This window comes from Labrus mixtus, chromosome 21 (genome assembly GCF_963584025.1).
Source record: "Labrus mixtus chromosome 21, fLabMix1.1, whole genome shotgun sequence".
NCBI classification, from domain to species: Eukaryota; Metazoa; Chordata; class Actinopteri; order Labriformes; family Labridae; genus Labrus; species Labrus mixtus.
Window position 1 is genome coordinate 18,269,653 of NC_083632.1, and position 144,179 is coordinate 18,413,831.

Consider the following 144,179-nt stretch of genomic DNA (forward strand, 5'->3'; position numbering starts at 1 on the left):
TATTGGCTATCCGAAATAATAGGCCTGTATAACTAATGCACTAAATCTTTAGGATTTGTTTTGCCACTCCATCTCCTTTGACTCGTTAATGTCTTGTGTTGCCTTTTTTGGTCAAAACGTCTTAATAAATCCATCAGACAGCTCTATTAACACAAACACACACACTCTCCTGTGCACCCCTATGGACACCGTATGAGCATTCATCAAATATGATGATTGTTCAAGCCTGGCTGGAGATAGTTTTGAGCTGAACGAGTAGAGGCCTATAGCTCCGTGTTAATTAAATATGTGCATATCATTATGCATCTGAACAGTAATCAGGGGTATTTATAAGAATGAGTTCTTAATGCACGTATATGGTAACTCTGCAGCTATCGTATACATCATTTGGTCACAGCCTGACAGAGAACCACATTTTTAAAAATATCCTAAATGTTTTTATTAGAACCGTATGACCATTATTAAGTCATTTCTGATAACCTAGCAATACATGTGTGTATAGTGGTATACAGAAGACTCTGTTTGACCTATAATAACCTCTAACAAAGAATAATATGGGCCTCATTACTTCATTTACCTTAAAATAAAGCATTAGTGTATGTTCTCAAAGTCTGCTGCTAAATTAAATTATTTTTTGTCTTTTAGTTTTTGAAGACTCCATAGTAAATCACAGAAACATAGAACAAAGACTACTGCATTCAAAAAAAGTCAATGAAGTGTTATTGACAGGCCCTGTGATAACTATTGGATCGAAGCTTTTTAGTGTAATATTACCCGAAGCTCTTGAGAGAATTTAAGAGCCACAGAGGTTTGAGATTTCAATCTTTGATGGAGGTGGAAATGTAACCAGGTCAGCACAACCTGGAGGTTTAATGATTATCTCTGTGTGTGTCGACTATTGGAGAAAAAAAAAACAACTGTTTTCTTAAAACAATATTTCAAAGCTGCATGGGACTTTTTAGTTTAGTTTAGTTTAGATTCATGAAAATGTTTGATGCAATCACATTGTAGAAAAAGTGAATGAAAAAGTGAGGTTGAGAGGGAGAACAAGAGGAGACAAAATGACCAGAAAAGTGGAACAGGTCAAGATGACACTGTTCAGCATACCCGACCTGATACAGGCAACCAGGCGGGAAAACATCATGACCCACTGTAGGAAGAGAACAAAAGGTACAAATATTTTTTCTGTGTACTCCATACTGTAATGTTAATTTGGGGTTTTGGATGGAGAAGTATTTGATTTGACTATGCAGATTAAACATGTATTCCTTTTTAGTTTCACAGTAACAGCGTCATTCTAAATGATTTTCTCATGGTTTTGTAGACAAGCTGGAGACACATATTAGTGTTATAAAAACATGGTAAAGTGTATTTGACATAATATGGATTGCTGTCTCTGTCTGCCTATTCACCATTTTGGATTGTGATGAAACATCTCAACAATTATTTGACATTTCACCCTGAAATTAAATTTAAAGCACAGAATAACCCAAGAATAAATTGTCACAACTTTGCTGATCCAGTTGCACCAGCAGGCCATACATTTAATATCTCCTGTAAAACGTCAACCTAAAGGATACACAACCCTTTAATGAGACACTTATCATACCCACACAATATAATACTGACTTTCATAAAATATATCAGAATGGGGACTTCAAAACTTTCACACAATGGGTCACTTTGTTTAATTTTAACAGTATTCTTCTTTGTAGTTGTAAAACCTACAAGATTGATTGAATTATGTCAGAGTACCTGTAAATATAGATATGTGTATTATTTTCTGTAGTGCACTTTATTAGTTTTGGTGTACTGTTGTATGCAGATGTCATTGTTAGGCTTCTGAAGTGAAATTTGGATATCATTTTCTATTATTGCATATGTCTATCATGGACTTTGGGATACGTGTACAGAGTTCAAAAATGGTCTAAGCCAGGAGTGATTTAAGGCAGACAGCCAGGACACCAGCTTGGAGCATATTTGCATTATGTAAAATAAATTAATAATTGTTGTGAATAAATAATAATCAGAGCTATAATGTCTCATCACATTATTTTTTTTATCTATAATACTCTAAGATCATGAAAAACAATAATTGGGCAGAAGTTCAACATCACTCTCTTTTAGCACTAGAGGGCGCTGCAGTATCAGAAACACTTTTCTATGATTTTGGGGGCTTTTGCAGTGTGGTGTGCTCTGTTGCTTGTCCAAACTGCCCGTGCACTTTTTATCTTACGAGTATATACTGTTTTTTGTCTGAGACTCACCTGCTCAGTGCAGCTCAACCAGCAAGCATTCAGCCAGGCTCTTTTGGTTTTTTACTTTTTGCCTTGTAGTGGTTTCTCTTTTTGCCTGCAATTTTTATTAAACACCATAACTTGTTTTTTAGTGCCTGTCACCTGCTCCAGTGGTCCAAACTCCGTACCGAGCCATAACATCCTCTCTCTCTTTGAATTCAACTTGCTTACAGTCATGCAATAGGACATTAAGTGAAATTAGGCAAACAATGCCCATTTTTAAATCATGGTCGAATCCTATAATAATTCTACTAACAAGTTTCCCCGTCTTAATAATATCCCTTTGTTTTGTTGCAGTACACCAGCCATAGTCAATGTTGTAGTTACTTAACTCTGCCTGATGTTGGCAGTGTAGAACCAGATGTGGACATAACAACTGGTTATCAACAGGTCAAATACAGTATGCACTCAATGACATGGAAGAACACACACTGATGGTTAATTCTTTATTTTGAACACTGGACATTATACAATATAAATCAGTAAAGGTTGACTTTACAGTTAACAAGTTTAAATTACATCAAAACCCATATTTATTTTTTAAAATTGTGTTGTATTTTCATAGAAAAAATATGGATTTGAGAACATAGACTCTAATCTTTTACATTTACTTTTAGCACAAGGAGACGGCACCTCTTAAAGGTCACATATTATAGTTTAAGTAATTCTCCAAGCTCCTAACCCCCACTTTCCACATAGTCCTTGCGCCTAATCCTTCAGCGCCATGGATTTTCCTCCATCGGATGACGCGTTCCCTGCCCCACTGGATCAATTTCTGGAACATGAGCGCAGCCATGAGCAGCTGTGCGTTTTCAGTGACCTAAAGGGCAGTTTGCTTGTCCACGAAAGGAAATATTGGAAAATATCCGCCTATGTGTGGACTAGGCCTCTAACACAAGTCGTCTGTGTTCGACCACGCCCCTCTAGAAGGGCTTGGAATGCATTGGCTTTCTTGCACCATGCCCGATTGTTTGCGGTGAGAAAGCAGACTAAGAGGGCAGAACACACCCTTAACCTCGGAAGTGTCAGCTATCTGGGGGAGGGGTTACTGCCCCTTGTGATGTCATGAAGGGGAAATCTCCAGACGGCCTGATTGAGCACACATTTTCTGAAAAGTGGAGAAGGCAAAAGACGATGAGGATGGACTTTTCCCATGATTAAGGTTTTCTTTAGACAGACTAGGGACACATATTAGTGTATTAGTGTAAACATGGTGTATTTTGCTTAATATGTGACCTTTAAGCCTCTCTTTCCCCCAAAATTGGGATGGAAAAATTAGTTACAGAAATGGCCAACGTGTGGGAGAAGCGTGTTTCTCAATAACAGTGAAAACCAGAATTTCACCTCAGAGATGAATAAAGTATGAATAAAAAACATTTCTCAAGGGTTTAGTTTTCTGAATTTTTTGACGATTTTAAAAAGTAGAGCTGTACTTTACGTTTTATACAAATCAATTTAAGTTGTTGCAGTTTTCTTTTACGTGTACAAATATTGTTAACCATTGAAATAAGCCTCTCAAAGTGAAGACAAATAATCTTGTTTGGTGTGGCAACATTTAAACACAGGCTATATACACATAAAAATAAGAGTATCAGGTGACCCCTATCTCAAACAGCTTTATTAAAAAAAAACCAAAAAAAAAAAACCTCCTAGTCCACTCATGTTGAACATGAGAACATTACACTGCCAGAATGTAGGCCTGCTCGTGGTACCTACAGTCTCTAAATGTACTATGGGAGGTAGAGAATTCAGTTATCAGGCCCCTCTCCTTTGGAATTCTCTACCAGTCAGGCTCCGGGAGGCTAACACCCTCTTCACTTTTAAGAATAGGCTTTATCTTTTCCTTTTTGATACAGCTTATAGTAAGGGCTGGGACAGGTATGGACCAGCTCCCAGTTAGTTGCTATAGGCTTAGACTACTGGGGGAACAGGTCATCTTCAGCCCAACACAGCTTCGGCAGATGGCTGTTTATCACAAGCCTGGTTTTGCTCCAGATTCCTGCCTTTAAAGTTTTTGTTTGCCACTGTAACTTTGCTAAATGTTGCTTTGACTTGATTTTTGTAAAGTGAGATAACATTTGTTATGAATCGGCGCCATACAAATAAAGATTGATTGATTGAGTGGACTAGGAGACAAAACTGTAAACACGAACTTTCAGAATTTTCAATACTTTATAAAGAACTTTTAAATTAAATCTGAACACTGGATAAGATCTTAAATGTTATTCTATAGACTCATTACAGCAAAAAGTTATCTCTCTGTGTATATAAATCAACACACATTTCCATTATACTGCTTATATTTAATAGTTATATTATTATGAAGTTAGCTTAATAGTCAGTTATTATCTGTATCAATGTGTTCACGAGATGTCTATGCTTCAAAAATATTGTTCTTATATTCTGTGAAGTGAACATGACATGTTTTTTATTGTCCATATGTGTACATGTGTGTGGGTGTGGAAGTATGTACATTATAAAGAAAGTCATAGCAACAGAGGAAAGTTGGTTTAGGTGGGAAAGCACATTAGTTACATCACAAAAATGTTAGAAACACTGAAAATGCCAAGATAATACCCAGACAAATCTACTCGGATTGATTTATAAAGAATGTAACTCGCTCTCTCTCTTTTACACGCACACATCAAGAGGCAACCTCTGGTCTTGAAAAATGAAGGTAATGCAGAAGTGAAAAATCCTGCACGTTTGTTAAGTGTCCGCTTGAGGCTGGCTCCAGGAACACCGGAAGTCACATCCACACCACAGTCAAAAAAGCCGTTTTTACAGCATAAATAAACAACAGCCTGGTACAAATCACAAAATGTCTGATTAGTTATTGTCATCACTGGCACACACTGTATGGGGTGAATTTTTTGTAAACGGCTCTATTTTGATTTTGAAAACGATACATGTTAGCCATAGTTATACTGACATGATTGACAGGTGGGTGCAATGTAACGGTTCGTCAAGAGGCTTAAAACCCGCCTCAGCTCCAGCTCTCAGCCTGTCGTTAGGTTGACTGAAAGTTAGGCTGAGACAGGATTTCCAGCTTGGCGGCTGCTGCCAATGAGCCTTCAGAGCCCCCTGCTGCAGCAGACGGATGACGTCACTCAGTCTTCGTCCATTTATATTTACAGTCTATGGTACACATGCATAATTATACCCCCTCTCCCCAGCGCACACACACACGTACACACACACGCACAAGTCTACGAGTGGCAGCAGCCAGCAGTTCTCATTTCTTTGTCAACATACTCTTGCAGTTGGAAATTTGGCTCATCAGGTTCCTTCATGGTTCTGTGCTTCAGTTCTCTGAGAAAGAAACAGAGACTCGGTAAAGTACGGTGGCTGGGAAGTGCAAAACAAACATATAAAGTGTGAAACAACTTTACAAAGCTTGAGACAAATCTAAGTTTGGTTTTTGTTTTTACTTGAGTAATCTGGATTTATCTAATGGGACGGGGATTCTCACTGTGTTACTCACTTGGCCACTGCAGTGAAGGCCAGCTCCACATTCAGTCCAGACCGAGCACTAGTCTCCATGAATGGCACGCCAAACTCCTGCACAGCGAGGCATTGAAAATGTGTTTTAAGTGTATGTGTTTGTGATAGTTCAGTGAACATGAAAATCTGGTTTGCATTAAACCAGATGCTAAAACCAGGATGATCTTATAATTGATCACATTTAAGTACCACGTTACTAAAGAGGAAGAGGAAGAGGAAGAAACACATGTTGTAGTTTGTGTTGCTGAATTTATAAATTACGAGGTGATTAGTACATTTCGTGTTAGCTAACCAGCTAGCTAGCCTGCTAGTGAAACTGTCCGTTTCGCATAAGGCGGCAAGAGAAGGGAGACACTGTCATGGTAACAGCGAGCTCCACCAATCAGAGCTATCTCTGTAACACTTCTTGGGTAGTGTAGTTCTTTTCCCCAATATTGAGAATAAACCATGTTTTTCTTAAAACGATGTTGATATCATACGAATATGTCTCCTACAGGAACACAAACCATCATGTCACACTCTGGTAGCTCGTGCTAAGTCTACCTTGGATGGTTATTGACATTATGGCTAATAATCAAATCCATATGGAGATAAATTAATAGTTTTTTTGTTACTTCGGGAACCACACTGTTGAGCCCTACAACTCTTACACTCTTCTCAGAGATATTCTAAACAAAACGGCCTGAAAATCAAGATGGCCTCCGTCCTTATGCCATGAATATTTGATACACAAATGCTGTCCAACAAATAGTAGCTACATTTGGGGATTTTAAGGATGGCTGCATGGTAAGATTAAAAATAGAAAAGTCCTTCGCACATTTATTTCATAGGACATGTGCGTAGGAAAGTATCAAAAACGTAAAGGTAGTCTCCCGCTTACTGTCGAACTTTAAAGCAAACATTTATTGGCAACGTTTCGGTACTAGACCTTAATGATGTTTGTAAATTAAACAGTGTGCGGGGGATTTTCTGTATGGATGGTAAGTTTAACCACAAAATCATTGTTAGCTTACATGTGCCAAAATTCCTGTGCAAATGATCAAACTCACTTTTGCCAGTTTCTCTCCCTCCTCTCGCTTCACCACCCTATCATGTGTTGAGTCAGCCTAGAAAACATCAGACACAAAATATCAAGTCAGAAGCTGTGGCCTAAGTCCACACAATACCTGTAGAGTGGGTATTCACTGAACTTTGTCGTCCACATTTGAAATCACTACTATACATTTACAGAATACATTTCGATATCTGCCATTTATTTTGTTTGATTACTGTCTGCTTTGACATTCATTGTTATTTTTTGGTTTCTATGTTCATAACCAACTCTTGTACAAACTAAATATTAAATGATAGATGAATCAGAATTGTGTACAAATATTGAAAAGGGTTTGAAAAAGATGCCTTATTGACTGCTTTTTTGTTTAACTGGAGGCATGAAAAATTCATAATAACTAGAGCCTGACCGATTAATCAGCCAGCCAATACAAGCATATCCAGTGACTATCGGTATCGGCTAATTTTATGTGTTTCTTGGTATATGTGCTGATATTTTGAGATTTATTCACCAGTCAAATAGCATTTTTTTCGAGTTTTATTGTATCAAACTAGCAGTTCTCTTTCACCAGCAGAGTGTGCTGTTTGTGCTGCTCTATATCTATCTCTACAGATCAAACACAGATCAAAGAAAGACATCGGTCAATACATCAGTATGAGATTTTTTTACTCCCCGATATCGCTATCGGCCCCAAAGATCGCTATCGGCCCCAAGATCTCATATCGGTCATGCCCTAATAATAAGTGTCAAACAAAACACATACAATTTAATCTCCTTAAACACTTGCTAGAAGAGAGTTGCCTTTTTAGCAACATGTGTTAAATTTAGAGCATGTCAATCTTGTTACTTTGAGCAAGCATGCTTAAAATCTCATCTGTTAAAATAATAAGTTACTACTCAGGAGACAATGTGTGTCACATTACTACACTAAGTATATTTCTCCTCTGGCTCCCACCACACCACCCTCCATGACTTTCATTCTCTCCCTCTGAGTCCATCTGTCCATCCATCTCCTAGTGTTGGCAATAAACTCTCACCTTGTTGCCCAGCAGCATGACGACAACATCCTGCTGAGTAAACTCGTGGATCTCTGTCAGCCATGCCTGGAGATGCCAATAAGGCAGAAAGAAGGAGAGGTGAAGAAATATAAACAACCTTGGGAGGGAAAACAGAAAAGAAAGTACAAAGTAGATAGACATGATGAAGGGTTGACAGAGGAGATGGATAGGTCCACAGAGAACAAAAAAAACAAACAGATTTAGACAAAAGATTAATTCAATGTTTACTGGCTTCAGTTCATGTTGTCCTCTCATCCTTTTACCTCTTGCATCCCTCCACCAATCTTTTTCCATTACAGCTCGGATGTCAGATTGCTTTTTGTTACCTGACCCAGTTATAAAGTACTCTGTGTCTCTGGGGTCTTTGCTACTATGATACTCTATGCTCTTATTATTTGGACATCTTGTTGTCTGGTCTCTGTAGACAAACATGAAAATAGAAGCCGGTGTTTCAAACCGTCTTTCAGAAAAATTTGTAGCAATGGTCAATGTAAGGCAATGTTACTAAGCAACTTTGAAATTGGCAAACACAAGATGATTAATGTAGTTTAAAAACATAAAGATATGGAGAGATGGGGTCCTACCAGTTCTTACAAGTATATCACAGGATGTTCTTTGATGTCAAATCATATCTTCTAATTTCTTCCTTTACAAAAGAAAATCCTAAATTCTTAAAATTATTGCCAAACGTTGTGGCAACCTCAAAGCAACTCTTTAACTATACACATCTGAGCCAGTGAGGATGACCGACTAACAGAATGACACTGCAGTCCAGTGGTTTAAGGTGCAGCTGCAGCGAAATCTATGAAGCAGAAAGTGGTCAATTATGACATGCTTGAAAACAAATGTTTATGGGTAGAGGGCACACTTTATTGGTGCACAATGGGAACAATACAATATTCACCCTATTCAAAAATCAAACCCATTTACAATATTCTGCAAAGCCCATAGAAATTAATTGGAAATTCCTGTGTAGGGCAAAACAAAGAACATTGAACTTAATAATGAAAATATTCAGCTCTCCTAATGGACATTTTTACTCATGAATATTCATTTTCTATCTCAGTGCTTAATGGGAGAGTTGGGTGTGTTCTTTTATGACTTAAATAATTTAAAGGTCACATATTATCCTCTTTTTCAACCTGTTAAATAAGTCTCAGAGCTCCCCAAAACATGTCTGTGAAGATTCTTGCCAAAAATCCACTCTGATTCTGTATTTGATCATGTCTATAAACCCCTCTATTTCAGCCCTGCTCAGAACAGGCTGTTTCTGTGTCTGTAGCTTTAAATGCAAATGAGCTGTGTCTGACCACGCCCCTCTAGAAGGGCTTGGGTGGCTCAGGCTTTCTTGTTCCATGCCCAATCATTTAAGGTGAGAAGGCAGACTCAGAGGGCAGAACAAACACCTAGCTGTGGGAGTGTCACCCACCTGGGGGAGGGGTTACTGCCCTTTGTGATGTCATGAAGGGAAAATCTCCAAACGGCTTGTTTGAGCACACATTTTCTGAAAAGTGGAGCAGACTAAAGATGGAGAGGATGGACTTTTCTCGTAATTTGAGGGATTGTAGACATATTAGTGCTAGAAAAACATGGTAAAGTGTATTTTTCATATTTTGTGACCTTTAAAGTAGGGCTGCACGGATGCATCAGTTCAACATCGGTATCTGCCGATATCGGCCCTGTTGACAGACATTGGCCCATAGGCAATTAATGTGGCATGAGCCGATGTCAGTAGCCGATGTTTATTTGTTGTGCCAAATCAATTTAATGCTGGTAGTGCACCTAACTACTTATTCAGAGATTACTTTTTCTATTGGGTAGATGACGTCACCTGTTGGAAAAACATTAGAAGTCATGAAACATACATCTGTATGTATGTATCAGCCCTGATTTTCCCAATCATTGCATCTTTAATTTAAAGTAATATGTGAAATCTCTAAGTTGTTGATTATAAAAAGGTTTCTCAATTGATATGTGTTTGAGCAGTCTAAACATGTGTTATATGAACAAATAGTCTTTCTTAATACTGGTCTTACTCCAAGGGGTTGTGAAAACAGTTGTTAATCAAGCCGGGTGACTTTGTGTGCACTAAAGGCAAGGTGAATGTTTAGATGATGGCTTTTTTTTAGGCATTGGTTTGAGGAAGTTGTGGTTAAATGTGTGGGTTGCTGGGTGGGGACACACACAGAGTGTGAACTTAAGAAAGACGATGAGAGGAAGAGATTAGTCCAGACTTGTTGGGAGTGAGAGATCAACGCAGTACAGCAGGTAAACAATGTTTTATATTTTACATCTTGGACAGAAAAGTATTCACTCTAAACATCTCAGTGAAGTTTTTGGTTAAAAGGATCTACATTTTCTTACGTTTTTCAATATTTAATTTAAAGTTTTGAATGTATCAATTATTTATTGGATCATATTATTTAAAGTTTAACAGTTTGCATGTTTTATTATCTATTCATTCAAACCAACGAGCTTATTTATATAATCAGAGCTAGAATACCACATTTTCCAGAAGATCAAATGACACAATCCTACAAATGAAAAGCTATTTTCAACTTTTAGTATAGTGCAATTTAATGCTCTTAGTGGTTTTACTTCTAAAGCCTTGCTAACTTTGTAAATGCTAGCTAACGCTGCTAGACTGGCAGCTGTATGTCTTGCCGATTGTTCGGACTGTTCTTTACATGTGACTGTAAAAATTGGATAGCAAACTATGCTAACTTCTGTTTGGCTTTTATTTGTCTTTGAATTAACGTCATCTCTGCAAAATCAAAAACAGATGAAAATCAAAACAGATGTAGGGTTAGGGTTTAAATCTATATTAAAACCCTTTAAAAATGTCACATGGTTGATGGGTGTAACTGCTGTAGCGTGTAATCTCAGTAGGATGAAGACACAGTTTGTGAAACATGTACTATATTGAAGAAGTTCCGTTTGGGCGTCTACTGTTCCTCTTTCAAAACGTGTTTCCTGACCCTTCTTGAACCCACCCTCTAACTTCCCCTTTTTATGTTCAACAGACCCGACCAATACTGAGGACTCCCCTATTCTCAGGCAAAATGAAAAAAGGTTCCACTGTTTGCCAAACACACGCCAATTCTGGCTCTGCCAACCGTTTCCTGATAAGATCAAAAGAGATTTGTGCTAAGACTGAGAATCTCACAAATCAGAACTACAAGAACAAGCAAAAAGCTGGTTATGTCATGACACACAGCCAGGAGCACAAAGAGCACCCTTTCTTAAAAGTGCCCTCCTCCGGTTCAATCGTGCGTTCTGATCAGAGGAGGAGCTCAGCAGACTTCAGCAAGAGTTCTCAGATTGTTGTTGTGGAGAAGAAAAAGAAGGAACCCCAGCCCCCTCAGCGAGGAGTGTCTCTCCTCAGACCTCATACAGTATCTCATTCTTCATCCAAACGTTACTCTTGCCCTGCCATTGGGGGCTTAAGCTCACTGACTCGTCCTTCCTCCTCCTCCTCCTTGTCCTCGTCCTCCTCCTCATCCTCCTCATCCTCTTCCTCCTCCACTACTCCTGTCCAGACTTCTGTCATCACCGGCCGCGATCCTCTAGGCTGGAAGTTGCGTCCAAAGTCCAGTTCCTCCTCTCCTAGGGCTCACACTAATAGACTGTCTCTGCAGATTCCACTCCCTGTCATCTATCCTTCCCCCGGATCAAATCCTACATCTTACACTCAGTCAGAGAAGTCTTTGAATCCAGCTCCCTCTCCTAAGACCCAATCCCCACTCAGACCCAAACCATTCCATCACCACCACCACTCTGAATCCTCAGCCTTGCCCTCCTTTCTGACTCCGGGTCCTGTGGTGACAATTGAGGACCTCAGGGCCCTTCATCTCCTCGCGGTCTCCAATTCTTATGAATCTGATGATGTTTTCAGTGAAGGCAACGACGAACAAGAACTGAAGATGACCCCTCAGCCGTGTAAAATACCACCACCTGTTCCGGACAAAACTTCCATGGCAAGACAAGTCGCACAGCTGATTGCTCATTCGCGCCAACGGTGCAGGATTTGTTCAGTTTAAGACAATTTGGGCAAGGTGTTAAAGACAAAGCCTCAATATCCTCAGCAGACTGAGGACAAAAAGCAGTAAGGGTAGTAGAGTAAAAAAAATATTGGAAGAAAAAGATTTGAACAATGACTGGTTGCAAATACTGCAGGAGAAGCCGAGATCAAACACAACATTGTCATGCAAGTTTGAAGAGGAGATAGTTGCAGATTCCTTGGTGCCTTTTACCCTGATTAGCTTTTTATTGATCTCATCCACTGTGCGCTGTGAGGAGAGGAGTGGCTTAACAGTGACAGTCAATGGTAACAACATTTTCTCTGCGTCAGCGAGGCGCTGTGTGGATTCCACCTGCAGCAAGGAGACGTCAAATGCAAGCTTCCCTGGCTGATGAGAGAGGAGAATCGATTCTTCTACCTACAACACCATTAACCAACAGGAATGATTTGACTGGTTACATCGTGTAACATTATGTCCTCAGTATGAAACTTGAAAGTGTATTTGCTTATTAAATAACTAAAATGTTCAAGTTTGATACCCTGCTAAAATATAAATAAAAATTAACTAAAATATTATTGGTAGTTAAAGCATCACAAGCTGGAAAGTCCTGGATTCAATTAGACTATTTGTTTTACCAGTGATATCTGATAATTTCACTAAAGAGTTCTGTCATTAAAAATACATTTGACTGCATATAAATATATATATATATATGTATACACGTGTGTGTGTGTGGCAGGCAGATTATTTGTTTACTAATTGTATATTCCTACAAGAAACCAGCACCTGAGTACGTAGGTACCCTGTTAGTTGTTCTCTCTCTCTCATATATATTTCTATATATACAGTACATGTAAAATATATGTATAAGGGCTGTCAAATGCTTACAATTTTTAATCCTGATTAATCGCTACATTTCAATAGTTAATCATGAATAATCACATTTATTTTGCATGTTTAAAATTATATTATTTTGTACTTTAGAATAAAAATTGTTAGGCTTTTATTTTGAATCTATGTACTGTCTTAAGCTGAGAGCGTGTTACTCGCTGTTTGAATTTAACATTGCTTTTATTTTGAAATAAAGTAAGGACCTTCAGGTAAATAGAAGGTTATGAGATTGAAACTAAATAAAAACAGCTAAAAGTCAAAAAGCGAAATGTTTGATGTCTTAAGGAGGATATTACTTTGGACTCGTCAGCTGAGCTGTCTGAGACTTTTTTTTAAAGTGAAATGAGACATTCAGAGATTCAACAGCATCTGTCTTTTCCATCACCGTGATTACAGGGAGACACAGAGGAGGCTTACAACAGTGCGCCTTAAAGGACAAAATTAATGTATTAATTTAAAAATGTCAAACCCTTATTAATCATGATTAACTTTATATATATATGTATATATATATATATATATATATATATATACATATATGGAACTTGAATATATGGAATAGTAACTGAATATATTAAATGAATGTCTGAATATATTGAATGAAATTCTGTTTAAATCGAATTAATGTCAGAAAATATAACACCTAAAAAATACAAGATGGCGATAGTGAACTGAGGACATCAGTTTTTATCTTATATTCAGAGTCGGACCTGCCTTGATTCCCATAATGCCTTGTGCTGGACCGATTGGTACATCTGTTTATGTTGTTGTTCATAGTTAACACAGAAGTGCATGTTACTTATTTTTTGTATTGTCATTATCAGTAATTCATAGGATGTTTTTTATGCAGATATGCGGTTTATGTAAATCTGTAGTTTCACACCGTAACTGAGGGGAACGTATGTTTCAAGCCGACAGCTGTCCTTTGCACACAAAGTATTTTCTTCTGGTTTTGGATTAAGTCAGGATTAAATCATCATTTTAGTGATTTTCTATTTTTGCTTCTTGGTGGAGGTACTCTTACGAGCCACCTGCAGTACCCATGGGCTCACACTTTGGGAAGCACTTTTCTACAGCAAAGGAAATGTGTAAGTGTAGGTAAAATAATGAGCAAAATGTGAAGTCAACAGAGAAACTTGGTCAGAGTCAGTTTTCAAATCTGGGTTTGGTCCGCTGAGATGAGCGTAGAGAGATCTGCAGTGTTGGCCTGAAGCACCGCTGCAGGCTGGTGAATTCAGTTACTTCAGAGATTACATCATGCAGAGACCCCACACCCATGTACCTATTCCCATTTTAGGCTGTTACATCACGCATTTCACTGAAATACAGTAAATGGAGGTAAAGTTCTGATTACATCTGTGGTGATTTTATTTCTGACTTGTATTTCTATATGTTAACCAACCGCTCACAATCCAGGGTCAGCTTGTAGAGCAAGTTCAGTTTTTTAAATATCTGGGAACAGAGATTGACACCTGTCTCTCTGTTTCACAGCATGCAGATTCTGTGTATTAAAAAAAGAAGCAAAACAGCGCCCCCATCTGCTCAGGAAACTACAGACTTGACATGTCAACAAGCCCATTTTAACTGTGGTTTCCTCATCACTTTTTGAGTCAATCCTTACTTTTAATATCTCATCCTGGTACAACTCCCTCACCACCAAACTTAAAATCAAACCCTCCTGCATTCTCAATCAGGCCAGCAAAATAATCGTTTCATCCCAACCTATACCCTCTTTGAACTGTATAACCACTGCATTTTTTTATTATTGCGGACTGTTGGCTAGGAGCTCCACACCACTGCACAAAGACTATCAAATTAAATTTGACAAGGGCCGGTTCACTCTGCCTTTCAGGGGCCCAGCTATTTCTGTGTGCGAGCCTGTGTGTACAGGTTAGTGATTAAAATACATTCCCTAACCTTTGGGCTTAGAAGTTCAATTTTGTTGCCATGGTTATTGAAACAGGTATTGATCAAATGTGTTCTTCTAATATTATCAAAGTCAAAATGATGGTACCGGGGTAACCTTAAAGGGCACACACTTTCTGTAGCAGATGACATTACACAATGTGTGCAGCGACATATTGTCGACCACATCAAATAAAAAGAGACAGCTAATAAAACCATGAGTGACAAATGTACAAGGGGAAATTTGTTTTACAACTTGACCATTTAAATTAAATTTTACCCTTGGAGTTTGGAATAATTATTAAATCATTGGAATAATAACAATGAACTAAAAAGACAGGTGGGTGCATGCTACCTGTCTGCCAGACATAAACACAGTTGATATTAAACTTCAAGTCTTGGCCAATTTTGTGTTGTTGGTTGTCGGTAGGGCTCAGAATATTTTGTTCATTAGGTTTCTCATTTATTTTATTTGGTTCAAACGTACAGTAGCTCCAAAGACACGTCCCTATACCTAACCTCAAGGATCAAACACTTCTGGATTAATAGCATACATGGCATGAATGGACCAGAGATGGAAGCTGAACAGGAACGTGAAGAGTAAAAAAAGAACAGAGGTCTCAGGAGGCTTAATAAGATGGTTGGATGCTGTCTGCCTCTGAGGAGGAAAGACAAGAGAAAGACGAAAAGACATGAAATGAGGAGATCTGTAGATCCCTCATGGGTGAGGAGAGCAGAGGAGGCACAACAGATGCTGATTGTCATATTTTAAAGTTTGACAACATTTTCTTTTAGAATCTTATGATGCTGCTGTCAGCATTCAGTGGTTTATGTGGAGGGCTCTGTATTCTTCCATGGTCCTCCTCCTTTAAAATGAACATGCCCAGCAACAAATACATGTCACCAATTTGAATATGAACCGGGGGAAAGCCTTGGGTGCAGTCTTTAAAAGTCTGAATGTGTAAATTGTTAATTGGTTGGATTGTTGGTCTAGAGAGACATGGGAGAGGACAGGTGACAACAAGGTGGTGGAGGAATAAGGGGAAAAAAAATGGAAGTATTGGCAGAAACAGGAAGTCAGAGAGCAGGAGGTGAAGGTGAAGGAATAGAGAGGCACATACAAAGTATTAAGGGTCATGGCCACAGGTATGGAGCTTGGAAGAGAGGTGAATAGCAAAATAAAAAGCCTTATAGAGAAAATAATGGAGTGGGGGATGTGCTTGACATTTCTTTATAATTCAAATGCTCTCCAGCCTTCACCCTAAGGCTCTGCAGCTATTGGATTCTTACTATAGGGGGAAATGTGTTTGTGGTGATACAATAGCCTTGACTGCACATGCATTTGCTGAGATCATGTGTACCACACACAGTCATCTGGCTTTGAGCTCAAATGCCTAATCTCAAACCTTTCTGATTTGGCTAAATGTCTAAATGTCTTTGCTTCATTCTATCACATGAGAAGCTAAAGCATGCCCATATTCAAACCGTGATTAACATTTTAAATTCTGATTGAGACATACTGTGTGTGCATCTTGATCTGTGGAAGTGTTAAAGACTACACAACACAAAAGTTTCACAAATCCACCAGTGAGAGAATTTGGATCTTAGGTAATAATCCACTATAACAAAAAAATCCCAGAAAACGGCATTAAAATCTTTACTTTATTCAACATTGATATATTGTTCAGAGAGTTCCTTTTAGCAGCTAGTTTGAACTTCTTACAAATTGTCTAGAAAACTGCAGAAAAAAAGGCAACTGTAATTGAATACTAAAATGATTTTCAAACGACCTAAAAAGACACATCACTGCAGCTTTGGAAAGAACACATTTACTAGTGTACAGCTCCACCTTTGAAAATGTTACACAATGACATTATTTTTTCAAAAAGAGTGAGGGGGCCGACATACTAACAAGCACAAATTGTCTTTGTAAGTGGATATGTGTGTGTGTGTGTGTGTGTGTGTGTGTGTGTGTGTGTGTGTGTGTGTATGTGTGTGTGTGTGTGTGTGTGTGTGTATGTTGTGGTGTTGCAGCAGGTTGTAGCTAAGCACTTTGCTGAACAGGTGTGCTCTCTCTCTCTCTCTCTCTCTCTCTCTCGCTCTCTCTCTCTCACTAAAAAAAACTACAGCCCATGCTGATTACTCATCACACTCACACATGCACATAGAAACACTATCAGACCAGCCCCCCCCCCACTGAGTCTGCATCTGCTCAGGAGCATGAGAGCTATTTTATGCACATGCTAAAAGGCGTACTTCCTGTAGCATGTCTTGTTTACATACTGTGAAAAAGATCAGATTAGTTACTCGTTGACAGCTAATTTAGCTCACTTTTACAAGTTTTCTTGCCCAGATCTATGCAAACAAGAATGATGGCAACCAGCTGTTTAGAGAAAAACAAATCTAAGCTGTGTCTGTTGCTTCAGCATTTGTTCCTACTGTTAGTGCTGGCATCCAACCAAACACATCGTATGTGCTATACAGTGCTAAGGTGATTCTCTTTTATTATGCGGTAATTCTTTTGTTTGATGACACATTTTCCTAATGGCCACACTCAGCTCTTAAATCAGCCCTGCGCTGATCTAAGGTGAGTAATGCAAACTACAGAGTGGCACCTAATAGAAGAGGAGATGGTTGAAAATCACAGTTAAGGTTGAGAGACATGCTGGGACTACAAAGAGAAGGGTCCATTTGGGGGAAAATAGCTGTAATCTACGCTCCTATGGTCTTCACACATCCCTTCATGTGTTACCACTGGCATACTCCTTGCTTATTGTACACTTACTTCTTTAAACAGTCGCTGCTTTGAGTATCAGAAAAACTGCTTTTTCTTTCAATATTTTTTTTTTTAGATGTTGTATTAACCCCTGAGGGGAAATTCTGGTTCACACTCTGTAATTAAGAGACATGCTTCCTACACACATGCACAAACAGAACCTGTGGACATGCATTAGTGGAGAGATGTCAGAGTGGGGCTGCTTCACAGGGAGCGCTCCTGAGCTGTTGGAGGTTTGGTGCCTTGCTCAAGTACTCGGGGATGTGCAGATACTTTGAGAACTTTTTACCTGCACATGTTCAGTAGAATAGAGGCTTTCCATTACACCTTCATTACTTTCACTAAGACCACTATGACTATGATTACAAATGATACCCATCATGCAAAAAGGGCATACCTGCGATCTCCTCATTGTCAATATAATGGTGACAGCAGGCTATGCAAGGTATACTAGACATCCCTCTCCCAAGGAACATCTTTCCACTTCTCTCAGGGACCGAGAGATGTTCCTTAACCAATTAAAAGATACATGTTCAGGGTCTCTTACTGTACCATTTAGATGTGACTGCAAAACCTCCATATCCAAAGGCCCTGCAGCTATCACAATCACACATTACAAACCATCATTTGACAGTATAGGGAGAATTCATTCCATCTCCCTGCATGTCTGAGCTTCTTATCAATTTTGCAAGGGAGAGGCAAGCCAGCCATCAGCAGAAAATTCACTTCCGCCTCTTTTGTCCACAATTTGATTGATTTGGTGAGGCTTATGACTAGTGAAGGTTAAAAAGGTAAATCAACCTTAAATGTGAGTTATGCATTCAGGGTCTGCTCCCTCTCAATGGTTCTGTTCTTTGCCCACATGACTGTGGACAATGTGCCAATTTGGCCTTTTGACCAAATGCTCCAATTCATTCTCACTCATGCACGAATGACACCTTGATAACGGCACTCATTCACTTGGGACTGCAGCTCACTCATAACCTGAAGGCGTGAAATAAATACGTCAATTTGCCAGAAAACTTTTTTAATTGGCTCAAGAAATAAAAAGTTTAGTGCAGGAAGGAAGCATCGGCAAACAGATCAGTGTGGTTGTTCTTACCCGGATGTTGTCGAAGGATGCTTTGTTAGTGACATCATAGAGAAGAAGGAGAGCTGACGAGACAGAAAGAAAACAAAATTAAAATGCATGACATCGAAATTGTGAGGGCACTCTCTCTTATCTGAGGTTGGTGAAGGAGTCATCTCAGTGCAGAGTCAGGTGTGTTTGTGATTGATTGACCTTGATTAAGCCCAGGTCTGGGGAGCTTACATATACTCTCCAGTGCTCTGTGCCGACTCATTATCTCACCTCCACAGGTAATAGGAGCTTCTCCCTGTGTTTCCTCCTTAGTCTGTGTTTGCATAAACACAAACAAATAACTTTCTATGTTTTCCATTGCTAGTCAGTGTATAACTTGGGGTGCTGGGTGGTTTAGGCTGTGAAGGTGTCCCTGGCAGCCTTCGGGGCTCCTGGACAATTAAGCATTGAGTCAGCTGCCTGGCAGCGGTGGTTTGGTTCATCATTTCCGGTGCATTATTTAGCTTAGAAGGCTGTTTTGGCTCTATATCATTTCTTTGTGTTTTCACCCTCTATCAATCTATTGCTTGCAATTTTTTTGTGGTCTGTTATTGCTTTTTTTTCAAGCCCAGCTCAAAGCAAAAGGACAAATTAACTTGGGATGGACATAAGGCAATATTTATGATCATAAAGTGTAACTTTTAAATCTGCTCTACATGTACATATAGTAACTAAAGTAGTACAATACAGTGATTGGGTGGTTGGCCATCATTTCATACAATATCAAATAAAAGATACCAAAACAGTTTCTTGCTTAAATGGGACACTCTGTAGTTTGAATCCTTTATTACGTCCACCTGCACACAGCTGCAGTAGGATAATATGACCTCAGATGTGATTTAGCACAACTTGAGGGTGTGCTGTATAAAGTTCTGTGTGACTGAAAAAGTCATTACACCTACGAAGGCAATTGGAGCTCATTATCTCTGCCGGATCAAACTTCACGTGGAAGAATGAGCCGAAAGGTAATTATCTCCACATAGCACCTCTCCTCCTCCTACTGCATGTAATCCCAGCAGCCACCTTCACCTTACTTACATCTCATCCCTCATGCATTATCCTTCACTTCATCTGACTGCTGCGTACACCACCTTTTCCCCCCTCCTCTCCAAGGCCAATCAATCCTTCAGCCATGCCCGCGTTCTCAAACAATCTCCATCCTCTATTTGTTTATTCCAGCCAGGCGAGTCCGTGAAGGATTTTTCATGTGTTGTAATCATTGTTAGCAAGGCCTGACTCTCTCAAACGTCAAAAACAGAGAAGGCTGAGAGGACAATGGGAGTAGTTAAGAAAAAGGGAGAGACGTACGATGTGTCTTTCAAGGTAATTTGCTCTCCCGTGGCGCCTGTGTGTATCAGCCAACAGAAGGCAGAGTAAAAAACAGGGAGATGCTTTCCTTCACCCTCACCTAATCCAATTATCCAGAAGCACAAGACAGAGGAGCCAGAAAACGTTTCTCACAGCAGTAGAGACGCAGAGTTAAGAGAACACAGAGTTTTATCACATGGTGGTTGCAAAGTCCAATAAATAAAACATAACAAAAAACAAGGAGAGCTGAAGGGAGGAGTAAGACACAGAATCCCAAACAGGGATGTGTTCGATATTGCCAAGTGATCCATTACGAGCGCGACACATCCATCATCTCTCTGCATCAATAATTATTGGCTGACCTTGGCTGCTGTCCTTACTTTGACTTTAAGTCACTTTAGGGATGCCCAACAAATGCATCGTCCAGCAAAGCCCCGTTGGGGATTTATTATTGTTCACTGTTAAATGTCGATTTTTGCAAAACTGTGATCCTCAAATCAGACGGTCCATAAGTACTTCACTAACACACACACACACACACACACACACACACACACACACACACACACACACACACACACACACACACACACACAGCATCTAACAGTTGAAATGTTTTTTTGATGGGCTGAGAGAACAGAGAGTCAGGACAGACTGAAAGGGAACATCCACTAAACACCAACAGCATATGAATTATTACATTACACCTGCAGCTCAATGGGACTTGGTGTTTGCTAGACCATAATACCAAACTACAACCGATACATATTTACCTTCATATAAAAAAAAAAAAAACATGATTTAACCTATACTCCACACTACAGTCAATAGCATGTTAACACAATGTGCTGCTCTGACAACCCCACTACACACAACTGTAAACAACATGTATCATCTGCTGTAGGTTTTATTCCTCCACACATTGCTGGTCATGACCTCGCAGACCAAACGTTGTCAAGTCCTACTGGCATTGACCTGAAATGAAAGTTTAGCCAGCAGTAAGGTGTGTGAAGAATGATTTCCTGTTAGATCATTGTAGTCATCATTGTTATGTGTTTTTCTATCAAAGGCAGTATGTCCATCAATACAATACAATGAACACATAGGAGAAGCTATAAGTGGCCACATCTTTACACTGTCATTACCATTACACACTATAAATGCTGCAATAATATTTCCACCTTTCTATGACCACGACATACAGCTTCTGATTAAAAGCCACAGTGTGTTTCTGTTATGTGAGTAGGGTTGTGTGTAATATGTTACTGATGAGTATGTTTTAAAGGCATGCTGCTGCCCTGCAACTGTTGGAGAAAATGAGAGTGGGCTTTGTGAGTCCCCTTCTTTCCATTTTCTTCATTTTCATGGAACAGTTCCAGAGGCAATTTTCATTTCTACCTCTTCTTTCTCTAAGCATCGCCATGGGACCCCATTCCATGGTTTCCATATTTGAAATTGTTGGATAAATACAAGTGATAACTTGTAAAGAAATGGTATTTGTACCCTCCCCGTGCCTGCGTGGGTTCTCTCCGGGTACTTCGGCTTCCTGCCACAGTCCAAAGACATGCTCGTTAGGTTCATTGCTGTCTCTAAAATTGCCCGTAGGTGTGACTGTGACTGTGATTTACAGCTGGGATCAGTTCTAGCCCCCCGCAGCCCTGAAAAGGAAAAAGCAGTATAGATAATGAATGGATGGCATCTGTATACCTTTATTCTTTGTGGCCAATTTTGCAACTTTTAAATTAATATTTAGAGGAAAATCAAGTGGGTCGAGGTTATTATGTATGGACAGTAAGTTCAATAAAGACTTCATGCACGCAGATGCCCAAGTAAAGCCTCAAAAAACGCCTTTCACAGCGACCTCGCTAACCTGTTTTAGATGCAGAAGCTAGCAAAGTTTGTGATGTGTGTATGTGTGTGTTAGAAAAGACACACAAAAGTCTTGATGATGGATTGCACTGCTACAGGCTCTACCTATAGTGGAGCAATACCCTAAATGTCATGTTTTTCACTTGATGTTTCCTAAGCTTTTCTATGTCCATGTATTCGTCTTCTTATGCTGTATGTGCTGCTGGGATAAAAACATCAATTCTGAATTAGGAAACTTTTTTGCTGAGCATATGTGTTCAGCAGAATATATTAATGTGTGTGTATGTTTGTGTGTGTGTGTGTGTGTGTGTGTGTGTGTGTGTGTGTGTGTGTGTGTGTGTGTGTGTGTGTGTGCGTCTGTTTTCCACAACACCTGTTCATTTAGGATGGCCAGAGGCAGCTGTCTACTCGGTGTGCTGGCTCGAGATATAACTGCGTCGCATGGACACACTCACTTATGAACACACACTCAAGTAGCTCATAGCTGTACCATTTCCTTAAGGCGGGCGAATTCTCTTTCTCACACACATGCACACACACACACACAGACACAGACACACATGTACACCCACATATCTAAAAAGCACCTGCCAATTCAGTGATTATTCGAAACAGACCAATATAGAAAAAAAACAAGAAACCAGAAGTCGACAGGCCGCCGTTTACTGTGGTGGCATCACCCACCACAGTAAACGCAACAGCCAACACCCAACAGCTTCAACAGCTGTGGGTTTTGTATTGATATGCACCACACACACCGAGTAGCGCAGTCAGAACCACTTTATGACACTTCCCAGAGTAACACTGCATCCAGCTAACAGGATGCACACACTGCCTCCAGTGGCAACACTGTACACAACAGTACTTATCGTTACAGGTTTGAATGGGAACTGTCCTGAAAAGTGAACATGTGTCTACTTTTAACATGATTTTCGTACGCAACCCATCGAGTGAGAGCGGACACTTTACATACACTCACTGTCCAAGTAGAGGACTGAGATATTCTTTAGAGGTGGATCGAGAAACAAATAAAAAAGTTCAAAGTAATTTCTGCCCCGTCTTAGTGATCTGTAGATGGTATTTAGTCGTCCATCACCAGGCGATTAATGAAATTATCTCTTATAACGTTCCTCTATTAGCGAGCATAACAAGAGCTGTATGTAATCATTACAGACCAGCTGCGTTACCAAAAATCGAAATCAAACGTGCTTAATGAATATCTGTAGAAATGTATTTCGCAATGCAACTAGTCTGTGATGATTAAATGCAGCAGATAATTGATTAAGATAACTAGTGTTACAGCATCCCTGTCCCTGTTAGGTTGTTTGGCATGGCTTTCAAGCTAGTAAGGGGGCAGGCCTTCCTGCCTGGTTGTATGGCCAATGGCTGGGGAGCCATGATTATCTTGATTAGCTGAGGCGGGCAGGTGAGCGAGAGACAAATGTTTGGGACTGTGAGATGCTTCGTGGGAGTCGGACGATCGACTGTTTATTTCTGGTGCCACCGCAAACCGTCCATAGGAATTAGTCTTTAGAGACTGCAAACATTTCTTCATTTACGATAAAGAAATCATGCAAGTGCAATGCAAATCAGTAAGTCAAACACTTTTGGCAGTATCTGGAGGAAATGAAAGTAAGAGTTAAGTAATTCATAATGAAACAAGCTCAAACTGACAAACAGGTGAATCTTACCGTTAGCATCACGATAGTAAGCGTGTGTGACGCTCCGGAAACGTTCCTGTCCAGCAGTGTCCCAAATCTACAAAGACAGAAACAAGAGGATATCTTCAACGTGATCTATACTGAAAATAATCATAATGTTGAACATCTCTGTGAGGATTTCTGCCTCTCAGAAAAGAGAGCAGAAAGGAGTGTTTATTGATTTAGTAGTTTGTGCTGAGAATAAAAAAAGAATATTAGTGAAGTGGCTTAACATACATTTGTTCTATAACTGTTCACACTTCACAATGAACAGATTGCTATTAAATGGATTATTTTTCTGTTTAGTAAAAAAAAAAAAAAAAAATGATGTAAAATGTAAAATGATGACTAAAGCCCGGCTCAGACAGCAGGATAATCGGGCCGATTCTTCCTTCCCGACCATCACGGGGTCGCTCCCGACACAAGGCTGCTCAGATCCGATTATCTGCCCAGATCTTCTTGTGAGCAGCACAAAGATCAAATCTAACGTCCACGATCTGCTTGGCAATCGTCAGGGGTGCCCTGATTTATTTCAAACATGTTTGATGTTCAGGATTTTAAATCTTGATGATTACGTCATGACAGAGTCTGGCAGAAGTCGTGTGTGACTATCACAGAGAGAGACGAGGGAGGACAGTAATAAGTGAACTGTAGTGGCGACCGGCTGCAGGAGGCAACCCACACAGGTGCACTTGACAACTGTCATGCTCATAGTTACGATCTTACTTCCAGCACTCACTGAAGAATACACAACCTACGCGTCTCCTCCGACATTTATTCACCCAAAACATTTTTGATGCCTCTCTACACAAAGCATTATAATCGCATATTTAACCGCCAGCTCCATTGTTTACGTGAGGTCAAGTTGCGTTCCTCTTTCAGGTACGATCATCTTAAGGAAATCCTGTAGTATGCTATGTGATGTGCCAAGGTTTTTTCATGTCTTGTAGTGTGAAGATCTTTGAGATCATGGAGAAGAATATCTGTAAGGATTCTCCTAAAGCGTGAGACGCTGGCCGACTTCAAAATCGGGAAGGATTTTAAAACTCCTGCAGTGTGAAGCCAGGCTGAAGACGTTAAAGCCACAGTGGGACCCATTATATCATACATTTCTAATCTTACAATTCTGTGTCAAAGTTTAAAAGTGCATACATGCCTGCAACTTTCAAAAACCATCCAGAAATATTCATCCACAGGATTAAAAACAACGCTGTGTAATTGAGTTTGAAAACTCATCAGACAGTATCTCTGCTGATTTTGACCAACGAGGATTCATCAGCATTGCCGTCTGTCTCTTGCTGATAACTTCCAGGCTTGCTAATCTGATGTAAAGTCTGCTATCCCCTCTAGTGCCTTCCGTCAGGCAGAGCAGCAGACTAATTGACTGATAGAGATTAACAAAGGCCTCATTAAGTCATCGCTTGGGCTTCTTTGCTGTTCCATGACAGACAATTAAAAGGAATGGGAGTTATTTACAACGTGGGAAACTATTGCAGTGTTTGTGTTTCAACTGTGTAAACGTTTGAAAACAGGGAAAGTGTGCATTGTTGATCTTACCTGCAGTTTGACCTTCACCGCATCAATGCCCATCACTTTATTCTGAAAGACAAAAGAAAAGAAAGACAAGACATGAACAACACACCTTTTCGAAAACACTTCACAAGTAGAATAAATAATGGTACACATGGCTGCAGAGCAGGGATGTCCGTTTTTAAAAGGAATAGGTAAAGTGAGATTTGGTCTTTATATATTTATTTTGTGACCAGTATGTTCCATAAAGGTTTGGCATAAGACAAAAGGTCTTGTTTTATCACTATGATATCAGGACCCTCAACGATCTATGGCTCCACGCCTGTGAAATTTTGACAGCAATGGCATTTATCAGTGGTTGCCTGTCTTTATGTGTCAGTCCTGTTATTGACTGGCGACCTGTCCAGAATGGACCCCACCGCCTCTCCCCTAATGACAGCTGAGATCCACTCCAGCCCTGAGATGCGACTCTAAGAGGACATGTATAAAAAAGGAAGGAAAGGGAGACTGAGAGTTCAAGTGTGCCATGCTGGGTGCCCTGAGGGATCAGAGATGAAGACAGACCAGACTGTATGTGAATGAACTCAAATAATGGATTAGACATGATTTATTTTCAATTTGAATGATCACATCTATTTCATGTCAATCACATCACCTTCTTGCTGTGATGTCACAGGGCAAACTTATTTAACACGTCCACCAAGTGCACAACAACTGAAAGTTCAGGAAAAAAACATCTTATGGTTATCAGCACCTTGTGTAGGCTGGTGTGTGTATTTGTTTAATAGTATTTTCATAGCCTAATAAAAAACAGAAAGCTTATGCTACAAATGAACAAGAACTGTATTTTGTAGCATTATTATTATGCAGTTTGTTTTATTAAAAACAACGCTTTTTCTTTGTGGTTGGCCAAAAAAAATAAACAGAAGCTTTAATAAGGACCTGTGGAAAATCAATGCTTAAAGGTCTTGTGTCACATTTTCTCTGTTGTTAGCTGACAAGCTTGGCAGCAGTATAATTGAATATTTTAGAACAGGCACTGACAGGCAATTTTATCTGTGTGCTGTGCAGTCTAGATACCTGCTCTTTACCATATGCACACATACACGCACACACAAATGCACATACACAAACACGCGCATGCACGCACAACCTCGGGGAAAAAAAAGCTCCACATTCTTTTGAGAACACAGAGAAAAAACGTGCAACACAGATATGCAGAGGTTTTTGCTTTAAATGTACAAAAACAAACAAAAAAACAGCTTGGAGGAACTACTTCCTGATACTGTCTCTGTTTTTCTGTAAAGAGCATTTCATTTTCAGTTGACCCTTATAGCAACAGCAGACTTTGTTAGTGTGAAGCATCTGATAAGGGATGGAAAAATGATGTCGCTATAGCCACAGAACTGTGGAGAGTTCTGTGTCGTATTGGCCTTGCAATAGCTACAAGCAGAACAAACTCATTTTCAGCAGTATGTCATTGGGTTTGTCAAAGCTTTAAGCTCCACTTCTCTTTGTTCCAAACAAATACCTTGAGCTCTTTTTCTCTTGTCCCTGAGTTCCAGTCATCCATAGCAACTACAAATGTACTTGGTGTGTTTGAAAGGTTAAGGTCACAGTAAGAATCTTATTTACAAGGCCTCTGTGGTGCTGTTACATATACTTACATTCAAGGTTAAACTGCTGTTGCATCATTTTGCAGACCATATACACAGAATATGGATGCTCAAAAGACATCAATTGAAAGAAAGTGAAAGCTTTTGACACATTTTTAGATGGTTTAAAGTTTTAAATTGTTGACTGGGACAAGGGTGTTTTCTGACATAGGGCAGGTTTAGACATACAAAAAAAGAAATCACAACAAAAATGTGGTATTTCAAATTAGTTCATATATAAAAATCTTTAAAAACAAGATTTTCATTTGAAAAAGCAGGAGTAAGTGTTTTTGTAAGTGATATTTTTAAGCTTGTTTGCCTGGGACATGATTTTTTCCCAAATGACTTATCATTCAAAAAACCTGATGTGGAAGCAGCGAACAAAGTAAAAGAAGACGATGCTAATGAGAATATTTTCCTTTATATCTAATGCTACGTGTAGTTCAACAGAATGAAACCATCAACAAAAGAGCGGAGAACAACATCCTGATGAACAGAAAACTTAATGCAGCCGTTTTATTTCACGCATGGAGATTGTAGCGGTCGCTTGCAAACACTCTATGCCCCGTGCAGCAGTCACATGATATTTTGTCACTCCCTCCTCTCATTGGCTCGAGATGAATTCTCCGGATAATATCCTGCTGCTTTCTCACATCAGCTCACTCGGACTTGCTGCAGAAAAAAATACTAGGGGGCTTGCAGGAGAAACTACAGGTGAAGTCCCAGTGAAAAATTCACCTGTTTGTCTTCACACATGCAGCTCCTCCTGGAAATATCAGGAGTTTTTCAGGAGTTTTCAGCAAGTGTAAAAGCCCTATTTGTCTTTGTCAGTTAATTTTAGTGTAGAAAAACAGATAAGTGCCTTTCTTCTCAAACAGACCTCACAACCCCAAAAATCTGCCTTTTCTTTCCAGCTCCTGTTAATTGCCCCCACCCCTAGGTTCAATCTCACTACCAGGAGGTTTAACCAAATTGGCAGTTTACTCTATTAGAAAAGCTTTAACTATAAACAAACACCCACATGTGTTCCCTGTGCATGGCTGGAAAAAAATCTCTCTGATTTAATGAGATTAAATCATTCCAGTTTGCTTGCTCATCAAGTTTTTATGACCAAAATTAAAGGTTAAGACGGAGCCAAACCCAGAGAGGTGCTACCAGAGATAAATACAGAAACTACTGTAGGCACTCGTTTGACAATGATGAATGTGGTGGAATCAGTCAGTAATAAAAAGGAAGGACAAGAAGGTTATTTCCTTTCACTGGCCTTGAGTTCAAATAAAGCACGGAGCACATACATTCAGTGTGCTCCTTTATCAAAGAAAGCCGCCCTGTCAGAGACTGCAGTGACAGAAATACAGATGAGGAACGAACGCAAAAGATATTCACCCAACGTCTGTCACATGAAATAATGAGCAAAAAAACCTGTTATCTCTATTTCATGCAAACATTATGGCTTACCATTTCTTTGACAAAAAAAAACAAACTTCATTGTATAGACAACAAATAATTCGTTCTATCCACCTAATGAAGTCCACATTCACGCACAATCTGTTTGTTTTTGTCTCCACCAGCTGTGGGGGGAGGTACTGTTCATGTGGCTCCGAGTCTGCAAAATGCTGTAATGCGTTTACCGGCATCTTTCTAACATTGAGGCCTTTATTTTTCTAAAAACAGCTGCTGTAAAAAAGGGAGGAAGCCTGATTGTCTTCACCTGTGTCATTAGTCTCACCTGTGTCTGATTACCCCTGTGTCTATTTAGTCTGTGTTTCTTCCCTTCTGTGTCAGATCATTGCAGTCTTTTCAGTCTATGTTGGACATCGTATTCCTCCCAGTGATTTTTCATATGGTTACCTTTTGTGTTTATTTTCAGTTGGACTTTTCTAGTAAGCTGTGTTTTGTCTTTTTGTTCTGCACTTGTGTTTTTTTACGAAAAACCATGACAGAATGATCTGACCCAGAAGGGAAGAAACACTGAGACTAAATAGACACAGGGGTAATCAGACACCGGTGAGACTAATGACACAGGTGACGACAATCAGGGCAATCAAGACTGGAGGGAAACACACAGAGGCAGGAATAAAGATAAGAAACACTGAGGACTACTACAGTATAAAAACATGAAACACTGAAGACACACAGAAACTCAAGAATGTAACAATAACAATACACACCAGAACAAAGAAACACAAGGATAAGAAATTACAAAATAAAACAGGAAACACTAAAGACCAAACTCCGAAACCTTAACACTGGGAAAGATGACTAACAAAACAAGGAATAAAACAAACTAAACAAGAGTGAACCATGACAGTAGGACAATCACAAATCCAATAGAAGGCCAAGCTCATCTTCACTGGACTTTTTTGCTTCTAGGCATCATAACATGCTCACTGGCTCAGTCTGAGCTTTAAAGTAGACTTAACAGAACTCTTTTTACAACAGGCAGAATGTAATGCTCCTATATAAACCATTCACACTGTGCCCAGACATAATCCAAACAAGAGGCTGGAAATCCTATTGAAGCGTATCACATTCTTTGAATTAATCCTACTTGTTTCAAACTTTGGCTTAAATCCTTGTTATCAGTAAGTATTTAAAGGAAAACATTGTGCAAACTCTTGTTGTATAAGTAGAGCTGTGTGAGATTGCTGTATTTTGTTAAGCCTAGAAGGGCAGACTGCTACATGAATAGTCCTGTATCTGTTATTGCAGGGGGGCTCTGGAGGCTCATCAATTCAAATTCAATTCAAAAAGCTTTATTTGTCCCTGGGGGGCAATTCAAAGGCACACAGAATCAGCAGACCCCATGCTAGAATTCCTGTCTCAGCCTATGGGTGCGTCCGAATTGTCATTTTTGCTCAGGAAGGTTCCTAACTGAGTGAAATGACTCAGAAGCATTTAAGTGGCGGCCATGATAAGAGCCGTTTGAATTCTCTTTATGCAAAGGAAAGGTGCATTGCTGCTTCCTTTATCACCTCCTTTAGCATAGGATACACTGGACCATCCTTTACCAAAGGAGATGAGATATGCCGCCCCACAATTCCTTGCGGCTGCAAAATTTAAAGCGACTCGCACATCCGAACGTTTCACGTGAACTAACGATGACCGAAAAGGCACGCAGATCATGTAAGTTACCATTGCAATAATATGCCTTGAACAACTTTCAACAATCTTTAACCCGTAGGCGAACTATGAATGTTATGCTGATGTTGTAAAAACGTTCAAAGTGAAGTTAACCTTTAGTGCCGCCTACGCTCAGTTTGCATTCGTTATTTATCCACTTTGAGTGTTGTGGCAGCCGTAAGCAATATCATAAATAACGTTAAACTTTCCTTCAGTCACAGATGCTAAACTGGACGCACTCTTCAGTGGGAAGAAGAATGTGGCAAAGTTAGGCTGGGAGTAAGTATATTTGTTGTGAAAAAAGTTTTTACTATAGATGGGTATGGGCGAATTAAGATCATTCTGACCTACAGGCAGGTGGTGAAGGAGATGGGGCTAGAGGGGCAGGTGACTGCCATACAGGCCTCTAAAAAATGGGATAATTTAAAAAAAGGCCAAAGCACTGTGGTGTTTGTGGATATTCCCTTGTACATTTAAAGAGTTCATATTATGATCTTTTTGGGGTTTGTATATTTAATCTATGTACCTAAAGTTATAAAAAAGTGTCTGTTTTCATGTACTGCCGCTCCATGCACCAGCTCGCTTCTGACTCTCTCTCTAAGGCTCTGAAGTGCCCACTGTTTGGGCCATGTCTGCTCTGATTGGTCTGCCAATGCGCTCTGTCGTTATTGGTCAGTTGGTCAGTTGCTCAGCATGCTTCTTGGAAATTTCAACATGAGCTGCAGGGCTTGCCACAACGAGCCAATGGACTTAGATCAGTGATCTCACACTGACAATGATGCCGCACTGACACATTTTTATCGAGGGGGGCTAGAACCGAGCGTTACATGCGGCTAATGCTACAGCTAACAGGAGGAGGTAGGAGAAGATGCGTTTCCGTGGACTTTGAATTTTTGCACATAGATGTGCCTAAACATGCACAGGACACTTGGAAAACACACTAAAGAGCATATAAAAGCATAATATGACCCCTTTAAAACAGTCTTATGGAAATTACGTATCTAACATTACACATTTGATTAATTTTCAACATTTGAGGCAAAAGCAATTATGAGTAGACACAATGTTTATAATAATACTTTTATTTATGAAGTGCTGTACAAAGCTCATAGAAACTACAGGGACATGTTGAATGGCTTGTAACTATTCCATAAGGCCTTTTGGTCACTGTGGCCCTTTCAGTAACATTCTTTTCTCCATGATGTTAATAGGAGTTGAAGAATCCCCCCCAGCAAAACGGGCACGGACAGTGGTGAGGCAACAGCAGCGACTTGGCCGTGGTTTGATGCCATGCATGAGGCTCTGGGGGAAAGGCCTTCCATTCAGCCTCCCACTCCCATTGCCTCATGCCTGGTGCCAAACCACGACCAGACTTCAACCGAGGTTTCATCCTCCTCCTCATCCCTCCAGCCTGCCACATGATGAGGAGTCAGTGCCCTCCACCCGCTCCAAGCCTCCCACCAAAAGGGCAGGAGAGGAGTGGGGGGCATGTTGGCCTTCATGAGAGAGCAGGACAAAAAAAGATGACGCCGCCAATGCTGCTCTCCTTGAGCAGAATGAGCGATTCCTGAGCGAACTAGGGAAAAATAAAAAAATTGAACAAATTTACAAACTAAATTAGTCCTGTTGTGTTAATTGAATGACGTCAAATGTAAAGTTCTGCAGCCATCCATCAGGAGGGTAAAACCTGACACCAATACATACTCACCAAAAACTCTCAATTAGACAGCCCAAACAAAGGAAAGACAGGCAGCTCAAGCCATTATGTCAAACTGAAAGAAAAGGAAAACAGGGGAAATAACATTAGTGCAAATCAATTTCAGAATTGATAGAAAATGTAACCAGAAACCCAAACATTACCCTAAAAAAATAAAAAATAGTCTTGATCCTGCAGTGGGGGGGGGGGTAATTGGTTTGGGGCTGATGCATGTGCTGCCAGCCTGTCCCTGAAATGCTGACCCCCATTCTCATCCCCTTGTACAGGTGGCGGTGGAGGCACAGGATCCTCTTCCTCTGCCGGCTCCAAGATGTCCCCAGCAGTGAGGCAGATGTTATGGAGCATTGCACACGCTGCCACAACATTCGGAGCAAAGGTGTGATCCACTTCCAGGGCTTTGAAGAAGATCCCTCGCCCCCGTGCCTTCTCTATGATGCATCGCCCTCTGGCATGGTGAGCATTATAGCGCACCTCCACTCTTCCCCTCACTGGTTCACAGTATGGGGTAATGAGGGTGACACAGATTCCGCCCATCCCCAACGATGAAATAACCAGCTGGTGTGTGACAGCCCCTGACAAACGCTGGACTATTTCGCAGCACCCTGGTGTCGTGGACTGAATCGAGGGTAGCCCACAAAAACGTCCAGAAATGTTCCAGTGCTGTCACAGATCGCCTGCAGCTGGACTGAGTGGAACAGTTTCCTGTTCAGGTAATCTGGTGCATGAGGACCATGGGGAGCCTTGATTCGGATGTGGCATCCATCAATGGCTCCCACACAGCGGCTGAAGGCTGGGCTGTTGGCTAGGTGTTGGAAGCCATTGCTTACTCCAGCACACTGTGCGAGGGTTGGAAAGTGGACAACTTCTTCCAGGTGGGAAGTCACATATCCGATGCACAACGTCAAAGACGGTTGACTTTGACAACAGTGTAAGACAACCCATGTGCCAGCCAGTAGATGTTTCTCCTCTCCTGTAAAGGACAAAATAAAGTGTCAGTACATACAAGTGTGTTTTTTCCTGTCTTCTTTTCATTTTGAAACCTTATGATGCATTATAAAAAACACAATTCCTATATTGTACATAGGAACACATTAGATATGCAGGATTAGTTTAAATTATGCTTTGATTGTATGTTCAATTGAAGCATGCTCTGATCTATGGTCTAAACCCATATTAACATCCTCTTACCATTTGTGCACACAAAGCCATGAGCCTCCGCAGTCGCACCCTCCTCCTTCTGATCATTCGTTGGTTTTTGCTGCATGGCGGACCATACAGCAGCAACTCCTTCATTTTCCATTTTGCTTTGTAACTAAACTCCCCAGCTGCCCTTTTATAGTCCAGTAATTGATAATTGGCTCATCTGGATACATACCACTCAGCTGGGTAGATGGTTATTGGCCAATCATTGAGTGTGGTAGTGTTGAGCCCTTGATTATCTGATATTTCTTTCAGGAATCAACTATTTTGTCTCATTACACATGCACAGCCTGTATCAGTCATAGCGATATTATGCAGAACCATATTATCTGATTATTATCACCAAAAAACAGAGCACTCTGTCATTCAAGAAAAAGGGATCAGAGACATTAGCCAGATGTTTTATTCAACGTATTTAATTCACTTCAGAATGCTTTGTGCAGTTGTACATGTGTATCCCTGAAACATTATGTATATCTTGCAAAAATGTAACAATTCATTTCATACAATCATACTTACTTTGGATTCATGTTGATTTATGAGTGGACAGGAAGGTGAGCGTGAGCAACCATTCTCAATGTGACAGTCTTTCAGTTTCACTTTTGTTACTGGTAGCCTCTTTTCCTTTTATTTAAATTCAAACCTTTCACCGGTAAGAAGGCACAGGGGAAAGTCTTTTAGATGCGCTTTTAGTAATCCATTTTCGGAAAATTGTAGTTTCACCACAGCAGGCCCACGTCATTAAAATCCGCCGTTGCATAATTACATCGTCTAGTGGAAATGCAGTCGGACTGTCAAAACAAGGCGGTCGCCTTTCCCTAAGTCCTAACATCTTTCCTTAACCTCATGACGTTTTCCCCGGGGTTCAGGTAAAGAGGATAGTGAAAGGGGTTAAGGGTTGGGATTGGGATGCACCCTTCCTTTCAGTCAACCTAAGGACAGGCTGAGTGTGGAGCTGAGGCGGGTTTTAAGCTTTACAACAGACCGTTACATCACGCCCACCTGTCAATCATGTCAGCTACATTCCTAACTATGGATAACACGTAGTGTTCATAAAATCTATATGGAGCTGTTTATTAAAAAAAAAAAATCACCCCCCGTACAGTGTGTGCCCACGATGACAATAACTAATCAGACCTGTGTACTGTAAACATGTTAATTTATGCTGTAAAAAGGGATTTTTCGGCTGTGGTGTGCATGTGACTTCCAGTACATCTGCAGACAGCCTCAAGCGGACACTCGACAAACTGCAGAATTTTACACTTCCACATTGGCTTCATTTTCCAGAAGGTTGCCGATTGGGTTTGATAGAAATGGATTTTTAAATTTTTTTTAAGGCAGCTGTTTTCTTAATGTTGGATCGCAGAGAGAGAGAGTAAATCAGTTTCATACCTTGGTTGTTGTTACTTTTTCTCATCCTCCCCGCCTCTATTCATTTAGAAAATGGAGTTTGTCGTACTTCCTGAAAATGGAATATTAAGGGTGTGAAGTGGAAGGGAAGTAAAAGATAAAGATTAAAAACCAGAAGATGTGAGTGGACGTGTCGATGTGGAGCATGTGAACTTTAAAAATCCAGAAAATGAAAACGGTGTCTTGGGCATCAGAAAGTCTTTCTGTATGTGCAGCCATGCAGTTCATTGCTTTCCTGTTTACTCGTGTGCATATACAGCATGTGTGTGTGTGTGTGTGTGTGTGTGTGTGTGTGTGTGTGTGTGTGTGGCATTGCCTCCACTAGACTATTGAGAGGCGGTGTTGCACTGAGATAAGGCCGTAGCCAAACAGCATTACTTAGTCAGTCAACACACATGAACATACACACTTTGCATCATACAACTTCTTCTGCGTGTGTGTGCTCGCTGGAATCTGGTGAAGTGTTTTTCTTTTTTTTAAACAAACCCAGAGTAGATGTAACATTTTTTAATTGAGCTTTAAAGTTTCTAGGACAGTCATCGGGGTTTTTGAATTCTTTCAAATGAGTTCTCTTTTCATTGTTTCAGTCAAACGTAACCGTGTAAACTTTATTTCAACGTTTCCTTTGTCCTTGGCCGTTAATCAGGGATAGTTTTACTGCCTGTGTGTCACTTAATGTCTGTCTTTCCTGACCCTAGGAGCTGGGAATCGAACCAGTTGAGACCTTCCAGTTGAGAGACGATTGACTCTAACACTCTCTTTGAATTTCCCTCGGGATCAATAAAGTATCTATCTATCTATCTATCTATCTATCTATCTATCTAACACTGAGCAACAACCGACATGGCAATGCATGATGTCATTGTCAAGAAGCCCTATTATATTATACTATATATTGGGGCGGCAGTAGCTCAGTCTGTAGGGACCTGGAGGGTCGCTGGTTCAAGTCCCAGCACGGACCAAGTCTAGAAATTGGCCTCGTAGCTGCAGAGGTTAGTCCATTAGTGCATGTCTATAGGATCCTGTTTGTGCATGTGTGTGTGTATTTCATTATGTGTGTGTAGCATGTTCATTAAACAGAGTGTAAAACTGAATTTCCCCTCGCGGGATTAAGAAAGTATAAATTATTATTAAGCATGTGTAAGTGCTGATGTGATTGCAATAATATTCAGAACATGTACGAGTATTTACATACAAAGAAAAAGACCACTATTACGTGATAACCAGGGTTAACCAAGGTAAATGGTGTGATTTAAAAAAACACAATAAATAACATAACCTGATATTGTGCTCATAGTGTCACCTCATGTAAAATTTAAGACTGTACCATGGTAGAGCAATAATACTAAACTTATTTTTTTCTTTAGTCCAAAACACATTTCTGCTGACCCTGTATCATTACAACAGTGGCTTATTTTTTATTTACTGTTGCAGGAAAGCAGCTTTCATTGCAACATTGCTGCTGACTTTTTCCACTATTGCTAGCATAAATGTTACCTCAGAGACTGTGTTCTCAGGAGTGGAATCAGGTGAAAGAGCAACCAAAGACTTCTGATTCCAGGGTATAAAAAACACTGTAATTACATGCACTGTGTTTTGGTGTTAACAAAACACACAACGGTGCCCCCTATTTGTGCTGGGTTGTTAATTACTAGACATCCTGAGACATCCTGGTGAACTGCAGTATTGAGTTTTGTAATAGTAGAATGTAACCTCCTTCATTAAGATACACCTTCACACACAGCAGAAACAGGTATGACTTAGAAAAAGTCAAATGAGCATTTGAGATGCAGGTTAAAGGAAAAAGCCTTTCTCCTTTGTGTGGGATTTTCTGCACAGTGTTTCATGTCATTTAATGTTCACAGGTGTCATACTGTCACTACAAATATGTGCTTGTTAGGAATGGGGGTATAATATTATTTTCTACCTTTGTTACTGTTGCCACAGTGTGTCTCAGATTTGTATTAGATTTCAGTTGTCAGGGAGCAAAGCTTGAAGAGGCGGACATTACAGAAGGATATGCTGTATCAACAAGGTTAACTTTAGTGAGCAAGGCATTCATTCGATCCAGTTTTTATCAGAAGAGGAAAAAGCCACACTTTTTAGACAAAAAGATTAAAGAGGCTCAGTCAACACAGCATGTTTAATTATAAGACTATAATCCTATTGGTCAGTGTCTATAAGCCATATCTAATCCATCCAGAGGTTCCAGTATGGCTTTAATAGTTCTAACAGCAGAATCCTTAACTCTTGTGGTCCCTTCTTTTTGAAAAGAAGAAGCCCGGCACATAACATTAAAGGTATGTAGAAGTGTCAAGCTTGTCAATTGAGCAAAAAGAAAAAAGAGATGGAAAGTGACACAACCCGTCAAGTGACTTGAGGTCATGTTTTTTCTCTCATTTATGTTCGTATTTTGTCATTTCCTGTTTTACTGTACATACCTGTGTCTCTGTCTTTCAGATCCTGCAGAATTATAATATGACCTTCATGTAAACAGCTTTACATGTTTTTTGCTAATTATATTCCTATAGATCTGGATATATTTTTCCGCAGGTATTTACATGTATTGATCATTTTTGTTCTCTGCGTATGGATTCTACAGTGAATATTTTCTATTCAGAATTAACTTCATGCAATTATGACAATGTAAAACATTTTTTTAGTGCCTGATTGGTAAACAATGAATTTCAGCTGTGTTGGGTCACGTGTGTGTCTATAATGTATTTTAGAAGGCAACTCACAAATTACACCTTCAAGTCAGAGGAAGAGCATGTTTGCTTGAATCGTAACTTAATAAATCCTTCAAACGGGAGCTTCTTGGTGTGCGGATCTTGATTTGCTTTCCTTACCTTTCAGATGCTGCTCCTCGTGCTTTCCCACCTTGTACTCCACCGCCTTGATTGTGCTCATCTGTGTCTCATTATCCCCTGATTCTCTGTGTATTTAATCCCAGTGTGTCATCCTTCATATTGCCAGTTCGTAATATGTTCCTGTGTGTGTCCATCATTCGAGGCTTTTTTTTTCCCAGTGAACGTTTTTATTTCCGATTTTGGATTTGTTAGCTCCTCTAATTACTGTGCATCTACCTGGACTGTTTATTAAACTCTGTTTTTACTGAACTCTGCCTTGTGTGAGTCTGCATTTTGGGTCTGTGTTTCTATCTGGTTCTGTTAGAAAGAACTTGGGAAGGGTTAAACTGTGGCTTAAAGTGAGTGCTCTATGTTTCAGTTTTAGAATTGATTGATGAATTGATCCAATTGTTTGAAATGTGATGAAATCAGCCAAAAACGTGTACTGTATGCATAAGCTAGCAAGATCGAAAAAAATATTTTAGCACACATTTTCATTGCAGCTAGCGGAGGCAATAGTGTCCAGCCGAAAATTAGAAACTTGCTTTCGTGAACCTCTTTCTGTATTTAAGTACTCGCTATGATTATGATTATTTTTTATTCTGCCATACTATTCATTGAAAAATATATAGAACCCGACCGATTAATTGGTCAGCCGATAATATCGGCCGATATTAGCACATCCCACCAACATTATCACCCTCCAGAGTGTCAAGCAGTGATGCATATATACTGATTATTTTCCTCTGGTTTCTCTGTATCTACAGATGGAAGATCTAAGAAAGATATCGGTCAATATTTTGGTATCCGATTTTTTTTTCTCCCCCTGAAATCAGTATCGCCCCCAAAAATCTCATCAGTCAGGCCCTAGAGCAGTGGAAGAACTTAAGGCTTGGTGATTGGTCAATACTGGGTGTGAGAACTACATTTCTCAAATATGTTGGGCCCAAAAGGATAACATTTTATTTTGACTACATTCACCCTTCCTTGAGTATATGCGTGCTTACCCTGAAGTCGATGCCGACCGTGGAGATAAAGCTCCCTGCTAGAAAGGCTCCATCTTTGAAGCGAACCAGCAGACAGGTCTTCCCAACGCCTGAATCCCCCACCAGCATCACCTGTGACCCACACAGACAGAAGGAGAATGAGCTAGGCTATATGATGCAATTAAAAAGCTTTTTGTTTCTGTCTGGGAGGGTACTTCGAGTTTGGGGAACAAAAGAACTCAGGTGAAAATGTATTTAACAGTACACAGAAGTTAAGGTGATGCAACACAGCACACAAACATAAAAAGACTGCACAAATATACATACCTGTACACAGTGTAGTTTCTTAGAGCAAACAGTGTTACACTCCATTTGGGGAAAACTGATTGTGCAGACCAGTGGGACAGAGAGATGCTTCCCACCAGACAACACAAACCTCAATTAAAACTGATAGGATTTAAGAGGATATTGATCTGTGAAGGTGAACTATTACAACAAGGGTCTGTCATAGAGACATGTGTTAATCTGGGAACAAAGTACCACCTGTCACACACAATAATAATTCAAATGTGCCTGGTTGAAGATCTTTAAGACGTTTCACCTCTCCTTCAAAAGGCTTTTTCACTTCTAATCAGAGCGCGAGTGGACAGAGCTAGAAATATGAGCCTCTGTGGATCATTAGCACGCTGATGATCAAGGACGGTCACATGGGAGCAGTTAGCTGAGTCGTTGACCTAGTTCCGCCTGGAGTCGTTAAAACCCCCAGGGTGCGTTCGAATTGTCCCTCCTATCTCCTTTCGCTATCCACTTTACCTTAACCCCGGGGAAAAGGTCATGAGGTTAAGGAAAGATGTTAGGAGAATTCATAAAGGACTTAAGGAAAGGCGATCGCGTTGCTCTGACAATCCGACCACATTTCCACTAGGCGACGTCATTCAATGCGACGGGCCGGCGGAGGTTAATGACGTGGGTCTGCCGTGTTGAAACTACAATGTTCCGAAAATGGACTACTAAAAGATCATCTAAAAAACTTTCCCCTGTACCTTCTTACCAGTGAAATAATCCTAATTACCACAAGGTTGGGATTGAAATAAAAGCAATATAGACTACCTGGCTACAAGTAAGAAAAGTGAAACCATCAGCTTCCTGTCCACTCATAAATCAACGTCAAAGTAAATATAAAAATAGTAAATTAATTGTTACATTTATGCAAGATATAGCCTACACATAATGTTTTAAGCATACAAATGTACAACTGCACAAAACATTCTTAAGTGAATCAAATATGTTGAATAAAACATCATCTGGATAAAAATGTCTCTTATCTTTTTATCCCTTAGCCTACATGATCATCGTTAATGTTCGTGAACGGTCGGATGCGCGACTCACTTTAAATGTTGCGGCCGAAAGGAATTGTGGGACGGCATATCTCATCTCCTTTGGTAAAGGATGGTCCAGTGTATCCTATGCTGAAGGAGGTTATAAAGCCCACCTTTCCTTAGCTTTTAGAGAATTCAAACAGTAATCAAACCTTTATAACCTCCTTCAGCATAGGATACACTGGACCATCATGAGATATGACGCCCCACAATTCCTTTCGGCCTCAACATTTAAAGCAACTCGCGCATCCGACCGTTCACTAACATTAACGATGATCGTAAAGTGGAAATGTGGTCGGATTGTCAGAGCAACGAGATCGCCTTTCCCTAAGTCCTTTATGACTTCTCCTAACATCTTTCCTTAACCTCATGACGTTTTCCCCGGGGTTAAGGTAAAGTGGATAGTGAAAGGAGATAGGAGGGACAATTCGAACGCACCCAAGGACACAGAGTGGATTTGGATTGTCCCTCCTATCTCCTTTCACTATCCACTTTACCTTAACCCCGGGGAAAAGGTCATGAGGTTAAGGAAAGATGTTAGGAGAAGTCATAAAGGACTTAGGGAAAGGCGATCGCGTTGCTCTTAGAATCCGACCACATTTCCACTAGGCCACGTAATTATGCGACGGCGGAGGTTAATGACGTGGGTCTGCCGTTGTGAAACGACAATTTTTTCGAAAATGTACTACAAAAAGCGCATCTAAAAATCTTTCCCCTGTGCCTTCTTACCAGTGAAATAATCCTAATAATCAAAAGGTTGGAATTGAAAGAAAAGGAATAAACGCCAGGCTACGAGTAACAAAAGTGAAACAATCAGCTTCCTGTCCACTCAGAAATCAATATCAAAATAAATAGCCTATGAAATTAATTGTTACATTTATGTAAGATATACATAATGTTTTATGCATACAAATGTACAACTGCACAAAACATTCTTAAGTGAATGAAATATGTTGAATAAAACATCATCTGGATAAAAATGTCTCTTATCTTGTGATCTGCGTCACTTTACGATCATCGTTAATGTTCGTGAACGGTCGGATGCACGACTCGCTTTAAATGTTGCGGCCGCAAGGAATTGTGGGACGGCACTATCTCATCTCCTTTGGTAAAGGACGGTCCAGTGTATCCTATGCTGAAGGAGGTTATAAAGCCCACCTTTCCTTAGCTTTTAGAGAATTCAAACAGCTCTTATCATGGCCGACACTTAAATGCTTCCGGGTCATTTCACTCAGTTAGGAAGCTTCCTGAGCAAAAATGACAATTCGAATTCACCCATAGAGAAACACGAGGATAAGAATATTATAAAATAAAACAGGAAACGCTAAAGGCTAAACTCTGAAATAAAGCAATAAAAATGGAAACAAGCAACATGAAGGAAGACAGACAACATAAAACAGGAAATGTATTCTAAACACTGAAATAAACAAAATACAAAACATAAGAACAACTCGTGACAATTTCATAAATAATAGAAACTTCCCCCCACCATTATTCAATGTTATTACACAGACCTACAATGTTCTTGTTTTCCAATATACTGTAGTCTTCAACTTTATATTTGCATGGACTAGAGCAGAGACACATTTCATAGAAACATAAAAACTGAGGACGAATTTACACAAATTAAAAAAATATATTATTGGTAGTGCTACAGTGCAAGTGCAACACTACAAGTGTTTAAATGAAATGTTCTTTAAAGCTTGCTCAAAGGTTCTCGTTACTCACTGTTAATCCACACTATATCTTACTGCTTTCAATCAGATGACAATATAGAAGCCAGTTTTGCTAATGCAAGAAAAACATGATAATGAAAAGATGTGCACTGTGAAACGGAAAATAGACCAGTCAAATTGATATTGCAAATAGTGATTAGACAATAAACGAAATCGTGACTGTGGAAAAATGTGTCAAATTTCAACATATGAAGCAAAAAAGGACTCAAACACTTCCAACTAAACTAACTTCCAAAATGAAAACTACAAGATACGAAGTTAAATGTTGACCTGAAAAGACAAATATCAGAGTGACAACTGATAACACAACAACTCCTGGAAAATGTTAAAGAAAGAGAGCAAATATTGACTTTCAACTTCGAAAAACCAAACAAGAATCACACACTAATGTTCTTATTCAAGGGTTTTAAATTGGCTGCTGTGTCACAGAGGAATGGTCCAGCCTGAAATCTCAGCTCACCTTGAACGCGATGTCATAAAACTCTCCGCTGGTGCCGAGGGACGGTCTGCAGGGATAGACCAGTCCGGAGGTCGGGGCTGCAGCGGCGGCCAACCCCTTCGCCATCCTCCCGCTGTCTCTGCTGCTGCTGCTGCTGCTCGGCGACGCCTTTGGGCTCTTGGAACTCCCTTTGCTTTTCCCTGTCTTCTTCCTGGACATGGTTCTTACAACCTGTTCAGCTCGGGCAATAATGTTAAAGAAACGAGGAGTGGTAGGAAATAAAGAGTCTTTTAGTTGACTTTTGGGGTTGTGCTCGATGCAAATGAAGTTCACCTGTGCGTCAAATTAATTCTGTGCGTAAAAGCTCAAACTGATACGAGCTGTCTCTGAATTCATACAGCTGTTTTCTCGGTGATGCAGCTTGATGACTATTATCTGAGGTCTGGCTCACGATGTAAACAGCTCTCTCTCTCTCTCTCTCTCTCTCTCTCTCCTCCCTCTCTCGTATGGTGATGTGTCGAGCGCAGGGAAGCAGACTTATTTCCTTGCGCTGATACAGAATACCATCCTAGAAATTGTACATTCTGTTGGACTTTGTCAATACCAAAATCAGCAATACATACATACAGAGCTTTTCCCTTTTAAAATGTACCCATAATGGCCTGTCATCATTACAGATCTCTTCTGTAAATGACTGTCTCTGTGTGCAATGTAAAATAGGAGTTGTAGTAATTGAAATGTTGAATAGGTGTTAAGGTGTATTTTTCTTTTAAAGTTTTAGATTTGCACCTTTGCAGACTTTGCATCTATTATAGAGGCTTGACTTCTGACAGCCTCAAATTTACAGCTGCATCACAAGTACCCATCATCCTCTAATATTCAGAAAGCTTCCTCTGGGTATTGTGCACAAGAACTGTAAAGCTGTTAAACAAGAGGCTTTGTTCGGTCTATTAGGTGTGTTGCTTTCATAATGTGGCCGTGCATGATTCACGTAAAGCATTTGGGATTCAATGTGGCTCAAAAACCTGAAGAAAATCTAACAGGTTAGACCTCAGTGGCTGCAGATTATGTGACTGTTGCCCAGCAATAAAATCATGTTCTCTGTGTGAACGAGAGCCCGAATGATAAATCAGCCAGACGATAACGTTGGCCGATATTTGCATTTCCAGGGACTTTTGGTATTGGCTTATTTTATCAGATATGTGCTGACACTACTGGATTTATTCACCAGTTAAAAATCATTTCATTTGAGTTTCATTGTATTAAACGAGCAGTTCTCTTTCACCAGCAGAGGGTGCTATATGGATTATAATGATCATTATCACTCTCCAGAGTGTGAAGCAGTGTTGCATATATATGTTTTCCACAAGTGTTTGATTACTGCATTTGAGGGATCAGTGTGTATCTATCTCTACAAATCGAACATAGATCTAAGAAAGATATCGGTCGATAAGTCAGATCAGATTTTTTTTTCTCTCTAATATCGGTCAGGCCCAGTGTGAACCTTCTGTACTGTGAAAAGAGTTGTAAGATAGAGTATATCCCACACTCCTAATGGACTGAGACAGAGAGGGAGACTGGAAGGACAATTATACTCATTTCATTTATAATATACTCAAAATTCTGGACTATAATACTTCATAGAAAGTGTCCACATTTGTGCTGTCTGTTAAAACGTTTTGTCTGCTCTCATTCATCTTGAGCCCATTAATCCTCTTGCTAGGGGGTCACTCCAGGACGACAATAACCTGATCTGTACGGCGCAACAAAAAGGTTTGATGGGTATAGTAAATGATAAATGGACTGCACTTAAATAGTCTTCCCACAATTCAAAGCACTCTCACCAATGCAGTAATAACCCTATCACACACATACAGTAGATTCACAGCAGAGTCAGATATCAGGGTCTCAGATTCATACGTCTCCATAAGGCTTTTCAGGACAAAATATTTTTGCATTCAACATGTAGAGACACATCTACTACAACTATCAACCCCACTGAACACCTATAGGAGACTTTATAAGACAACTATCTCCATCACCACCACAGTCTGCTAGCCCTTAACTGAGACACTTCAGCCTGTATCGTCAGCATTTTAGTAAACCTCACCATTCTATACAGCCTATGTTTTTATTATGACAAGAGCACGCAGCTGTCTTAGCAAACAAAGTACACAACCTTCATAGTACCAACAAAAGAATAGATAGGCTACAGAACAGCTGATGGACATGGTGGAGCTCAAAAGAGAGAATATTAGGTTTTACAAAATTCAAACCTATTACAGATGGTTTAGCTGCATCTAAAGGGCCCAAAGAAGCTTTTTTTTCATTGGTTTGGAGAAAAAAATATTTTTGTCAGGGGAAATATTTTTGACTTCACATTTAAAGAAGGGTGACATCACATCTACTGGATCAAGATGTCACCAGCATGAAACCAAAACAAACTGCTTTTTGGCACCTCTGCCACAGGCCACTAAAGCCTCCGTTCTCTTCCAGTGACACACCTCCAACCCCCCCTCCATTCACGGTTGCACAAGAGAGTTTAGTGCAAGCGCCGGACAAAATTTTCCTTCGCACGAGCTGCAATTGCTTGTGGCCTAGATTGTTGTGTTAGCGGGCTAATGTTAGCGCTCTTTAGTTAGCTTGTAGCTTCACATTGCTTACGTGACATCCAAATAAGCAGTGAGCATGTTATTCTTCTTTCCTCTGGTGCTTGACTAAAACAGCTTTTATACGCAAGGGGAGGAGCCGGCCGTCCCGTCCATGTAAACACGGCTCAGACAACAACACAGCCAGCGGGACTCGCACTTCTCACTCATTGTAGACACTCCTGAGTCAGAGAGACATTAAAAGAGGATGTACTTGATTTCTGCTTTATTTATGTGTAAAATGTTTCACATTCTTCCATTAACACCTCATTCAATACATTGATTGTGGGAAAATATCAGGACATTTGATATCAGTTACATAAAAGCACTTTTATCACAAAACATGATGTCATCCTTGGTCGTTATTACAACACTTGATCTGAAATGACCGTGTCCACTCTCAACATGTGAGGTCTTCTGATCTCCTCCTGGTACTACAGAATAGTCTGAGTTTGGGGCTTTAGTTCTTGTTGGGTGGCATGTGTGGATGGGGCCAGTTCCTGGACTGAAAGTATCCTCTGAGTCCTTCCAGGTCAACGGGAGGGAAGTAGGCCCCTATGCGTTTTCTTAACCACCACTTCCCCTGCGCCGCGCTGGAACTGCCCGGCTGGCTGAACTTGTATCTGAAATGTTCCCCTCGAACCCACCTGAGCAGGACACAAGAAGGAGTGAAGTAAGAACACAAAACAAAAGACATTTTAATACAAGTTTCTTGTGTCCAAAAGCCTCAATCAGGCAGAGATGATGCTCTTCTCTCCTCTCTGTAATAGTTTTGGAACAGTGTAAATGTAGTGACTATTTTAAAACAAACCTAATATTGTCCAGAGCAGTCACCACTGAGGGGGTGAGATGTGGAAATAAATTATTTCCAGACGTGTGCCTGTGGCGTCCCAACAAACAAATGTCTGATAATCTTTCCACTAGAGTCTTCAATCTGTTTGTTTTAGTTCATGTTCAGGATTCAATGATGTGCATCCATTTCTCATTACATCACGTACACAATAAAACTTAAACAGTAACAAATCAACTACCCAACACGGTCAAAAAACTATATTCCTCCAGATACACACCTGGATCCAATTACCTGGAGCCTCGGCTTTATGCACAGCACAAGCTGAGACTCCACCAAGTGTTCAGTATTGGTATTACACTCAAATACAAATTCACAGTGTGCATTATGGCTCCAACAGTAATGTGCATGGTACATTTTATTTATTTTTTAAGATGTATTTTTTGGGGATTTTTGTGCCTTTTATTGGGGAGATAGGACAGTGGATAGAGTCGGAAATAGGGAGAGAGAGAGAGAGTAGGGAATGACATCCGTACATGGGGCGTGCGCACTAACCACTACACAGCCAGCGCTCAAATTGTCCCTCCACAATTTGTATTGTTACTGCTCTCCAACAGTGCCACTAACACCTGGACACTGAATTCTCTTTGCCTGATTTAAAACTATCAAGCCTTCTCAAGAAAAGGTACGGTAAGCATCCAGGTAAACACATCCCCGGACCATGTTCACCTGTATGAGCTTTTTATAGCAGGGCTGCATAATATGGTTAAAAAAATTAAATGTCCTGTTTTTTTTCCTCCCACCTTTTATCTTTCTGGTGTAACTGATTTGTAATGTGCTCGTGTTTCCTGTTGCTTTGTAAGTCTTTTCTGGCTGCAGGCGTCTTGTGCTACAAGATGTGCAACAAACTTCTCCCACTTGGCTCAGACACTCAGTCAGTGTTGAATATGTTGAAATAAGTAGTTGTGCTGGTGCTTCTATTTCTTGTAACAGACAAACTGCTCTGTCAGTGCATGCTGCTACTAGAAACCATGAGCACTCAGGGAAGCGGTGGTGGATCTGTAGCGAGACAGGACGTTACCAGACTTAAAGTTAAAATGACACTGATACTGCACTGATACTGAAGGAGCCTATGTGAATACCCATCAGTATAAACTAATCACATTCATAAGCATTCATATGCTGGCTTTGCCACGTGACTACAGGAGCTGAGATCGTTACGACAACCTTTGGATGAAAGACGACGGAATTCAAAAAAATAGAAGATACATTTCTCCTCCCAAAGGTTAATCATTGCTAGGTAAAAAATGATTGATATTTCACAAAATAGAGGCTGAAAAGAAAAGGTAGACTTAAGGGTGGGAGGATTTCGATGAGGTCAGTGTTGATAAAGGGTTTCTTTTTTGCTAAATAATGTACTTGTGTGTGACGGATAGCCCAGCAGTCCAGAATTTCCCCTCGGGGATTAATAAAGTATTTCAAAATCAAAAAAAAGAAAGAAAAATAAGTTATTTCACGACCCACATGTACAGAGGCTGTAGTCCTTGAAGCTGGCTGCACAGGTTCACCTCTGTCCTTTTTGCACTTTACCTCATATCATTCCTCACTCTCTCATCCTTGTTTCCTACTCTATCCACTCTCCTCTTCTATAAAAAAGGTAGAAAAGCCACCTCAAATATTTTTTAAACAAAAAAGACCTTGTATCGTTACTGTGATGACTGTTCAGCTCTGTTTTACCTTGGAGTTTCTGTGCCTTGGAAGGGGTTGTGGTCAAGCAAAGAAAGGACCGCGCTGTCATTGGACAGCAGACGTCCTGCTATGTGGATTACCCACTCACTCTGCTCGTAGGTCTGTGTGAAAACAAAGAGGCAGGGTGTTAAGAACAACACAAGGTGATTAAAAGACACAGTGCAGAGGAGGATTTAGAGGCAGAAAGAGACCATAAAGGATACAGATTTGGAAGTCAAATGAGTTAAGTACATGGCAACACTGCCCCCTAGTGGGCAGGCACAATAAGTTCATACTTTCAGTCCTTGAAGGTCACATATTATCATCCTTTTCAACCAGTTTAAATAAGTCTAAGAGGACCCCAAAACATGTGTGTGAACTTTCTTGTTCTAAATCCACTCTGATTCTGTATTTGATCATGTCTATAAACCCCTCTATTTCAGCCCTGCTCAGAACAGGCTGTTTCTGTGTCTGTAGCTTTAAATGCAAATGAGCTGTGTCTGACCACGCCACCTCTCTGGAACTGGATGTGGCTCTGGCTTTCTTGCACTATTCCAGATTGTTTAAGGTGAGAAGGCAGACTCAGAGGGCAGAACAAACACCTAGCTGTGGGAGTGTCACCCACTTGGGGGAGGGGCTACTGCCCTTTGTGATGTCATGAAGGGAAAATCTCCAAACGGCCTGTTTGAGCACATATTTTCTGAAAAGTGGAGCAGGCAAAAGATGGAGAGGATGGACTTTTCTCATAATTGGGGGGGTTTGAACACAGATTAGAGACGCATATAGAAAACCATGTTAAAGTGCATTTTACATAATATGTAAATTTCACTATTATTTTTTGAAACACAAGCCACCAGGACACAGTTGGGAAGAAGAAGTTTGACCTCAAATGGTTCATAAACGCGGTCCAATTTGGTGCTGGGTACAAAAAGAGTAATGCAAAAAGATGTCAACTACTCAATTTTGAGGAAAAAGAGGAAAAATGTAAACTTTCCTTGTCATGATTTGATTCCCCTTTTGTGTCTTCATTAAAAAAACAGTCAGTGTGTAAGTGCCCCCAATCTGTTGTATTTGGCGATATAAATACAGCTGTCGTTCAATTCACCTGGAAAGCAGCAAACCACATGAGCCAGTCTAGTCGGTAGTGGTATGGTGATATGAGGCATGGTCGCTGGTAAACGTCCCCTGGCTTACACAGAAACTGGTACTCCTCCCACACTGCCTCTGGGTCCTTGGGATCAAGGCTTTGAGTGCCCTGGAAAATCACCTCAGTACGCTCCTTGGTAATGCTGGATAGAGGTGGGAAGAGTTAAGGTACAGTTGGTCTAATGATTTGTTAAACAAGATTAAAACGCCTCAAAGCTGATGAGTAGATGTTGGAAGGGACTGGAGTTGATGTCGACATCAAGGCTGCAGGCATGTAGATGACATACAAGATGTTAAGGTTAAGGCTTTAACAGGAACATCGTTATAACCATCCTTTTCTGCATTTTCTTTGACAGCCCCTGTATTTAAAATCATTCTAAAACATATTTATGCAGAAATGTAGGCATCATGTTCTGAAGGGGACTTTGGCCTCGTAGCCACCTAGCGTCTTTTTCTGAGCACCAGCGTCTTAATCAGGAGAGAGCGTATGCAGCAGCAGGCGGCCTCCTGGAGAGAAAGCACAGCGCCCAGCGTCTTTATTTCCGAGCGCTCTGCCTGTTTTCTGCGGCCGCTCCGAGTGCTTTGAGTTGAAAATCTTTCAACTTTTTTTTAGAAAGGCACTGTTGTTGACGTCACCAGCGCTCTTTTTCAAATGTATGATCTCCCCTGTAGTTTTGCCTCCTACAGATCGTGTCGTCTTGTACTCACATCCTCTTTGCTCCATGTCTGCTGCAGTAAAAACTATCTCTAATAAGAAAAACATGCAGTAAAAAGCAAAGGAGCAGTGTCGGTCCTACAGCGACCGTTGTCTACTGACTGTTGTCATGGAGACAGGACGGACGTGCAGAGCTTTTCTTCTCAGAGCACAAACACTTCTTGTCAGACTTCCCGAGTGCACAGCCAGCGCTTTTCTGCCCAGAAAAAAAAACGCTAGGTGGACACTGGGCCGTATGTGTATCTCCATCTCTCTCCTTTTTGTCTGTGGCTCTATTTTAGGGTTGAAAAAACCTTTCATGTCTTACTGGCCCCATCTTCAGCCCCTTAGTTCATATCTGAAAGGAGCCCCTGTCCCTGTAGGTTCCTGAGTTTTTAGCTCACAGGGATAACTTTAAACACATATTTACATCAAAGAACTTCTACTTATTCATTTAAACTTTAACTTGAACATCTTGTGTTGAAACATCATGACAGACAAATAAGAGCGTCACTTTTTTAAGTTTTCTCTCCTTATCCAGACTTGTGACAACAGTCACCGTGCCTTACCTTCCAAAGGCGCCGTACGTGTTTACGATGCGCAGTGGGTCAAAAGAGGTGTTCATCAACTGTTTGGAACTCAACAGGTTCATCACTACAGGAATGCTCAGGAGTCCAATCAGAATGCCCAAAGAGATGTTCACGACCCGACGCACCATCATACCTGTAATACAGTAAACACAAACGGTACACACAAAATCAAAGAGTGAAATGTCATAAAATACAGTAAAGCTAAAGACAACTACTACACAATGTTGTTCTTTCCCTCTTGGAATTAGAAAACAGACAGCTCATAATCACTAGGAGCAGTGTAGAGTTGTAGGGTGATGAGACTGGAAATGACAACATCAGACACACCAGAGAGCCGCTACAACAATGGTGGAAAGTTTGAAGAAAAGTTAATAGATCAAGTCCTCAACAATGATGTGTCATTGCTGTTGCATAGCAACAAACATGCATGCCAAAATAGCTAGCGACAGATCATCTCTACTTCAGTGTTTTAGGCAGTCTGATCTATGTGGTGCTCCCTCTAGAGGAATCCTCCAGTAACACTCTTTGTTCAAAGGCAAGTGTTTGAACATTTAGTTCACGCAGCAGCAGGTTGTCTACGCGTATGTTTGGTTCAAAATAACGTTTAATTAAGCCCTTAGGGTGTTTTGTAGTCATGTAGAAATACCTTTGGTGGGTTTTGGGTTTCTTCCAGCTTTATAGTCATTCTGAATCTCAAAGACTGCCTTTCTAGCTCCACCTCCAGAGTGAAACAAGAAGCCCAGCGACGAGTCGTCAAAACATGCCAGGCTAGGGACAATGGTTAGCCAGTTAAGGAAACTGAGGTTCCCACTCACTATCAGAACCACCTGAAGCACAATCAAAAGAAAGACACACAAGTGTTATAGACCCCTTTATCATTAATCTATTTCTGGGCAGACTGTATTCAGTCATATAAGTATAAGAAGATATTACAGGATTTAAAATGACATGTAGATGTACAGTAAGTCCTCACTTATTTTAAACCAGGCTTAATTGACACACATGAGCTTTAACACTCAATGCTAATTATGCCCAGATGCATATGCTGATAGTTACATCAGCATGTGAAGAGCCTTATATCAGTGATCAGTATCATGATGATGATTCAAGTCTGGATGTGTAGAAATACAAGCCTTCCTCTCAGGATCCATCAGTTTTCCTTATCATCAAGGTCTGGCAGTTGGTGAACAGTGTGACTCACCTGGAACAGAATCTGGATTGCACCATTGACCGTACACATTCTCCTCCCCAAAAAGGTGAAGAACGGAAAGACAAGCTCGATGAGGTGGTTGGACAATGTCTCGAAACGATGAACCCACCAAGGGGAGCGATGCATGTAGTACGACATGGGGTTAGGAACTGGTTGGGTCTGACAAGAAGGAGGAACAAAGTAGAGTAGTTTATATATGTTTCTAAATACAGTCTACTGTGTACAATGAATGTTTTCACTGCTTTACTTTGTCTCAACAATTGTGTCTGCTTCCTGGAAGAAAACTCATTTATGCTGCAACATCTTGGGGGAAATGTTACCTTATCTAAATAAAGATGGAACTTAAAAACTTTAAACTTTAAAAGAAGGCAACCCCACCTATACACACAAAACACTGAGAAGACTCGTACAGAAATGTCCAGTGTGTGTTTTATGTACGAGTCGATGGTTGGTCAAAAACACCCTGTGCAAATACAGAACACGCAAACAATATAAAGCAAAGTGAAGATTATATAAATACTAGAGCCCGACCGATTAATCGGCCAGCCAATAATATCGGCTAATTTTATCACACATATAGTGCAGGATTTATTCATCAGTCAAATAGTATTTCATTTGAGTTTCATTGTATTACAGGAGCAGTTCTCTTTCCTGCTGTCACCAGCAGAGTGTGCTCTATGTTTTACAGCAAACGTTATCACTCTCCAGAGTTTCAAGCCGTGATGCTCATACATGCATAGTCACTTTCCGGTTGAGTGACCATCTTGTCTTCATTATAAATCTTTTCCACCAGTGTTTGATAACTGCATTTGAGCGATCAAAGCAATACATGTGTATATCTATCTCTATATATTAAAAATAGATCTAAGAAAGATATCGGCCAAGATATCAGTATCATATTTTTTTCCCCTCCCCAATATCGATATCAGCCCAAAAAGCCCATATCAAACACATTACATGACACATACACACAGTAACAATCTGTTCACACACCTCGTAGTGGTAGTCCATGCATGTCAGGTCTCTCCAGCATTTGTCCCCTCTGATTTTAATGAGACCCTGAAAAAGACAGAAAACATAAAAACAATACTTTAATACGTATATTTGCTGTAGGTAGAGCCGCCCAGAGCTGCAGGTGTGGCTGTACATTAAGTACTCTGTATAAACAAAGCTACTACAAGTGTTGCTGGAGCTTTTTAACTTTCTAACTCTTTGAAATTTGTATAAGCATAAATATGTGAATATACTGTACATTGAGTTTAGGTAGTTAACAGGAGTGCTCTTAGTAAATAAGAAGTATGATGACACACACAAATGGAGAAATAGTATATGTTATTGACCTTGAAAAATGTATTCAACTATCAAGCAAGCTTCTCACAGAAAGGTCCAACTGTTCAACAGATAAATGCCACTTAAAATGATTGAAGTGTCTGAGAGAGAACTTCCAATTATAGATTCAGCTTAAAACACCAAAGTCTGCTCCAAGCCTGTTCTTCACCAAATAAGTTGAGTAAATAGAGAGCTATCCAGGACTCACTACTGTCAATATTGACACATTAACCCAGAAGGTGGTGGGCACAGATTGTGGAATAAATCAGTCCCTAAACAGATTTAGAAAACCAGGGCACATAATTTAAATCATGAGCTTGGCTGTTGGCTTCAGCTGCTTTCTGTTCTTTGAAATGTACCATCCTGCAGTCACTTGTAGTCCAATGCACGATTACTTTATCCAGCAGGTAATAGACTGAAAACCTGAGGAACCAATGTCTGAAGGCAACACCTTCTCAGACAAAAAGGTAAACAAAAAGAGTGGCTGGTACTGGTGACACCCAGTGTATGAACGAAAGTGTATGAATGTTTGCATTAGAATTATTGTTTTGTTGTGTGGCCAGAAAAAGGGGCATCACTTCAACACGAGGAAATCTGTTTTAAAAAAGTTATATGCACAGTGATGCTCGCTTCCGTGTATTATTGCTTATTATTGTTCGAGCATTTGTGTCCTCTACTTTCAGTAACCTGAAAGATATGCAGCAAAAGTTTCACTCACAGCTCCCAGCATGATGCGAACAATGAGCCACCTGAAGGTCCAGATGCAGATAAGGGGAGGAGGACAGCGGCGGGGAACCTGGGACAGAGTCCACACTGGACATAGGAAGATGGCCAGAAAGCCGGTCTCCAACAGCTGACTCTCCCAACCTGGAGGTATCATCAGAAACAGATTGGTTAACAAGAGGATCGATGGACCAGGATGTGCAAGGAGAAGGATCCCAACAAGGAATGCCTTTTGATGAAACAGTTGATTGTTCACAAAGTTTAATTAAAAATATAGAAAATCAGTAGCTGACGCTTCATTCTCTGACGCCCTTTGTTTGAGCATTGAGGTGTTTTACCTTTTTGCTTTTCAAAATAAACTGAAATGATATCCAAACCTGAGTGTGTCAATGTCTTAAAAGTTTTGCTTAAATTAATCTCTGTGATGTGGAGGGGGAAAAGGCAGCAGTCCTGGACATTAAGGGGGGGGGAGGTTGAAAACTGCGACGACTGATGTGGACCCATTGTGTTCACTTACCAAAGGAGTACCTAGAAGAGAGAAAAAAAGAAATCATCAATACCACACTAGAAAACAACTTATCTATTTTTAGTGTGCGGGGACGGAGTCAGTCAAACATTAGTTGGCAGAGAATGTGAGGCATGTTACTTTGGGTAGGGAGCTCAAAAAAGGTATTGAGACTTGACCCTGACCTAAGTTTAAAAGAAGTTATGTGGGGAGGCTGATGATGAGGAACTCCAAATCCTTAAACCAAAATAAACAAATCCAGATTCTGCCTGTTTGTCTCAAAGACTATCAGAATCTAGATTTTTTTGATTTTGGTTTAGGGGTATTATAATTTGCTTATAAAATTATTTATTTATTCCAATTCTATTTGTGCTTTGTCATTATTGATATGTGGTGAAAGTCTTTTTTGTCTTAATAAAACCTTGTCTATCAGGTAAACCCTTGTGTCCCTGGTATTGATTTTTGGTCTCTTACATGCAGCTTTGAGAAATTTCTTTCACACGTACAAAAACACACGTCTTAAAGCTTCACATTGACCGGTACATAAAAGTGTTGGGTTTATTGTGCATGTATTACCCAGACTCACCACAGCTGTCCCACGTTGACCAGGGAGTGGTAGAGCACCCACAGCGTAACCATGATCACCATATTGGCCATTCCCGTCACCAGGACGAACGCCGACAGTGCCATCCCCAGCAGAGCGAGGCCGTCCAGGTTGGCATCCATGTCGCTCCAGTCAAGCAACCAGAGGATGGATGGCGTGTACGCGAAGGCCGCCAAGCCTATCTTACCCCCGACATAGCGCTTCACGCTGTTGAGGTAGCTCTTGCAGGGCAGCAGACCACGTTCCCCTATCAGCTGCTTGTTCTGGTTGTAAGCCACGCTGAACGCCACCACTACCGAGAAGACAGGAGACAAGATTAAAATGATACACAATCAGAAATATCATTCACTGCTCAGTTTTATGTACATATTGTTCCAGACTCTGTGTGTGTACTTTAAGTCTGGCTTTTGTTTACTTTCCCCTGACTTCATCAAGCTGTTTTGTGTAAGCAGCTGAGGGGGTTATCGATTAACAATACAGCAACACATGACATGAATTAAAGTCTTTTCCTCTTTTTAACATGTTCAACGTGGTCAGAGAACTCCCACAAGGTGTGCATGATAAATTCCTGGTTGGTGATATTTTGGTCAGGCTATCAAGGCAAAGCTGAAGCCTGTTAGATATTGAGAAACACAACTACTTCATGCAGACAGTGCGTACTATTTGCTGCTTAGAGACAGGTTAGACATGATAACAGGATAGGTTAGATTGAGTCACAGTGAACTTCCCTGTTTGTTTTATCTGCATTTTGTTTGCAGTGAAAGTGAAGGTGAGACTCCTTCATGTATCTTCTAGGTGTCTTCTGCATTATTGAATGGTGAGAGTAGACCTCAGCATAAACAGAGGACACTGATAGGATGTATCCTTACAGCCCCCCCCCCCCTCCAACACACACAAATATTAACAGAATGGTTTAAAGGTTTAAGTCAATGTTTTTAATATGAAGGAACAACTACTTTTTCACTGCAGCACTAAACAATGTTAATGTTATTCTTCAAGACGTAAATACGGATAGACTTTATCCCAGCAATGACTCCTTATTCCTTCCTAACAGAGTGAAACCCTCAACATGTCAACATGTCAACATGTCAACATGCTTACAGTAAATAAAGGAGACTGAGCGCAGCAACACGATACGTGTGAGCCAGTAAGTCCCTTTCTGCAGCGGCTGTAGTCTCTTTTCTTTCTCTTTGTCTTCTCCATCTTCTTCACTGCTGTCCACAGACTTTGTCTCTGTCTTATTGTTGCCAACATGTCTTTTCCTCACAGAGCTGCTTGAACTGTCACTTGTAGAGGCCGCCATGTTTAGGGACCTTAGGGTCACGTTACTAAACACTTCTTCTTCTTCTTCTTGTTTAACGGTAGTTTGCATCCATCATGTTGGTGCTTTACCGCCACCTTCTGTTGCGGAGTTTTGGTCCTGAATCTGGACTTCCTTAATCACAATAATAATAATAATAATGATAATAATAATAATAATGATGATGAAATAATAAATAATAATAAAAACATTTAAAGAAAACCCAACATTATATCAACAACCTTCACCTTCCACTTTCACTACACACCTATACTATTTAAAATGTCCTATACCACCCCTACACCCAACTCCTACTTATACATGCCCTGTGATTTTTTTTTTAGTTTAGATTTTTTAGTAGCAAAATATGTGTATTATCTTCATAACCCAGGATATGTTAAGTGTGATGTTAATTTATTATAATTTATTTCCGTGAACTTTCACAGATTTGCAAAAAGGTCTTTGTTCACACAAAAAAAGAATGCACCAGACATTTCTTTTTGTTTATTTAACTAATGAATGATTTGATATTCCTGCATGAAGGTTTAAACTTTTATTTGATACGGTGATTTAAATCTCTACATTGAAGTTCAAGGATGACATTTTTCCAGTTAGTGATAAATTCATTTAGTTACAGAAGCACTCTATCTAGTGGATAAACTGGTGTTACTGCACTTTTCCTAAAGCACTGCATTTACACAAGTTTCAGATTTTAAGGGGATATAATAGATCTTCTGCTTTAGTTCAACTTGCGTGTTTTATCTTTTACCAAACTGAATGCTAAAATCAAGGAATAACATCACTATAAATCAACGCATGAAAAACAAGACTGTTATAAAAAAAAATCTGTGTATGTGCATCCCTTGTGACTATAAATGCTGTGGAATGGATACTTAATTGCTGTTTAAAATTAATACAATATTAAATAAAACACATTACCTATTATTAGTGATGAGAAGAAGGACATGCATGAAAAATAAGCTTGTAGTAAACCAGATTGATCATTTCATTTGATCATTTTGGGGCAGCTGTGGATCAGTGGTAGAGTCGGTCATCTCTCAAACCTCGATCAAACCTCTGCCATCAGTGTGTGAATGTGTAGGTGTGACCTGAGGTGTAAAAGCACTTTGAGTAGTCAGAAGACTAAAAGCACTACACAAGCTCAAGTCCATTTAGCATTTGATCACATATGGTCCTACGTGTAAATACTACAGGTTTGATCAAATGTATCTAACACTAAGCAGAAAGCAAACAATGACACAGGTTTTCAAGTTCATCTGTATTCATGTTAAGTCATGACAAGTTTTTATAATGAAACATCACTGCAGTATAAGGGTCAACACAACGATGTGCCTTTGAAACCAGATGCAAAACAAAACAAAACAAAAAATCAGCTGTAGAAGTGTTTTACAACTTACAATCCTGTCACATTACAATCCTTTAAAGCAGCGATAACTGTCCACAACGACTCAGTATGTTCAACAGTACAAATAAATAAGAGAACAGCTGTTCCGACGGAGGTTTTAAAAAGACCCTGTCTGGATGCAGATCAGCCTCCTCCGGCTACATTAACAGCGACGGTGATCACTGAGAGTGGATCTGTTTTTTATGCATATTTGTTGTTAACAGCACTTTGTAAGGTTCAGGTTTAACAGGGTTTCAGTGCCAGAGGGTCAGCGTCCTGAACACAAAAAATGTCACTACTCCACACACTCTGAAAGCCACTGTCATCCAAACTGTACATTCAATAAATTAACATTGCATTGTCTTGTTCAGCAACCAGTGAAATGACTCTAAATTACATACTTACATTAGATTACAGGTAGCAGTTTCAGGTAGGTACAGGGGGGGGAGGGGTTGCGAGGAAAGACATGACAATACGGTAGAGGAGAAAAGGAAGGATGGTTAATGTATAGCACAAGGTTGTTTAGGCGCAGTAGTGATGACATCATCGGTCCTTTTGGCCTCTAATCTTTGTTTTGTCCCATGACTGACCAACAGTCCCATTAGACTTCAAGTTTTGAACACACAGGTAGACGTGAGTCCAGATGTGTTTTTTTATCTTCTTTTTTCTTCTTTATCTTGACTCCTCCTCGCTCCTCCTGTACACTAACCCCACCGCCTCCCGCATCGGTCCGTGGTCACACATTAGGATCAGCTCTGATCTGATGAGGCTGGGTCCGGGACCAGCTGAGTTGTGGCCTCCTGAAGGCTTCAAGGCTTGTGTTTAAAATGGGCTTCCACTGCAGTGACAAGCATAAAGTTTGAGTTTGACAAAGAACAGGAAAACAGTTATTATAAGTGTAATATGTTTCATATGTGTTGCAGCTTTATTGTTGAAGTTGCTCAGAACAAATCATCTGAACTAACTTTGTGGTTTTACGGTATGAAAAGTAAATATGCATGAATATAAATTGTTTCCCCACGATTACTTTCCCCTAAAGTAGTTTGACTTAGGTCTTTGCTCCTTTGTAAAGAGTCACAAGATACCACTTGAATTGAATTGATGTTATACAAATAATGATTGATTGATTGAAAATCGTAAATATACGAGATTAAATAAACATTTTCTACCAGCTTAAAGTTGTACATTAACAATAATAAAGTTGTTTATTTAAGATATGAAATTCATAAGTCAATTTAAATGAGGCTATGGTTCAAATGATTATTCTGAAAGGTCGTATCTTAAGAGCAGCGAAAATGCTTAAAGTGGAACAAAGCCATTTGTCTGCCACAACAGAGACAATGTCCTCTAAGTCAGTGTGTCTGTGGTTCGATCTCCATAAAAGCCCCACTTTCTTGCAGCATCTTTTCAAAAGAACATTTTGTTTGTTTCATATCTGCATGAGTAAAGCTCAGCAACACAACTAATGTGATATGAGAACTTGTCAGACTGTTGTTTTAAAGTTCCACAGAAAGTTCACACTCAGTCAGTTTAAGTTACACAGGAAGTATCTCCTTATCTGTGAAACTTATACTAAAGTGTAACTTCACAAGATGCTCCACGTTCCTCTTTTTTTCATACAGAGGGCTGCTGCTCTTCTGATAAAACTATACACTAAATAACGACTTTAATCTCGTAAATGTACGACTTAAATCTAAAAATGTATGGATTTATTCTCGTTAAAAAAAAGACTTTAATGTTGGAATCTCAGATTTTTCGACCCCTTAATGCGGCCCTAATGCTCCTTCGTACATGTTTGTTCAAGCACATTCCATGAAAGTCATTTTATGACTAAATCCAAGGTACCATGTAAAGATTAGAAATGAATATTTGCTGTCATTGTTTCTTAATAATCTAATTATTCATGTATCCTTCATTCAAAGGAAAGTTATATGATATTTTTTTCTTCCCAAATGATCAGTTAAGTATTTCAATGTTTCCTTTTCTTCATACCTGCATATTCCTGTGGCCTCATTGGGCGATTTATGACTCGCTGAAAGGCCGCAATCCAATCCCGTTGCTCAGCCTCTGTCTCGCAGGCAAACAGGAACTTCCTGTCCGGCGTGACGATGGTGATGCCGTGGTTCCAGTGGCAGCCCTGTGTAGACGGGGGCAAGCCGGACTGGACGGTGTAGCTGTTCTCCTTACTGCCGATGAACACCTCGCCACGGGCATAGGCGTCCTGGATACAGAGAGAGCATGAAGGAGGTGTGTACAAACCAAAGTGATCAGTGTGAACTAAAAGAAAGGATCTGAGGGGGGAAGTTCTCTTCTTACCAGAGGGTCTTTAAAGTACATGAGCCTCCTGTCATCCATAGTGAACCACCTCTTCTTGAAGCCCTCCGTGTGCTGTGAAAGGGCAAAAGGAATGAAAATGGTCACAACAGGTCTACAGGTTGTCTGCTTGTATCAACAAACTGAGACCTTCCCCTTTTCAAGAATTTAAAATATGATTTTAGCATCTTAAAGAGCATTAAGATTCACATACATTACATTTGTAAAATAATTACGGGTAAAGAAAAAAAAAAAAAACAATACTTTACTTTTTTCTCTGAGAAAATCCTCATCTTTGGTTTGTTTTCTTGACCTACTGAGCTATTTAACATATTTGAATTAAACATTGTGAGCACTGTATCACCACATAAAGTGTTTCTCAGACATTGCTTAATTTGAAGATGACATAAGAGAAAGAAAGGGAATTAAAATGTAAAGGTCACATATTATGCAAAATACACTTCACCATGTTTTTCAAACACTAATATGTGTCTCTAGTCTGTCTACAAACCCCCCAATTATGAGAAAAGTCCATCCTCTCCATCTTTTGCCTGCTCCACTTTTCAGAAAATGTGTGCTCAAACAGGCCGTTTGGAGATTTTCCCTTCATGACATCACAAAGGGCAGTAACCCCTCCCCCAGGTGGATGACACTCCCACAGCTAGGTGTTTGTTCTGCCCTCTGAGTCTGCCTTCTCACCGTAAACAATCAAGCAAGGTGCAAGAACGCCCGAGCCACCCAAGCCCTTCCAGAGAGGGGCGTGGTCAAACACAGCTCATTTGCATTTAAAGGTACAGTCACAGAAACAGCCTGTTCTGAGCAGGGCTGAAATAGAGGGGTTTATATATATAATATATTGGCAAGAAACTTCACAGATATATTTTGGGGAGTTCTGAGACTTATTTAAACTTGTTGAAAAGGAGGATATATGACCTTTAATGCTTGACCTCCATACAGTGTTTTTTTAAAAGGAGTGAATGATATAACTACAGCACAAACCTTTGGACCTGTTTTCTCCATGAAGCCTTCCCTCATAAAGTTCCGGGTCAGTTTGGGCACCAGCTAGAGAAGAAAGGACAAAAGAGAATCCCATGAATTAATAGTATTACACAACAGACATGCTGATGACCTAGAAAACAATATTTACAAGCCCTGTATGTGTGTGATAAGGTCAGTCCTGCTTACCTCCTCATCACTCGCTCCGGGGAAGGCTACCTGTAGGTAGTGGAACCTGGCTGCTCTGATAGAATTGAACCAGTCGACCATTTCCTGAAAACAAACAAAAAAATACATCTCAGACATCTCCTTCAGAAATTCTCACAGCATCTCTTCATACTTAAGAAGTTCTGGCACTTTTTGATTCTCTGATAATGTAGGTGTCTCTTCTCAAAGGGAAGATAAAGTGAAAGGCATCTGTGCCGTGTGGGTGCTGCAGTGATGTCGATAACTCTACAACAGAACAAAAATGAAGGGGGCACTGAATGAACCTGATGAACTCTTTCTGTCGCACACTTCAGTAACACGACTCAGCCAGCAGAGGGAGCAGGGATTTTTCTATCTCAAGGCTCCAATCACTCTCCTGAAACACTCCTTGTTATTGTTTTTGAAAGAAATCTGTCTCTCTCTTAGTTTTTCAGAGCCCCTTGATAGAAAAATGATAATTTACTAAAAATGTGAATGTTTTTCTGTCGGAGGATTTAAGCCTTAAAAATGCATCCACAACCAATGTCTTTGGTTCTTTAGAAATCTGTATTAGTAGTTACGGTATTGACAGAACATATTTAAATCCCTGTCAATCAGGGGGTCATCAACAATATTTGAACGAGTGCCAGACTTTTCTTGACAGACACCATGGGGGAGGGCCGGACTTTAAAATATGCTTGCACATCCCTGACAGCTGCCAAGCACGATGGGAAGACGTTGATGTTGGAGGGGAAATGTAATTTCTCCCATTAAACTATGATGCAAATATTTTAGCCTTGTGATTTTATTTTAATGTTTATTGTTTAATCAGCCGAGATTTTACATTCTGAGGGCCAGATGGGAAGCTTTGGGGGGCCGGATGTGGCCCACTGGCTGCCAGTTGGTGATCACTCCTGTTACCGTTTGGTAAATGGATAGTACATATATAGACCTTCAAACACACAAAGGCAGAGGATACTATGCACAGTGCCCATCAGTATTAGCTGATCACATTCACACACATTCACACACAATGCTGATGGCTATAACACTCAATTTAGGGTTCACTGTCTCGCACGAGGACAGTTCAACTTGTGGACTGAAGGAGCTGGGGTCGGACAACAAACCTTCAGATTATGAGTCAACCAACTCTACCACTGAGACAAAGCTCACCTCTGAGGGGCTAACTCTGACATGTTAGGACCCAACAGATTCAATGTTACATATCATTTACTAATCATTTTGGGGCTCTTTGGGCTGTTAACACCAAACACTAAATAAAGTAGAACTCTCTGCTTTAGATAAAAGGATTAAAACCAAGACATACATTTTTTTAAATCTGCATTTCTGTCAGCCAGGTCATGTTTAGTTGAATTACATTGGAATTCAAACCTTTGAATTAAAGCAAAAAAAAATAAAAATAATAATAATGCTGTTTTCACACTGAACATATCTAGATAATTTCAGGAGGACTGCTCCAGATAATCTCCTGAGCTGGTTGTTCACATATGCTCCTCACAGCAGGAGACTATCCCTGTCAGACAGGAAGGGGGGGTCTTTCATTTTAGATTGTTTTTCAATCTAAAATGAAAGACCTGGAAGCAGATTGTAAAGGATGTCAATGCTTTTAGGTTGACTGCCCTATCTACTGACTTCCAGATTTGATTGATAGATGGTACTTTTTGAAATTATTTTAAAATGTATTTTTGGGCTTTTATTGTAGAGAAAGGATAGTGGATAGAGTCAGAAACCAGGGAGAGAGAGTGAGGAATGACGTGCGGGAAAGGAGCCACAGGGGGGATTTGAACCTGAGCCGTCCCGCTTGAAGGACTACAGCCTATAAACATGGGTCGCGCACTTACCACTACGCTACCGGCGTCCCACAGACATTTCTCTTTTAATGCAAATTTGAATGTTTTGTAAATTGAGTTTCTCTGCCTTTGTGTCTCTGTCTGTAGCTTTTTGTTTTTGCTGCTTACTGTCTCGGACAGGTCTCCCTTGGAAAAGAGGTTCTTAATCTCAGCATGTCACTGCTCTGAAGATAACACTTAAGAATTGTGTTAAGGGTACAGCATTGTGTACAAGAAGTTTGTATGACTGTTAGAAAATGTTTGACATCAAACCTTAGCATCGCTGTGGTAGACAAAGATGTTCCTTGTGCTGTTGTCTTTCAGGTAGGTGATTTGCAGACCACAGGGGTTGCCGATCTTGGCTGGTTGGAAAGTGGCATTGAGGGTCTCAATTTTCATCACTGCTTTAGGATCCCTTGCCTTTATGGAAGAGAACATAAAAACCATTAAGATCCAGTAAAAGGATATAAAAGTCTCTCATGCCTGAGTAAGGATCGGTATTATGAAGTGAAATGTCTCTGCTGTACACACCCTTGAAAACCTGTAAAAAAGCTGTAGCGTCTCACTTACATCCTGCTTGTTGAAGTATTTTAGTGCTCCCTCTCTCTCAGACAAGATGAACTTTCTGCTGAGAAACTGACCGTTGTCTCTTCCTCGTTTCCATAGAAACCCCTCTCTGTACCCTGCACAGTGAAAAAAAAAAAAAAAGGAAAGAAAGTGTGATTAGAGAGAGCTGGCATCAAACACCGGTCGAGCAGATGAGAGATTATAAACAGTTGGTTTTTCATAATGGTCATGATGAGCTGTTGTAACACGTTGGTGTAAAATTACATTTCAGTAATTAGAAAAAGCAGTCACTTGATATCGCGTTTAGAAGAGGAAGGGAGAGAGAGAGACACACACACACACACACACACACACACACTAACACACTACACCATATCAAAAACAAGAGAGGGCAGGAGTAAGCAGGAACTGCAGCATGAGACAGCAGTAGGATTTTTTTTTTAAAGTTGTTTATGCACCAAAAACCTTTTCCTATTTTTATAGGTATTCTACTTTAACGCCTGTAATGCTTTCTTCTTCCTCACTCTCTTTTGGTTAAACTCTCTGCCTACACTGCTGCCTTACTGTCTTTTGAATTCTATTTCCATCACAAGGGGCGGCCACGGCCCAGTTAATAGAGTTGGTCGTCTCTCAGGGGTTCGATCCCCAGCTCCTGCATCCACATGTCCGATGTGTCCCTGAGCAAGACACTTATATCCTCCTTTTCAACCAGTTCAACAAAGTCTCAGTGCTCTGTGAAGTTTCTTGTTCTAAATCCACTCTGATCCTATATTTGATCATGTCTATAAACCCCTAACAGGCTGTTTCTGTGTCTGTACCTTTAAATGTAAATGAGCTGTGTTTGACCACGCCCCTCTCTGGAAGGGGATGTGGCTCTGGCTTTCTCACTCCATGCCCAATTATTGTCAGTTGCAGACTCAGAGGACAGAGCAAACACTTGTAAGCTCAGGTCCATTAACCATTTACAAAATTACATTTCTTTCAAATCTGGATCTATTTCTGCAGATTAATGGTCAGAAGATGTCAGAGGGAAGTAAGATGGGACTGAAAACTGAAAAAGGAAGAAATGGATTCAAGGCTGTGTCAAATTACTGTTGAAAATAATCCAGGCTCCTTTGGGGTATCAGAACATGCTATCAAATTACAAAATGATATGTTATAACCTTATTCTGGAAGTGAGCATGATAACAAACTGCCCCCCATTTCCACTTCCAGCAGACAGGAACAACAAATGCATTCAATTTCAGCATATCTTTAACAACCCATCTGTCCTAGTCCAAAATTCTGACTAATTTTCCACTCTGTTTTGGTCTCCTCCAACTCCCAAAGGAAATATTTTTTTTAAAGCTGTTAAGTGTGACCTCTGTTCTCTAGCTAGCTGTTGACTTTGTCCCTCTTTTGTTTGGTGCTTTAGTTTTTAGTTTTTTTTTTTGCATGACCTGCTGCAATTCAAAAATAAATCTAAAAGGGGGGAAGTGGAAAACTATCATAAAAGTAAAACTTTAGGCCCCAAAATAAAAAGCAAATAAAACAATGTACTGTAGAGTTCTGGGAAACTTCTGAGTTACGGGACAATTTTAAAAATAACTTTATATCATGAACATGTCTACTTTTATGTATTCATGCACACTTATATCTACTTCTCCTTTTTTGGTGTTCATTTCAATCTTCCGCTGCCATCAATTTGCTCTATTCCAGTATTTGTATCCTTTTGTATGTGTGTTTGCTTGTTTTTGTGGTTTTGACTTTCTGACATGAAACATTCCCCTACACAGGCATTACCTCATCGATCAATAACCCTCCTTATCCTCCCCCCCGTCCTTCTTGCCTGACACTCGTTTTCTTCTTCCTATTCTTTGCATACTGGATCAATATTGACATTGGCTGCTGTGGAGGCCATTCGTTACTGCCAGTCGTCAATCTCAGCTTCCCAATGACACACACACACACACACACACACACACACACACACACACACACACACACACACACACACACACACACACTCACTCACATACACTACGCTGATGGGATGCAGTTGCTTACAAAAGAAGGATAGAGACCACACACAAAAAGATATTCAAGTGACTCCTATTATTACACAGCATGTGTGTGAGTCCATGTGTGTGAGTGCATGTGTGTGAGTCCATGTGTGTGAGTGCATGTGTGTGAGTCCATGTGTGTGAGTCCATGTGTGTGAGTGCATGTGTGTGAGTGCATGTGTGTGAGTCCATGTGTGTGAGTGCATGTGTGTGAGTGCATGTGTGTGAGTCCATATGTGTGAGTGCATGTGTGTGAAGTTCTACCCTGTGACAATAAATGGATGAGGTCACTGCAAGCCTATGAGGAAGCTCCATTTCAGCAAGACGTGAAATGTATACTAGTAGAGACACATACACACAAAGGAGGAGTAAGAAGCAGAGATGATTCACTCGTCTTTATTCTTATTTAGTCTGACTTTAACTTTAATGTCACAGAGGTGTTGTGAGGCTTCCTCAGAATGTTGACATGACGTTTTTAAATATTTCCTGGAAAGTTGTGTTTGACATTTTTCAAAATGGGTTATACGCTTATCTGACAAATTCAAAGAAAAAAAAATCAGATTACCCCAACCCCAACTTTTTGTTTTTATAATTATGGATTGCAAAATTCAACAGGCCGGCGATTTTCTCTTTTTCCAGTACTCTTGCTCAGCTGAATTGAACTGTCACTTGGCTAGACCACACAGACTAGTGTTGAAGTCAAGACCACACTAACAGAGACCAAGACATACCCCAGACCAGACCAAGACATTTAGGGATCAAGACCGAGTCAAGACCAAGACCATAAATATCACTGAAAAATCCTCATTCTGTGTTCAGGGGACGTCACTAATTTAGACCGTAACACTGGAAAGGTTGTGGTAACCTGGCCTACAAGTGACTTGAAATATATCTTTTTTTAAGAGCCGTGTTCCTTCTAATCAGAGTGATGACGTGGAAATCTAGCCTATGAGTGGTGGTCTTGACCGGTCTTGATGTAAAACCCAGAGTCCGCCCAGTCTGAGACCGAGACAAGACCAAAATTAAAATGCGTTCGATTCCAAGACAAGACTGAGACCTTCAAAAAGTGGTCTATCCCTGAGCATAGAAGAAAATCTCCCATGATAAGGGTCTCTGTAAGAAAAGTAGTTCAGTAGTTTCAGCGGGCACATACCTGAAGAGTAAGGCTCCTGTTTCTCGATAAACTCAAACTCATTTCTCTCGTACTTGGCTCTGATCCACTGCTCTCTCAGCAGCCTGGAGGCAGAGAAAAACACATACAGTCACATCAGTCAGACAATCAGATACTGGCCTGATCTGCACACATATAAGTAAGTCTTGATACAGAACAGAAAAAGAAGGAGGGAATACAATCCCCTTTGTACTCTTGACTGTGACACTACAAGTATGAACTTAATCTATAAGCAAAGCAACTGGCTGGTTTACAAATGATAGAAGCATGGCCAAAACGTTGTGTTTTTATAGCTTCGACTGGTAGAATGAGCACTTACTTGCAGTCTGTGTGTGTTGGTCTGTAGTAGAAAGCGGGGACCTTCTGCTCATATTTGGCCTTGGCTGCTGTGTTTCCGAGAGCAGACACCAGCTGAAAGAGAGACAGGACAACGCCACCTGGTCACAGTCACATCTAATCTCATATCATCTAACAGGTGAGATATTGTAGTGCAAGCAGGGGCGTGTCCAGATGGGTGGACAGGGGTGGCATGGGCCCCCACCTAGAAATCTGATTGGCCACCCCAAAAATCCTAAACTGTGATTGGCTATTTGCCCTGTTGTGTTAAAACCAACTATTAGGTCTTTTATTTTGGAAAGGCTGCTAGTAATTTTCTTTACATATTAATGCCAAAGGCCACCCCTGCATAAATTAAGGCCCCAGTTAGGCCACCCCAGTCAAAAGAGTCCAGACATGCCCCTGAGTGAAAGTGCAGTTTAGATTTTAGAACAAATCAACCATGTGTGATTCTGTCTACACCATGCTGCTAGTAAATACATTGAAGTTATAAAGATCTATGTTTTCAAAGTACAAGATTTTAGAATATGTTTTCTTGTAGTGTCACTTGGATTTCAAAATAAAACCACAACAAGTAAAAGTAAAAACATCTTATCCTTTGAAACCTGAAACGTAATGCCATCCACAAACACTATCAGGAAATGCACATGACAGCAGTTAAGGAATTTGAACAAAATAAGACCGTCAGAATGAAAATTAAATAACATGTTATTATAATCATAAATGACGGCAACAGATGATATGCTAAATCTGAACTGTGATAGAAGTGGACAAAAAGGCCCCATCAATGCTATGGGATTTATGTGTAACTGGTAACACTGCAGTGTGGATTTTGTCTGGCTTCTGCTCTTGTTCCCTCCATTGTGTGTTACATTAAAGAATAATCCCTGACTCCAATCCAGCAGGCTGAATCCCTCAACACATCTCTCCTGTCCTCTGCTTTGGGAAAAGATGTAGCGTTATTATTTTAATTTCAAAGGTAAAATAGCGGCAACAAATTATTTTTAAGTTTGTACCATCTATTTATAACTGTACTCCAGATTGATTTTTGACTGATTGATATATTGATTAAAAGTTTAAGATGTTTGATAATACCTTTTCAAGAGCTTAGGAAATTCATTAGATCATTTTTTATGACTTTTTCCAAATCTCTTACACCTCTGATTGAAGGTTCTTTACCCAGTTTGAATATTGAATGCTTCACAAACTGAAAAGTTTTTTCAGCAGTAGTTCAGATTATTTAATATCAGAGCCCAACTGATTAATTGGCCAGCCGATAATATCGACTGATATTAGCCTATCCAGTGACTATTCTATAGGCTAATTTTAGATATGCAGATATGCATTGATATTACTTGATTTATTCACCAGTCAAATTGTATTTCATTTGAGTATCATAGTAAACCAGCTTTCCCCAGCAGAGTGAGCTGTATGGATTACAACAAGCATTATTACTCTACAGAGTGTCGAGCGGTGACGCAAGTATGCACAGTTACTTTCCAGTTGAGTGACCATCTTGTCTTTATTATACTGTATATCTATTTCTTCAGATCGAACATAGAGCTAAGAAAGATATCGGTCGATATATCGGTATCAGATTTTTTTCTCCCCAATTTCAATATTGGTATCGGCCCCAAGAATTCATATCGGTCGGGCCTATTTTAATATAACTTTGATGTAGCCATAATCAATCAACCAATCAACCAACACATCAATCAATCAATCAATCAATCAATCAATCAATCAATCAATCAATCAATCAAAAACATAAAACGATGTATCACAAGTGCTTTACATAAAAATAAATCAAACCGCAACAACATGACTCCCTCCCCCACCCTTACCCCATAATCCAAGAACTAAGGTAAGAAATGACTAGATAAAAACAGGTACTGACAGACTGAGGAAACACTATCATTCATTCTTCAAAATTAAATGAGATAAAACTAGATTCAGTTAAAAAACCAGACCATAGAGGTTGGTCTTGAGTTTGCTTTTAAAGTTATTTACATTGTGTTCTGCCCTCAGGTCTCCAGGTTTACTGTTCTACAGACGTGGTAATAAACGATGCCTCACTGTAGGTTTTAGTTTGGACGCTTGGAACAACTACAAGACCACTTCCAGAAGACCTGAGGGCTCTGGTGGGCTCATAAGTTAAAAGCAAATGTGATAAATAGGTGGGAGCAAGACCAGTAAGAGCTTTAAAAACCAATGCAATAATTGTAAAATCAATTCTAAAACATAACAGCCTACACATTAGTTAGGTCCATATAGAACACTATAGGCATCTTGATAAACTGAACTGTTGTAGCTTTAAGACAAATGTTGATCCTCTGACTATTGGAGTTAATTGGAGTGGGGCCACAGCAGCTCCTGAAGTCTCAAGAATAAACTCTGGCATCCAAGAATCAACCCTTAACTCTTCCAATAAAACCATTACGTAAGGGGAGATTAAAAACAGACTCACTGCCCGTTTTACCCAGAGCGGAAAAAAAACCATTCATCCCCATTTACCACCTTCCTACCCGCCCGTTAAGTTCAAATCCCCATTGCACCCCAATTAGTGCCCTCCCACATCTCCTGCTTTGTCTAATGACTCATCTCAGCTTCACCTCCCACATAGTCCTGTTTGTCACCCAACGATGGTGTTAGGTACTGACTGGATTCATCCGAGGGGCAACTTGAAAGTGGAAAAACACATTTTCGCCCTACAAATGGCAATCACACAACATGTGTTTCTGTGTTACAGAACTCATATTTCTTGCTGACATATTTCTGCTAGGGACATGTTAGAAAGGTAACACAAGTTTGTATCTTTGAACACATATTAGAAAAGTCCAAGTCCAACAAATGAAATGAAATGTTATTGATCACTGTATGAGGAAATGATCTCCTTCCAAGAAGAGGTCAGAGGTCAGGTCAGCAAAACTGACTTTTCATGAACAGATAAGAACTCATTTTCTAGCAAAAGTATAACAAATAACAGCTAAGCATAAAAAAGAAAATCAAATAATGTTCAACTGTTTCATAGAAGCCATAGATTACCGCTGACATTTCATTTCTGTTCATGTCCATTGTGCCCCAGTTTCCAATCACAGCGACCTCCCATGTGTACACGCTGAACATGAGCCAGCAGTCGGGGTGGGTGAGAAATGCACCTACAGCATGTCAGCAAACAAAGCTGCTTCCAGTTTCAACATCCATCACATTGCCTTAAAATCAGCATGTTTCCCAGCACTGCTTTGTTTTCAGTTACATTATCGAGAAAATGTCTCCTGGCTGGCTTGTTACTATAGAAACAAAAACACAATGGGCCAAATCAAGTCTCAGTATGACCATGAGCTCCAAATTTAATATTTATTGTCCATATTGTATGCCAATTCATACACTTCACACATAACTAAATATGCACAATTACTAACTGCTGCACCCAATGAGCATGTAAACTGACTTTGGAGACATTTCAGGTAATTATATTTATAGAATCATTTGTGCAAATTGAAGTGTTCTCAACTGAACAGTTTTAGATTTTTAACACTTGCACTCCTGAACATATCTAGTTCATTTCAGGAGGACTGCTGTGGATATTCTCCTGACCTGGCTGTTCACATATGCTCCTCACAGCAGGAGACTATCCCTGCCAGACAGGAGAGGGGGGGGGGGGGGGGGGGCTCCAGGGGTCTCCTTAGGTAAGACGCAATGTAAAAAAACGGTTCGAATCCGACCTCAGCCTTTTGCTGCATGTCATCCCTCTCTCTCACCTCCGAACATTTCCTGTCTCTCTTCACCTGTCTTATATAATAAAGGCAAATATGGCTCAACAATAAATAAATAAATAAATAAACCGCCTGTTTCTTGTAGTTTATACATGGACTGTAAATATTATGAAGCCTGAGTGACGTCACCCGTCTTACGGCATGGTGCTCCAGAGGCTCATCTGCAGCAGCCGTCATGTTGGAAATCCTGTCTCAGCCTAACTTTCAGTCAACCTAACAACAGGCTGAGAGGTTGGAGCTGAGGCGGGTTTTAAGCCTCTTGACGAACCGTTACATCGCACCCACCTGTCAATCATGTCAGCTACGCGCCTATTGGTGGATAACACTTATCGTTCAAAAAATCAAAACAGAGCCGTTTCAAAAAAATCACCCCCCGTACAGTGTGTGCCCATGTTGACAATAACTAATCAGACCTATTTTGTGTTTTGTACCAGGTGGTAAACATGTTAATTTGTCTACAGTTAAGTGGTGTGTATGTGACTTCCTGTCTCCTGGAGCCAGCTTCAAGCAGACGCTCGACGAACTGCAGGATTTTACACTTCTGCATTGTCTTTTTTTAAGACTGGAGGTTGCTGCTTGATCTTACATCAGATAGTTCCCTCTTCATTCCTCTTACAGTACAGAGCTGCTCTGATGATTCACCGCCAGCAGGATGACTCTAAATACTTTCACACTTTTTTTCTTCATCTCTTGACTTCGCTTTTTTGTTTTTTTTTACTACAGCACTTGCAGTCCAGTGGTGTGAAATTCTACTTTTCACACTCTGCTAATTTTGGAACCAAAAAAGGGAACATAAGAGACTACTGTTTTATGTTGATGACAAAACCACAAACTCTCAACCCCTATCCCAATGATGTTGAAACAGCTTGTGCAGTAAAAATAGAGACTGTTCATTTTGGATTATTGCTGCGGTATAAATGTATTAAGTATGCTTCCTCCTACCTCCACATCACTTGCGTCCCATGTTTCCTGGATGGACTTGACCCGGCTGATGTGGGGAATGCTCCGATGCAGGAGCGAGCAGGCCTGGCAAACAAACACACCTAAAGTCAGCGACGCCCAGTCCGGCTCTGCAGAGGGGGAAAGGAGGAGACAAAAGAGAATGTGGAACAGGAGGCGTAAAAAGGGCGGGAAAGTTAGTTTGGGAGGAAACACAAAAGGAGAGGGAAAGAAATCGAGCAAAGCAGTGCATGAGGAGGAGATAGAGGCATGAAAGAGCAGCAACAACAGGGGCATCAGCGCAGGGTTCAGGCTATAATAACTAAAAGTGCTGATGGTGGCGCTGTCAGGAGGTAATAGGAGCAAAGTAAATAAAGCAAATATTTCAAGGGAGTATCTGCTCTCATGAACAGGGGGAACAAGACAGCAAAAATGTGATTTAGGGGAAAAGCTGCAAAGCCAGGAAACAGACGTCCTGAGATCTGATCACAACTAACAACATACACACAGACACACACACACACACACACACACACACACACACACACACACACACACACACACACACACACACACACACACGCACACACGTACACGCACACACTCAGAGCTGGAAAAATGAACAGCTTTGCCCAGAAAGAACATGAAAAAAAGGAAGACCAGAGAGGTTTTCTCTCTCTCAAATGTGACACAGCAGCACCATCCGTGGGTGTTCAGCAAGGATACATTGAGCCACTCAGTCACACATACACTTTGAGTCTGTTCATGCTAATAACGTTAGAGTGTGCCAGAGACAGTTCAAGGTTGTATTGAGAAGTAGGCTAAGTGTTTCAGGTGTGTGTTTAGGGGAGGGTGTGAATGCAGTATGGCCGTTTTGCACCCAAAGGTAGAGATAATCTGAAAGAAGAAATGAAAGCTCATCAGGCATAGAATATAGTCGATGTCAGAGCACAAAGATTTAAGTGATGCTGACATACAGACAGAATATCAGTGGACTAGGAACAATAAGTTTATGCCTTGGCAGTGTGAATTTGATCATATTAAAAAGAAAGTAAACATCTCCTCTTCAAGCTACTCAACGGTTGATTGTGATACTTTTCCGAGTGTATCAGTAGGCGTATAGTGTTAGATCTTCTATCCACAGTCTCTTTAGATAACCAGGAAGAGATTTGCCTCACTGTTGAGACCACAACCAAACCAAGTGCTACCGTTCTTCCTTCATCCACACATCTTGCTCTGCCAGAAAGTGTCGGTAACAGTTCAGGACCAAGGACAGCGCAGGCTAAAACACCACAGTTTACTTTATTATATATATAAAAAAAACAACATCTGGAGCCTTTATTTCTTACATTAAGATTGAAGGACTGCCAGATCTAACACTTAAATCGATCTTTTCTTGTCACACTTGAAAAATGAACAAAATTCGAGGCAAAAGCGTATATACAGCATATTTTCTCTTTCCAAGCGTTGTGTGATTCTCTCCTGGCAGAAGTCCAGGGTGATAAATTATTGAGTTGACTTCAAACGACTTGCTGAATACAAGTTAATGCCCGGTTTCAGATCCCTCCTGCTGGTTTTACTTTAATACTGATACTACTGCAGCCATGAAAAACTGGGACATGTTGCTGCAGGAGCCTGGGATCGAACCCTCGACCTTCCGGTTAAGAGTCCTAGTATTATACCTCTACGTATTGAAATAAGCATTTGGCTCAAGGCCCTTCCTTTACCTCGGTGCTTAGTTTAAGTGTCACTAAAGACAGCTTTGTAGCTAAATTAAGTGATGACATCATATAAACCATCATTCTGTGTTTTATTAGATTTACTTGGAACAAATATAAAATTTGATATGGTTATTTGAGTTGTGAAATAAAGTTCACCCTATACATCAAACAAACATATCATACATTTTCAACCAAAACGTGGACTGACTTGTGCAGGGGTGGCCGAAGGTTTGTGGGCACACACATGTTTGCAGAGCATTTATTTACACCTGTCTACAATAATCACTTCAAATGGGAACGTATGATCTACGGTGTAAAAGTGCTTTATTTATTTATTTATTTATTTTGTAGGATCCCCATTAGCTGTACCCGAGAGCTAAGCTATTTCTTCCTGGGGTTCTGGTTTTCTGGCTTTAAACAGTCAGACAACTAGAAAAGCACCATACAAGCTAATAATAGCAACATATACATGAAATAAGATATGTTTAAAGTCTAAAGTATTTGAAAAATGTGTTTAAATTGCAAACAAACATCTTCACACTGAAAACTATGAGCTGCATTTTACAACACTTCCTGCATAGTGGATTTCAACATAAGCCTCTGGCCAGGCGAATAACCAATCATATTTAAGGATTTTGGGGTTGCTAATGAGATTTTAAAGGGGGGGGGGGGGGGGGGGGGGCATTCCACCCCTGGCCACCCATCTGGACACGCCCCTGTTAACCAGCTGAAATCTGCCCAACATCAGCCATGCCAACGTATCAGACTGCTCTATTTCTCATAATTGTCTTGGCATGACCAAAAGCAACTCAGCTAATCCCATCCCCACCACGTTTTCTCTCCGTCCCACCCTCTATTGAAGCTTGCCATTTTCACACAAGGAGGCCCTCAGTGTGGTGCACCATGTGAACACGCACATGCTCACCCAGTGTGCCATACTTAAGGATATCATGGGAGAACCAGTGGAGTTAGAGAAAGGGAGGGAAAGGGTGAAAGAAAAAAATGTTCTTGAATTTCTCTGTCCTCTTACGGCTGGAGAAAGCATAGATGGAGATGCCACGGAGCAGCAGAGGACGGGTTCAGAGATGAGGAGGTGATGGAGGAGAGGGAAGGAGGGAAGGCAGTGAGAGTTTTTGCTCTTTCTCAGGTAGAGGGATGATATTAACTCACAAGATCCCCGGAGGGTATTACTGAAATCCATTATAATCTCTTTTTCGATTCACCACTTTAAACCCATGACAAGTGGGCGATATTTGTATAAATGTCAACTCATCGTTTAATCTTTCTGAATCGCGATGGACCACAAAGCACTTGAGATAGATGCTTGTAGTAATGTGCAGAAATCCAACCGCTCCCTTTTTTTTTTTTTTTCTGTTGCATGTTCTTTTTCCCTGTAGCATGAACACACACACACACACACACCTACACACAACTCTGCTGACACAAAAACACACACAACCAGCCATCCAGCAATGATGTCATCGCTGTCTGAGCCAGGCCTTACAGAAAAGCAGACAGCAATCAACCAACCTCATACTTACAGACGCATGAACACACACATGCACAGGGCTTCCCCCCTCTAAATGTACATTGAAGGCGTTTCTCTGCAGAATTGCTGCGGACAATATGTGAACAGGAGGTTTTAAAAAAAAATATCCTGGTTGTCTCCTCGAGGTGCTGCACATCATCTCCCACTCCTAAAGATGCACGTTTTGCAAGATTTACGCGCCTTGTTTTATGGATACACGACAATATTGTGTTTTGTTTTTTTTTGTCACCACAAAAGGTTGAAGAAAGAAGCGCCTGCGGGGTTGCTGCAGGCCAGATGCAGGAGAATGAACGAGAGGAACATTTATACAATGACAGCCTCTGTGCCTGTGAGAATTTGCAGACACTTTTCTGCAGATCATTTGTACGTCTGGGCAGTCTATCAGAGCCTGTGTCGTTGTGGGGTCAGTCAGATATCAGAAGCTGTCTCCCTCTCATGCATCCCCTTGACCTCTTAGGCACCAGCACAGACTTTAGTCGGAGAACATTTGACATCTTGTTTTGAATCAGTTGTAGTGTGTCTGTATTTGCTTTATGTACTATGAACCAATCAGTCACTCTTTATTTATATAGCATCAATTCATAACAAATGTTATCTCAGGACACTTTACAAGCAGAGCAGGTCCAGAACGTACTCTTTGTTTCACTTTTTACACAGACTCATCATTAATCCATCATTAGCATAGCACTTAGCAACAATTTGCAATTATAGGGGAGGAAGGAAAAACTGCCCTTTAAGAGGAGGAAAACGTTGAGTAGAAACAGACTCATGTCGAACTGGCATCTACCGAAAGTGTGGAGAGATGGAGACGAATAGAGACAGAAAAAGTCAGCAAACGAAACGAACATAACTTATTCAGGTGCTGAGTGGTAAAAAAAAAAAAATCACTATTAGGGCTTTCACACTTGCAGAAAACTCCTGAAAAACTCCTGGTATTTGCAGGAGGAGCTGTATGTGTGAGCGTATGATGCACAAAGACTCACATCACTATGGCTCCCAAACATGTAGGCCTACTTTTTTATTTGCTGTATTGCGCATTAAAGAACAAAAACAAAACAAAAACAAAACAAAAAACGTTTCAAGCTCGATTGGGCTCTTCATCAGGTGCTGTACAAAATACAGGTTCAGGTGTTATTTATGAAAATCACATCCTTTGAGTCTTTTTCCATAAATGTTTTCCTTTTAAACTGAAAGGCCGTTAGAAGCAAGGACGGACTCTTCAGTGTGTCTGAATCTTTCTCATTTGAGCCGTATCGTTCATACAATCTCAAAGGTTTCCGCACGCTCAAATTGGAGCATCGGGCTGCCTCATTCATGCTCATCCTCTAGCGGCTTCTATGGCTACAAGCCGGCGAAGAAGAAAAAAAGATTAATTATATTCGTAGAGTTGTACAACTTAGACATTATAAACCGACTCTCATCCTCCCACCTCTCTGTGGAAGAAGGTCGTGCGTGATCACAAGATTCCAATTAAAGTAAGGCGCACCACTATCAGGCACATACATCTGTAAAGAACAGAACATTTCACCTGACGTGTGGAGTGGTGTTCATGCACAATACAGAATTAACAATCACAGTGTTGGACTATTTAACATAACAAAAGCACCCCCGACTTCTACCCCCATACAGAACGCCTTTTTTTTTTCTTTGCTAATCTTCTCCTGTACATGTGTAGGTGGTGTTTTCTACAGTAAGCCTGCTTTCTTTCTGCGGTCAGATTTCAGCAGTCATTGTAGATAATGTGTTGTGGAATTGTAAAAAAAAAAAAGGCTGAATCCTCAGTAACTCTTTTTATCTGACACCTATCCCCTGGCAGCTGTTACAGGCATTAAAAACGTCAATGAAGAAATAGTCAATCTTCTCACCAACGGTCCGGTTTGCTTTTGCAGGTCGTAAAAAGGAATCGCTTCAAATTGCAGTCTGTTTTATAAAACTGCTCACGGGGGCATTAAAAATCATTGAAGAACAGCCTGGAAGGCAGTGAGGGGGCCGCTGTGCCGTACCCCCCTCCCCTACGCCTCCTCCATGTCGTTATCGTTTCTGCTATTCAACAAACACCTTCCCTCGTATCTTCAGAGGACTGTGCTGAGACTTCTCTCAGGAGGGGATGACTGGTGTGCGCGTCCTTAGCGAAGGGCAGAACCTCAGTGCTGCTGAGCTAAAGAGAACGGCCTGCTGTATAAGCTCCCAGCTCAGCCTCTTGGCGGTCTCTTCTGAGCACACCAGCAGGAGAGAAAAATAGAGGAGAAAAAAAAAAAAAAAGAAAAAAAGGCAAAGGTAAGGAAGGGCAGAGTAAGAATGACTAAGCGTAAAAAACCCACGAGCGGAGTTGCCTATTTGTGCGGTTTCAGACCAATTAGAGCAGGCTTTCTCTCGGCTTAGGGGATGTTGTATCTGTGATGGAAGATAAGACGGGAGTGAGGGAGGACAGCTAGGTCACTGCTGGTGATGTGATGTCTGTCTTAAGTATGTCAGACAAGATTTTCACACACCAATCCGGTGGCCATATTGGATGTCCTCAGCTCTCAGCTATCATAACATGGTATACAGTATGTTTACACACTTTTTACTTGGAAGTAGATGTTTTATTATTGATACATCTAGCTGACTTCATTCATATTGTCACAGTTTTAATATCTTGAAAACAACTGGCGAGGACTAACAAGCATGTCAACTGGGTCTGTCATTATGCTGATGTCTTTCTGTAACCTCGTATCACACGGGTAATTACACTCTGCGTCATTACACAGCCTTCTTTTCCCAGGGTCGAGGGGTGAGGCAAGGACGTAAACTCAGTCCAATTCTTTTCAATTTATATGTGAATGAATTTGCAAACCAACGATGCACATCACCTGTCGTCTCCCTGAATTTAATTAATTTTAAATACCAAATCAATTTGTGTGGCAGCAAGACCAAAATGAAAAGACTTTGACAAATGATTTCACACCATGCTCTGTAAGAACCTCTTACATGTTCAAAGAAAGACCCACAAAACAAAAGCATGTAGAGCAGAACTTCGCTAATACCTCCCTCGTTCAAAGTACAAAAAAAGCGCTTAAAATTGTCTAAATACCTAAAAACCACTGACCCCCAGACCCAGACTACCCTGAGCTGTGTGAGGATCTGAGAGCCAGAGAACACCCCTTAATCATCTGGTCCAGAAGCTCCGCCCAGATAACAATTCTCATTACAAGTTGGGCGGCTGTGGCTCAGTTGGTAGAGTCAGACGTCTTTTAACTGGAAGGTTGGGGGTTCGATCTCCAGCTTCAGCAGCAACATGTACGATGTGTCCTTGGGCAGGACACTGCTCCCGCTGCTTCATCTGGGGGAGGGGGTGAATGTGGATGAAAGGAATTGATGGATTTATATTTGACCACTAAGCAGCTTCACTTGCTGTTGTGTTTAAAATGCCTTGCTCAAGCTTATCTCAGCAGACACTGAGGAAAAGAGAGCATATAAGGCTTACTGTACCAGCTGAGAGTTGTTCTCTGATGAATCAATCACCCAGCATTTACCAGCCTCTGAGAGCATTTTCCCACCCCCGCTTAATCGGGGTTAAATTTGACTATGTAATGATTGCAAAGGTGTAATAGGTATCTGCCAGCAAAACTGGCAAACTATCTCAGCAGGGAAACATTTAGAGCTAATGTTTTCCATCAGCACTGTGGATTAAGAGCAGCTGTATTTAAAGGGGAAAATGCATTGTGGGTGACAATTAGCCATGTCAGAATAATGTAGCTTTGTGGGCTCTATACTTTGACACAGTTGTGGATACATATTGCTTAATACAAACCACAGCTGAGGCTGATGGGACTGGCAGTATTATTGTTTTTTTTAATCAACAAAAGTATGCAGCAACTTTACATTTTGACTGGAAGATTACAGAGATCCCAAATTTGACAAAATTCTTCCAATTCATGATCTTGTTAGACTGTAAAAAACAAATTGCCCTGGGATAAAAAAGGTATCCAAACTGGACTCAACTGATGTGGGTAACCCCTAAAAGTCCACAATGACTATCACCACCAAGAAGGCTCCAAAGTCTAATCACATTTTCTCACATCGATCTCTGGTCATTCTTTTTACACTAACTGTGCACTGAGCGACATGACTCAAATGATGAACCCTCAAGTTAGCATTGCAAATTAACCTTACACCATAAAATGGATTAATCTGCGTCTACAAACAAATTGACCCAATTATTGTAATTGTTAAAAAAAAAAAGGTAAATAGTTAATGGATGTATATCGCTTTTCTAGTCTCCTGACTACTCAAAGCGCTTTTACACCGCAGGTCACACCTACACATTCACACCCTGATGGCAGAGTAAATGTAAAGTGAAGTAAGTAAGTATCAGAAGTAACTAATCCCATTCTGGACATTCACACAGCTCAGCTGAAGCAGCAGGAGCAACTGAAGGTCTTGCCCAATGACGCATCGGACATGTGCCTGCAGGAGCTGGGGATCAAACCCCCGACCTTCCAGTTGAGAGACGACCGACTCTACCACTGAGCCACAGTGGCAGTTTCAAATTAGGAATCAGCGTTCTTTAGCTCTTTTGTAAACACAAGCCATCAGAAGGGACATTAAGCCAAAGCTACTGCTTTCTCAGGTGCTGCTGAACTTGTTTTAAATTGAAGTTAACCTCAGTGTCCAAGGTTCAAGTGGCTCTTACCTGAAATACATCTGTTGAGGTCTACTCCTTTCAAAACAAAAGTGATTATGAATGTTTAAAAAAAAATGAATTAGTCCGATGACTAAAATTGTTAATTGATAAAATGTCAAAGTGAATAAAAAAAGGTGAGATGTTGGTTGGTAATGTGTCATGCTGGCTCTTACAGAATATTCAGATTACAGTGCCTCTTACAAGAAAAGTAGGCTATAAACCCAAGACACATACTGTATTATGCTAACAAAAGAATCGTGAGACGGCCAAAGACTCCCAGCCCTAAAATTTGATATTTCAAGTATTTGAACCTGAAGGTGTTGTTGGAGAATAGTGAGGTAGGAAGATAGTGTAATTCAACCACTGGGGCCCATGACTGTTTTTACTGTGTTTAATGACAATCCATTGAGTCGCTGTTGATCTCTACCTCTCGAATATTTGTGGCCATGAGAAGCAAAGGGACAGATACTGTGCAACTAGTCAGCACCACAAGCACGCACACTATTTTTTTTCCATTTTTGATTGCACCCTTTTGGTCAAAAAAAATCCATCCTCAAGTGACTGTGTGCTCGGACGAAGCTATCTTATTTTGCGAGAGCTCCTCTGGCTCCAATCACTGCTCCCGCTACAGCCAGTCCTCAAAGGAACCGTAACCAGGGCCAAAAAAGAAGAGGCCTCCTGGGCAGACTGGGCTCCAATCACTGGGCGTACATCCCGTACTGGAGCCTTTGTGGCCACTTACTGGTTTATTGCCATTCCAGTGAGAAGAAAGGAGGGGAGGAGGGGGGGGGGAGCATGAAGAGAGATGATTAAAAGGGGGGGGGGGGAGCATAGAGAGAGAGAGAGGATAGAAAGGGAGGATGGAGAAATGCTTTCAGGGATTTTAAAGGAGAATAACCCTGCAAATGAAGACAAAACATGTAAAACAAAAAAGACACAAACATGATGCAAAGTCACCAAGCTGTGATGAGGCTGCTGACAGGGAGGAACATGGTGACACATTGTAGACACACAGGCTTTTTTTTTTCAGCAATAATAGCTGTGAAGGTGTGAGTTGACGTGGCTTTTTGTACCCTCACACCATGGCAGCCACAAACAGGAGTGTTTTATGTGTTTATTGCGCATAGAGGTCCACAGTCCAGTCTATAGTGCTGTTACATAGGCTACCTGCAAAAAGGGTGTTTTCAGGTGGTAGCCTATGTGTCCTGTCTGGCCTCTTTACATACAAATCTGGACCAGACTCTTGGGTCATGAAGCACCAGTTGGCTCGCTAAACTAAACCTTGTGCGTAATGTTTCAGTGCAAGAGCATGCACCAGCGTCAAGATGCGCCCAGCTCGGCTCTGATCAGCCGGGGTCTGCTCACCTGGATTGCCGCAGTCCGCGCACGTTTCGTTGCCCGGTCTCGTCAGCACGTCCTGCAAGAGCCGGTTGTTCCCCTCCGGTTCCTGCGCCATGGTGAGTGTTGTCAGTCCAGCCTCACCGCGGTGGGAGTAAAAGCCTGCCCCAGAACATCCGCTGCTTTGAGCCCGAACCAGACCTACACAAAGCCAGACAGACAAGCCGAGTCACCTGTCACATCCAAACCTGAAGAGGAGAGACGGAGGAGGAGTGAACACGCTGTACGAGAATGAACGAACTGTGCCGAGGTTACAGAAACCCCCCTCCTCTCTCTCTCTCTCTCTCTCTCTCTCTCTCTCTCTGATTGCTCTATTACCGAGTTCCCTGACTGCACAGTAATCAAGACTCTATGTAACCATCGTCTCCTCCTCTTTCCTCCGCCCGTCTTCTCTATCTCTCCTCCATTCGATCACGTCTTATGTGAGAGAGACATCCAGTGGTAAACTAGTAGAACACATTTAGGCTATTAAAAAGGAGCAACATTTCATTTTTCTTTTGCATAGGCCTATATATAAGTCATTCCATTCCTTTTTTTTTCTTTTTATTTATAACTCAAAATTTCCGAGTATGCTCAGTATTGAGCCTTTTTGTGATTTTCGCCAATCTGGTGCAGTTACAAATACTGTGACTGACAGTCTATGATAAAACAGAAGGCTGTAGGAAATGTAAAAACCTGAGACTAGCCTACACCTGGATGTTCTTCAAAATCAATAATAGGCTACTGAATAAAAACATGACAGTGAAATAGGCTATACAAATTATTTTAGGTTAAGTGTATGGCTGTATATCCTTGCCTTACAGTGTTACTACACAATTTTAATTTGATATGTTGCTATTGTGCATTCATATTGCTGCAGGGTTTATAGGCTATGTTGTGTTTGGTAGCCTATAATAGAAGGCTATGTTTTAAATATTGGATGAATATTTACAGCAGGCAATGATATTTTCCGTATCTGTTTGGTTATTTCTCAACAGTGTTCTCAGTTTGCCAGTATAAAATCATCAGTTTCAGATTGAGAATTATTAGCCCAAAGAAAAAGGTCTAATTGTCCAATAGTAGACCTACAATAGACTACAGGCGTTCACAGCGTTCCTTTCATTTAAGGGCCTATTTACAACGCCACTATCGAGATACATTTCCCCTATTGTATTGATATGATACTCAGATACTCAGAAACGCACAATATGACTCACCAATGATGAGTCATATTGTGCGTTTCTTTAGGGTTAAGGTTACTTAAGGCTATTCTTTAAAGACTTCCTGCAACCGTCTCTTCTGATTGAGACCTGAATATAATAGGCATAATAATTTATATTTAGCCAATTTAGATAATAAAAAGAAACACTTTTTAACTAGTTTGATTATTTTGAGGATAATTTGTTGTCCTTAATTAAAAACTCTTCGGACTTTTTTTTAAAATGTATTTTATTTTGGGGCCTCTAATTGAGAGACAGGACAGTGGATAGAGTCGGAAGCCAGAGAGGGGGAGAGAGTGGGGAGTGACATGCGGGGGGGGGGCACAGGCAGGGCTCGAGCCCGGGTCGCCCGCCCGAGGCGGCGGCCTCCATGCATGGGGCGCGCGCCCTAACCACTGCACCACTAGCGCCCCAAAAACTCATCAGACTTTTAAATCGAATCCTCCATCGATGCGACTTCAAGCGACTACTAATGTCTGGCTGACGTAAACAAGACGTCATACTTACGCGACCAAAGCACTGCTACTGTTGCCGCAGAAAAACACTGGAAGCTTCTTCTCAGGGACTTTTGACACTTCAAACTATGTCGACTGCTATGAATTTCGGGTCGAAGAGTTTTAAACCTCGGGCTCCTGACAAAGGCTCGTTCCCTCTGGATCATTTCGGTAAGTTTAACACGAAGAATCTCAACTGAATACTACAATTAAATAATGAATAGATGTTATTCAGAGAATGTGAGTTTAGGTTTGACCTTATTGTTTCTGTATGTTAACTTAGATCTACTTCTCTTTCTGTACAGATTCAGTTTTAACCGAGTATGATGGATTGTGTAGATAGAAATGTGTGAAATGTCACAGTGATGATATACTTTTATTAAATATCTCTTAACGTCAGTATCATCATTATGAGCCACTGATATGAATAAAGTAAATAATAAACTCTAACTCACCCTGTTACACTGAGTCACAGCTGATGATTTGTCCTAGGTGGAATGTTTTTTTAAATGTTTTTGTCCATTTGTCATTTCCATTAATTGTATCTAACCTGTGGCTCATGTTTGTGATTTTGCTGCTCTGCTCTCATAAATAGAATGGATTATCTGTCTATGGCAAGCCGTTTAGGAAATTAATATATTGAACGAAACTTTTAATATATTGAACGAAACTTTGAATATATTGAATGAAACTTTGAATATATTGAACGAAGTCTGAATATATGGAATTGAAGCTGATTTAAATTCTCCAAATCCACCAGTTTCATTGTTGTCATCCAAAAGACACCCTGCTGAATATGCTGGTTTTGCAAAATGACATCAGCTGAAATATACCAATAGTTTGTTGACCGTGAAAACTTTTTTGAAACAGCTGTTTGAACTCAAAATCATATGAATAATTTTGAATGTAGATTGCGTCACCTTGAAGATCATAGTTCAATTATTGGAACACTTTTACTGCTTATGAGTAGTAATGTTCAACAAAACATTGCTGAGCGCACTTTGTGCATCCAGCTTTAGGGATTTTTTACTTCCTGATTCTCTTACTGAAATGTCAGCTGAAATAACACTACAGACTTCTATTCCATATATTCAAAGTTTCATTCAATATATTAATTTCCTGAACGGCTTGTCTGTTATTATTACCAATCAATACAATCCAAATGGAAAGCTTAACAAGGGCAATGAAAAAGGTCATTGCTATAAAATGAAACAAACAGTTTAAAACATTGACATCTTTCAGCAGCGAGACAAAACTTCTCATGAAATCCAGTCAGAAGATGTTAGAACTGGAGATGCACCGATTGGATACCGATGTTGAACCGATGCGTCCGTAGTTAGAACACAAATCTCTTTTTGCTCCGAGAGTTTATATGAAAACGTGAAATACATTCAGAACAGCTGAAAGCAGACGTGCATCTCTCTGGTGTAAATATAAAAGTAACATATAATAGGCAATAAGTGGGCTGTTTCCTGATACTGTTTCATGGTTTATAACAATCAACAATTTACAAATGTAGATCTCGTCTCATAGAGAGCAAACACTGCTCCATTTTTATATTTTTGATATCCCACATTCTTTTACTTCAGCTCAACATTCTACCTTGTTTTTCTGTTTATTTCCTTTTTCCTTGTTAATTGTTTAGCACCAGTACACCAAGTCAAATTCCTTGTATGTGTACTTGGCAATAAACCCCGATTCTGATTCTGATTCTGATGTCCCTCTTCAGGTACACTGGCATAAAACGGTCTTGGGTTTGTAGCATTGAGGAAACTGTCTCAGTCGTTTGTGGTTACATTCAAACCTGACTCAAGTCAACACCTACTATACTTAATAACAAACAAGTTTTGTACACCTCAAGCAATTATCAATTATCAACACAGTATATGTATTACTTTGGGCTTTTCGACCACATGGCAAGATGTAATCCTGTCTTAACTTTTTGACAAACTTCAACATATCAGAGCATGAACCTGTAAGATGGACCTTCATATTGTCTTGTTATTATTTCAGGGGAGTGTAAAACCTTCAAGGAGACGTTTATGAAATGCCTGAGAGACAACAGTTTTGACAACTCAATGTGCAGACTGCAGTCCAAAGACTACCTCGAGTGCCGCATGAATAAGTAAGACACGTCCTCAATAATGGCAGCCAACACATCTTATCATCCTCATGTCTGCTTATTCTAGTGAAACATATTTAACTTTACTTGTCCTCTTGTGTGTCCAGTCAGCTGATGGCCAAGGAGCCTCTGGAGAAACTAGGATTCAAGGATCTGATGGACCAACCTCCCAGCCAAGCAGACAAAGACACTAAACCCTGAACAACACAAAGTCCTCAAAACCCAACGAGAGGCCAAGGCTGCTGTGAGACTGAGGCTGAACAGTCTGGCTTCAAGGAGTTTCAAAATGTGGGCCTGCAAAAACCAAGGGGAGCTTTATGGTCACAATGTGGGCCCTGTGTGGGGGTACAGAGTACTCTTTGATTTTCATCAATCCTTTTCTGTACATAAGAAACACATGTAATATATATGAAGATGCTGCTTTGACGTGTCAATAAATATTTTGTTTTTAAACTAAACTGTCTCTCAAAATGTTTCTCTCAGCTGCTGATGTTGGGATTTTAAAATGTATTTGTTTCTGTTACAATAGTGACCTCTGCTGGCCAATTATTGATACTACATACAAATTTCTTTGAAAGAGGATTGGAGCCACGTGAAACATCCACTTTATTTTTGAAATGTAAGTCATAATTGTGTTAAAATAATCTTCATTCTCTAATCTTTGTGTTCAGACTACCTTCTCTTTTTTATTTTGCTGGTGCATTGTCTTTTCACCTAAATCTAAAATAGATTCAAATAGGGCCCTTGCTCTGATTTGACCGTTTTCAAATGACCTCTGACGTGCCATACTTGATCTACTTTTAAACTCACAATTGAATGTTGCTGCCTTTTTTTTTTTTTTTACAATATTCATTATTGATTGTTTCATTTACTGATTTTTTTTGTCTTCTTGTTTTGAGTTTAAAAAAAATGCAGCTTCTATTGAGAACGTCATACTGAACTTTGTAGACTACTACAATGACAATAATCTTACTCATGTCCTTAAAAAATAGATATTTTCTAAGGTGCCACAGATAAATAACTTGAATGTGTAACATTTTTTAATCAATGACAGAAACTGTCTTCTGTTCAAATAATAACGTTTATTATGATCATACTTTGGTTGAGCACAAGCTGAACCATCCACAGCTGGAAATACAAAACATGAGACACCAAGTCAAGCCAGTAGCATCAGTACAGCTTTATACAACACGATTACAACTAAAACCAGTGTGACACGTACAAACCAAGAAGAAAAAGGAAATTGCTGATGGACCATTCAGTCTTTGTTAACTTGAGGAATTCTTTGTACTAGTGATGTCACTTAAAAAAAAAAAATCTAACGAATGTAGAATATGACGCAAAACGTTCAAACACAAAACTCAGCCTTTCTCCCCCCTGAATGTTCGAACGTTGAATAAAAAATGACACGCCCTACTTTGTACTAATCACCTTTATAAATAACTTCCTGTTTGGATGTTCTGTAAAAAGTGAAGCATCATTACCAATTTAACTGAACTGGACGGTTAGAAAAAAAAAAAATACATTAGCAAATTTAACCTAAATTATGACCAAATCTGTTATTCATCAACAATATTTAAAAACACTTAACAATAAAATAGATTTGAGAAAGATTGTACTGTAGTATTTTTGTAAGATCGCTTAAAGTAATGTGTGAACTTGCGCGGAGAACACAGACACTTCATCAAATCATGTTTCCCAAAAGGTGATTTGCTCCATGCTGACGATATTTGAATAAAAGAGTATAATATGCTAAGAAGCATTTCCTTTCATGTTACCTTCTTAAAGAAATACTCTTTAAAGGCATTCACAAAACGCATCGTCTAAAACTTTACAAATAAACTGGTTAAGAACGAGTCGTCAGAGTTAAATCTGAGACTTCTGCTGGAATACAATTGTCAGGGTTAAATGAGCTGGATGAAGCAACAGAGTCCGCTACACGATGCTATGATGAGAATATTTCCCTTTAAATCAATGTAGTTCAACAGAATCACACTATCAAGAAAAGAGCGGAGAAGAACTTCACAGTAGTCACAGTATATAAACGTCACTCTCCCTCCCATTGGCTCGAGCTGAATTCTCCAGAGAATATCCTGCTGTGTTCTCACTTCAGCTCACTTGCTGCAGAAAAAGATACTAGGGGTCTAGAAGGAGAAGCTCAGGGGGAAGTGTGAAACGAAAAATGTGGCTGTTTGCGTTCACACATACAGCTCCTGGAAATATCACAAGTTTTCTTTTAGTGTGAAAGCCCTATAGGATAAAGATGAACAGATCCATCCTAAACAAATGAGTGGACCGATAGCAGTGCAAAAGCAAACCTGGGGACGTAACAGAGCATGATTCATTGGAAGAGCTACCTAAAGTGGTGCAGTGACCTATGAAAGCCTGCATTCCTTCCTATTTATTTTGCATCTAAAATCAGTAGAAAGCAGTGACCGATGATTTCGTTTTTTTTTTGTTCTGTTTCTGGAAGTCACAGGATTCATTCTTTTTGAGGATCTCCACTCACATCGAGTGGTACAGTAGTCTGAAGTGTAAGAAATTATTTAGGAAAGAAGCAGTCAGTAGTGAATCTTCATATAAATTGTTTGGCACAAGCGTTCACCTCTGTGGAATCAGACACATTTTGCTGTAGCTTAACACAAACAGTCAACTGAAACACAGTTTTTAAATCAGCTGCCTCCTTCAGAAAACTACTAAAATCACCATGTTTGTAAAAGCTGCTTTAAACGCACAGTATGTAACGGAGCCCGACCGATTAACCGACCAGCCGATAATGACGGCCGATAACGGCATTTACAGTGACTATTGATCTCGGTTAATCTAATCCCAGATAGGTGCCGATATTAATAGATTTATTCAACAGTCAAATATCATTCCATTTGACTTTTGTTGTATTCAACTAGCAGTTTTCTTTCACCAGCAGAGGGTGCTGTATGGATTACAACAAGCATGATAACTGCATTCGAGGGATCAATGCAATGCATGTGTTTATCTATATCTACAAATCGAAGACAGATATCGGCCAATTTATCGGTATACATTTTTTTTCCCCCACTTTCTACCCTCCCCCGATATCGGTATTGGCTCGAAAGAACATTTATCTGTCGAGCCCTAGCATGTAAATTCTGCCTAGGGAGTCTCTCAATCAAAACAATAACAAAAGTTCATTCCGAGGCTTGCGGGGAATCATGGGAGTGATTCTCTCTGCTACTCCCTCCCCCCACCCCAGATGAAAACCAACTCTGCGTAGTCAAGGCGAACGGGCGAAACAGACCTGAGGAAGAGAATATCTTTACTGACCATATATGAAAGTGTGATTTACATGACGTTTTTATCACAGCAGCACATACAGCAGCAGTACGGCAGCTTTCAGTAGCAGTTCCTGCAGTCTTTGACATAACATCCGGGGTAAAAAAAACAAAAAAACATCCTGTGTTTCCATGGCAACGATAAACATGTTGTGTCAATGCGGCCGCAATGAAAGACACGTCCTGTTACAACTATATGATTTCAGATAACTGTCTGAAATATTAAAGGGGACGTAAATACTCAAAAGTTTTTAATAATTTTAGTTAATTTTCTAATAATTTAGATATTTTAGTGTAAACATTCTTTATATTTCACCGTATAGCTAATTATCTCAGATCTATTATACGGTTGTCTCTTAGTGTTAAACAGTGTTTGTTTCATTTGTGGAAAGTAACACTGGCTTCAATAATTCACTCGGGTACGGTTATCATTCCGGGCTATTTGTTTTCATCATTCAAGTTTCGGATTGTTTTAAATCAAAAAAAGAGGACGTTTTTCTTTCATATTTGATTGTTTACAGATATAAATAACAGCAACGGATCAGTCAGAGAGGAAGAGGAGGAGGAGGGGTTTCATTTTTCACTAGCGAGAGGAGTTAGAACTGGATCGAGACCGATGCCGACGACGGCCAGGCGATCTAGACCTGCGACGCACTGGAGAGCGTCGCCGTGGAGACCGAGACCTAGAGGAGAAAGAAATGCTGTCAGAAAAGGACTTGAGAGTTAAGAGAGAAAATCAACATCATTGAAAGTTAAAATCAAGTTTTGTGTGTTTTAAGATGTTTGAATCTCATATCGACCACGGATAAAATATACAATTATATTAATCCACGTTATTTATTTAAAAAAATCAAAGACTGCTTTATCTTTTACACGTCTCTTCTTTACCTTCTCCTCATGCGGGGTGGGGTGCGCCGCCACATTGGTGGGGGCGGAGGCATCCTGCGGGGAGGGGAAAACCTGCGAGGGGGAGGGCGCACCGTGGGAGCGAGCACAGCTGTGACTGTAATCTCCTGTCCGTCAATCTGACCTGAGGAAAATATCCAGGAAATCACATACTGAAGGTTTCTTATTTAAACATGATTTAAAAAAAGTGTACTTTAATTTCAGCATTCAGGATGAGCGCCACAAACAAACACGATCATCACTACACAGTCTTTGAGCCTAACGTCTCGTCTACACAGCTTCACTCACTCATTCATACAGTTCACTTCATTGCTCCGTTAGACACAACTTTCAACGTCCATGCTCCACCGTACCTCCGTCCATGTGTTTCAGGGCTTTCTCGGCCTCCTCAGGAGTCTCAAACTCCACATAGGCGTAGCCTTTGGACAGGTGAGGGTGGATGCGGTTCATAGGCATGTCAATCATCTTGATCTTGCCGTAGGTGGAGAAGATCTCCTGGATGTGATCCTTTGAAAGGTTGAGAAATGTAACATTAAATTCAGACATTTCATGAAAAGATACGGTATAGAATAGATTCCATATCTTTAAATAAAGAGAATTATGTGCTTAAAAAAAACCAAAAAAAAACTGTAAAACTAAGTCATTCAAAGTGTTCCTTTTGATAACAAGTCTTTAGTAACAAGTCCAATGTTTATTCAGGAAAGGTTGAGTAAGGCCCCGTGTCCATCTAGTGGTTATTTTCTCAGGGCAAGCAGGTTTTTTTCAATGGTTTTTAATGAGTAGAGAGTGTTCGCAGCAGGTGGCCGCCTGGAGAAAAAAAGCGCAGCATCTAGTGTCTTTTTTTATTTTTACGACAGTCCGCCTTTTTCATGTGCGCCCACTCCGAGTGCTGAAGTTGAACATTTTTTTTCAGAAAGGCGCTGTTGACGTCACAGGCGCTCTGTTCCAAATGTAGGATATGCCCGTAGTTTTGAATGGTGGGAAGAAGATGTTACGTTTTCCAAAGGATATTATCCCTAAAAAAAGTTTAAAAATGTCTGCGGGAAAATGTTGCTTCCTTAGTCTAAAACTTTATGGTAAATCAATTTGAGTATTTTCAGTCTTCTGACTACTCGAAGCACTTCTACACTGCAGGTCACAGCTACACATTCACACAATGATGGCAGAGGCTGCTTTGTAAAGTGTCCATCAGAGTTAAACTAATCCTATTCATACACATTCATCTGCTACTGACGAAGCAGACAAAGCAGCAGCAGGAGCTGTGGTGGAATTTCTGTAGTTATTTAGATTATAATGTACAGGCGTCATTAGGGTTATTCACTGTTCTCTAGTGTCAGTCAGACCTGACAGAGTTCAGCTGTGAGTCAAGTCTTAGTCATTTCCTCAACAGGAGCCACCTGTGGTAAAGTGTCTTGCCCAAGGACACAGCAGACATGTTGCTGCAGGAGCTGGGGATCAATACCCCGACCTTCCGGCTGAGAGACGACTGACCAACACTGATCCACAGCCCCATATATTTTGTGCTTTTTGTTGCCTTTTCTGTGTGTCACCTTCTCCCGCTCTGATGCTCTATGCCTGTGTAGAATATGGGTTAAGTACTTTTCTGATCCCTCAGACAATGTTCAGCAGATCAGGCAGTGTAAACCACTATTGCTGTGCTTGTGATCAGCAGTGTGATTTGAACTTTCACCTTGATAACATTTCTGGTGAGTCTTCCCAGGTAGACCTTGGTGGGTTTTGGTGTGGGGCTCCTCCGTCGTCTCTCCCTGTCATCCTTCTTTGCTGATTTTGACCTGGAATGACATTTCAATATCAGTTAATATGTAAATCATCCATGAGATCTTTTAAACTACAACGTCAAGTTTTGATTCCTTTTTGCTGACATAAAGACTTTTACCAGACTACAGTGTGAGGATATTCAAAATGTCCTCAGTTCATTTAAGATGCAGTTTGAAGGAACTTTTCAGCTTGTTAGCAATGAAATCAAACAAAAAAGACACACATGCCCCAAAAAATAATCACAAGAAGCACTAATACATTTCTAGCACAATTAGTAAATGAATTCATACTTTGAACGAGACCGCCGCCTGTTGTTGTGGCGCTGGCGGCTCGGGCTTGGTGAGGAGGATGAGGAGGACGAGGAAGACGAGCGGGAGCTGGATGAGCCTGAATGACTGGAGGCAGAGCTGGAGCCACTGGAGGAGCTGGAGCCTGAGCTACTTGAACTGGAACTGAGAGAGATGGGAAGATGTGGTTAAAACTGGTTTCTAAACGGTTTATCTCCACTGTATCGACAAAAAGCCTTCGTGGAATCAGACTGGTTTCAGACAGATTTTCTTATAGATACAGAAACAAATAGAACAGAACAAAGCTAAGAGAAAAACCTGACAGCATGTAGTCATATTACATCATATATAGTATCGCCTCTGACCTGCTGCTCCCACTTGAAGCATTGCGCCGTGTGCGGTTCTTCTCTCGACCTCTGCCCTTTTCAGCTCCTTCTTTTGTGGCGCCTGACTTCTCCTTACCGCGCTGTTTGCTTTTGTCATCCTCCTTCCTCTTTGTTGGGGAAGGCGCCCTGTGGTTAGAGATGCAAGTAAACTAAAATTCTACAATTCTACAATTCACTTAGCAGACGCTTTTATCCAAAGCGACGTGCATCAGAGAGTAAGTACAACACAAGCAAGGATCTGGAAAAAAGGGAACAATGTCAGTAAGAGCAAACGATCAGCTTTGAGTCTGATTGGACACACAGGTGCTGACAGGAAGTGCACAGAGGCAAAGCACAACATTGACTGCAGTTCTTGAGAGCTCTAATCAGTATAGAAACCATCTTATAAGTCATCGTTATCAAACAAAAACAATCGTCACAACCATCATCATCAATAATATGGAGACCATCATCATTAAGTTAGTAGGTATTCATGAAATTCTTAAAGGTGCAGAGGGACTCTGCAGATCACATGGAGTTTGGATGAGCTTTTCAGGCATTGGACAACACTTTAAAGATATGAAACTTTACACCATTAAAACATGAAAAACTAGATGTTTAGGTATTTGTTGTACATGCTGTTTGTAAACAACACTATAAACATGCTAACCCTTTACCAGACTACACTGACAAGTTGCTATCTAAGACATAGAACTTAAGCCACAAGCAGATGGTGAAGAACACATAGACAACAATATATATATTCATTTCTATTAGAGTAGAACAATCCAAGGCCCACTTTTTTTATTGTTTTGTTTTTCATTTGTTATTTATTCTTTTTGATAAGTTAATATGCTCTGTTGTTCTTTTTCTATTTTATTCTTTTATTTTTTCCTTCCTTTTTGCTCACTCTTCTCTTCTGTCGTAGAATGAGCGAACAGAAATATTTATCCATGCCTGTATAGATGATGCACTTATATGTAGATCTACGCTCATTCTGACAGTTTATGTTCTTTTACTTCAAAACTATCAAATAAAAAGTATTTTAAAAAAAGACATAGATGGGACATAGATGGGTAGGTATGAGCGTAGATATATACTCTGATATATATATATATATATATATATATATGTGTGTACTTTTCAAAAAGATGTCTGGTTGTTTAGATTTGATAAACATCACAGGTGTAGCTCGATAAATCATGCCTAATTATACTAAATAATTGGACCAATTAATCTAAAAGATTAGAGAGTTGGCCATAAATTACGGATGTTTTTTTGGGGTGTCTGCTTAAGATGAAAAAGAACAACAATCCACGACTCATGTCTGATAGTTTTGTGTCTTAACCTACAAAGTAAGTTTGCTGTAATATTCATAATGATATAAAACTGTTCTATTATTACTGCTCACTTTGTCCTTTTCGAAAATAAAACAAAAACAGAGCGAGAAAATAAAAGTACATCACTGAAATAAGTCGGTGAAATAATCAAATTAAACTTTAGAGTTATAAATGAACTTATAATTATTACCTCTCAGTCTGAGTCGATAAATAGACTCTCACGTCAATGAGCTTGTTAGCACTAGCCAGCTAATACTTATTTATAACATGTTAAACCTAAATTAGCATCGTAAAAACAAAAGGCTGCTCTCAATACGACACCAACGTTATCTCGTTATCATTCACTGTCAATGCAAACAATACATATTCCCAATAAAATAGAATATCAACTTGTACAATTACTCGCTTTTACTCACATCTTTCCAACTCCGTCACAAAAAGATGACGTCACATGTCGGCTTGAAGTCAACCAATCAAAAGGCTAGACGTACACACGAGACGTTCAAGGAAATTAGAACATTTTTCCCCTCAGTAAGGACTGATAGGGCATTTCCTCACATTTCTGCTAGTTTTATAAACCTTGTTGTCTCAGCTCACAAGATTATTAGTTGAATACAAACTTTGACTTGTCGTTCGAAGACAATGTCATGTGGTTTTCACGGTTATTTTACTGAGAACAATGCAGCACAGCACTGTTGATTTCCGTGGAGGTTGCCTTAGAGTCTATGTTGAGGAAGCACACATAACGGTACATGGACACTACCGGCAGGTGACAAGACGTTTACTCGGGTGAGACGACACTTTCAATGTCCCGTGTTCATCTTTAACATGGAGAGTTGTTCGTTAACTTAAGCGGTTTACACATTACTGTTATCTTTTTTTAGTAGCGTATATTACTGCTGTGTGGAGCATAGAGAGGACACCTCTCCTCTGTGATAGCAACACTCCTGATGTCCTCTACAGGCGACCCAGAGCAAGATGAAACCAGCAAACCATCACGTGGTGCCAGGACTCTCGCTTTGACTGTTTGCTCTGCTGCCATTGGAGGCACCTTCCAGTATGGATACAACATCTCGATTATCAATTCACCTACCAGCTACATCCAGGTTTTCATCAATGATACCTACGTGAAGCGCTGGGGCACTGGCCTGGAGAGTCCCCAGGTGACACTGGTGTGGACTCTGATAGTGTCAGCATTCTCACTGGGGGGTTTGCTTGGTGCCCTGTTAGCAGGACCTCTGGCGGTCCGCTTTGGAAGGAAGAACTCACTGCTTCTAAACAATTCCTTCTTGTTTGCCGGTGCTGTGCTCGTGCTGACATGCAGGATGGCTGAATCGTTTGAGATGCTCATCTGTGCTCGTTTTCTGGTGGGGATCAACTCAGGGGTCAGTATGAATGTTCAACCCATGTATTTTGGGGAAAGTGCCCCAAAACACCTCAGAGGAGCTACCGCTTTTTCATCTGCTGTCTTTACTGCGTTCGGGATCTTCTTGGGTCAAGTTGTGGGAATCACCGAAGTTCTGGGTGCAGAGCCTCTTTGGCCCTACTTGCTGGCTAGTAATGCTTTGCCAGGGTTGATCCAGCTTCTTACCCTACCCTGGTTCCCTGAAAGCCCCAGGTACCTTCTCATAGACCGGGGAGACAGGGAAGCATGTGTCAAGGCGCTTCAAAGACTTCGGGGTGGGGAGGTCCCCGTCTCGGAGATGGACGAGTTGCTTCAAGAGCAGCAGCTGCAAAAATCGGCAGCCTTAAATTCTGGATCTGCAGCTTCCACAAGGACGCCCTGGTCCCTGTTTAAGAGTCGTGACCTGCGATGCCAGCTCAGAACGGTCATGGCAGCCAGTAGTGCCATGATGCTCTGTGGCAATGACTCCATCTATTTCTATGCCTCTTACATCTTTCTCGAAGCAGGGATCCCTCCAGAAAAAGTCCAGTACATCACTATTGGAACGGGGGCGTCAGAGTTTACCGCCTCCATACTGAGTAACCTGCTGATTGAACGTGTTGGCCGCCGGTACCTTCTTATTGGAGGGTACTGCCTTATGTCTTGCTGGTCTTTAGTCTTCACTATAGCTCTTACCCTACAGAGCCACGGGGTGGCTGGGATGCCCTACCTCAGCATGGCATGTGTTTTTGCCTACATCCTCAGCTTTGGCTTGGGTCCTGCAGGAGTGACCGGGATCTTGCCAGCGGAAATATTTGACCAGGCATCTCGACCGGCAGCGTACATGGTTGCCGGCTCGTTTATGTGGATCAGCCTGTTCTTGGTGGGAATGCTGTTTCCCTTTATAGTCGGCAGCCTGGGAAACATCTGCTTTCTGCCATTTATGGCCGTGTGTGTGGTGTCTTCGGTGTTTTTAGGACTTACCTTACCAGAGACTAAGGGTAAGACGCTTTCTGAGATTACTGCAGAGTTCGATAAAAAGAATGGAGTGAAAAGGGAGAGGCAAGACATGCAGGTAGATGACGCCATTGGGGATCAGTACAAGTTGGGCAAAGCCTGCTCCTTTACTTCCCTCACACAAGATCCCGACCAAACGAACCATGTATGAAATTTGAGGCCAATCAGTTACAGATCTAATTGAACACGTAGTGCCTTTGTAACATCTTTATGCACTGTCAGTGCTGAATAGATTACTTCACATCGAATACACATGGAGTAATCTATCCAGTTGTCCTATTTATGAAAGATGGTCAATGTATCATTTCTTTAAGTTTTATTTTTTTATTGTAGTTTGGTCACACATGAGGTTACGTTAACCACCCTGTGTTTAAAGATTAAATATAGTCTTGACTACGGCTGGGCAATATGGACCAAAACTCATATCTCGATATTGTTTAGCCGAATGGTGATACTCGATATATACCGATATGTATTTTATTAACAGTGGAAACACACACAACACAACATAAAAATGTTCCTTAAATACAATAAAAGAGAGAGAGAGGAGGAGCGGGGTTAAGAGGGACAGACAGTCAGTCATCATCAGTGAGATGAGAAAAAAGTGACCTGGCACCTCTGTAACGTTATTTATAATGCAACTTAAACTATATCCATATTAATGATATTGTCTTACCCTATATCTTGTTTGAAAATATAAAGATATATCTTAAAAACTCGATATATTTCCCAGCCCTAGTCTTGGCCATTCTATTATACATCTACACTTCCATCCATTTACATTTTCAAACAAAATAAGAACCCATCATTTCCATTGAGTTCAAAGATTAAGGGTTGGTATGGACTTCTCTGTAAATTAACTACAACATAGTCCTAAAAAATGTATCCTGGGTTATCCTGTGCCTAAACTTTAACGACAGAATGGTCACTTATCACTTACAGTTAACAATCCTACATGGTAAAAAAATAACATTCACCTTATAAAACCCTGATTCACTTTTTTTTGTAGTTTTTTTTTTGTTTGTAATTGTACTTTTCCCAAAGTTCTTCTTTTAAGTTTTGAATTTTTTGTACCTTTTTTGAGTCGGAGGAAAGACTTAATTGTGGCCAGAGAGGAGATGACTGAAGTACAGCCGTGCAATATACAGTATGAAGAGGTGGAGATGGATGGACTGTTAAAGTCAAAGTATTCTCGCTCTTTCTGACTTAAGCCTTCTTCATCAAACCTATACTATAGGTAAAAGATGTAGCCTATGTAAGTGGTCCTTGCCTTCATGAGCCGATATTCTTCTATTCCTGTATTATATACTTCAAACAATGGGGCCTGAAACTTGGCAGGAAAAGAAAGGTTGAAGCAAAGACTGCCAATCCAAAGTCAAGTTTAAATGCCGACAGGCTGGAGCGGCGAGCCACAAACTGGCTTCAAGCTTAATGTCCTCCATAGTTTGAATGGGATGCTACCAAAAATAACCGACGTATTGCTACATTTCTGTGAAGGTGCATGGCAGCCACGGTAGAGCGAGGAAGAATAAATCATGCTTTTGCTGTTGAATGTGACCCCTGCACTGCTAGAATAATGGACCTGTAATGTACAATAGACAATACGAGGAGTAATTACCTCAAATGTAGCTGCATAACTCCTCGTCATACCTACCAAAACTCTGTGAAGGTACTGCCATTAGGAAAAATGTTTGCCAGTTGGTTAGTATTTAAAATGCATGTATCAAAGGATTGCCCTCTCTAAACCAAATGTTGCACTGACTAGATTACAGCTGGCCCTGTTTTCTAATCGATGTTCTGTGTATCCAGTCCATTGATCCATGCTTGTGTACATCTCATTTTTCAGTCAAATCAGAGAAGGAATGCTACCTCTCTAAACTATGGCAGGTTTTTTTTTGTGTGTAATGCTCTGCCAAGTTAATTTCACCAGCCACTGTTAATTTTATGTAATTATTTATTTTCTAAACAGATGAATTATTGAAGAAGTTGTACTTCCGCTCAAGGCATCTATTACCAGCCGTTTAACCAACTGTAAAAACGTCTTCTGCATGCACTAGAGTTTTTCGAAAATGCAGCTCTGAAAAACAGCCACCAGGTGTCACTGTTGTCATTGTCACTGTAGGCTCCCTTTTCCTGTATGACAGTATGATTATTTTCTATTACCACTGTATCATTATAGAGTATATATCTAGAAAAGATCTATCTATATAATATACAAATGTAATCACAGCCATGATGACACATTTAACCCTTGTAGACCTTACCTGTATTTTTTTTATGTGTCTTTTTGTTTCCTTTATTTAACGTTGGATGTTTTTGCTGAAGAATGTTTTTTTTTTTGTAAATTATTAATCCACTGACCCTCTATTTTCCTAAAAATGGCTAAACTTCTTGCTGGATTTCATGCCAAAAAGGCTGTGCACGTGGAATATATAATTAATTGTCATTGTATGAAGCTGCCATTCAAAAAGCATGTGTAGACAATCCTTGTATCTCGCTGTATGATCCTCAGTCTTTATTCTTCTGTAATGAATTTCTATTTTGCAACACTGCATATATTTATTCTATTCTATTTTTAGACTCAGATGCACGTACACAGAAATAAAGCTGACCTACGCCATCGTGTCTTTGGTAGTCTGGTTTGTTGGATCGATTCTGCCTTTCTGGTAACTGCTCTCTGTTTTAATTACATTAAGTCACATTACTTTGGCTCACTTGCCTCTGGCACTTCAATCCAGCCATTCCTACCCACTGCTATTAAATTTGTCAGTGTAATACTGTTTATTTATGGGAACCAGAGCGGTCTCAGTCAACATCTCACTGTGAAGGAGGTGAAAGTGTGTAACTCATTTACATTATTTTCACACAATGGAGAAAGTTTCTATTTCTACTGCAACTAAAGGACAAGTAACGTTTTGTTTTTAAGTGTGTACATGCTACAAGAAGGTTTTCAGTGGATATGACTGAAATGTTAAAAGTCAAGTTTATTTATATAGCACATTTCAGCAACAGGGTGATTCAAAGGGCTTCACACAGGACATCAAGAGCGTCAAGACAAAGAGAGAAAGAAACATTAAAATACAAGATTTCAAAAATCAACTCAACAAACCCTTAACACTCAGAAAATACTATAATATCAAATTAAAATAGAAAAATCCAAAAGAAAGACAGAAATATGGCATCAAGCGGGAAAAAAATACATTTAGATTTAAAATGTAAAAAAAACCTTAGATTTGTAATGGCGATGTAATCTGCTCTGCTCGCCTTTCAGTGTTATACTGCTCTGTCCAGGGGCGATTCTAGAGTCTGTTGGGGCTCTAGGCAAAAATCAGTTGGCAACTGCTTGGGGCCCCAGACCAGTAGGAGGGGGCTACTGAGGGCTCACAAACTTAAACCAAAGCAGTGGCCCAAAATGTGCAAATTTTGAATGTAGGAAACCTCCCTAAGGGGGCCCTATCAGATAGCACTCACTCTTGTTGCCCTAATAAGATTGTCAATGAAAGTCAATGAAGGAAAAGGGAGAGGAATTACCTGTCTATAGGAGAGAGAAAAGAAACAGGAGAAAAAAGAAGAAGAAGGTGGCTGGTAGACATAATGGTGATGAGCACTGGTTGGAGGGCCCCCTACTGGTCTGGGGTCAATCAGTTGCCTGCCTTGCCTGTTGACAAGCTGCACCTCTGCTGAATTTCCCCGACTTCAGAGTCTTATCTTCCACGAGGAACACAGATTCACCGGCTGGTCTTGCCTGATTGAGATCAACTCAGGCTCACAGTTTGCTCCCGTTGTGTTTTCAAGCACGGCCCTAAGCTTCCCTGGAAACTCCACCCAGGGGTGCTGTGGTGTTGAAATCCACCCACAGTCGTTACAGTTTAACATTGCACCAATTTGTTTTCAAGAAATTGCCTATATGTTGGGTCTGTCAATAAAAGTGAACAATTACTTCAAGTAATCATCTTACTGGAACATACAGTACCATTTCCTTTGCTGCGTCAGTAAACGTTCTCTGGAGCGGGATGAGACATATATTTTTTTCTATCTTTCCAGGATATGAGAAACAGTAAAACATCATTTGGAATATCCACAAAATAGCCCTTTCTGTCAGTTTTGGGCCAGATATGGTGAAATTAATTTTTAATGCGCTCCATCTCCATCTCCCAATCACTTCCAAGTGTATCATTTCATCAGTCTAAGCAGATATCATCGGCCCATGAAACACCCACCAGCAATGTCTGGGCTTTTATCCTGGCAACACTAAGTCACTGTAGAGTCTGAGTACCACAGACTGTCTCACAGGATATGATTACCACATATCTGTTAGCCTATCATTTATTATTGTCTATAACTCATTTACTGAGCTCACCGGATTGGTTTGGCATGATTTGCTTTCTTGAAGAAGGTAACAGAGGATAAAACTGCAACAGCTCTCTGTTAAATATGAAGCTACAGCTTAGACATGTTTGATGATTTAAAGACTTAAAAACAGGGAAGCTGCTCGCATGTCACGGTCCAAGGCAGCAACAAAAACATCCCTGAGGCATTTTTACAGCAGACACAAACAATGTGCCAAGTGGACTAAAGGAACACACATTATTATTTTAACCAGCCTGATTTTATCCAAATGCTATTTTACTAGTTTGCTGCGTCACGAATAAACCAATGAACTATACCACATGTAAATGGACTTTTTAAATAGGCTCCAGCATGTACATTTTTCTAGTCTTCTAGCTACTCAAAGTGCTTTTTACACGACATGTCACATTTTCCCTGCACACTGATGGCAGAGACTGCTATGTAAATCAGTATTTATTAATCCACACACCACTGACATACTGTAGCATGCCAACAATTTGGGATTTGTCTCACCCAAGGACACTTTGACATGTGAGTGCAGGAGCTGGGGATTGAACCCCTGACCTCCCAGTTGAGAGACGAGCTGTAGAATCAGAGTGAGTGTAGAGACTCAGTCTTGGTATTATTACCAGCTCGAATGTTAACACCCCCCCCCCCCCCCCACCCCCACCCCCCCAATTAATCGTTAAGATATGACTTTTGAGGATTAAGGTTTCCACATTTAGGCAGGACATTGGGTGTCTGTGGGTGAGTGGTAGAGTCGGTCGACAGCGAGAGAAAGCAAGTTTCAGCCTGCTATTTGTTTGCGTCTTTCTCCTCAACTGAGGAGTGCAGGTTTCCAAAGGCAACCAAAAGCAGGGAGTTAAGAGTATCACCTTTAATTAGACTTCCTGTTTGTTTCTAAGAAGAGAGGTGAACATGTTTCTGTGCACTTGAAGAACATTAGACAAGGGAATTATGTTGTAAAATAATTTCATGGGCCGAAAAAAGATATCAGATCTCGAGCACATGGGCAAGAGAAACTGAAGCTGTCTGCGAGATGTCGCTTGTGAACGATCCTGTGCAACAAAAACAGGCTGATGAAACTATTAAGAAGCAGACAGGCGGCCCCAGTGGACCTGCCGGAGAGCTTTATCACGACTGTCTTTGAAGCAGGTTGGTCTGAACCTATGATACGAGTACATAGCATGAAATAGAGTTTTTTATTACTGTTTGTCTTTTTCTTCTTGGGCCGGGCACACACTGAGGGGTTCACTAGGGGCGAAAGTCTTCCTCATCCTCTTCTTCAGAGAGAATTCATTTCCTCGTAAATAAAAGCCATCAGGATTTATAATGAGGCACCTGCACTAACAGAAGACCAAGGATGTCATCAGCTCAACATAATGAAAAGTCCATCACCCTAATTGTGAATCAATAGTGACTTACTAGTCTCCACATCAATAATAGTCTTTTACACTTCATGTCAGCACAGAATTAATGCAACCACACACACTTATGGCTCTGCCTTTTTGGACTAATTTTGGGTTCGGTATCTCGCCCCAGGACACACAGGATGGTTTGTTAAGTGCACATCTCCCAGGAGCAATTTGTGTCTTGCTTCCATGACACTTCCACATGTGGACTACCAGAGCTGGGATTTAACTGTCAATTTTTTTTCTAGTGGCAGACAAACCACTCTATCACTTAAGTCACAGATGTCGAAGCTGCAGTTGATAAAACATAATGACAGTTGCCATTTCAGCCTGAAAATGAAATGCTGCTGGCGAGAAATGAGAACCTCTCATTGTTTTCCTGGTATACTGGAAGGAGGAGGCAGACATCCTCTGTACTTTTATGAGTGGGCTTAAAACATTCCTTTTTGATACAGCTGATAGTCGGAAACTGGATGGAGCAGCTCCTAGTTATGCTGCTATACGGGTTAGACTGCCAGGGGGCCTGGCACTTTGCGCTCCTCTCTCTTTCTCTCTCTCTCTCTCTCTCTCTCTCTCTTTGTCTCCCTCTCTCCGCCTTATCATATGACTGCACAGCACTGTCTTTAAATCTTCATGTACCTTGCATGTTACCAACCATATTTGTTCCTGGGAACTAGCTCCCTTGCCTCATTGCTATGGCTTGTATTTAGGGATAGCTTGCTGCTATGGCATAAATTAACATGTTTACAGCCTGGTTCAAAAAAACAAATATGTCTGATTAGTAATTGTCATCATGGGCACACACTGTACGGGCGGGCTTGTTGCCGATGAGCCTCCAGAGCCCCCTGCAGGAACAGATGGGTGACGTCACTCAGGCTTCATCCATTAATATTTACAGTCAATGATTATGTCCCCAGGGTTTACCCCCCCCCCCCCCCCTTTTTAAACCTCTTTTTTGCGGCTTGAAGAAGAAACATTGGAAAATTGAGCCATTATCATTTAGATCACAATCATTCCTCACTGTCACCATTTCCCAGATAATATGATGAGGAATAAATTGGATGGATTTTTAACACCACACAGAAGCTCTGCAGCTTCACCAGTTGAACAGGAGGACTATCAATCTATTTCATCCGTCTGCTCAACTAAATGAGGAACATAGGAGCTACTATTCAGTATGAGAAACAGACCTATAAATGGCAGGTCTAGTAGGACAGCATATAAAGCTACACATGTAATAAAGATGACCATTTAATTGCACTAGGCTATATAATGGAAGGCCGTGCACCTTCACAGGTATTTTGTGATTATTGTGTCACACTGAAATGTTTTGTCACATTTGTGTTTGGTTATTTTCTATGACTATTATACAAACGTATCAGTATTTTAGTGAAAGAAGAGATTTTAAAGTTGTTCCTGACTTTGCCACAAGGGGGCAGCACCTCCACCTCTTTGCTGCGCTCTGCTTCAGTCTGGCAGAAGCGTGTTTCAGTGTGCTTTCTTTGTCTTTTGCAGGATAGTAATCAAAGTTTGAAACACAGAACGTTCACAATATGATTCAGATGTAATTCCAGTAAATGTTTTATTGGTTTTTACATCACTTTGTTCGTCCTTACATTTGTAAAGAGTGTATAAACGTTTCGAGTGCTAGCATGCTATTGCTAAGTAAAGTGCCTCTTGCATGACTGGTGCCCCCGGGCAAGACAACCCGAATGCAGAACTGTTCAAAGTACATCCAGAACTTTCAGCAAAACTGCTCAAACCACTCTTCACATCCATATGGGAGGGGAAGACGATACCAAACGATTGGTCAAAGGGTGTAATCGTAAAGATCCCCAAGAAAGGTTCCCTAAAAAACTGTGACAACTGGCGTGGAATTACCCTTTTGTCAATTCCAAGCAAAATACTTGCAAAGATCATCATACAAAGAATTTCAGACGCAGTAGACAAGCAGCTCAGAAGAGAGCAAGCAGGATTTCGGAAAGGAAGAGGGTGTGCCGACCAGATTTTCACTCTGCGCAACATCATAGAGCAGTGCACAGAATGGCAAAGACAGCTATATATCAACTTTGTAGACTTCGAGAAAGCATTTGACAGCATCCACAGGGACAGTTTATGGCGCATTCTACATTTGTATGGGATTCCACAAGAAATCATCCTCATCATAAAGGGTTTTTACACCAACTTCACATGCCAAGTAGGAAACAGCAACCACACTTTTGAAGTCAAGACTGGAGTGAGGCAAGGATGCGTGATGTCAGCATTACTCTTCAATACCGTCATAGACTGGGTGATGCGAAGAACAACCGAAGATCAACCTAGAGGCATCAGATGGACACTATTTACAACACTTGAAGACCTAGACTTTGCAGACGACTTGGCACTGGTTTCCCATACCCACCAACATATGCAAGAAAAAACATCCCGTGTCAACAGATTTGCACAACAAATAGGACTGAACATAAGCCTGAAGAAAACAGAGGTGATGACCTTAAACACACAAAATCCCCCACCCATACAAATAAATGGAGTAAATATACCCACAACAGAAGAGTTTTCATATCTAGGAAGCACTGTTAGATATGATGGAGGAACAGGCAATGACATCAAAAGCCGACTCAACAAGGCAAGAAACACATTCAGAATGATGAACAATGTGTGGAAGTCCACGAAGTACAGCATCAACACCAAACTCAAGTTGTACCAGAGCTGTGTTCTCTCCACCTTACTATACAGCTCCGAATGCTGGAGGATGACAGAGAAAGACCTTTCCAAGCTCTCGGCATTCCACACAAGAAACCTCAGAAAAATCCTACGTATCTTCTGGCCTAACACCATCTCCAACCAGCAATTACTTGCTCGGACCAACCAAGAAAGTATAGAGACCATCATAAAAAGAAGGCGGTGGAGATGGATTGGACACATCATGCGAAAAGAACAGGATTACATTACTAGAACCGCCCTACACTGGACACCTGAAGGCAAACGAAAGAGAGGACGACCCAAAGAAACCTGGCGTCGAACAGTGGAGAAAGAACTGAAAGACATGAAGCAGACCTGGAGTTCTATCCAAAAGCTCGTCCAAAACAGACAGGAGTGGAGATCCTTTGTTGCTGCCCTACATGCCAGTAGGCATAAAGGGCAGTAAGTAAGTAAGTAAGCATGACTGGTAACTTTCACTTTCACTCACTTCTGAATTTTAGTCGGTTAAAAACACTCCTGATAGCCTACTGTGTAAAATAAATAATACATTTATTAATTTTCTTTATGTAGAAAATTAATCTTTTTGTATCAGTTAAAATGTTCCTTATAGCTCCGTCAGTTAACATTGAAAATGAAAATAGCAAAATGCCAATTTAGGTAATTTTACCACAATGAGTTTGTTTTTACATTGATGTTTGTTTGAACAGTAACATGAGATTGTGTATTTAGTTTATATATTTGAGTGTCTGAAATGCACTCAAAGAAACAACATATTTAGTATTTTTTGCAAATGAAAGTCTGGCAGAAGCGAGAGAAGAGTGAACAACTACAGCCGACTCAGTGTGCTTTCTTTGTCTTTTACAGATGTTCTTTAAGCTGTTGGCAGGTTCCATCCCGTACCTATGACATTATGAGAACTGTACATTACTGTGGTAGTGGGGTTGTTATAGGCTCATCTGTAGGGGAGAGCTGTGTAGGTGGCTTGGGGGAGCAGTGCCAGAGTTAATTAACACAGGTGAGATCTGTCAAGTGATTGCTCTCCTTCTTCTCTCTCAGCAGCAGGCTGGAGCTGGACAGACACAGACACACACACACACACACACACACACACACACACACACACACACACACACACACACACACACACACACACACACACACAAGCCTGAGCAGCAGGCTGTACTCCTCGCTGGAGGAGCGTTTTATGTTTGGATTTTTAACACAAAAGAAACTTGAATAAGATCTGGAGACATCGGGCAAGTTCTGTAAAGATTTGTTTATGTTGGCTGATAGTGTGAGTGTGTGCGAGAAAAATGAAAAATGTGAAATACCAACTTGATGTATCCGTGTGTGTATGTTGTGCTGAACTGAACCCAGTAGCAGTCAACTGTTACAATTACTTACCAAGAAACAAATACACTGGGCATTTAGAGACTTTAAGTCAAGACATTATACTTGTTGTAATCATTACACAGCTTAAACTCAAGTGCACAATGGAGTATCCATCAGGTACCAAGAATATACCAAAACACTAGACTTCAATTAATTGCATATTTGCTCATTTGATGCTGGATGTATAATTAAGTAATTTATTCATAATATGTCAAATTAATTTTTCATATCAGTCTGAAGAGCAGTATTTTTTTGTCTTTCTGAAACTGAAAGAGTTAACACAGAATATAGGTTTGACTTCAAACACATTTCCTTTTACCTATTTATTTTTCATTTTTTAATGATGATTTCTAGCAAGTGTTCTACAGTTAACTAAACCATAACCACCCCAAGCCGCCTTCAAACGACCCTCTTAATCAAGGGAATCTAAATTAAGTCTGGGGCATGACATAATTGGATCAGTGGGTGTTAAGTGGGATCTGGAAGAATAACAACACTCAGCATAACAAATTACCAAAATAATAATTGCTGACCAGCCAATGAAGGCTTACAGTTTATTGAGATTGATTATGTCCACAAGTGAAATCTGTTTTTCATACTGTGCAGGAATTAACTGGTGATCAGCTTCTGATTAGCTGAGAAAACCAAGTGCTGGTTTATACTCATATGAGGATTTAAACAATGTGAAGAAAAAGACAAGCAAGATGTTTAGTTTACAAAGGCTAAATTATTTCTTTCACCCCATTGTCCCACATCAATCTCCCTCTATCCCACTTTCCAAGTCCGACTTTCCAACTGGCTGTTAAACATAAGTCTGGTTCTGCTCGAGGTTTCTTCCTCTTAAGGAGAGGTTTTTACCTTCCACTGTAACTTTGCTAAATGTTGCTTGACTGCACTACATCCTGCATCACCTCCACTCCCGGGGGACTTACGCTAGGATCCTGTTTTCTTGACTACAGCTTGGCGTTCAACAACATAATCCCAGATATCTTCCACCACAAATTGACCTAGAGTTTGCTGGAGGGATTATACATCCAGTGTGGCCTGGGAACGCCCCGGATTCCCCCAGGAGGAGCTGGAAAACGTTGCTGGGGAGCGGGAAGTCTGGGGTGATTTACTGCACTTGCTGCCACCACGACCTGACCTCAGATAAGCGGGAAACAATGGATAGATGGACAAACTGCCTCAGCTCACAGTGCCCGCCTCTACCTGCCAGTGGATTACAAACTTCTTGACTGACAGGAGGCAGCAGGTGAGGCTGGGGAGCATCACATCACCAGCCTCATCTGCTGCCTCCTCCAGAGTTATAAATTGAATTTCCCCTTGCAGGATTAATAAAGTACATGTTCTTCTTCTTCTACTTTTGTACATGGAGAGCACAGGTTACCAAAGTTGTGATCATACCGGGCCAATAAAGCTGATTCTGATTCTCTCTTAGTGCTGTGCTCACGGTAGATTAATGCTATATAACAATGATATAATATCTAATATAACAGAGTACAACCTAGACCTGCAATTTTTGTAAAGTGTCTCGAGATATGATGCCAGAATGATTTCACTCACTCCTCACCTTGTAATTGAGGATGGCCTGGAAAAACACCACATTGCAGCTAACCACTAATCATCCATCCTTTAAGCACAGCATGATACACACCACAGAGGACTCTGTTAGGGATGATGAGGACTATACATAGCTGTGTTGTTGTGACAAAGTGACGGCTACAGGCTGTTATCTGTACACGTTTTAAGACACACATCTGGAAATGTTAAATACACACACTCCACATTCACAGGTTAGACTGTATATGCATACATAATTCAATGAAACTTAAAGAAAGTTATGTCATCCTCATACAGTTCAGTATCAGGTCTAATTTCTAAAGCCTAATGAATAGGAAATGGTGTCAATGTAGAAACCTGTATGTGTGTGTTATGGGCTGTGGTGTGTTGGTGTTGTTGTCCTCCCCTCCCTCTCTTTTCCTTGTTTTGCTTAAAGATTGGTGCTCCACCCAGAGGATGTAAATTGGGCTCACCTGGCTGTAGTTGGCAATCAGGTCCCGCATGCAGCAGAAGATTAAATGCAGTGTGGCCACATGTGGGGGGGTTCATTCGTGTGCTGGACCCTCAGGCTGCAGGGACATTTTCTTCTCTAGTGAAAGGAGTTGAAAGTAAACCGGTTGAGAGTTTAGTTTATTCATTTGTCTTTAACTTTGTTCTTTCTAGGTTTAGCAAGTAACCATCGGCTTCTCATTTTTTAAAAGGTTATTAATTAAACAAGCTTGTTCTCTGTTAGTTGTGTTTTTGTTGCCTTTTTGTTGTTAAATCCTTAAACTTTTTTGGTAAAAAATTCTAGTCTCCACTTTTTCATCCCGGGTTCATTATTAATTTTTGTTCCCGAATCCCATTGCAATCCGGGGGACCTGTTTCCTTTCTATTATCTGCCATGTAAATCATTGCTCTGTGTTGATACACTGTGCTCTGTTCTGGGATCACATCTTAGCCTGTGATTTACATGATTGCAACATTTGGGTTTTCTATGGCGTTTACTTCTATACTCTGTGGCCTGTCATTAGTTTCACAGTTACTTATAAGACCTCCACCATGTGCATACTGATATCATCTGCACCCATGTGGTTATAATACATAAAGAAAAGAAAAAAAACAGGTAAATGGATGGAGGATACTATTATCCTATTTCCGGAAAATTACGAAGGAGCCCTTTAAGTCTGAAGTCAAAAAGAATGTACAGGGAAGTGGTTCAAATCACAGTTACACATGATCCTTTAAAGGTCACATATTATCCTCCTTTTCAACAAGTTTAAATAAGTCTCAGAGCTCCCCAAAACATGTCTGTGAAGTTTCTTTTTCTAAATCCACTCTGATCCTGTATTTGATCATACCTATAAACCCCTCTATTTTATTCTAACCCCTCTATTTCAGCCCTGCTCAGAACAGGCTGTTTATGTGTCTGTAGCTTTAAATGTAAATGAGCTGTGTCTGACCATACCCTCTCTCTGGAAGGGCTTGGGTGCAGGCACAGCGCTTATGGCTCATTGCAGAGGGGGTGGGGACCTATAGTGGGCCCTTAAACTATCTTTAGGCTAAATAGCATATTCTGTGGACACTAGTGAGTAAAGTATAGAATCGGTTGTATGGAGATGCAAGACAGATCAAAGGGACATTTACAGAGACGGAAGGGCAGGACGAAGAGAAATGCAGATTACGTTGAGTGCTATTTCAGCACCATGGACAGTGACATGGATTTATCAATGAAACAGTGAACTGCTGATATTTAAGCAACACAAGTGCTGATATGTCTGTTTGTATATTTGACCAATTATTCTCTATTTAACACGTCTAACACGTGTTTTAACATCTAGCACGTAAGGCAGACTTAATTAGCCGGGTTTCACTTTGAAACACGTTTTGGGATCCTGGATCACGTCGTCTTCAGCCATCTCATCATGGAAGCGTTTTCTTCTCCTGCCTGTCCACCTCTGTGAACTCAGTGGAAGATGTGCACCTCCTAGCCACGTCTTGTCCTGTTTTGATCATTTCTTATGAATACATTTATCTATCTCTTATAGATAAATCTGTGCGCATTTCCTTGAGCTGTGCCATACATCAAGCCGTACTGACATCTAGCGATTCTTCTTGGAGGTAGTTGGATTATATGTATGTCTTCTGGAGTATGACATTCCAAAGGCACAGCATGAATTTCAAATCAAATGTGATTAGCTTGTGAAGTAGACCATCTGCTTCAGAGGCTGTCTTCAGTGACGTGAGGTTGTCTTCTTTTATCCTCTTCAAGGCTGCAGGTATAGCAGGTAGACTTTGCATCACCTCTTCAGTGGCCTGCTACCTGGATGCCCACCTAGTATCCCACAGATTTTTTAATCTTAGTATTGTTCCTTCCAGCTGCATGTTGGCCTGTCCCTCCTCTAGTATCTTAAATAGTGGATGGCTGGATGTAAGGAAACAATAGAGAGATTCCAATGTACCAAAAAATAGCTTTGCGCTACACAATGAACATGCTGCATCCAGGAGGACTTGCCTGTAGCCCTGATAATTGGCCAGACATTGTTCTTGCCCCATCTTATGCCTGTCCCCAGATAAGTTTTATATCCAGACCTAATGCATTGAGTGCATTTACAAGCACATCATGAAATGTCTCTGCATTGCTGCTTGGAAAATCTTCAAACTGAATAAAGGGCTCAACCCTGTTGCCAGTTTCAGTGACATACCTGAGGGACAGAGAGAACTGATGGCGGAGTCAACAATTACAGAGACAAACTTCGCTGCTTCAACTTCTGTTATGATGTGGCTCAAGTGTCTCGCTGGCAGGGGCTGAAATGAGCTCATCCAGAATCTGTTGGGTTCTGCTCTTCAGTATAAAGTTTGAAAGAAAATAATGTTGGCGTGTGCCCACCTGTAGTACTAGTGCCAGTGCCACCTGAGACCGAGGCACAAACAAATCCCTTAGCTCAGCAGCACCATTTTCTATAGGCCTACCATCACCATCATCGTCATCGTCGTCGTGGTAATCATCAACATCATCACCGTTTCCACTTCCATCACCAGCTGTGTCTCCAGTGATCTCAACCCCACCATCGTCATCGGCACTGTTGCTTTCCTGCACGGAGCTAGCCGGGTGCTCCTCGCTAACATGTTTATTTGCTTGGCTAGCAACGATAACACTAGTGGAGCTAGCAGCGGGAGGAGACCTGCCAGGTTGAGCAAGAGGCCACAAGATTCTTCCTTTGCTCTTGCTCCTTACGCTTTAGTGCGCCACGACTTACAGATGTTACGATTCACTTGAGCAGACGCTTTTATCCAAAGCGACGTACATACACCGTCCACTGAAGCAGCGGGAAAGTGTCTTGTTGTTAAGTGTCTTGCCCAAGGACACATCGGACAACGACCTTCCGTTTGAGAGGCGACGACTCTACCGACTGTACGTTTTCCCAATTACAGCCAACACAGACGGAATACAGCTTACTAGCTACACTACACAAAAGAGACAACAGCATGCACCTGCACAACACAGTTCTGTCACATACACACACATGCACAGAGAGAGAGAGAGAGAGAGAGAGAAAGATTGACAGACAGAAAGACAGAGAGAGATTTTCATCGGTGTTGAAGATTTTTAAACTGATTTGAGAAACGCTTTGATCCGGACTGTTTTTGAAAGTCCAGACAGAGGGGCCAGCAAAGGGGGGTCTTTAGTGGTGGAATCACTCAGCCTGTTTGGAGACAGTGTATTTTGCACAATATGTGGCTGTTAATGGAAGAAGCATTATTGGTATAATGGGCTATTGAGCAAAATTTGACAACAACTGAATATCACAGGCGTCTGTCTCACATGGTAGTTATGCCTTTGATTATGTAGAAGAGCCCCCTCAGGCATCCACAGGGACACTTTATTAGATTCAACTCGATACCTCCTGTGCTGCTCTGTTTATAATACAACAAGCAACCATTTTTAGCCAATATGCTTGTGATAATAACAAGCTGATAAAACGATGATGTTTTTCAGAGGTGTTTTTCTTTCCCTTTTATAGCAATCCTTATCGTGCCAGATAGTTTTCAGAGCTTGAAAGAGGAGTGGGCGGCCTGTTGGAAACTATCTCATTATGGTCTATTATGATTTTCTAATTCGATCTGTACCATATGTACGATGTATTACAGTAATGGCTTGGATGAATAAAGCTTGATGCAAATAGGGCTTTTCATTCAATCTTTTATAGACTGCTTGCTTGAAGCGAGTGTTACTCATCAACCGACCCGCAGCCGCTCACCCTTTCTTTCCTTCATCAGATAATTATCAGTAATGATGATCTGTCGCCATTCTGTTTCAGCCGCCCTGATTTGAAGCGGTTCCATTTGAATTAATGGACCACTCTCATCTTCTTGCAGCTCAGGTGGAACAAATCAAAATCAGCTCAAATGACAGAGCGTAAGAATACAAATGCCAAAGCTACAATTCACCCTGAACTATTTTAACATCAGCCAGCAGAAAAAAACAATTTCTATTCTTATATATTTTATGTCCCTCTGTTTTTATCTTAACAAAATCTGAACACCATTTAACAAGAGCAATAATCCTGAATAAAGACATTCACTGTGTGTAGACCCACTTCCAATATTACATGCATTGTAACAGATGAGATGAGAGATGAGATTCAACTTTATGTCATTACACATATACAAGTATAGAGTAACAAAATGAGGTTTGGCATCTCACCAGAAGTACAATAAGCAGAAAGTGCAAGAATCTGTGCTATGTACAGTAATTACAGAATTTACAGATGTAGACAAAAAAAGTGAATTATTGGGTATATATGGATGGATTAATGGGATGCTATAAATATAAATAAATGCTATAAATATAAACATAAGTATATTCTTCAGATTACAATATACAGATTAAGGTGCAGTGAGCATGCTATACTAGATTACAGATAATATACAGAATATGGACATATTGTACAGGTCGATAACTTATTGAGGTGATATGAACATACTATACACATTTAGGTGCAGTGGACAATGCAGTGGACAGAGTTAGGGAATGTATGATTAAATAAATAACTGGCTTGCCATTAAAGGAAGCCCATACTTCACATTGTGAGTGTGTGTGTGTTCGTGTTTTTGGTTTTGAGCGGCACTTAGAGAGTCAATGGTAAATGGACTGAACCTTTTGGGTGCTTTTCTCGTGTTCTGCCAGTTCAAGCACTTCTACACTAAATGTCACTATCACCCATTTACACAATGATCGCAAAGGATGCTTTGAAAAATGCCCGGCAGTATTGACGACCCACTCAAATGCATTCACACGCTTCTGGTAATTTGTGGTTCAGTGTTTTGCCAAAAGACTCTTCGACATTTGGATAGTAGGAGCTAGGCCTAAAACCATCAACCTTCCAATTTACAATTTACAGACTCTACCATGAGTCACAGCGTTCTCACAGCTATCATCATCATGAGAGTCATCCCCTCTCTGCTGGCTTTCCCATATGTAAAAAACACGTTATATATAGGATTCCACCCACATAGAGTGTGAGTGACTGTGTTACACACCACTAATGAATTCTTTGAGCATTTGGCAGGTGAGCAGTGCTAATGTAAAGCCCTGAGCTGACGCTGTGTCAGGGAAGTTTCCCTGTACGTAGGTGACTTTATGCAGAGATGCACTGGCAGTTGTACCAAAATGGCTCCTGATCCAGCACGCCCTCACACACAGCTCCTATCATTTCAGAGCTGATGGGTGGCATTTGGATTTTTTTCCCGCTAGTTCTTGCCAACTGGAACAACTAGTGCTCGATGTTGCAACAGTGAAAAAGATTCCCATTGGAAAAAAAAAACATACATCAAATTCGGAAAAATTATCAAAATTAAAAAGCACAAAGTCCCCCCAAAAAAATGCTAAACTGAAATGTCCTGCTGCAGGAAACCCAATCCAAAGAATTCCCAGTAAAATGCACTGTACATAAAAAAATCACATAACTAGAAGAAATACAAAAGAGCCAGCAAAACCCAGAAAATCCAGTCATCGCCATAGGAGACTAACACTCATGTTCACAGAGTCCAGAAAGCAGCTATATTTAGAGATGTGTGTGTGTGTGTGTGTGTGTCTGTGTGTATGTATGTGGGGGCACAATGAATTATTTTAAACTCAGCACCCAAGTAGCATAGTAATTTGTTTTCACAGTGGCAACTCCTAACTCCTTAAAATTAGGAGGACCGAAAAGGCATATGCGTGGACTTTGCCAGTCATGGCCAATACACTACATGAGGTGTTTGTGACTCAGATAATGATACTTTACCAGCCACTACACCGTGTGTGTATGTGTGTGTATGTGTGTGTGTGTGTGTGTGTGTGTGTGTGTGTGTGTGTGTGTGTGAGTGCCTAAAATAGAGCCTAAAATAGAAATCCGGCCAATTAGTCCACAGCACAAGCAGCAGCATCCAGGCACCACTGTCCTCGCATCACTTTACTCGCAGGCTGTCTGAACTCTGTGTGTGGTGAGGGACACGCTCCATCCATCTTTGTCTCTGTGTGTGTCTGTGTGTGTGTGTGTGTGCCTGCTGCAGACACACTTGGTCTCAGGCACCCACATCCTCTCCTTATCGGAGTCGTGACCACTTGTATGCTCACAAATTTAAACTAATACATGAGTCATAGTGAGCTTGTGTGTGTGTTTCAAAGTGTGTGAGTGTGGGGAGAGAGACAGACGCATTGATTTGGGATTTTATAAGGACACTCTTTGGGAGTTTTTGTGTCTGTTTTTGTGTGTGTGTGTGTGTGTGTGTGTGTGTGTGTGTGTGTGTGTGTTTGTGTTTGATATATGTGTTTTATTTATTTTGCTTGAGCCCTATCTACATTCACTGAATCTCATTTCCAAGTCCACAAGATAATGCGATGCAACAATAAGTAAGCCTTTCATGTAATTACGGCTGCACAATGAATTCATCATTTCCTTGTGACTCTGACATCCAATACTTGGTGATACATTTGCGGAATTATTATCATCCCTATACAAACAGCCCTGTGGAAAGAAGACTGACCTTTTAAACAAAGAGAGGGGTAATATTTGCTCAGCAGGGGTCTCTGAAAAGCCTTTAGATTATCATATTCATAAATGTCATCATTGAACCCCATGTAGCAGCAGACACAGATTTCTTTCGTCTATATTTTATGAAATTAAACTGAAATCAGTGTAAAATGTCTCCTGTGTATCTCACTTCTCCAGTCTACTATGCGAATCAGTTGTGTGAGACAAGGCCGGCACCTTTTGTCTTTTTCTCAAGCGAACAGCTTTCAGCCTCACAACATAGAGGTTTGTCGGGAAATAATTATTTCTAAGATAGAATCATTTCATTTTTATTAAAGATGATTTCCCTCTTCAGAGTCATGCGCTAGTAGTACAAGATAATTGGGCTGATTTTGGGCCTGATTCACCCACTTCCGACCAAAGTCAGCAAAAGGTTGATTATCTGGTGGTTCCAAAGATTGTCATGTCAGATTCTCCTGTGGTGTGAGGTGTGTTAAGAGTGATTTTAATCTCCTCGGTCTGGTCAGAAGACGACCGGGGCCGCCCTGATTTGAAATCGTATTCTCAAACAAATTCATTATCAGCGTTTATACAACGTGTCCTGTAAAAAATAACACAATCCAACAGACAAGGAAAGGAGTTGGACCAAAATGTCAACCGTAATGGATGTACCAGCTAACAGCTAGCCACATTTAGCTTGACTCCCCTGTTTGTTTACTCTTAAGCCACTCCTCATCACATCCTGCATTCTTCTATCACCACCACCACCACCAGTGTCTACAGTAGACTCCATAGGGGGGTATCCTATCCTTCTGTCGGCCCTGATACCCCCCTGAGTGCATCAACCATCATGACGGAGTCTAATCGCCAAAAACATTGCACATTTATCTTTTCCTAAAATGTTAAATAAATAACTGTAAACTCTTTCTTAAGTCTCTCCTTAAGTCTCTCCTCATTGAAATGACAAGATACCATATGCCACACTTTTTGTTTTTAACATTATAGGGTTCTGTTGAGTTACTTCAGGAACCGACAAAGATCCCTCATGGCTACTGACTGCTACTGCTAAGTTTTCTTTATCTCAGTACCTGAGCTCTTCATCCAAGTGAGACTTGGGACATTTCTGTGGTGTTTAAGTAGATTGAAAAGAGAATGAAAAACCGAGGAGAGAGGACTCACTGCAGGGAACCTGAGCTGCTCAAACAAAGTTTACAGCTGTGTCTTTTTTTTTGGAAGAAAATGCTTTAACAGCAAGTTTGCAATTTCCATTTGTGTGCTACCTCCGTGCAGAGTACAAAGACATGACTCAAGGTCATTTTTGAAGATTTTAACAGTTTAAAAAGTCAGCCTCCAGTTTAAAACAAATGAGGGGGGTGGGGGTTGAAAGCTGCTAGAACTTTTCTGTCATCAAACTGTTCGTCAAATGAAGCCAAGATTCACAAACGGGTATTATCAATTACTACCCGTTGCCAGGCAAGGTGTCATAATGTGATTATTGGTGGTTACCTTGGTAACCTTGAGACTAAGATGGAGAGAGATCAGGGGGAGAAGCTGCTGTCACTTTTCACGGACAACTTCCCCAATCGACTGGGATCAAACGACTTTTACATTCATGAAAACTACCAACAGCAGCAAATGTCACCCTGGACATACAGTACATCCTCCTCTGAAAACCTTAGAGCCTTTAGGTTTGAGAGTTTAGACAAAATCAAGCAAAAAGGTTCAATCAATAGTTTCATGTCTATTTAGTTTCTAAAGAAAGTTAAAGGTTACAAAAACAGAGTTAATGAAACAACTGATGAATTATTCTCAAATATAATAAACATGTTAGTCATATCTGAAAAGCGTTGAATGAGATGAGACATTTGTTGATAGACCGTGTACTTAAATGGAATCATTTATTTATGATAATAATGTCGAGGTAAGTCTGTATATGTTTTTATGTTGGAGATCATGTTCCAGTAAAAGAAAGAAAGAGTATAATGTGCTATGTAATTGAAGGTCTTATTTAATGTATTTTAGTTTGATGCTGTTAATTCCACAATCTTTAGTTAATCTTGAAAAGTGATGAGGAGAGGATGAGTATTGAATTGAATTGAATATGACATTGTTGTTCTTTGTGTTCAGGGACTGAGATACAAACCCCTTTAAACATGTTACCATTACCATGGTAACCATATCGGAAATAAATGAAACCAAATTTGACAGAACCACTCAGCACTTAAAGACAAGAATGTATAAATAAATAAACACACACATGTTGGACAGAATTCAATCCAACCACTCAGGCAATATTATGAAATTATAATATCGACCATATTATGATATCATATGTGCAATAATGCAATAGTGCAATAATCTACTGAACTGTGTGCATGATAGATTTTCCATATATCTGTGAATGTTCACATATAAAATCTGCAGCTCTGTTTTGGCTCCTCAATTATTGAATTGAACACGGTGTGCTTTTTTTTTGGCCAGCCTTGCTCTTCGCTGCTGTTACACTGAACATTTCGCCGCCGTGGGATGAATAAAAACTCATCTTATCTTAATATTAATATTCAAAAATAATGTTGTTCAGGGGGGTAAACGGTGGTGCAGTGGTGAGCGCTGTTGCCTCACAGCGAGGACGTTGGGAGTTTGTTCTCCCAGTGCATGTGTGGGTTCTCTCCGGGTACTCAGCCGTCCTCCCACAGTCCAAAGACATGCTTGTTAGGTCACGTGGTGACTCTAAATTGCCCGTAGTTGTGAGTGTGGCTGGTTGTCTGTCTCTACATGTCAGCCCTGTGATTGACTGGGCGAACGGTCGAGGGTTCCTCTCGCCTCTGACAGCTGGGATTGGCTCCAGCCCCCCCGCAACCCTGAACCGGAAAAGCCGTATAGACAATGGATGGATGTTATTCAGGGCATATTTACATGAGTTTGGTGTGAACATAATGTAAAAATAGCTGCAAGACAAAAGTCTATTCTGTAAAGCTATGGAGACCATCAGTATTGAACAGAGCCCTACAATGATAAAGATAACAACAATCACCTGTTAGGAAACTATAAAAAAAATAAACCTGTTAGGAAACTGACGGAGGGCCATCGTTGAAAAGTAGGTTGAGATTTATGCCTCACAAAGAACAAAGAACAAAGAAAAAATCAGTGGATGAGAAAACTGATTGACTAAACCTTTCAAATGGAGGTATTGTGTTAATATTTAATCAAATGAAAAGTAACAATTGTTCATCATGACGTTAAGGAAACACGGGGGTAATGGAAACATTATGTGAGCAGACTGCTCAGTTTTGGTATCACTTTTACTTGATGCTGTATCTTCAGGAGCAAGGCAAATGTAAGAAAACAATAAGGCACAGACAGAAGATAATACATTTTTACCATGAAACAATTGGGGGAGCGGCTGTGGCACAGATGGTAGAGTGGGTCGTCTCTCAAACGGAAAGGTCAGGTTTCGATCCCCAGCTCCTGCAGCCACATGTCCCTCGTGTCCTTGGGCAAGACACTAAACCCCAAGTTACCCCCGCAGCATGTATGAATGGCATTAGTTATTTCTGACGATCACTTTAAATAGCAGCATGTGCGCTTTGAGTAGTCAGAAGACTAGAAAAGTGCAACAAGCTTAAGTCGATTTACCATTAACTTAAGTTTCTTAAACAATGGAAAATCACATATCTAAGTACACGGTCAAAACTAACCCCCATCCTAGGAACGCAACACCCACATCCAGTTGTCAAACTTATCTGTTTACACCTGGCAGATTTAATGACAACTGAACTTATTCTTACAAACAGCAGCATTTCTGTCAATATCCTTCCCTGCAGTGGGATTTTATAACGTAATTTCTTCTTCATTAAGCCTTTGTGTGATCGTTATCGCTCTCTTTTCAACACTTTCACAATGCCTGCTCCTTTAATGTCTAATTGTCTGTTTATGAGCTTTTTTTTTTTTTTTTCACAAGCCTCACAGGGTTACTTTGCCTCCTCCTCACTCTCTGAATTTCTGATCTCCCTTTCCTAACTTTGGGAAACTTTAAATTGTAACGCTTCACAGCTAGCTTTATTGGTTCGTATAGTGTGGAGGTGGAGTGAATCCAAACCCTTAAAAATAGAATGACACTGACTTCAGAGAAGAGTTGTTCGAGTGTAGAAGGGTTAGGCGACATAAGGAGGTGGGTTCAGACAAAATTCTGAGAGGTACTTCACAGACTCTTTTCTCTCCATCATGCTCAGTGCCACTGTGTCTCTCCTCCTCACACTTGTTCCACAGTGGGGGTGTGCTGTGATGCTATCATCCTTTGATTAATGGGTAAAAGAGGCTGTGTAGGTGGTGATGATTTCTTCTGATAATGTAAATGCAGAATTATTTCAATTTATTCTGCTGTCCACTTTCAGTGTAAAATGTGAGTAACCTTTCTTTATCAATATCTATAATATTTCATTTAAATTCTCATTTGTAAATACATTTTATTCCTCTCTTATTTTGTATGTTTTTTTGTTATAATAGTAATATATTTAGGCCTATGAATGTATTTTTTTAAACATATTTTTGAGCCATTTTTGCCTTTATTGGATTGGACAGCTAATGAGAGACATGACATGTTAGGAGGAGAGAGTATAGGGAACTACAAGCAGCACAGAGCCGAGGTCGGACTCGAACCCACCGCCGCTCGGACGAGGAATATAGCCTCTGTACATGTGGCAGACGGCAGAACTGATAGGCTCACCCCCAGGTATGGGAATTTATTTGTAAGTTTGGTTTTGTGTTGTATATGCAGTTTAAATACTCATGTAGTTTAGCTTTATACTTCACATGTTTTAGGCGGCACAGTGGTGCAATGGTTAATGCTGTTGCCTCACAGGAAGGAGGTTCCTGGTTTGAATCCCAGTCGGACAGGATCCTCTCTGTGTGGCGTTTGCATGTTCTCCTCATGCGTGTGTGGTTTCTCTCCAGGTACTCCAGCTTCCTCCCACAGTCCTCATTAAGACATGCTCATTAAGTCAATTGGTGATTCTAAATTGCCCGCAGGTGTGAATGTGAGAGTGGCTGGTTGTCTTGTCAGTCCTGTGATTGACTGGCAAACAGTCCAGGGTGTAACCCCCACCTCTCGCCCAATGACAGCTTGGATCGGCTCCAGGCCCCCAGCGACCCCGAACGGGAAAAGCGGTAAAGATAATGGATGTATATGGACGGCAATTACATGTTTTATTGTTTCTGTCCTTATGTCTTTCATCTCAGTTTTCTTCATTGATACATATGTAAAGTCACTTCTGTTTTGTTCTTTTACTCATAAAAATATAAACACCACCTGCATTTCTATGCAGAACAGTACTTTTATCACCCATACACATCACGACGGAAAAAGTTTGGTCATTACCCATCAGGTCTTTAAGTAAGAATGTTAATGTCCAATTCTGATAACCTTGGACTTTTTCTTGTGAGCTCCTATAACTAAATCCATTTAAAGTCCAGGTGAGCTGATGTGTAATGCAGGTCTTTCTGCAAAGCATTGGCGTGTAGTTTATAAGCTTACATCAGCTGCCTATTTACTGTTTTCCACTTGTATTTCCAAGTGTGTGTGTGTACACATTACATGCTGTATTACATGCATCCTCCTGTATGCTCTACCCAGGTACCACCCTCATGTTCATAGCTCCAGGAGTTGAAAATGTGTGGGGCAAGTCTGGGCAGTTAATTACTTAATTACTTTATCACATGATAACCTGTCTCCCTTAACTATCTTGGGGGACCTTTTCATGCAGGGATCAAACCATGCAGATTGTGGAAAGAACAAGAAGTGGAAGAGAGGTTACATCAAGTGTTTGTGAAGGTGTGAGTGGGCGGGCAGCATATGAGATGCTCACTGGGGAGGATTTGGCACCTGTTGCTGCCAGATGGGCTTGACGGCATGAACCTCGAAGCAGGCAACATGCCGAGGCTCATCTCAGTAGAACAGGCACCGCAACAACGTCCTGTTCATTTGTTTGCTTGATTTTTTTGTTCATATTCCTACCAGTGACTTACCAGCAAGTACTCTGCGTAGGGTGCCAATATTGTACCTACAAGACTTTAACACATTATGAAAAACAACACAATAATAAAGATTTTAGAGTCTGACTGCAAGACTTTATGCCTATTTTGCCAAAAGAGCATTTCAAGGGTCTTGCTCTGAGGGTCAATCAATGTAGCGCCAATACACAACAAGTTATCTTGAGGCGCTTTACAAAAGAGCAGGTAAAGACCTTATTCATTGTTATGTGACAAAATAAAAAGGGATGGTGGAGATGGGATAAATTCCTGTTGTCCACACTTCCTTGCCGCTGAGGTGGAGGTCCAAGCAGGCCGTGCATAAGTAAGGCTGCCGGTGGTTGTGGGGACGACACAGTCTGATGGTGGTGGCTGGGCGTCAGGTGCCAGATCATCTCGCTGAAGGTTGGGGGAGCTCCGTCTGCTCGAGAGCCTGGCTTCTGCTTCCGGGCCAAGGCCCCTGGGCTTCATGGCCACCATTGGAGTTCCTTCTTGCCAAACTCACAAACTAAACCTTTATGCACTCTGCTTTGTGCACATGAACACAGTCATGCTTGAACAGGAAAGGGCATTTCTCTTACAGTTGCCAGAAAGTTGTAACCCCAGATGCCTAAAAGTATTCTTATTCAGAATACTGAAATTACAGTGCATCTGCTCAAAACCTGGAAATAATGGCCCCCGGTGATTATCCCTCTTGAAGCATCCACACAGAGAGAAAAAGGTGACCTATCACTTCAAGGAACATGTTTAACTGCCTCCCCAGTCCAGCTGGTTGTGCTTTACACAACCCCAGCCGACACTGGCATTATGCATGTTAATGTCAGGGCTTTGGTGCCGCTGCTTGGAAACTTAAAAAGGGCAAATCTAGTAGGCCACCAACAATGATTGCATCCTTTTGTACTTTTGCAGGTGCGAGGAATATTTGGGAGGCTCTTTTGTGAATGATCTTTTAGAAATGTACATCTGCCACATGAATCTGCCACACATGCTGTACACTGACTGTTCGTGATGGAAAACTTGAATGTCACAGACTACTTTCACAATCAATTGAGGGGGGATAGAGGACAGGTGGATTAAATATACGAAACCGTCTTTTTCCATCCACAAATGTTAAACATGCAGACAGGAACTCGACGTAGTAATCATCTGTGACCTTTGGAAAGTGTATTCCAAATAACATTCAGTCATGTTTTGATTGTCTAAGGAGCATTTCAAAAAAATGATGTACCTCCTCTGTTGAAAAGGTCACACTTTTTTAATACATTTTGGTTGTTATGTTCGTTATTCATTACTCATCGTGTCTTCAGTACAAAATGTGGACAAAGCCCTGTTTAGCCTCTCTTCACTGGTTAAATGCACAAGAAATGCAACTTTAACGATTCAAAATGATTCCAGTGAAATAAAGATTCTCTGGGGCATTTAGCTGTATGCTTAATTATTCTCTAATCAGTAAGAAAAGGGTATTCTCTATCTGTTGTAGCCATGGTTACCTGATTTACAGACTACCCTTGCTTTCTTATCTTCCTTGTTTACATATTAAACTTTTCATAAAAAAAAAAAATCAGTGTTCAGTTTTCAGTAGTGTTGTTGTCAAGACCCAAAAGAAGACAAGACAAGAAAAGACATCCCGGGAAAAGAGTGCTCCCAGACTGAGACAAGACCAACACCAAGGCAGGACTAGTCAAGACCAAGACTGTAGATATCACAGAAAAATCTTCATCTAGTTTGCAGGGGGCATGTCACTCACTTTGAACTGTAACACCGGGGAGGTTGCGCCCGTAACCATTCTTGATTTAAAATCTGTAGTCCACCCAGTCTGAGACCATGACAAGACAGAGTAAAAATGCTTTCAAGTCCGAGATGAGGACCGAGACCTCCAAATAGTGATCTCAAGACCGGTTTCGAGTACTACAACACTACCGTTCAGGGATAAATAGGGTTGGACCTTTACAGTAATTTCAATACTCGAGATCCATATGAACGTGAAGCTACTGGAGTACTCACTAATTCTAATATTTTATCACTGTAAATAAATACATCAAAAAATGGACCGGCCGGTGGCACGTTATGTTTTCTATGGTATCCTGTTCATCAGTATTTCAAATCCCAATTCTGAATAAAATGACAAGTGATGGTAGTGTAATCAGGGGGTTATTACTGTAGATGTAATCTATATTAGTGGTATAACTAGATATAAAGAAAACATAAACATGGAGCTCTGTAGTATCATCCAGAAGGTCCAAACTTTATTCGGACACCACTGTAAACTCATCCAACAGTACTAAAGCCCACTTCTCTTTCCACCCTTCAAAAAACGTCTTCTGGATACTGTTAACAAGAGATAAACTGAAATTCACAGAGCTTTCTGCTAACTCACGGAGTCTTTTAACCTAGTACAGCATGTATCTCGGCCAACTCATAACAGGAGCCACACATTAGATTTTGTTTTTACACTGGGTTTGAGCATTAATTCGCTGGCCTTGGAAAACCTTTTTATCTCAGATCATTTGTGTGTCTACTTCAGCACTGTTTTTGACACTGCCCCAAAATACCCCAGCTGTAATATACGTTCACGTATCTTTAATGAACATAGTGCTTCTAAATTTTCTAATTCTTCTTCCCTTGGCCTACTAAAACAAACTCCATCTGTTCTATCTCAACCCAGTGACTTAGTTGACTTAGTTAATAGCTTTAAAAATCTCTGCCAATCCACCTCAGATGCGATTGCTCCAATTAAATACAGATCAAAGTCATCTCCAAAAACCTGACCTTGGATAAATACCAGCATACGAAGTTTAAAACGATCTTGTAGAAGAGCAGAAAGGAAGTGGAAGAAGACCAAATTACATGTTCACTATCTGTGCATGAAAGACCTTCTGACTTCATTTAACAATGAAGTAAAAAACGCAAGAGTCAACTATTTCTCTAACCTGATCACCAATAACAACCACAATCCACGATTTCTATTTAATACCATTAATCGACTTATTAACCCTCCCCCCCAGCTGTCAGCTTACTCTAATGCTGACTGTCAAAAGTTCTTATCTTTTTTCCTGAAAAAAAAACATTGATATTAGGTCTGATATTGTACCGACAACTGCACATATTTACGACTATCCTATTCGCTCTGAACTGCTCAGCCATTTTCAATTAATTTATCTTACTGAGCTTATCGATACTGTGTCTCACATGCATACCACCTCAAGCCCTATTGATATCTTACCCACCTCACTCCTGAAAGAGGTTATTGGTAAAATTGGCCCCAGCTTACTTAACATCATTAACTGTTCCCTCTCGTCGATGTACAGGTCATTTTCTGCCACACGGCTCAATTCTTGGGTCAGTCTTGTTTTCCTTTCATTTGCTCCCACTAGGATATATTATGAATCACTTTGGGGGGTCCCCTATCACTGTTATGCTGATGATACGCAAATATATCTGTCATTCAAGTCAGACAATATCAGCTGCTTAAATAATTTAGTGGAGTGCCACCATTGAGAAATGGATGAGCTCTAATTTTCTGCAGCTTCATACAGGGAAGACAGAGGTCATTTTCTTTGGCCCCGATCATATAGCAAGCAAATTCAAGCCGCTCAATTGGTCCTCTTGAACCCAATATAAAAACAACAGGTAGAAATCTAGGTATTACATGTGATTCACAGCTTAACTTCATTCTGTACATCAATAATCTCATTAAATCCTGTTACTACCACCTCAGAAACATTAGTAAACTTAAGTCAACTCTGTCTTTCCCTGATCTGAAGATGCTTATTCATGCCTGTGTCTTTTCACGTTTGGACTACTGCAACTCACTTTTCACTTGCCTTAGTCAGTCCTCAATGGCCAGACTCCAGCAAGTGCAGAATGATGCTGCTCTGATTTTAACAAATACAAACCACAGGTCCCAAATTAGCCCAATCGTTTTAACCCTCCATTGGCTGCCCGTTACTTACAGGGTTGATTTTAAAATTATTTTAACAACTTTTAAAACACAACACGGTCTAGCCCCCCCCCCCCCCCCCCTTACATTACAGAACTTTTAACCCCTTATGCTCCAAGCCGAGATCTTAGATCATCAAGAGAACCTTTAATAGTCGTTCCTAGATCTGTGCTGGTTACCAAGGGCGACCGGGCATTTTCCATCAAAGCCCCTAAGCTCTGGATTTCCCTACCCGAAGAAATTAGGCTGGCAAACTCTGTTCCTATTTTTAAATCCTTGCTTAAAACACATTTTTATAGGAAGGCCTTTTTAACGATTGATTAGTAATTCATGACCTGCTTTAATTAATTGAATCCATTTTTATTCATAATTTTATTACTCACCAATGTTTTATCCTATGTATTCTGTAAAGCACTTTGTTACCTTGTTTAGATAAGTGCTATATAAATGAAATTATTATTATTATTATTACACTAGGACAAAATAAGTTACAATAACACTTGACCCACTGGAGAGATCTGTCTATGAGTCTATAGTAACAACAACTTCATCAAATCAGCCTCTAATTCTGCTTCTACTTATTCATCTTTTCCACCCGTTAGCTGCAATGCTGTCTTTGTTCGACGAACGCCATTAGATGTAAGCCTTCTCCTTCCACAAAACTTAATGGAAGCATATCTCTATTCAGCAGTTTTGTTAGCAGGCTAATCTTCCCTACTATGGTACTAATAATATCACAATATTGTGTTACCAATAACTGAATTATATCATAGTATAACAGTTTTTAAATGGATGAAAATGGACCACAGACCAGAGAAAGATGCTTTTACAAATCACTCTGTGTTCAGTCCTCAGTGTGTTGTAGTTTGTATGCCATCTGTTTGGTTTTAAGTTATTATTCTCTCCAGCAGAGTTTTGTTAACTGTTGCTGAACACACTGCATCTCTTAATATGGCTCTTTGGCGGAGTATCACTGTTGTGTGTTACAGTATTTACAGCCACTTGTAAAATCCATCTCACACAGAGGATCAGCCACACAGCCTGCTTCTTTACATCATCTTGGACTTGAGACAAGCGAGTCATCAGTTGATACACACATATCTGTTGTAATGGATGCTGATGATGAATGCAAAACCATTCCATCCCATCACATAGCCTAAGCTAAAGCCCCAGGCAGGCAGTAATAGATGCCCAGTGAGCGAGCAAACCCACTTAATGTTGCTGTTATTTGCTGAAACTTGATGAGAATGTTGTACCACAAATTCACTTATAGTAAACGCTGAAACCTGTTCCGACACAGGCGGGAGGTGGTGCTCTTTGATCAGTGAGCATGTGAAATCGCTGCTCTGAGTGTAAGGGCAAAACATGCAGAAGACTAGGGGACTCAATCTGAGCGGTTACAAATCACAATTTGGCACTAGTTTTACTTACCCGCCACTGTGGCTGCAAGGTTGTGCAATCGGTGTTGCCCTGTCTGTGCACCAAAACCAATCGTGTCTATTTAAAGCAGTAATGATGGTGTAGCATAACAATGTGCGGTTTACCGCCCACCCCTAGTACCCTCACAACGACCTGTGCTAACTGGTGCTAAGAGGGCTAGCAAAGATGTGATGCAAGACCTCCTGTTGTTCCAGACATCACTGCTCATGGCTGACATGGTTCATGTGTAACAGACTGGTCGGTGTTTGTTAGAAAAGTGTGTTGGAGTAATTTGTACCTTGAGAGTTGCCGTAGCTTCCATAACGCAGTTGTTGTATCAGCTCTAATCCAGCTCGCTGTGCACATGTGTGTATGCTGAAGTAAGCCGAAGCTGTGGCTGGAGACGTTTACCGTTTATTATTTTCTTACCAAGAAAAATCCGTTAGGTGAACCCAAACATTTTTTTACACATGTAAGGCTGACTGAGTTTCACTGTATCCTGATCTATACTCCAAAACTGTTATTCTCACCCAATTTCATGCGACAATTGCTGTTTTGTTGTGCCGCCCGACACATTCTGTCCCTCCAACAAGACTCCCTCTGGAGGGCCCTGTAGAGCCTCAGTATCAGAACAAATGATCTGGTTGTTTGGATGGACTGTGTGCTGGCTTTCTCCCAAAAGAGCGGGGGAATAGACAAGGCAGGAAGCTGCTGGTTGGGGTGTGACAAAATTAAAAAAAAATAAGCTTCCATTCGCACACATACACACAGTGTGCAAAGAAAAAACAGTAATGCTTCATACTCCCCATAATCTTCAGATGATTAAACACCCCGTTGGGAAGGTGTTTGATAAAATAATAGTGGTAATGTAGCGGAGAACAACAACATTCCATCAATTAAAACCTTCAAATCCTGGTCTTATAATCAGGAGGCCCCAGTTTGCTACGGACTTAAGTAGTGGCATTTTATCAAAATAATTGAGTTAAAGGTGCATCAATGTATTCAGAAATACTCAAGCTATCGTAATTGTCAAAACATTTTCTTTTAATGAAATCATATGCACATGAAGCTGATTTTTTTTATTATTGGTTTATTTGAATCAGGGACAGTCTATGTAACAGGTACGGGATAGAACCTGCTTCCAGCTTAAAGTATGTCTGTAAAAGACAAAGAAAACACACTGAGTCGACTGTAGTTGTTCACTCTTCTCTCGCTTCTGCCAGACTTTTATTAAACAAATGTTTAAATACCAAAACATACAAAATATGTTACTTCTTTAAGTGCATTTCAGACACTCCGATTAATTCACTAAATACAAAATCTAATTTTACTGTTCAAATTAACATCCATGTAAATACAAGCTCATTATGGTAAAATTACCTAAACTAGCATTTTGCCTCTTAGCAAGATTTTCAATGGGAAAAACCCCATATTAACTGACAGAGCTACCAGATAAGCAAATAACATTTAACTGATACAACAATCTTACTTTTGTACATAAACAGAATGAATGATCTATTTATTTATTTTACACAGTATCATGAGCGTTTTTAACCAACTGAAAATCAGAAGGGAATTGAAACTGAAAGTTACGGTCATGCACGAGGCACTTTTCTTAGCATGCTAGCACTCAAAACCGTTTTTACTCTCTTTACAAACATAAGACCAACAAAGTGTTAGAGAACCAATAAAACTTTAAGTGGGATTAAATCTGCATCATATTGTGAAAGTTCTGTGTTTTTAAACTTCAATTACTAACCTGTAAAAGACAAAGAAAACACACTGAGTCGACTGTAGTTGTTCACTCTTCTCTCGCTTCTGCCAGACTGAAGCAGAGCAAAGACAATAAACAGCCCGCTCAGCAGGGGAGGTGCTGCCCCCTTGTGGCATATACAGGAACAGCTTCAAAATAACTTCTTTAACCAAAACACAGATACGTTTGTATAATATTCATACAAAATAACCAAATACAATAACAAAATGTGACAACACATTTCGGTGTGTCACATCTACAAAAAAATACATTAGTCTCAGAAGAGAAAAGATGCTTTGTACCAGATTTAGCTAACTAGCTAATTTCCATCTGTTGTCGCTGGGCAGATTTGAGGTGACGCATTTTGTTGACAAGCACATAGCACAGGTCAATTTCTACCGTCAAAACCAGCAGCTGAGCTGAAGATAATACGATTTCACCTGAACAAAGAACAAGCCAAGAAGGATATGGATTTAAAATACTTTATTGTTGCTTTTTTTCTTTCATTTACAAGTCTTTATTTTTTCAATTATCTTTTGATCTCACGTTCATGCAAAAGAAAAATACATTTAAGTTTAATTGTTTCCCATGCCTGGTAATAAATTAAGGTGCTGAATTACCTTCTTTTCGTATTCCAGTTTCTTCACCTCTAGTTTCACCTTTTTGAGAATTTGTTTTACTTCAATTCCAAGTAGTTTAGATATTATGTCCAGCTCCAAGGTCCTCTTGTACAGAGCTCTCACCTTGTCTGCTCCAACCTGAAACAAACAATACACATATCATTTAATCATATTATAGTTACTTTAACATTTAAGCATCGACCCTTTGCAAGGCTCAATTTGTCATGAGTTGGTTTTATTTAGTTTTGTATTTCAGAGTTTAGGTTTCCATGTTTTAATTTCTACTGTCTATCCTAGTGTTGCTTGTTTCTCTTGTGTGCTATCTTAATGTTTCCTAGTTTAATCTTTAGTGTTCAGTGTTTTCTTTTATAATCTGTTATCCTAGTGTTTCTCTTTGTTAAAGTGTGTCTTGATGTTACATTCTTGAGTTTCTCTGTGTCTTCAGTGTTTTATGTTTTTATACTGTAGTAGTCCTCAGTGTTTCTTATCTTTATTCCTGCCTCTGTGTGTTTCCCTCCAGTCTTGATTGCCCTGATTGTCTTCACCTGTGTCATTAGTCTCACCTGTGTCTGATTACCCCTGTGTCTATTTAGTCTGTGTTTCCTCCCTTCTGTGTCAGATCATTGTTGTATGTCAGATATCAGCGGCAGTCTTCCTATTTATTCCTTGTGGCTACCTGTGTTCTTTACCATTTGTGTTTTTTTTTAGTTGGACGTTTTGGATTTGGTTGTAAGTAAGTTATTGTTTGCCTTTGTGTTTAAAAATAAAATAGTTTTCTTTATTCTGCACTTGAGTCCTCCTCTATGTTGATTTTCCGCTACCTTGACACAATTGAAGAAGATGCAAATGTTAAATTTAAACGCTTTAAATCAAGGTTCATTCTTTACCACTTGTGATCCTCTTGGCCTATAGAGGTCGAGGCCACAGACTCAGGGGGAGGAAGGTTTCCCTCTTCCTGCTAAATTTACGTCATAGCTATGAGAGCAATTGATTATTTTAGGATAGAAAGCACTTGAAGCTCTTATTTTCCCAGACCACCATCATTATAAAGTAATTAAAGATAAATCCGCCAAGTGTCCACACTCACACCATCTGTGTTAAAATAGTCAAATTCAAAACTGCATACAATTAGGAACAAAGCATTAAAGTGTACTGCCAAAGCACTCAACGAGCAAACAGACACCGTCTCATCATCTTGTGCCTCCGTCTGAGAAAACAAGACATGTAAGTGGTCCATTAAATCAATGATAAGTAACTATTAGATGACTGATGCCAGTGTATATGAAAGGTTGTTTCAGTACCATACCTCTGCATGAGTGTGTAAGTGGGTGTTGTCAGCAACAGAAGTGTCTCTCCATCAGCTGTAGAGAAAGTAAATCCATGTTACATCTTCCCAAAATCATAAGTATTTTACAGAATTGTGTTTTATAAGCAACACAGTTTAACATGGACACATAACCTGTACAAACAGTTCTTGCCTGGCGACGAAGGCCACCTGTGTCATCGGCAGACGTCGCCCCTTGTCTTGGCCAAAAAGATGCACCGGAGCACAACGCAAAGACTACAGCCGAAGGCCAACCACCACGTACGTTCTGATTATGCATGAGAGGAAATAACTCTCCATGCCAGCAGGCAGCTAGTCTGTTGTTATGATACGAGAAGACCATTTTCACACCGCTGTCGGTCACCACTCGTATTATAGGTACTTCTAATCGAGAATTATGTCTGATAAAAAGTTGAAAATGGCTCTTGTCGTTGTCAGCCCTTGGTCTTTCAGTGGAAAAAGAAAAGAAGTGGAGGAGGTGACAAATAAGGAGAAACCGCACTAATGGGTGAAAGCATGGATAATACAGCGGGATGCTCAAGGGGCTTTCCCAAACCTGTGTCGACAGCTGGAGGTAAATGGAACCTCCGAACAACCAATCAGAGAGATTCCTTTCACCGACCGCCAACGCCGATTCAACATGTCGAGTCAGCCAAATAAAATCAGACTGGTAGCGACGGAGCCGGAAACACGTCACAAAAACTCTTGTGTTACCCTACTTGTGTTCTTTTTTTTCTTCTGTTGGCTGCAAGCAATATAAAAAACATTTCATTGTGGTTTTGTATACCGATATCATACTACAACAGAAACTGATTAAAGCATAATGATATGAAAGTAACCCACTTTCAAATTTGAATTATGTTCTTATATTTATTTATTTTATGTGTGTTTTGTACCACTGGGGTTGCACCTGAAAGTATAAGGCTAACTTTGTTGTACATGCAATAAGAATACTTCAAATGTAATTAAAGTCAGATCTACTTCTGCCTTGATGATGGGGTATTGATATTATAAACATATTAACTTCCGCATTCAATCAATCTCCAATGCTTTGCCAGCTCTCCTTCCTACGTTTGGCGTCTTGTCTTGTCCAGGTTTGAGAATGGTCATATGCTGCAAACACCGCCCCTTTTATGTGCACGCGCCCATAGATAGATTGGGAGAACCTGGTAAGACTTACCGAGTTGATAACCAACGTGTCATGTGACCGCTTATCCTGATTGCGGTTGTTTGTGTTAGTGAAGCCAGATGAGCCAAACAAAGATACCGTGGGCATGTTGAACTCGCTTCGTAGTACAGGCCCCCGTGTCTACGCTGCCCTGCTCATCCATCTTTATAATGACTCATCACGCATGAAGGCTGTCAAAATTGGTTTCCTGCAACACTTCACAACAACAGTCACAAATGAGGATGGCTAGCCGAGGGTGAAAAATATAATTTGTTTTGCAGTGTGACAGCTAAGAGCTTACTGTGGGCGCTAACAACAAAAAAGTACTTCCAATTTCCTCCCAAAACTTTTTCACAATCAACCCATAGGCTGCCTGAAAACCTTTCAGACAATGTCTTTCTTTCCCTTCGTTTTAACTCTTTAAAATCTATATTATCTATTCATCTTCTAAAAAAACCCATGCTTGTACAGTACATGCACTTACGCTACATTGTAAGCCCAACAGCTCGCTGCACTACAATAAACTCCCTGTTGTTCAACTCACTTTCTCATAAACAGTCACCTACTTCTCTGACCTGCAACACGTCTGTGTGTATATAGAGGTGTGTAGAGTGTATGGTTTTATGTGTGTGAGTGTGTGGGCATGTGTTTTGTTCATGCCTATCTCCAGCACAAAGCTAGCCATTGTTTTCATGCTTGAATGAGTGACGGCAGCACAGCGGCTAGTAGCGCGTAAGATCTTTCTATAGCTCCTCCATTCCTCCCCCGCTGCTTCCTCCTACTCCTCCTCCTCCTACCCTCTGTAGTTTTCTTTCCCCCAACATGAGTAAAAACACTCATACTATCAATTCTTGTACGCTCTGTAGGAATGACCTTCTTCCTCTAATGGAAACACAACAACCAGAACAACTAATACAAACCTTTACGCTAAACGCCAAGGTAATGACACAGTATCACTTAACCACTTAAAGGATGCTGTATGTCAATGACACAAAAGTCATCACATCACAGCACCTGAGTGCCTTCAGTATAGAAGTCAGGGTATCACAATTCTTCTCTGAAAAAGGGTGTTGTTGAATTGTAGGCCATTTACCTCAGTGTTACGAGTAGTAAAATCTCCTAAAGCTTGTAAGGCTTGTAAGAAACATGGTCAGCTTTTTTTCCTGCTGATTGGTTTCCTTATCTGTTCCCTCAACACCTGGAGAATTTAACAGAGGCTGCTTACCTCAGCTTGAGGCAGGGTAAGACAGTTGATTACAAAAAACTTCAACATAGTTTTTGTAGCCATCGTCACTGATGAACAAATATTACATCCATGTTAGCTTTAAATAAGAATCTTAAACGTAATTAATTTTGTTTATCAGTAGATGTACCAGCAACCCTTGTCAGAGAGTCGGTCTTTAAAAAGAACAGTGCTCCATAACAGAAAAAAGCCATTATAAAAGCTGTTGGTCAAAATGTCCTCTGAGGAGAAATGTTTTCTACCAGATACATGTTTGCCTGTTTGGAGCTTTGTTGAATACTACCATTAAGCGGAGAAATGGGCAGGGAATTGGAACCTTCAAATGGGGTTCTGAGTACTGTTTTTACGAGTCCATTTTACCAGTGGTTCCCAAAGTGGGGGTCAGGACCCCTAGGGGGGTCGTAGATGCCTTCAAAAGAAACATTTAAAATATGAATGATTTAAAAACTGCATTATTTAGACATACATGTCAACATGTAGGCTATACAACAAGTACATTCATTTTAAACGAACTATAGTCATGAAGTGAGATTTATGGTTAAAATAAATTAAAAGTGTAGAAGATCCTCAAAAATGTGAGTTTGCACATGACAGCAACAATGAAGGAGTCTGCTGCTTTTTACACACAGAAATGAACACACCTGTGTGTCCACTCAGTGCTGAAGTCTACACATGGAAGCTTCCAGCCTTGTGTTGTTCTTTTGAGTCACCAGTGTTTGAATAGGCCTAGTAGTGCGTGTCGTGCAAAACTATATGATTTATCCCTCTCCAGGGAGAGTGGGGCTCCCCGGTCTCTGGCATCTTTATTTTTGGGGGTCACGAGCAGAAAAGTTTGGGAATCCCTGCATTACACAATGAAACCCCTGACCTATGGCTTCATGAGTGTTTACGAGTAGTGATGCAATTGCTGACATTTTCAGAAAAAAGCGGGGCAGAAGATCTTACATATTTCATTGGACAGCAAGTTGATTTAAGATCTATAGTGTTTTTTATAAAACGCCAGAAGAAAATGTTAATTTCCCTAACGGCAGTGCCTCTTTCTCTTTCATTAAATCTTTGCATTTCGTGTATATATACCTAACCCCAAGGTAGCTAAATTGCCCATGGCAGTAATCCCTACTGCATTTGGCTCAGGGTCAGCATTTTTACTTCTCAACTACCAAAACATATCTTCTACATATTTTCCTGTTTATAGTTATACAATCTTTTACAGCTTAAAGGTCACATATTATCCTCCTTTTCAACTAGTTTAAATAAGCCTCAGTGCTCCCCAAAACATTTCTGTGAAGTTTCTCATTAGAAATCTACTCTGATCCTGTATTTGATCATGCCTACAAACCCCTCTATTCCAGCCCTGCTCAGAACAGGCTGTTTGTGTGACTGTAGCTTTAAATGTAAATGAGTTGTGTTTGACCACGCCCCTCTGTAAGGGATATGGTGACTTGGGCTTTCTTGCGCCGTGCCTTATGGTTTACAGTTGAAAGGCAGACTCATGGGGCAGAAAAAACACCTAGCTTTGGGAGTGTCACCCACCTGGGGGAGGGGTTACCACCCTTTGTGATGTCACAAAGGGAAAATCTCCAAAAAGCCTGTTAGAGCACACATTTTATAAAAGGGGAGCAGGTGAAATACTAATAATATAAAATAAAAATATTTGTATTATTTGTGAAGTTAATAGACAGGCAGGGACACATATTAGTTTTAGAAAAACATGGTAAAGTGCATTTTGCATAATATGTGACCTTTATCTTTGATTATCCACTGTTTTTCAAAATGCTGAGAGCTTTATCACTGCTGATGGAAGGCAGATGTGATGTGAAGAAGCCTCTATCCTTCAAAGGAAAAGCATTTTGTTTGTGGAACGGCAGCCCTCGTTCAGAGCCAGTACACATACCTCATTTGTACCTGTTTACTGAGGACAGCAAATGGCAGGCATAATACAGAGCCTTTGTGGGTTTTTTTTTCAAAAGACTTAAATAATAAGCTGAGTGAGCACTGAGTGCACTGCATGTACCAGGTCAACATAAAGAAGCAATCTTCTCATCACCATGGCCAGCCATCTTATTTGAAAGTGTATTTATGTAGAAGCCCTTCACAAACGAATCGATGTATGATAAACACTGAACAAGCTAAGAGGTCAGATAAGGTGATCACAAACGGCAATGCCTGTCAATGAATGCTAACATGAATTTTACAACACTACATTTTCACCATCAAAAAAAAAAAAAATGCAGACTTCTTGAACAGCCTGTTAGTTATTTCTCACAACTACCAGTTAATTTAGTTTAAATAAATGCCACAGTCACATATATTATTCTTCAGTGTTTCCCTTTCTTAATAGCCACCAACAACACATACAGGGCCAAAGGGGTTAGGTACATTGATTGGAACAAGCTGCGCTAACATCTAGCGACATCCACCTTACCCCTAGTGGTTAGCGCTCAATCATTCACAACTGTAAGCATTTAAAAAAAATCAAACAAGTACGTTGTAAACAGCTTAATCCTCCAGTAGTTAAATGAAGAGAGAAATGGGTTATAGAGACAATAAGGGGCCTCAGACGGCTGTGGAAATGTTAAGTAATGCTTCAAAGTTTAGCATTTCAATATGGGACTTCATTGGCATGGACTCGTTTTGACTGAACCATGGTGAAAGTGTGTCTATATTAGGAATAGCTAAGTGTGATAATGGACTGATCTGTCTAGTATTTACATTAGCAACCATAAAGATGATGAAAGAGGGAGGACTGATGATGTCAATTATAGATGTTGAAGTTGAGCAGCTCTAAGATTCACTTTAATATTAATATGCATGATAATAGATGTAAGGCTTATATTAATGATTGTATTTCTTGGATTCACTGGATTGGATTCAGTTGGATTTAGGGGAGGGTGGGGGGGATGAAGAGGAAGCTTCACTATTACACTTGTGCCATGTGCCAGAAGATAGACGACTACTGTCAAGGTTTGAGTTTGCTTTATAATTTCTTCATTCATGTGTTCAGTTTTGTTTGTTTGTATCATTTTCTAACTCTCCTGTCATTCCAGACCCAGCCACTCCCATCTGCCTGCCTCTCTGCCCATGAAATCTCCTCACCTTCAACCATTTAGTCGCCTGGATTTGATCCTTGTATGTTCATGGTGTAAGTAAAGACTGCTGTTTTTTTGTGCTACTGGGTTTATTTCGCCTTGGAACTCTGACAACAACAAAGGCAGACTCCCCAGTACTGTTTGTGCTGCTAGTTTAGGGTCACTTGGAGTAACAAATCCCACCTTTTTGCTGAGCTGTGTCCATGGCGGTTGTTATTAAAAACGTTGGCGTCTGAAAGCAGATTTTTTTTTTTTTTTTTTAAACAAAAATGAAGAATGTTTTCAGAGGAGTGTTCTCATGTACAGATGGACGGTCTGACATTTCTGCCATTGCATACACTCTTTATTAAAAGAAATATGATTTATGCCCTTATTCGATGGTTAGAGATAATATTTTTGCCTGTGACATATAAAGTTCTTTCTAGGATATGCTGCTCCATTATTTGAGGATTAAACTCATCCTATGTTATTGCTACTACTGCCTCCAGAGCAGCTCTGCCTGTGAGATCTGGACCAGAATAGGATATTGAATAATTATAGCAGAACTCGTCTTTTGTATGGACCAAAAAAACAAATTGCCAGAAGGTAACCAAGGAGTGTTGGATTTCTGCACGAGACATGCACATGCACACACAAACAATTATTGCGCCGCGTGCTCCATATTTGGTGATACGAGCCATCACCCAGGGACGCATGCTGCTGGCTCATGTGTCTCAATGTCATTGTCAGAGAAGAGAAACAGGAGCGCGAAGAACAAATGGAGACATATATGGGGGGAAAATGAGAAGAGGACAGCGGTCATGCCTTCTGAAGGGGAACACGGCTGACGCACATGATGGAGAGGAGTGGGAGAGGTGTGTTTTGAATTGCTGTGATGTGAAACGTCTCGTTTAAATGCTGGATTTCATGTCGCTGTCTTGACTTTGATATTGTCGTTGCTAGTTGAACACCCCTTCATTACTATTGGTTGCTTTATTTGCCATGCTTCCCTTTTAAACTACATGAAAACATGACAATCCTCAGGCTCTAGTAATGCAGAATGTGCTGCATATTATACTCCCAAACCATGCCAAGCAGAAAGTCAATGCTGTAAGAATTAAATGATAAAAACTGGAATGATAATAAGAGCGATGTCACATCTCATGTTTTCTGCTTTTGAAAGGCACGGTATTATTTTGATTCTGTATAGCCTACAGCAGACTCAGAACAAGGCAGTACTTCAGGGGAACTCTCAAATTTCTCATCACACTTAATAATGAATTAATGTTACTGAATGAGTCGTCTGAACAGTTAACTCCATGCCCACTCCTCCTCCCTTGGAATCATTCTGCTGAGGGAGCCAATCAGAGCCTTGCATTCGGTCTACCCGCTTCACGTAAGCCCCTCCTCCTCCACTCTGTGATTATATGGCCCATGGACATCGGCCTCACATCACACACACACACACACTACTGCTGCTGCTGCTTCCGTCGTCAGCAGCACGGGAGTCAAGCCTGCTTTGAAAAATGTCCCCGATTGGTTTAAACTGACAACACTGGGTGAGTGCATCCTCTGCAGTTTTTTGTTTGTGTGTTTGGGTGTCTGTGAGAGAAACATGTATTAGAAACACGTTTTTTGTGTTGTCTCTTCTCTCTTTGTTACTGTTTCTCAATAAATGTAAACATGAAGAATCATGCATGTGTTAAATCTCTGTCTAAGCTAGAATGCTGTTGTGTTTCTTTCCTTTTATTGCTGGAATCTTTTTTTCCCTTCCCCATCTCCCTCTCTCTATTTTCAGCTGTTCTCTCTCCATCTCTCCAAATGCAGGCACATGCTGGCAAGTATTAACAGCAACAATACTAGCAGCCTCCCTTGCATTGACAGCACTAGAAGCAGCTTTTTTTGGGGGGGGGGGGTCCCCTGTGTAGCGATCACCGGCTGCACGCTGAGAGAGGTCCACTGCCAACCAGCAGCCTTTCATATACTGCTTCCCAAGGACAGCGGCTCCGAGATGGGCTGCTCCTCAGGCCGCCAGCCCCCTGCCCCGGTCTTTCACCCAGACTTAGGCTGCGGCAACGGTAGCGAGGCCAACACCTTACCACAGGACTCTGAGAACCAGAACCAGGATTTGAATGGCTGCGCAGAAAGAGAGGAAGAGGAAGGCAGCGTTGACAGAGGCACGGTGAAACCTCCAGAGTCCCTCCCGACGCTCGAGAGACTCGCCCAGGCTACAGGTGGAACGGAAAAGTCCTGGTACCGCTGCGTGTTCCCGTTTGGCGTGATTTCATTGGTGATCGGCATGGCTGGCACCGGGGTCACTTTCACCTTCAACACGCTGCTCCAGACCAAAGTTGTGTCCGTGGCACTGCTGTGCGCGGGTGTTGTGATGCTCCTTGTTGCAGCTGTTTGCTGGAGGGCCCACAGACTGAGAAGGAGGAAAAAGAAGGAAGGGGGATTCTTCAGTACTGATCAGGGTATTTTGTGATGGAGCGAAACCTCACTACCAGATAATAGTAAGTCGGGAGCAATTGAAGTTCAACTGAATACAAAACATATGTAGGAACATCCACACTTTTCTTCTATGCATCATGACAAGGTGATAAGGCAGGTAGAAGAGCTGAGTAATATACATGAGATTAAGGCAGGTAAAACTTTTGACACTGCTGACTAAACAAGTAGAAAATACAAATGTAGCATTGTTCCATTGTTACCCTGAGCGCGCCTCGCTCAGAACTTCCTTTTTTCTCTCATTTTCTTTCCCATTATGGATTTCTTGGGGCTCGAGTGGAGCACAGAGCCTGGAGCACACTTTCTATAATTTCTTCCAGATTGGCCTCTGGTGTCACATAAGAGTGACAGAGTGATAGGTGCCTGAGGAATATTATTTAACACCTCCCCTGCAGTTCGACAGGGCACGGTGCCCCTCAAGAGGTGTGCCTGACAGAAGGTGATGTCTATAAACAGATGCCTGTGAAGAACATCTGAATAAACTTGGAATATGAGGAACTGTCTGGAAGGAATTGTAAGTCTTTCATGTTTGCTCGTCCAAACTTTGCAATTGGTTGACAGAACAGTTTCCTCACCAATGTCAGGACCTCACGCCCCTGCCTGATTTAAAATCTGGCATGGCTAAAAGAAATAAATTAAACATTATCTTCCCTCCTTTAGACTTGAACCTCCTAGTCTTTGACTGCTCCAGAGCGTCGTTAGAGGAAAGTGCCTCACGCAGTCGAGGGTTGTGTATGAAAGGAAAGCAGGGACCCAAACAAAATCATGTGAATGGAGCAAGCATGTAAACCACATTTTCCCCAGGGTGAAAAACTCTTCACATGCAGTTGCCTGCAATTTTTGTGGAATAAAGGTCAACTAATTTCCTTCCTGCCACCAAGCTTTGCGGTGGAAAAAAACACAATCCAGCTGTGTCAATAGAAAAAAATGAAGTATTTAGCTTTGAAGGTAATTCCACAACGTTTTCAGTCTCCATGGATGAAATAGCTTTTCCTCAGCCCTTTTGGCCTTGTCAATGAGGAGTTCTGTATTGTATAACAAGGAAATCCCATTATAGAACAACAGCCGAGAAAAGCACACATCATCCTTGTCCTTGCCTCTACCTGATTCCTCTTATACTGCCTTATGCTGAACCAAACAGAGGCGACCCAATTGGTGTGAGCATTATAGAAGAATTACATTTTCCTCCTTTTTTGCCTTTCATTTCCCCTGCTTTGTAAGAAAGGGTTTACTATTTTGTTTATATGTGTTGAAAATTGATATCAGCCCAACACCTTCCCATGGGCACAAGACTTAACCGACAATTTCCAGTGGAGCAGGTTAGCTTTATAACAGAATGGTAGCTATTGTAAAACCCGTCTCAATGCATTTGTCCTGGATATTGTACTTTCTTGAGCACCGTACACTAGGATCAGATGACTTCAGAGTCAGATACTTTAACTAACTAGCTGTCAAACAACAACCACAGAAAGATCAAATCTTTCTTGTGGGGCCAAGATGTAGCATTTCTCAACCACAACAACTGTTTTAGTGTATGGTCTAAAGCAGCAGCTCATATGGTTTCAAGGACGACCCAGCAGATACTCATCAGCTGTAGCAATGTTGTTGTATTTGAGCATTGAGATTCGATCCCATCTATTTGATGAAAAAAATTTGTAATTTATGCGGGCATGCGCACCAAACTTCTTCAGTTTCTCTTGGTTTTCCTCCCACATATCGATGATCCTGTTTCATGGGGAGCTTTCACAGTCTGCTCATAAAACCTGAGATGACTCCCTGGCAGTGTTGATGTGTTCATTCTTGTGCACACGTTTGTTTGTCCTGAAATACTGTGTATTCTTATGAAGACATATCTGAAATGCTGTAGATACTGAGTCGAGGTAAGAGTGTAGCCACAGTTCTGAATGTACAGCCAACAGTGAGTGTCTTATGAACATCAATGTACAGCCTGTAAAGACTATATGTATATTTATATATCTTCTATTTTTGAGTAGACAGAGCAAATTTAGACCTATCGTGCAGTATTCATCTATTCAAGACATTTGCCCAAACTGCTGTTTTAATTTCTATTTCAGGGCTCTCTGGCTATGATTATATCAAGTGAGATTCTGTGTGTTAATTGTAATCATTCTAAAATTAAAAAAGGAAACTATCTGATGAAATGAAAGCCAAAAGTCCCACTGATGTGAAGTACATATGAGTTATAATTATAGCCAGTTTTATCACACTTTGTTAGTATACATGGGTTTTGACTTTCACTTTGAGTTCAAAGGCATGGCCCAGCTTTCCTCTGAGTGACCTTTACCTGCCACTTCAATATGTCTCTGTTAGGTGCAGTAAATGTACTACTGGTACCGTGATAGAGTAGCCCAAGAGAGGCAAACGTGTTTTTTCGACCGAGTTTGTGTGAGTGTTTTGATGGGCATGAATATTGTAGGTGACAATTTGATACCGTTCCTTTTGTAAATGATCAGAAATACCAAATCTATTTATCCAGAAGTTTATTTTTTGTTCTTTAATGTGTGTAAGATTTACATTTGTTTACCGTGAACTGCTAAAGCACTGGATTAAATGCAAAATTCACTTTTGGAAGCAAGTTTTACAGTGGTCTCTTTTTTTATTTTAACAATGCTGGGTGATTGGGGGTGGGGGTCGGGGGTTGCATGGTGGTGCGAATGATTAGCCATGGATGCCTCACAGCAAGGAGGTTCCATGGTTCCAATTCCCATCAGACTGGAGCCTCTCTGTGTGGAGTTAGCATGTTCTCCCTGTGCATGCTTGAGTTCACTCCGGGTACTCCGGCTTCCTCCCACAGTCCAAAGACGTGCTCATTAGGTTAATTGGTGACTCCAAATTGCTCATAGATGTGAATGTGAGAGTGGCTGGCTTTCTCTACATGTCAGCCCTGTGATTGACCGGCCAACAGTCCAGGGTGTACCCCACCGCTCGCCCAATGAGCTGGGTTGGCTCCATTACCCTCGATACCCTGAACAGGAAAAGCAGTAAAGATAATGGATAGATGGACGGGTGAGGGCTACCATGTAGAGCGGTTGGACAAGGTTAGCAACAGGTCCAAGCAATAGGTCCACCATTTCCCCACAACGATCTATTCAAGCACTCTGTCGTAACCATCCGGGGCGATTCAAACCACATCGGGTGTTCTTAAACAGCCCAATTACCTCAACCTAACATTTGATTGGATAGATACTGTACAGTTTTTGAAGTGATTTATTGGTTCAGTATTCCACATCAGTAACAGGGACACAATAAACTATTATGTCTGAATCTCTTCATTCAACAAATGGAAAGATTCCAACTTTGACCCGACAAACAGGGTGACAGTTAGAGGATCACAAGGTCAGATCTTTAAAAAAAAGATAATGGCACATGGTGGTCATTTTAAACCAAAAGATCCACTGGGTACAATACACTCATACAACACTATCCCATTCATAGGTCAATGGAAATGTCTGGATCAGTGGTGGATGGAACAACAAAATATTCACAAAGTAACAGAATGAACTATAAATGTAATCATAATTATGTTAGACCTCTCGTGTCAAGCTCACAGAGGACCAGAGATAATACTCACAAAGGCTCAGGATTTGCCAGAATCCATGGAGACGGGGAAACTACAGAACTGGCTTGTCCCATGTCCCATGTAACATCTAATTAGCATGCTCCAATTATTAGCCCAGGCCTTTCAACCAAAACACTCAGCAGCAGAGGCCTCTATTGATTTTCACCAATGCATGCATGCTTATCTTCATCTCAGTACCTTTGTGAACACAGCTGTTTCTATGAATATTCAAATGAGCACCCACGCTTTCTCCTCTTCCTTCTACTCCTCCTCCTCCTCCTCCTCTCATCCCCCCATTTGTAAAGGATTGTGTCATTCTTTCTCCCTCTCTCTCTCTCCCTCCCTCTCCCACTCCCCCTGGACTGAGCTAAAAATAACCCAGGCCGACGTCGAAAGCAAGGCAAAAGGCAGAGAAAGAGGTGGGTGTCTGGTTGAGATAAGGATGTGTGAAAATGGGAACAGTTCAATTGCACCTAACACTTTTCCTGTTACATAATTAAGCATAAATAGAGATAAAACATATTAAATGCAACTGATTGCTCTTACAGAGAAATGGCAAACAACTCATGAAAATGCATGATGTATAATTATACATGGTTCAAGACTTGGTTCAAGAGTACGCAACTCGTTATTAAAACCATTATAGATTTTGTTTAGACTTGAAGCTGTTTAAATGTTCAATGGACAATATTTATACAGCACAAACTCTTAAAACTTCATTTTAATCTCTGAAAGTGTTTAGGACGAAAATCTACAGGTGCCCATAAGGATTTTATGTACTTCAATCAGATATGGCACATGATGTAGTAAGATCATAGTGTACAGTTTCTTGATCAAGGACATCTCAAGGAGCTAGGGATTGAACAACGATCTGGATGACAAGCTCTACCACCTGAGCCTATCAAGCCTGATCTAAAGGATACTGACTTTCAGACCTACTGTACATTGATCTAGATTAGGGTTAGGGTTAGATACCTCTGAAACAAAAGGTACAAAGCTTAATCAATTGCAGCACCTCACAAGTGCCTTTTCAGAAAATGCTTACAACAATTCACTGACTGAGTGGGAACTGTAAATAATGACTTTTTCACAAATAAACCATAAAGGTCACATATTATTCTCCTTTTCAACCAGTTTAAATCAGCCTCAGAGCTCCCCAAAACATGTCTGGGAAGTTCTGTGTTACAAATCCACTCTGATCCTGTATTTGATCATGCCTATAAACCCCTCTATTTCAGCCCTGCTCAGAACAGGCTGTTTCTGTGTCTGTACCTTTAAATGTAAATGAGCTGTGTTTGACCACGCCCCCTCTCTGGAAGGGCTTGGGTGGCTCAGGCTTTCTCGGTCAATGCCCTATTGTTTACAGTGAGAAGGCAGACTCAGAGGGCAGAACAAACACCTAGCTGTGGGAGTGTCGCCCACCTGGGGGAGGGGTTACTGCCCTTTGTGATGTCATGAAGGGAAAATCTCCGAACGTCCTGTTTGAGCACACATTTTCTGAAAAGTGGAGCAGGCAGAAGACGGAGAGGATGGACTTTTCTCATAATTGAGGGGGTTTGTAGACAGACTAGAGACACATATTAGTGTTTGAAAAACATGGTAAAGTGTATTTTGCATAGTATGTGACCTTTAATAAAACAGTGGATGGGGCAGCCAGAATAAAATAAGTTGGCATGGCGACCTGAGCTATTAAATTACTTACTCTATGATAATCGCATTACTTGAAAATGAAGTCCACCACAGGTATCACTCTTTGTTGGAATTGAAATGCCTCTCTCTGATTTCTGAATCTATCCACTGTCCTACCTTTAAAATAAAGTAATAAAAAGACCCCAAACAAAACCTTTTTTAAAAAAAGGTTTTTAAACCTTAAGCTAGCTTGTGCCAACGGCCGGTAAAGTAAATAATAACACTCCATCCACTAAGATGGAAGATGTGATTGGTCAATTATAATGTCGTTTGAATAATTGTGTCATTCATAAACTCTCTATATTTTCGAGGCCTTACCACCAATCACAGAACTGGAAAGAAGGCATTTTCTGCCTGTTAACAGCAGAGAAGGAACATTCTGATAGGGTAACAATTTAGCCTCTTTCATTTAACCCTTTACCTTTTTGAAAAGGCTTGTTGGAAGGGATATATTTGCTAGTTGATTGTGAAATTATGAATGATAAATTAAGATTAGAACTGAAGTCTTTTCAAATATTATTTTTCAAATACTTAGACCTTCTATTAGAGCCTAAATAACAGTGACGGTCCTGTTCAGTTTTTTTTTTTTAACAAAGCAAGCTAGAGCTTTTATTTATTTGTTCCGTCACATTTGAGTAAATGATTCACCTACACGTGTTTCCATCTGCTGTCACGCAGATCACCAGGGGGAAGCGTCAGTAAATTAGCCCTAATCACCTTTAAATATCATCCTCCATAGATACTGATTGCCCCGCTCGTCTCCTTCCTCATCCTTCCCTTAGCTCCGCTCTATTACTTCTGTGGTTACAGTCAGCTTCATGGACAAATCATCTCATTAGCATGTTCGGTTAATTAGTCTGCCATGGATTCCTTCTGTGATGTTGCTACTCATTTGTGGCAGGTTGAGTGTCAAAGGCTACTAATTATCACATGTTCTGATCTGTCGGAAGAAACTCTTCTATATTTCTATACTGTCTGCTGCATCTACTCCTTTCATCTAAACTGTCCATCCACTTTATTTAGAACATTGTGGTAAAATAATGGAGTCATTAACACTACAAAGGTGTGAAAAGTACTGCCTCTCATTTGTTGAAGCAAGTAGAGACATGCTATCAACACACACAAAAGACCACTAATTGGCAAAAGCATCTCAAAGGATACAGTTTTTTGTGCATGCAAGGGTTTCCTTTTTTTTTAGTCTGTGAATATCTGCATCATGATGTGTGCTAAATTTGGTTATGGTTGATTTTTCATGGGACTATAAAAGGCATGTAAATACCAGTACCTCAAGAGATATACAAGATTGCTACAACACAAACCTCTACATCATTGGCTCCCTATTGGGCTCCAGACACACCTGGGTCCCGGGAAAGACCACCAAAGATTTGGCTGCGGTGCTGGTTGCGCAGTGGTTAGTGCGCACTCCCCATGTATGGAGGCTGTGGTCCTTCAGGCGGGCGGCCCGGGTTCGAATCCAACCCGTGGCTCCTTTCCCGCACGTCATTCCCCACTCTCTCTCCCTGATTTCCGACTCTATCCACTGTCTTTATCTCTACAATAAAGGCACGAAAAGCCAAAAAAAAAATCTCAAAAAGATCTCAAAAAGATCTCAGGTGCCCAAGGCTTTTGTCTGCTCTGAGGTTGACAACATTAGATTTGCAAATATTAAGTGAAGTCATGGTAACAAACTTACTGGAGAGCTAATACAAAGGTCTCTTGGTAAGAACATTGGCATGTAATCATATAGTTTTTCTAATTCTATCAATAAAAACAATAAGATTTGATGTGTATTTCTAACAGTAGCTCTTTCTAGTGTGTGTCATGAGGGGGACTCAGCTTTTCTTGGATACAAGTTGAGGGGGCTCCAAGGAAAAAATGGTTAGGAAACACAACCGTAAAGGACAAATGAGTCATGAAACACTCAAGCAGGGCATCAGTTTTTATAACATGTTACACAGCTTCCTGAAATCATTGTCATGACAGTCCATATTACGTTCAACAAAATATCTCATTAAACTTGCATGTCTGGTTCGTACAGGGGACTACCACAAAAGGTGGTAGAGTAGGTCATCTCTCAACCAAAAGGTTGGGGTTCAAACCCAAGTTCCTGCATGCATGGAGCCCTAAATTGCTCCCGCTCCTGAGCCAGCTGCATGTAAATGTGTATGGATAGATAAATAGATAGATAGATAATTACATGAAACATTGTTATACTGCTGCCCCCCCCCCCTCCATATTAACCCAAACAAAGATTTCAAGAAACCCATCAGAGATCAAAATTAAACCTGTACAGTTAAAAAAAAAAAAAAAATAGTCTGTGCATAAGGTGCAATTTTGCAAATGTTTTAATTTGTCAGGATGAAACATTAAGGTGTCCCTAACTGAAGTCATACTCAGGACCTCAATTAACACCTAGAGGACATGTATAACATGTAAAAGGATGTTCCACCTTGACGATAGAGGAAGAAAATAGGATTATCCATGCAAGATGTAAATGCATGCAGATAGAACCTGTCAGTAGTCAGGTGTACATGAAATCTATACAAATATTTTGTTGATAATTAGTTTGTAATTCTAAAACCTGTTAAATGAAAGTCTGACATTTTTTAAACAGTATCAAGGTCTCTCTATTTTTCTCCTGAAAAAACCTAATAATAATTTGATGACTCATATTTAACGAGGGGATAGTTACATAAACTCATCAAATCAAATGGGCTGGCAATGACTGTTAGCCTGGGTCGGTTGCCAGGAGGACAATTAAAGCGAGAGATGCATTTGGATTTCAGCGTGGAAAACAAACTATGTTAGGAACTTTGTTTACACTTTTAAAGATTAGAATTTGAGGTTTGATAAAGTTGTGTGTTATTCTTCATTCTTCTGATCATACAAGACAGGTGATGGAGGAGTGAGGATGCTCACAATCCTTGGTAGTTTCATATCTCTCCAACTCCATTTCTTTTTATAGCGCACCCCCCCCCCCCCCCCCCCCCCCCCATTATACCTATTTTTATGTACTAAATGTCCCTTTTTGTATCCAACTGTCTTCATGTAGTTTTTCAAAACAACAGTACTGCTTTATATTGATTGATCATTTGAATTCAGATTACTTTTTGGCATTTTTGAAAGTGTACATGGTAAAGGCCCGTCATGTAAAGTTAGGAAGTGAGACACAATGGAAATTAGCGACTCGCTAAATGTGGTGCAACCATCTTTTAATTTATCTTTGCATAAATGATCAATGTCATTGCACACTGTCCCTTGATCAATAAAATGACTGAATATGAATAATTGATTATATCTATGAGGACCATATGTTTAATGTAATGATCAAAGGGGGAAACACTATACTTGTGTTAATACCACATCAATATTGCATTACAGCCTGTCCTAACAGCATGCGATGCAAGCGAGCGTCAGCAACAACATTAGCTGCATTATATTGTTGCCTGCGAGCTTAAAATGTTTAAATTTCCCCCATTTGTCGCTCGCGTAGCTGGACGAGGAACGGCACTCG

The 144,179-nt window shown here is 40.5% G+C and overlaps 8 protein-coding genes across 8 annotated transcripts; 4 read left to right on the top strand and 4 right to left on the bottom strand.

The window, feature by feature from the left end:
- Window positions 1–5,224: 5,224 nt before the first annotated feature.
- On the bottom strand, window positions 5,225–42,004 carry LOC132955319 (ras-related protein Rab-26-like). The gene is made up of 9 exons (XM_061028122.1): window positions 41,547–42,004; window positions 37,993–38,103; window positions 25,059–25,100; window positions 23,493–23,559; window positions 18,607–18,659; window positions 7,890–7,955; window positions 6,851–6,907; window positions 5,782–5,858; window positions 5,225–5,609 (listed from the first exon to the last, which is right to left on the bottom strand). The coding sequence occupies exons 1-9, from the start codon at window positions 41,742–41,744 to the stop codon at window positions 5,507–5,509; spliced, it is 774 nt and encodes a 257-aa protein (XP_060884105.1). The 5' UTR covers window positions 41,745–42,004; the 3' UTR covers window positions 5,225–5,506.
- LOC132955314 (uncharacterized protein DDB_G0271670-like) lies at window positions 10,107–13,042 on the top strand. The gene is made up of 2 exons (XM_061028112.1): window positions 10,107–10,178; window positions 10,934–13,042. The coding sequence occupies exon 2, from the start codon at window positions 10,973–10,975 to the stop codon at window positions 11,948–11,950; it is 978 nt and encodes a 325-aa protein (XP_060884095.1). The 5' UTR covers window positions 10,107–10,178; window positions 10,934–10,972; the 3' UTR covers window positions 11,951–13,042.
- Window positions 42,005–44,387: 2,383 nt separating the features above from the next.
- Window positions 44,388–54,817, bottom strand: lmf1 (lipase maturation factor 1). Its single transcript, XM_061028307.1, has 11 exons — window positions 54,594–54,817; window positions 53,475–53,784; window positions 52,901–52,911; window positions 52,379–52,527; window positions 51,325–51,390; window positions 50,323–50,490; window positions 49,768–49,948; window positions 49,101–49,254; window positions 47,797–47,980; window positions 46,701–46,813; window positions 44,388–44,820 (listed from the first exon to the last, which is right to left on the bottom strand). The coding sequence occupies exons 1-11, from the start codon at window positions 54,793–54,795 to the stop codon at window positions 44,634–44,636; spliced, it is 1,725 nt and encodes a 574-aa protein (XP_060884290.1). The 5' UTR covers window positions 54,796–54,817; the 3' UTR covers window positions 44,388–44,633.
- Window positions 54,818–56,056: 1,239 nt separating this feature from the next.
- Window positions 56,057–80,080, bottom strand: LOC132955313 (arf-GAP with dual PH domain-containing protein 1). Its single transcript, XM_061028111.1, has 11 exons — window positions 79,675–80,080; window positions 70,377–70,504; window positions 65,642–65,733; window positions 65,305–65,387; window positions 62,113–62,225; window positions 61,816–61,962; window positions 59,696–59,779; window positions 59,510–59,572; window positions 58,514–58,585; window positions 58,190–58,418; window positions 56,057–57,035 (listed from the first exon to the last, which is right to left on the bottom strand). Exons 1-11 carry the CDS (start codon window positions 79,763–79,765, stop codon window positions 57,007–57,009), a joined length of 1,131 nt encoding a protein of 376 aa, XP_060884094.1. The 5' UTR covers window positions 79,766–80,080; the 3' UTR covers window positions 56,057–57,006.
- Window positions 80,081–81,397: 1,317 nt separating this feature from the next.
- LOC132955778 (cytochrome c oxidase assembly protein COX19) lies at window positions 81,398–83,980 on the top strand. The gene is made up of 3 exons (XM_061028790.1): window positions 81,398–81,571; window positions 83,414–83,525; window positions 83,630–83,980. The coding sequence occupies exons 1-3, from the start codon at window positions 81,490–81,492 to the stop codon at window positions 83,721–83,723; spliced, it is 288 nt and encodes a 95-aa protein (XP_060884773.1). The 5' UTR covers window positions 81,398–81,489; the 3' UTR covers window positions 83,724–83,980.
- Window positions 83,981–84,584: 604 nt separating this feature from the next.
- Window positions 84,585–91,993, bottom strand: LOC132955317 (RNA-binding protein with serine-rich domain 1-like). Its single transcript, XM_061028116.1, has 7 exons — window positions 91,927–91,993; window positions 90,171–90,317; window positions 89,809–89,970; window positions 89,430–89,532; window positions 88,093–88,246; window positions 87,722–87,863; window positions 84,585–87,516 (listed from the first exon to the last, which is right to left on the bottom strand). Coding segments are annotated over exons 1-7 (810 nt in total). The 5' UTR covers window positions 91,929–91,993; the 3' UTR covers window positions 84,585–87,416.
- Window positions 91,994–92,221: 228 nt separating this feature from the next.
- On the top strand, window positions 92,222–96,531 carry LOC132955312 (solute carrier family 2, facilitated glucose transporter member 11-like). Its single transcript, XM_061028110.1, has 2 exons — window positions 92,222–92,299; window positions 92,395–96,531. The coding sequence occupies exon 2, from the start codon at window positions 92,461–92,463 to the stop codon at window positions 94,060–94,062; it is 1,602 nt and encodes a 533-aa protein (XP_060884093.1). The 5' UTR covers window positions 92,222–92,299; window positions 92,395–92,460; the 3' UTR covers window positions 94,063–96,531.
- Window positions 96,532–134,323: 37,792 nt separating this feature from the next.
- LOC132955711 (uncharacterized) lies at window positions 134,324–136,304 on the top strand. Its single transcript, XM_061028674.1, has 2 exons — window positions 134,324–134,447; window positions 134,716–136,304. The coding sequence occupies exon 2, from the start codon at window positions 134,720–134,722 to the stop codon at window positions 135,371–135,373; it is 654 nt and encodes a 217-aa protein (XP_060884657.1). The 5' UTR covers window positions 134,324–134,447; window positions 134,716–134,719; the 3' UTR covers window positions 135,374–136,304.
- The last annotated feature ends 7,875 nt before the right edge of the window (window positions 136,305–144,179 follow it).

Bases quoted from the DNA above. Each gene is read 5' to 3' on its own strand.
- LOC132955312 (XM_061028110.1), top strand. From the start codon at position 92,461: ATGTCCTCTACAGGCGACCCAGAGCAAGATGAAACCAGCAAACCATCA.
- LOC132955711 (XM_061028674.1), top strand. From the start codon at position 134,720: ATGCTGGCAAGTATTAACAGCAACAATACTAGCAGCCTCCCTTGCATT.
- LOC132955319 (XM_061028122.1), bottom strand. From the start codon at position 41,744: ATGTCCAGGAAGAAGACAGGGAAAAGCAAAGGGAGTTCCAAGAGCCCA. The intron at 5,859-6,850 runs GTGAGTTTGATC...CTCGCTGTGCAG, and splicing joins AGGGAGAGAAACTGGCAAAA to GAGTTTGGCGTGCCATTCAT. The intron at 5,610-5,781 runs GTGAGTAACACA...TTTCTTTCTCAG, and splicing joins GCCTTCACTGCAGTGGCCAA to AGAACTGAAGCACAGAACCA.
- lmf1 (XM_061028307.1), bottom strand. From the start codon at position 54,795: ATGGCGGCCTCTACAAGTGACAGTTCAAGCAGCTCTGTGAGGAAAAGA. The intron at 49,949-50,322 runs GTGAGTCACACT...ATTGTGCTTCAG, and splicing joins CAATCCAGATTCTGTTCCAG to GTGGTTCTGATAGTGAGTGG. The intron at 46,814-47,796 runs GTGAATTGAACG...GTTTTCACACAG, and splicing joins TGTGGTTTGCTGCTTTCCAG to ACCTACGAGCAGAGTGAGTG.
- LOC132955314 (XM_061028112.1), top strand. From the start codon at position 10,973: ATGAAAAAAGGTTCCACTGTTTGCCAAACACACGCCAATTCTGGCTCT.
- LOC132955313 (XM_061028111.1), bottom strand. From the start codon at position 79,765: ATGGCGCAGGAACCGGAGGGGAACAACCGGCTCTTGCAGGACGTGCTG. The intron at 62,226-65,304 runs GTATGTGCCCGC...TTCACTGTGCAG, and splicing joins ACAGGAGCCTTACTCTTCAG to GGTACAGAGAGGGGTTTCTA. The intron at 59,780-61,815 runs GTTTGATGTCAA...GTTTGTTTTCAG, and splicing joins TCTACCACAGCGATGCTAAG to GAAATGGTCGACTGGTTCAA.
- LOC132955778 (XM_061028790.1), top strand. From the start codon at position 81,490: ATGTCGACTGCTATGAATTTCGGGTCGAAGAGTTTTAAACCTCGGGCT. The intron at 81,572-83,413 runs GTAAGTTTAACA...TTATTATTTCAG, and splicing joins GTTCCCTCTGGATCATTTCG to GGGAGTGTAAAACCTTCAAG. The intron at 83,526-83,629 runs GTAAGACACGTC...TTGTGTGTCCAG, and splicing joins CTCGAGTGCCGCATGAATAA to TCAGCTGATGGCCAAGGAGC.
- LOC132955317 (XM_061028116.1), bottom strand. The intron at 89,971-90,170 runs GTCAGAGGCGAT...CATCTCTCTCAG, and splicing joins GCTTCAAGTGGGAGCAGCAG to TTCCAGTTCAAGTAGCTCAG. The intron at 87,864-88,092 runs GTACGGTGGAGC...TATTTTCCTCAG, and splicing joins CCTGAAACACATGGACGGAG to GTCAGATTGACGGACAGGAG.